Source organism: Daucus carota, chromosome 4 (genome assembly GCF_001625215.2).
Source record: "Daucus carota subsp. sativus chromosome 4, DH1 v3.0, whole genome shotgun sequence".
NCBI lineage: Eukaryota > Viridiplantae > Streptophyta > Magnoliopsida > Apiales > Apiaceae > Daucus > Daucus carota.
Window position 1 is genome coordinate 20,319,668 of NC_030384.2, and position 143,237 is coordinate 20,462,904.

Consider the following 143,237-nt stretch of genomic DNA (forward strand, 5'->3'; position numbering starts at 1 on the left):
ATATCACAAAAGTAACTAGAAAATCAACTAAAAGCAATTAGAAAATCAATTAAAAGCAAATCACTAAATCAACTAAAAACAACTGAATTGAGTGTGATGACATCCAACATCTGCTCATTCCTAATCACATCTCCCGTTTTGGAATTGATATGAAAGCGGTGAAAAAGGTCGAGACAGTAACTCAACTCACTAATTTTGAAAAGGAACATCTAATTGGAGAGATAACATACCAAATTCTTTATCCTCTCTTTCCCACCAACCACGCCCAAACACCAACTAAGAAATTAACAATCAAATGCTAGGATTTTTGCATACTACAATTAAGAAATTGAATCGAAACAGAAGCAACTTATAATGAAATTAAACTCAGCTAATAAATCAGTACAAAAGATATCATATTCGAAAGAAAGAGTAGGCTAAATTGATCTCGGTGGAAAAAAAGAGAATGTGACGATCGAAGAGCTTCGATCAAAACAGAAGAAAGAGAACGTGACAATCGAAGAGATGAAGATGATGATAAACCCTCTCCTGAGCTGTGAGAACAACCGGCACGTATTTTTACAAGCGTTTTAATTGATTTTTTAATGTAACTGTATTTATGCAAGAAAATAGACAACTATATTTGCAATTAATATGTTAAAAGGGGATATTTTTTCCAAATTCCCTATTTTTTAACTTTGGACAATTTTATATTAAATTATACTTTATCTCTATTCGGAAAATATATTATACATCACCCAAAATATTTCAATCTGTTTAAACCAATCACTACATGAAAATTAACTAACTAAATTTAATTTGAAAATTACAAATCACTTTCTATTTTATGCATATCTCCACTATTTCACTATTCATTTTCCCATACATCTTGGATAAGCTAAAAGTAAATGTGTGATAAAAAAAATATTAAAAATAAAAGAAATAAATCTTTCAAATTAATTGGTATATTTTTCTTCACCAAAATTTGGTCAACTCATAATATTGATTATATTTAGGAATGTTTACAGCTCTAAACTAATCATATTACGGAATTGAAACCATTACTTTCTATTTTCCAAGGCTAAATTTTTTCTATCTATATAAAACACACACACACACATATAATTTGCTCCAGTAAGAATTAATAAAATAAAAATTAAATATAATTAATATAATTATAGAGAATGAAAAGCATTGTGAGATCCGAAGATAGACCTGAGACGGGTCTATATGTGACCTAGGTGGGGCTAATAGAGTCTGGATGTGTGATGTCATGTAAGGGTGAATTATGTCATTTAATGACGTTTTCTCTTGCTTTGCTTTTAGTTTTTATTTTAATAATTTGTATTTGAGTCAAATGAAAACAAAATTAAATTATAAATTAGAAATTTCATTAATTGCAGCAATTATATTTAGTGATAATCACTCACATCTTATCCATTGCTAAACCCAGCAGCATCTACTGTGAACCATACCCTGATTTAGGGATGAGCAAAACCGAACCAAAAACCGAAACCGAAACCGAAACCATAAAAAACCGAACAAAACCGCACCATTAAAAACCGAACCAATAATATGGTTACGGTTTGGTTTTAAATTTTTTAAAACCGAATATAAACCGAACCAAACCGAATAGAATTATATATATATATATATATTAAATTATATATATAATAATAATATCTTAATTTAATTTTATAAATTATATTATAATTTTTTCATTTATGTTTCCGGCTAGTGTTTGTCTACTGTTCTGTTCTATGCTTTTATTTCTGATCCTTGGAGTCTGCTGTTCTATTCTTTGCTTTTAGTTGTTGATCTACTGGATCTTAATCTGTTCTGGAACTTACTTTACTCAAGGTTTATGTAATCTGCTAATCTTTTAAATTCTGTACATATGTTTTTACATATGCTAAGCCAAACAATCATACTTGCTAATATTTTTAAGTCTGCTTTATTCTCCCTCATTTTGTACTGTTAAATCTTTATCAATTTGGTAAAGCTTATTCATTTATTTATTGGTTGCATCTTACTTTCTTGTACTCAAATTCTAACATCATCTATTATTAAAAAGATAACAAGAAAAATTTTTAATTAGAAAAACAATATAAGAAAATTTTTCGTTTGGTTTAAAACCGAAATCAAACCAATTTCAAACCGAAACCATGATTAAAAACCGAAACCGCACCAACGGTATTTTGGTTTGGTTTTGGTTTCTGATTTTAAAAATCGAATAAATATGGTTACGGTTTGGTTTTCGGTCGAAACCGAACCAAACCGAACCACGCTCATCCCTACCCTGATTCATCGCCAGCCCCCACCCCATCATCACCCATGTCGCCTCGTTATAGCATCACCAGCCTCTTCGTTCAACCTCATAGTCATAAGGATGATAAAATAATTAGATTTATTATTATTATTATTATTGTTGTTGTTGTTGTTGTTGTTGTTGTTGTTGATCTGTACTTATAGTTTGTAAATATAATATGGGTTGATTATATGAATTGTTGATTGTTGTTGATGTTTGGTTGGAAGTTCATAAAACATAATGTAACATAATATGTATTAGCATTAACTCAACACGATAATTAAGACAAGAGATGATAATAAGTATGACACGACAATGTACAAAATGAAGATCAAATGATACAGGATCAGCTAGCCAAGCAAACTATAAGTCATTAGAAGAAATTCATTAAAGAGTTTAGGTCTCGGTGATTAAATAACGTTCAAATGATTTCGAATCACGGCTAGCTTGTAGGGGCTACCGTTAATACAAAATATAGATAAACAAGTGTGTTTAGGGGCTGAGCTCGCAAAGGACCAAACAAAGAGGCCGGAATTATGGAATTCCGTCCCGCAGTTGCTCGGAAAAATACGTCACGAAGGTTACACGTGCCTCTCTTTAGAGTGTAGAACTTGTGATTTCGAATCGTCCCTTTGCACCTACATACCTTATTTATAGGGATCAAGCCCAATGTAGTTCTTGATAAGCGTTGGTAAAAGATAAGCTCTTATCCCCTCTAGTTTGGGATAAATCAGCCTTCTTTAGTTGTTATCCAGCGGAATCCCACTCCAAGTACACTACTAGAAATTTGTTAATAGACATCGGCTAATAAGCGATGTCTATTAAAAATCTGAGCGATGTCTTCGCGTGCGATGAGAAAAGTATGTGCTTTACACATAACTTTTTAGCTGATGTTTATAAACAGTTTTAACATCATTTTCTTTTAATATCTAATGTATTTTTCTTCAATATATACCTTCATATGATTTCAGTTCTTCATTCGTATGCCATATATATCATTTTAAACTTATCACATATACAATAAAACGATACATTAACATCGAAAAACTTGTGAAACTGATGTGCAGCTTAATATTTTACATCAGTCTTTTACCAAGAGCGATGTGGTACTTCTCTTTTTTTTTTATAAAATCGATGTCTTTGTTTATTTTTTCCATCAGTTTTTTTATTTTGTGATATCTATTATATAGTTTTACATTGGTCTTTTTCTTGTTAGCTGATATGTGTGCTTGCTTTTGACATCAGTTCATCCAATCAATTGCCCAAAATTTATTCATGAATACCCTATTTCAATAGCCCAAAATGCAAACAATATTCAAAATGTTTTAGTTTTGAACTATATATAGTCTACATAAGTATTGAAAGAGAAAAAAAAAGCAGATTGTTTCCCGCATTGTAATTATCTAAAAAAACCATCATTCAGAAGCTCAACCTCTAGAAGAACATCTATATAACAATATAACCTTAAGTAGATAATTAACTAGGATGATATGCCTTTTAATCAGCTACTTTAGTCTTGGAGAGCTGGAGGACTTCTACAGCCTTTTCAACCTTCGCAGACAATGACTAAAAAGACATCACTTATTTTCTCGGTGATGTGCAAAAAGCGTTTAACATCGGTGATTTTTTTGACTGATGTCTAATCTGTGATGTCTAATGCTGATTTTCTAGTAGTGGTAGGTCACTTGAAGTCTTCATCTTCAATGTATATCCGAATATTTGCACTAGATTTATATATATGTTGTAATTATCTCTAAACAAGCATGATTATCCTCTAATTCGTGGATAAATAACAGCTGATACACTCCTAATCCACCTCCAATTCGTCCTCCTAGAAATAAGGAAGAAGAGTCCTGCTTGGAGTCTGCCTGCAATTCTGCCCAGGCGGCGGAAGCCCTGCCAGCGGCATCCCCTAACTGCAGCCTCACAGCTACAGCCCAGGATGCAATTAGCGATAACCCCTAGCAGAGGTAACTCCTAAAACGCCTTTAGGTACAACCCCATCTCATTGGCAGCCTCCATTGCACCTCCAATGCAATCCCAAGAACCTGCTTGTATGCCTTCAATGGTTCACCCAGCCACGGTGGAGCCCAATATCGTTTATCAAATAGCTCCAATAAGCTCAAATAAAGCCCAGATAATATAATGAGCTATAAAATAAGCCCAGGGAGATTTTATGGCACAACAATATGCTACCTAGAAATTTATAAAGACACGTAGAAAAGTTAGACACAAGACGATTCAAGCTACAAAAATGTCAACAACAGACAAACCAAACAAAGCTCTTTCAACTCTGAAAAATAAGGTTTAGTCTAAAGATTGTACAATATAAGAAAAACAATTAGTTGTGCTGCACAAATGAAGACATGGTTTAATATGAATTTGAATTATAATTCAAAACAGAGCAGAAATCATTTACCGATTAGGTAGTAAAGCAGATGGTATTGGGTGAGAGAACAAAACCTCGGTGTCGTTTGTTTTTGAAAAAGAGAAGCATAGATGGAAGATATGAAAATAGGATTCGACAATACTGGAATTGTTTCTATCATACGTGATTATCAAGAAGATGGTATATGCTTTAACGGGAGTCAAGAAAGCAAGTGAAGTCTTTTTGTTTTTTTACTAATGTGGAGAAATGTGTACATTGTAAAAAGATTTCTAACAAACCATTCAAGCATTTTGGAATGACATATTTTTTGTAAATAAGTATGAAGTCTTGGGTTAGGGGTGTAAAATATGCGGGCAAAAAGTTTCAGGATTTATAATTTAAAGGATGATTAATTAAAGGTGTGTTACTGCATAAGAAACTAATTTGTGTAAATCAATTTTATGCGATTAAGTCATGAATGAAATTGATTGTTTTAGACTTATTAACAGGTAAGAAGTTAGTTTAAATCCCAATTTATGATTCAAAATTTATTTATAAAAGTTGAGTAAAAACACTTGCTTAAACGTAATCTAAATTTTGGATTACAAGCAAGTGATCCGAATAAAATCTTTTTATTAAATTTTAATTTAAGAAATTATTTATCAGATATTAATTTATTAAAAATAAGTGATAAGTATATATTAATTTTTATGATTACCTAAATAGAGTCAAGTTCTATGGAGTACAAAAAATATTGGAGTATTGGAGTACAAAATTGATACAATATAATCTAGTCACTTAAATCTTATTTTTTTTGTTCTATAATATTTGTAAACATCAACAACCTGCAGATTATGTTCTACAACATAAACATTGTAATCAAAAGATAAAACAGTGACTTTTATAAATCGTAGGACGTTATGTTCTGCAATATAACTTATAAATAGAACAAGAATCTTAATGCTTGTTAATGTTGAAAGATATTAATGATTAATTGACAATTATGTTTAATACTACATATAAATGATAAATTATATATAAATTTGGGTAATCATAGATATTATTTATGATTAAACTAAAAAATTATGATTTGTACTCGAATACTCCAATGTTTTTATGTACTTCATAGAACTTAACTCTACCTAAATAATTATATAATTGATTTACAAATATAAGTTGTAAAACGTTTTGGAGAAAAGAAAAAAAGGAAAGTTATATAACAGAAAAAAAGTGAGAAATCTGAATTATCCACTCCCTCCTATCTCTCTCGCACCAGTGAGCTCATCTCACCGGAGCTCTCCAAAAATGGCGTCCCGTTCATCAACATTCACCACCACAACCACCTCGTCTTCGCCGCCGTCGTGGGGAGACAAGGTCTCGCAAGCTGTCATATCAAAGTACAACTCTCTGCCTAAGAAAGGAAAGCCTCAAGGTCGCGAGGTCTCCGTTCTCGCCGCCTTTATCGTCTCTTCTCCCTCTCAAGGTTGCCAATTCTGTTACTTAACCCTACCACATTTGCTTCGCTAAGTGATTGCGTTTGATTTGGTGTGTTTTCTGTAATTTGTGGTTGATTTTGAGGTTGAATTGTGTGTTTTGTTGTTAATTGAGTTCGTATGTTCAGTGATTGAGTTATTTGTGTTTGATTTGGTGGGAATCGTGTTTAATTGGATTGCAGAGTTGTTTTTAAGGCGTGATTTAGATATTGTTTTGGTGTGTGATTAATCAATCCTACAACATTCATTTCGAAGTGTGTGCGTTTGATAAGATGTGGTTTGCCAAAATTGTGGATAATTTTGAGGTAGGATTGTGTTTTTAGTTTTAATTTGAGTGTCATCAAGTGTAGGACATTTAACTTGTAAAGTTTTGCCCTTGATACGTATTTTCGTGGAAAGTGTGTTACATGTAATTTGGTTAAAGAATGTGTTTGACTTGTATTCAGTTGATTTATTAATGGATTAATAGTAATAATTTATGGATTTTAATGGATTGTAGCGTATTTTGATGATTTTGCGGAGTTGAGGTAAAATATTTTACACTTGATGTACAGTTTTTAAAATTTATGCACAATCTTCTTAAATTTCATGAATTGGGCAGAGATTTTTAAAAATATAAAATACACTAACAAATCTCACAAATCCATCATTTTATAAAGTTATAAAAAAACAGTCTTTTAATACCATCATATTTTACTAGAAATTATCCCAATTAAATACTACCAGGTTCTTAAGCGTAATTTAATATTCTGATTAAATACCATCAGATTTTTGATGATAACTTAAAATCCTAATCGAACGCGTTAAGATTATAATGCATTTTTTAAATCTTAATTTAAATACTTAGATTTCATGAATGAAAAAAAAATCCTTTAAACTCTGGATTGAACACACTCCTCTTTAATGTGATTTTGTGATAGTTTGTGCGATTGGAATTGATGTGACATGATTGGTGAATTGAAACTTAAGGAGTGTATTAAATTCAGATTCTGATATTTTAACAGGACTAATCATAATCTATGGATTTTGATAGATTATAGTTGATTATGATTTTTCATGGCATAAAATCTCGAATTGATCGAGAGTCTTTAGTCTTTAAGCACAAATCCTTTAAAATCACATTAAATTTGGAGATATGTAAAAGTACGTTACAAATCCCTTAGAATTCATCATCTAACAAAGTCCAAAGAGATTCATCACTTTTTGAATACCATTATATTTTAAATGATTCCATTTGATGGAACTGAGTGCATTTGACGATCTGCTTAGTTGCTTTGAACAATGTGCATTGGATGATCGTCTTAGTTGCATTGGATGCTGGAACTAAGTGCATTGAAACAATCACCTTATAACATTGTAATTTTAAAGTATATGTTTTGCAGTTGATGTAATTTTGTAATCTTATTTTATTATGATGTTAATTTAAGTGTAATAATATATAATACAGTTTTGGAATCTTTGGCTTTGGTTTGATGTGATTGTGTGAAATCGTATTTGATTTTGTTTTCAAAGGGGTGATCTGGTTGTTTGCTCTGTGTGATTAGAATTAAAAGTTGTTGCATTGGGGACCGGAACTAAGTGCATTGGACGGTCGCGGCTTAGTTTGAATGGTGATGTGGTGAATGATTCACATGCTGAAGTTGTAGCTAGAAGAGCTCTTTTGAGGTATTTAGTTTGCAAATTACTCTGTTGGTTCGATTTTTGTGTATCTGCATTGTCAAAATTTGCCTTTTAATTAGATTTGATTATTTTTGCTAAAAATTTAGTTGTACTGCACTAGTCTATTAATATATTTTCATATATAAATGATTGTTTTGGTGTGTTGAATGCTTCAACATCAGTTTCTTAAGCTTTATTAGTCTAAATGCTTTTCAATGCAATGGCATTTAAATAAAGTTGATGTTATTTGAATTTGATTAGTGCTGAAACCAGAGAAATTAGACTAATCTAGTCTATAATGTTAACTTTTATACTTGTTTCTGCTGTGTTTAATGCATTGACATTTATTTTTTGGGGGGTTGACCAATCTCAGTTTTAAGTTTTAAGTGGAAGTGGTTTTGTATAATTATTTAATCTCATATGTTACTAAATGGAAGTACCATAGTAGTCGACCTATCATTAGATATATTATATATGTACTCTCTGTGTTCTGCCCCTAAATGCATGCTATCACAAGAAAGTGAGAAACATTACTCACTTTTTGCCTCACGAGAAACATAAGAGAATATATAAACCATGGAATAACACTGTGTTCAAATGTAGAAATGTTATTTGAACTTTATATCCTTATGGTTGGACATTCCATCTGCTACGCACTTTTATTTGTTATTCCTGATTGCTATTTAGGCTGTGATAAAAAAAGAGAAGATGATCCTTATTATACTCCTTTTGGTTGGGTGGAAGGGAATGGAGAAAGAAAAGGAGGGACAAGGGGAGAGTGAGGAAAATGCTAGGAGTGTAACATTCTTATAGTACGTCTAGTGAATGATATATGTAGGTGGAAGGAGTGAGCACTCACTTGTAAAAAGGAAGTAATGTATTGCCCTAAAGTTATTGAATGTAATGTAGACTGGTACAAAATCCATGTATAAACACCCAGGAGTTTGTTTTTCCTTTGAATTCCATTTTCCTAGTCCATTCTTTTCCATCAAACCAAACAGACCCTAGTTGTGTTGTTTATCTAGCGTTGGAGTAATAAATGCTTTTAACCAGTTAATACTTTTTGGATCCGATTAACCTTTAGTTTTGTTAAGGTGGAATAAAGAACGAGGTTGTCCTCTTTCTTGAGTTTGCATGGCTCACATTAGCACATCTAGCTTACTCTACTTGCAGCCCAGCCTCGCTACTATGGTAGAGGCTTGAGAAAGCATGGATGGAATTAGGAGCAAATGAAACAACCCTTCTGTCCCTTCTCTTTCTGTCAAATTAAATTTTGGATTTTGAATGGCCGTCATGTTATCAACTAGTTTTATTCTCTCATTGCTTAAGCTTATGATATCTTCACTGAACTCCTAGGGTGGCATATATATTTTACTCCCTCCTTTTGAAATATAGGTTGCTTGACGTTTTGGCACATATTTAAAATCATTAGGAATTAAAAGTGCGTGTCAAAAAGTCAAACGACCTATATTTCAAAACAGAGGGAGTATTTTTACGCCCAAACTTTGGTACGACAGATTGGACTGGTGACTACACCCTTTTTGCCTATTCAAGTCATTAAAATTTGTACATATCAATAGTTCATGTTTGACTTCCACTGCTAGGTACTTCTACGTAGAGCTTCAATCCCATATAAACAATAATAAGCTCAGTAATGGAAGCAGTAAATTTGCAAGTGATGATTTCCTTTTCCAATTGGAGGCAGATGGGTTTGGCGGAGGAAAATACAAATTGAGGCCTGGCTGGAAATTACATCTTTACATATCACAGTTGCCTTGTAAGTGTCCATGTTTTGAGTGTTTCTTAGTGGGATTACGTTAGTAATTCTGTATCGAATCGTTATATTGTGTCTGTTATATGTTGTAGGTGGGGACGCCTCATTGTGTTCACAACTTTTTCCTTGTTTAAGTAGTTCACTGAGAGAAGGGGATTCACGTTCCTCTACGCAAAAACTTAATGATCTTATGGAAGAATTTCTGGAGTCATCTGTTAAGACAGATGGTAATCTTTGGTCCCTCCAGTCCCTTTAGCTCTCTCTACTTTTAATTCATTTATGAAAAAGCCTGATTGACAATCCATATATAGCCTGTGTCTAGTAAATCGTGTCTGATTATGAAGTAGTGCTATCTTCGGTTCTTCCTGCATGTCATACACTTTCACAACCTGGACTTCTACTGCTGATTAAATATCTTAATAGTTTCTCTATGTTCATTTGATATAATATAGATGCTTAGGAGTTTGTGTATCTTGGTTTCTCTATGTTTCTTGGTTATTAAGTTACCCCGTCATGTTCTAGGTGATTGCTCACAAGTAATTGGTACCGTTCAAAGAAAGCCAGGCCGTGGAGAGGCAACCTTGTCAGTTAGCTGTTCTGACAAGATTGCACGTTGGAATGTTGTTGGAGTTCAAGGTATCTATACAATTTCATTTCATATCCTTGTTAATATTGAATTCTTGAAGAGTAATAAATATGATAAGCACAGATGTCATCTGTAACCTGTAGACTTACTATGTCAGATAGTTTTGATCCAGTACAAACTCATAACTAAATCAGGACAGTCGAATGCTTACATCTTGGCGTTGGTTATAATAGCAGGTTTATGATACGAGAAGGCAATCACTTTCTTATTTCCTTATAAACAACATAGAGTTCTTCATTTCACCTTTATCTTTTCTTCATACTTACTTTGTGGTTCTGTTACTTCCAATTGAATGTTATATGCCGTGGGATTTCACCTCTTCCCCACCAACTTGCCTATAAAGTCGTCTCTTTCTCTTGCTGCAGGAGCTTTGCTCTCCTATTTTCTTCAGCCAGTTTACCTATCTACTGTAACTGTTGGGCAGCCTCTTCATAAATTTGAAATCAGTGAAGTGGAAGATCAATTAAAAAGATCTTTATATGATCGGATTCTGCCACTTTCTGACAAGCTGACGAGTCCCTTCCAAGTTAATAAGGTTGTAAGGTGCAGAATGTCTTTCCTTTTAATTTTTTGTCTTTATCATATATTGATGAAGTCATTTGTGTGTTTCTCGGGTGGTGGTGAAGATTACTCAAACAGGCACGGGGTGGACTAATTATATTTTCTGGTTGCAATTGATAGCCAGTATTTTCAGTGGCGTCAACACCATTAAAGGAGTTCCAGCACTCTGAAACTGCTTCATCCACTTTAACATGCGGGTACACTCTCTTAAATATTGGTCTGGATGAACAAATTAATTCAGTATGCTCTATAATAATTGACTAGAGTAATTCTCTTACAGAAGGATTATGCTTTGTACCACAGGTATTCAATTGGCTGGGACAAGTCAGGCTATCATGAAGTCATTCTTGGAACTACTGGAAGAAAACAAGGCACCTCCAAAAAAGGATCAGAATTTCCATCCAGCGAGTCAGCTTTATGCAAGTAAAGCTATCAAACATCTATATTTAATCCCTTTAACATCTCTATAGATTTTCTGTGGATATTGCTTTGTAATTTACATTATCTGTAACATAACCTTATCCTTGTGCCAGGAAACGATTATTCGAGCTGTTTCTGTCATTAAGGCATGAATGCTTAACCAGATACTTTAGCAGCAAGATTTCATATCAAAAACTCAAGGTTACTTCAGATTTCATAGATGTATCTATTACTACTTTTTGTGACTAGTGGTGTTTGGTGGAATGATGATGGGATGAATCACTTATGTTTTAATATCACATTATGTCTATAATTTAAAATTAATTCTGTTTTAGAAATATTATTAATTTGAAGGTGAGTTGAGAGTATTAATACGTATTAACATATTACTTTCTTTGATTAAAAATTTGAAAACAAAATTCCAACACTTAGATATAGAATTTTTTAAAAGAAACTGTGTCATGCATGTGTATTTGAAGTCTATGCTCCCATATATTATATTAATGTTTATGAACCAAACTTTGTTACAGTACTTATTTTGCTCTCATCTTCTAATGTTTTTGATGCACTGTAGCTTGCCATCTATGAGTTCTACATATTCTACTGTATGCATGTATATGTGTATATATTTACTGATAATTTTCACTTAAAACTAGTCTCATCAATAATTTATTAGTGTTATAATAATTGGTCAAGTCACAGAAGTTCTCTGAAATTGGAGGATGTCCGAATCAGAACTAACCGAGTACCTGGATGTTGAAAATGAGTACTCAGAAATTTGGACAATTACTCGAATTTTAACGACAGAAGCAAGTACAAGTGTATGACATTTCCGATTTTTATAACATAAATACATAAATATATATGGGGCTGGTATAAATGTTATCGCCATGGGTGCAAGGATATGTGAGGTGACCATCTTTCCTAAAACCAGAGGTATTTGGATTTGGGCCATGGATATACCATTGACCTATACTTTTGGGCTTAAAGAGTTAATTATAACCAGAACATGAACCTATTCTTACTGATGTACTCTAATTTTAATCATCGATTGTTTTTGCAGGAAGGGGCTCAAGATTACCGTTCAGCATCTAAGATTGTTAAAGGGAGTCCACTTCTGAACAACTGGCTTGCTAAACCATCAAACTTTGAGGAATTTTCTCTTGTGCTACAGTGAGGTGAGTTAGTTTATGCATATGGTAATTTACCATTTATGTTTTATATGGTAAAAACATACAAGATTCAACTTCTAATGCAAAGCCCACACACAAAAACAAAAATATATGACGCAGGAAACCCACGTCCCAACTTGTATTCAAGTTATATTGATATAGTCCCAGAAATACAATTACCCAGTGAAAAACCATTGTCAATAGTACAATCACTCAAACTTGGATACTCAAGCATCTGCTCTCAAACGATACCCAAGTCCGCATCTTGAGCACACCTAATATGACTAGGTATATATAACCATCTCAAACTTAGCTAAACTAGAATCTAATTCTGAAATACTTAACTCCAATTAGAATCCAATTCTGAAATCTAACTCAAATCGGAATTCAATTCATATTAGATTACTACCAAACAATCCTTCCCATATTTTGTGACCTAAGACATACCTTTTAAAATAATTGTGTAAATATACAATTATTATCCATATATGTTTGGGATCACCCAAGCTCATGCTACCATTATAACGGGCTAATACATAACACTATAGCTATAATCTGTTGGAAGAAAGCCTGATGCACCAACTGTTGAATCATTGACTTTAAACTTAAACATTTACCCAATGACATTTCTGCGACCATATCAATATAACCTAAATTTTTATTTCTGGACCATAACCCCCCACCCCCACAGGTGAATGCAATTTTTTTAAGTAGTTTATATAAAAAATAGATTTGAAACCATACCCCCCCCCCCCCCCCCCCCCCCAAAGAAAAAGGAGATGAAAGCTATTGGATTCATCTACCTCATTATTTCTGTGCAGAGAATGCAGGTCCGTTGGCCTTATTGTACATTGAGCTATTTGCTGGGTGAAGTCAAGCATCTATGGTGAAGAACTTTCTATATAGTTAGTAGCTTGCTTCATTTTCAAAAGCCCCAGTTTACCTTTAGTTTTCGTGATATTGTAAGGAGCAGCTCATCTTCATAATATATATGCGATTCTTTTGGGTTATAATGTATAATGTGAGATAGAGTAATACTACATAATACATACTATATTAGCTTTATTCAATATTTTTAAAAAGATAATATAAAATTTTAAGCATTTTCAAATATTCATTTACCTGTAGATATACGGTAGGTGTGTACTCCCCAATTCACTTCCAAGAGCACCTAATCAAGTACTGGAGCCTGAAGAGTCTATTTTGTTTTTAGATTTTCAGCTAATGGTGTAAATATAGCTACAAATCTCATGTTAAAGGCAGGCTCTGGCTTTTAATCTCATGTTCATCTAACTATGCTATTAATGGTGTACGATCAGTTAAAAATAGTCGTGTATTCGTGGCCATGGAACAGGAGTTATATCTATAGATCCGGCTGAAGGGTGATCAGTTATGAGGAGTGAGGACCACTAGCAATAACTGAGACATGATATCTTAAATGAGGAGATGTAGAAGATGGCAGTCATTCAAGTTGGAAGCTGCAGTGACTGTTCAGTCTGTTCTCAAGCTTTTCTTCCATATCTTAATCGACTATTTAATTTTTGCTTTTTCCACCGATGCAGCATCTCAATATAAACACCAACATGGCGGTTTTTTTTTTTTTTTTTTTAACGAGACTTGATGGCTTTAAGTGTTCATTTAAAACTGTTTATGACGAATTTTGTTTTATAAAATGTGACGAAATTTGGGTTAATATAATTTCACAATGCAGACCAAATAAAAGATGCCTTTAATCTTTCTCTGGTTAAGAGTTCACAATGCATACCGAATAAAGGACACCTTTATTCCCTCTTCAATTGCTGCCGACTGCCGAGCTTTACACCTCCCATGCATGTTTGATGGAATAGATGCTAGGGCAAGTGGACATAGTGTTACGAACAAAATTCAATTACTTGAGTTTGACTCCTTACGAACTCGTTTAAATAGGTACACGGATAAAACTCTGATTTGTTACGAACTTGTTCAAGTGTTGTGGTTATGGTTTGAGTATTAACTATGCTGACTTTAAACACAAAAAAAAATATATTTCACGACTAACTAGCTTAGGCCGAATTTTAAATATATTTGACTCGAACTCTTTAACTTGACATTGTGTTAAGTGACCAATTTTTCTAAAATCTCAAGTTGTTAGGAGGAGGGCTTATCAGGATCAAATCTGATACTCAAACCATATTGTTGCGTTTGAAGTCGTGAACCATATGAGAAGGGGTCGAGGTGGTAACCAAGGTGAGGTTGCTCTTAAACTGGATATCAGTAAAGCCTATGACAAAGTGAGCTGGGAGTATCTGAAAAATCGCATGCAATCCCTTGGTTTCTGTGATGAATGGATTGGCTGGATTATGAGATGTGTTTCCACGGTCTCTTATGATATTAATTTGAACGGGTTGACTGTTGGCCCTATCACCCCCAAGAGAGGTCTCCGTCAAGGAGATCCTCTCTCTCCTTATCTCTTTTTATTCTGCGTAGAGGGGCTATCGAACCTGTTAGATACTGCTGAAGAGGAGGGTAGGATCCACGGGTGTAAGATTGGCCCTAATGCCCCTGTGGTGTCCCATCTCTTGTTTGCCGATGACTCTTTTTTGTTCTTCAGAGTAGGGCTGAGCAAAACCGAACCGAAACCGAATAACCGAACCGAACCGAACCGTACAATTCTGGTTAGGTTCGGTTTTTATTTTTCTGAAAATTTCGGTTAATTCGGTTTTCGGTTATTAACCGAATAACAATTCGGTTCGGTTCGGTTATTAAAATTATAAATACGGTTATAACCGAAATAACCGAATTATATATGTATTATTTTTAAATTATAATATATATGTATAATATAGAAATAGTTTATGGAATAATATAACATACTTACCCAGAGAGTCTCATACCAACACATTTCTAACCTAATTCCACGCATCCGCCTCTCCCCTGGTACTCAGTCACTAGCTGCCGCTCGCCGATTTCAAGAATCCATGTCTAGTATTCAAGACTCAAATCAAAGATTCAAAGGTATTGTATCTTATATACCGTATGTTGATCGATTTTTAATAAACTATGAGTGATATAATGTAGTGCGATTGATTGCATTTGAACAAAACAAAATCTTCTGGCTCCTGCCTGTACATGACTAATGCGGACTAAATTTTTTTTGTTTTTTTTTTCTTGTTTTTCAGATGGTGGCCGCATAGCAGATCCTGTTTTTGCTTGTTTTTCAGGAAAATTCGGTTTTCTCATAACCGAAACCGAATTAACCGAATTATTTCGGTTCGGTTTCGGTTCGGTTTAATAGATAATTCGGTTCGGTTCGGTTTAATAAAAAAGTTACATTTCGGTTTTCAGTTATTTCGGTTCGGTTCGGTTTTAGACCGAACCGACCGAATGCTCAGCCCTACTTCAGAGCATCTCTTGCGGAAGCTTCATGCATTAAAGAGATTCTGGAGACTTATGCAGAGATGTCAGGTCAAGTGGTTAACTATCAGAAGTCAGGAATCATGTTTAGTTCGAATGTTCGGATGGATAAACAACTCCAACTATCTGCAGTTTTAGGTGTGCACAAAGACATTACTAGCAGTCATTACTTGGGTCTCCCGTCTTTGGTGGGTCGATCAAAGAAAAGAGTTTTTGGGTATGTGAAAGATAAAGTGGTGAAACGTATTCAAGGATGGAATTCTAAGCCGATCTCTAGAGCTGGGAAATCGATCTTGATTAAAAACGTGGCTCAAACAATCCCGGCTTATAGTATGTCGTGTTTTTTAATTCCTAAGACATTGTCTCAGGAGATTGAGAGACTGTTCAACGGCTACTGGTGGAGGTCGGGTTCGACTCAGACTAAGGGTGTGAACTGGCTGTCTTGGGAGGGTATGAGTATGTCGAAAAGCCGAGGAGGGATGGGTTTTAAGAGCTTGTATGGTTTTAATATTGCTTTGCTAGGGAAACACATATGGAAGTGCATAGTTCTAGAGGTGGCAAAAACAGACACGACCCGAAACCGGACACGAACCCGACTCGAAAAAATACGAATTAGGGTCGGGGTTTTCGTATTTCGGGTCGGTTAAATTTGTACCCGAAATTTTCGGGTCATTTTCGGGTAGACCCGAATTACCCGAACCCGACCTGTTTTAATTTTATCATTTTATATAAATATATAATATATATATAATATAAGCGGTATACATTACAGACTACAGATATATAGTTTGGGCCCAATCCTCAGCCCACTTTACCGAACCCGGCTTTTGATTCTAATCTAACCCTAAAAGTCTAAAACTATCGCCTCTCGCCTCCTTTAGTCCTTCTTCTCCTCTCTACAGTCGAGTAGTCGACAGACTCTACACTCAAGACTCAACTCCTCAAACACTCGCAACCACGCCCACCACTCAGATTTGATCGGTATCAGATCTTCTTAATTCAGCTCTCAATCTTAAACTGGATTCAGAATCGGGTAAGTGTTTCTCTCTTTCGAATCATAATATATGTAGTTATGCTGATTACATTTATCTCCTGCCAAGCTAAGTTCAAATGTATATAATTTTAGTTTATTTCCATGTATTTAATTCCTACTTATACATGACTTATTGTCCACATATTTGCTTATATTATGTATTGGTTTTTGATTCAGCAACTGCTGAGCTGAAAATAGAAGATTTATGCGAAGATATTCTTAATTTGGATCTTAACGACGAGAATAGAAACAGGTAGTTAATAACATTGTTTATGCATTCTATAGAAACTCATCACAGATTCTCTTTATAAAGCTAATCTTCTCTCTATATTATAGTTTCTGCTGCGCCTTTTGTACAGTAAATACCCGCTGAGAAAATGACCCCAGCTTTCCACTTAATTGCAAAAATGCCACCGTTTTATCCTGGCTTGCCACGTTAGCTACTACTGTGTACTGTCCTTGCTCTTACAGAGACATACAGACACATACAATTGAAATTGAATCAGCTTCTCGGACAAGCTGGGTTCTCCGCACAAAGCTTCTCCCCGACTCAACTAAAGTGAGTATGCTTTCTAATTTCACCACCACAGTCTTTCTTCTCTAATTTTGTCAAAATTAGAAAGGAACACCGTATTTTCTACCTAACGTGCATAATGTCCAATGTTTGTTTAGTTACTTTAGATGGATTTATCAAGCTTCTATGATATTATATCTTTGCTGAGCTTCATATTGACATTTTTCAATCTGTTTTGTGTGTGTCTAGGATGATCAAGACAATTCCTGGAGATTGTTCACCTCTGAAGACATGGTGCAGGGTATGTATGTTTTTAGTGTTTTAATTTATGGATAAATGGCGTCTCTCCTCTTGGCTGTGGTTCATGTCTCTATGTTACTTGGTTTTAGGTTACAAAGCACTTAAAAGACGAAAGAAGGCTAGGATTGTCAAGAACCATGCAGATTTTCAGTTCACGGAAACACTTGGAGAAGCAACCATGTCTTCTGTCAGGGGAACAAGTAAGTGCTTTTGTCCATTCACTTTTTTTTGTCAGTTGTGATGGTAGTTGTGATGTGTTGTATTATTGAATATTGTTTTTCAGCTGTGTCAAGAAATATGAACTGTGTTAGTGTAGTTGTTGATGCACGTTTTGAGGTAGGTTTTATATGGTTGTTGTCAAACTTTGTTGACTGTGAAATATCTGAATGAGTGTCATTCATTTAATCATTTTTTGTAATGCAATTTGTGATTGATTTTATGTTGTTTAAAGAGAAAGGTATACGGTCTTATATACAATATGCACTCTTATTCAATTGCAGAGGAACACCAGGTTAATAGTCCATCTGCCGGCATTATACACAAATTCAATGAATTAGGTTCATCTGCAGTAGATATGGAAATTACAAATGCAACTCCAAAGTCTACAATTACTTCTGTGCGCGAGACGTGTAATAACTTCGTCTTCACTTCAAAAAAGATGACTGCTTTTTTTTATTTGTTGCTATTTGCTAATAGCGATTGATTAATGTTGTTTACTGCAAATTATGTGATCTGATGAACAATATAGTACCTGACTAAATTGCAGCAAATCGCCATGTTAATAGTCCATCTACTGGCATTTTAGACAACTCTGGATTGCTAGGGTCAGCTGCAGTAGATATGGACATTCCATCTGCAACACCAAAGTCTACAATCACATCTCCGCGCGAGACGTGTAATAACTCAAACTTCACATAAAAATATGTTTTTGTCTGATCTTTGTAGCTTCCTCAACTAATCATTGATTTATTTGTCAATTGATGCAGGGAGAAGTGATTCTTGCAATAGCAAATTCTAAAGACATGATCGATCAAGTAGAACTCCCTTTGCTGACATAACCAACATGGTGCAACGCAATACATCACATACCAGAGATGACAGAGTTAAAGGGAAAGGGAAAAATGCAGAAATGGGGAGCAATAATGGAAGCGAGCAAGGGAAAGGCAAATCTGTTAATTGGGAGGATGCAACTCAAAAAGAGTGTAGTCGAAACCTGTTTGAGGAGGAATTTAGTACTAATCCTAGCAGTAACAGTGTCTTATATGATGAGGACTTGGGTAAGATATCTTGCAGATTCTTATAGATTTGTGACAACATGTGGATTATGTAAACACTCTCTTATTTAGCATATGACGTAATGAATATATAGTTGATTAACTATTTATATATGTAATCTTATTGTAGAAGAGACTAGATATGAAGCACAAATTTTATCGGATGATTCCGAGACTGACCTGGAAAGTTCACACGGTATGCACTGCTTATACTTATATGCTTATACTTATACACTTTGGCTCATGCAATTCTGACTTTCTAATTATATTTACTGTGGCCAGAAGTTGATTACGGAGATGAGTTGTTTGATGATGAGAGTGAAGTAGGAAATGATACAGGTCTGTAAATAAATAGTAAGCAGAACCCTCTTAAACACACCTGTTTACTTTTTGACATGTGTATAAATTTTTCCTGGCAGAGAATAACAATCCGAATGAAACCAAATCCCAGAAGCGGTGTACTCGTGGTTCCAAATACCTTATACCTGAGGAATATGCTACCCTTGGTGGCCCTTCAAAAGTATGCAGCTCATGCAATGCTATGATGTGGCATGAGGAGCGTGTGAACAAGAACGTGACAAAAGGTAAACCACTGTTCTCCATATGTTGCAGAAAAGGAGAAGTGAAATTACCAGATCCATTGCCGACTCCAAGCTATCTGAATAATCTTTATAAAGATTTAACTAGAGGCCCAGATTTCCAAAGAAGCATCAGGATCTACAATGCTATGTTTGCCTTCACTTCTGCTGGTGGGAATGTTGACCATTCCATAAACAAAGGAAGGGGACCTACATATATCGTCTAAATGGCCAAAATCACCACGTTTTTGGTTCTTTAATTCCTGATGATGGGGACACTCCCAAATTCTGTCAGCTCTACATATATGACACAACAAATGAGGTTAATAATCGTCTGCGTTGGGTGAATGTTTCTGATCAACAGCCTGTGGATGCGGAGATTGTTGAAGGATTGATTAGGATGCTTGATGATACTAATGAATTGGTGAAAAAGTTCCGAAGTGCACGTGATCGTTGGGAGAATAACGATATTTGCGATTTGAAAGTTGAACTTAAAGTATGTCATGCTGAGAATGGCAGGGAGAACCATATATTTGCTTCCGACGAAGTTGCTGGCATTATGGTTGGTTCTAGCTCAAACACTACTCCAGATCGTGATATAATCATTGAGCCGAAGTTTGGAAAGCTACAACGGGTATCCTACATTCATCCTAAACTGATGGCACTACAATATCCTCTTCTTTTCCCAAATGGTGAAGACGGATACCATGACAAGATTCCATTTCAGAGTGCTGATTTGTCTAATCTTAAAGAGCGAGATTATATATCAATGAAAGATTATTACGCTTACCGGTTCCACGTCAGGCCTAATCAGTGTAAGTGTCAGCTCTGTTGCATGTAATTGTATTAAATTTTATAACTTTATTCCATGGATTAATAACTTAATGTTGCCTATGAAATATGTAGCTTTGACAGACCGTTTAGGAGGGAGGTTATTCCAGCAGTATGTTGTTGATGCCTTTTCTTCCATTGAACAAACACGTTTATGGTGGTTTCGGAAGCATCAAACAATTCTGCGCAATGAACTATACAGTCATATTTGTGATTCTGTTCGCAAAGGAGATTTGGCTTCATCTAATGTCGGCAAAGGTGTCATCTTACCATCTGGATTTGTTGGATCAAAACGATACATGCAACAAAACTTTCAGGACGCGCTAGCTGTCTGCCGCCATGTCGGTCACCCTGATATCTTCCTGACAATGACAACTAATCCATTGTGGGATGAAATTCAAAAGATGATGCAGTTCCTTCCGGGCTGTAAGTCTGAAAATTCACCGGATATCATATCTCGAGTGTTTCGCTTAAAACTAGACCAGCTCACCACAGATATAAAGAAGAAAGCATATTTTGGTGTTTGTGTTGGAGGTACTATTTTTTTACCTTTGTCTTGATAATATGGATAATTTATTTAGCTACCTTTCTAATCACAGTTTCGACAGTTATGTACGTTGTAGAGTTTCAGAAACGAGGTCTTCCCCATGTGCATATGCTAATTTGGCTCGACAGTAAATCCAAGATTTATCTGAAAAACAATGTTGACAAATTCGTGTCTGCGGAGATACCTGATCCTGTTAAAGATCCTGTTGGATATGCTGCAGTGAAAGCTTTTATGATTCATGGGCCATGCGGACTGCAAAACACTAAATCTCCCTGCATGAAAGGTCTGAAATGTATCAGGCATTTCCCTAAGAAGTGAGTAGTGGATCATTTTTTAATTTTCCGGTTTTCTAATGTTCTTTTTTTCATATGTAATAATTTTTTTTTGGTATTAGGTACGCTGCCAGGACGACATTTGATGAAAGTGGGTTTCCTATTTACCGGAGGCGAAGACAGAACATAACTGTTAAAGTTCGTAATGCAGAGTTGGATAACCAATGGGTCGTCCCTTACAATCGAGATTTGTTGGTCAAGTATCAATGCCACATGAACATTGAGATTTGCTGCCATGCTCGGAGTCTGAAATACCTCTTTAAGTATTGCCTAAAGGGCCACGATACTGCAACTGTACATGTCACTGGAAGGAAGAAGAGAAGCTCAGTCCAGAATCCCGGTGAAAGCCTAGATGAAATTGATGCATACTTTGATGGTCGCTACATCTGTGGTGCAGAGTCGGCTTACCGGATTTTTGGTTTTCCTATACACCATCGCACAATATCTGTTGAGCGACTGCCATTCCATTTACCAGGTCAAAAAAACTGCACATTCCATTCTAGCCAGCCATTAGACAAGGTTGTTGATCGTGAGAAGAATAGGCTCGGCAAGTTGGAAGCATTTTTCGAGTTATGCACTGTTAATGTGGCTGCTCAGCAATATACGTATCAAGAAATACCCGAGCATTTCGTTTGGGATGATGGCCAGAGGAAATGGAATCCAAGGAAGAGAGGATTTCAAATTGGGCGACTTTCCTACACACATCATAGCAGTGGTGAAGTGTGGTTTATGCGGCTTTTGCTCACCAAAGTACGTGGTCCAACTTCTTTCAAAAGTCTTAGGACTGTCAATGGAAAAGAGTATGATTCTTTTCGTGATGCTTGCAAAGAGTATGGATTGCTTGATGATGACAGGGAATGGCATGAGGTGTTAAATCAATGTTCGTCTGGTGGCTTACCTCCTCAAATCAGGCAGCTTTTTGTTCACATTATTGTCAACTGCAAGGTCACTGATTTATCTGAATTGTGGAGTATGCACTGGAAGCAAATGGTCGATGATATCGTTTTAAAAAGGAGGCGTTTAAATAATGATGATAGTTTGATGCTGGATGACAAGCAGCTGCAATTTTATACCCTTGCAGGTAGTAGAGCTCTTATTCATTTTTAATTATTTCCAGTTCTTTATAAATTATAAATTCATTTAATTTATGATTAACAGGAGCATGTTAGCATGACATTACAGTTTGAACTATGTTTGTTTTGCAGAGATTGATGATTTGCTCCGTTCCATAGGCAAGTCATTAAAAAATTTTCCTCAACTGCCCCAACCACCAGAGAACTATCTCAACCATGGAACTAATAATCTGATTCTAGAAGAAACCAACTACAATATTACTGAAATGGAAAGAGAGAACCAGAAATTGCTGTCTACCATGAATGAGGAACAATTAAACGTGTACAATGCAATTTTAGATTCTGTGGGGAAGAATGAAGGTGGTCTGTATTTTGTTCATGGCAGCGGCGGTTGTGGCAAGACCTTCCTTTGGAGAACTTTGATTTCCAAGTTAAGGTCACAAGGTGACATTGTTCTTCCAGTTGCTTCTTCGGGGATTGCTGCCACACTTATGCCAGGAGGTCGAACTGCGCATTCGAGGTTTAAGATTCCTATTGTGCTTGACGAATTATCTGTTTGTGCTATAGGAAATAAATCAGACATTGCGGAGTTGATTAGGCATACAAAACTTATTATCTGGGATGAGGCTCCGATGCAACACAGGTTTGCTTTTGAATGTTTGGATCGCTCACTCAGAGATATTATGAATCTGACCCAGCGCGCGCAGCTCTACCTTTTGGAGGAATCACAGTAGTACTTGGAGGAGATTTTCGGCAAATTCTTCCAGTCATACCTCATGGAGACAGGGCTGAGATTTTGGGAGCGTGTATAACCAGGTCAAGACTTTGGAATATATGTAAAATCTTCATTCTAAAAAGAAACATGCGACTGAATAAAAGGACGTCTCAGTCTGAAATTGATGAAGTCAATGAATTTGCCAAATGGGTGCTTCAAGTAGGAGATGGAAATTTGGAAGGTGGTGAGGAAGCTGAAAAATCTTTTAAGGAGGACGGTATTCAGGTGCCTATGAAATTTTGTGATTTGGAAAATGACAACTCTGTCGAGAACATGATTCGCAGCATATATCCAGATTTTGTTGAGAATTCAAGCAATGCAAAGTATTTGAGTGATAGGGCCATTTTGACTCCTACTAACCAAACTGTTGGTCACCTAAATTCTCTCATTGTGGATATGATACCTGGCGACGCAGTGACTTATTATAGTGTTGATAATGCAGAAGAATTTGCCGGCACAGAGGATGATTTACAGTCTGCATTTCCTATTGAGTATCTTAACTCTCTTAGCATTCCAGGTATGCCTGCTCATGATTTGAAGTTGAAGGTTGGTGTAGTTGTGATGCTGATGAGGAATTTGAATCAGACACTTGGACTTTGCAATGGAACTAGAATGATTGTGACCAAGTGTTTGAAATATTGTGTAGAGTGTGAAGTGATATCTGGCACCTTCATCGGAACAAGGCACTTTATTCCTAGAATGGAGTTATGTCCAAGTGATTCTGTACTGCCTTTCAAGCTGGTAAGGAAGCAAATGCCCCTGCAAATTTGCTATGCTATGACTATAAACAAATCTCAGGGACAATCCTTAAAAACAGTTGGTCTATTTCTTCCAAAACCTGTCTTCACACATGGTCAGTTCTATGTTGCTATTAGTCGTGTGACATCTCCTGGAGGTTTAAAGATTTTTATTGATGACGACCGTGGTTTTCCAACTAATATTACCCAAAATGTAGTGTACAAAGAAGTCTTCTATGCGCTGCCTAGGTAGAACTTTAGATTGCTCTGTGCATACACAGGAATGCAGTATGGTTTAATTTATTTTCAATTAGACTGTCAAGGCAATGTGATCCCGTCTTTTGTTAACTACTCTTTTCATTGAAAATATTGTGTTTACTATCATTATACATTTCTCAGCTTTTTAACCCATAGTATTCTTAAGGTTGTTGGTTAGTACTGTGATATGATTTGCAGTTAAGAGGACGTAGATATCAGTCCATGTTTATCGTTCATGACTTAAGAAAGAATGGACTTTTTCAGTAGAACTACTACAGTACACACCAAATTTCTCCTGCCATTGAAGTTATATCATTGGTAGTGAATTATTCAATGAGGCAGCTATTTTGTTCACCAGTTAAATTTCAAAATGATGCATAGTTCATTTTTACTTCATGTGAATGTAGCTATCTATGTATATTAGATCAGCAATAAACAAAGTACTTAGGAATGCAATAGGTAACTGTTTGGAAATAATCCATTACCAAATACTGCCAAGTTGAAGATTCTTACAAAAGCAAAAGATTACAGTCATTGACATCCAAAGCTAACCATTTAACAAAAGTCAGTAACAATTTTAAAGATTCAGCCAAGATATTGATACGTAATCAAGTAATAGGCGACAATCGAGATTAATTAGAACTACACGGTTTCCGTCACTTGAAATGTTTCATTCCCATCGTAAGTGAAGACCAAATTCTGACCCTCATACAATTTGTTCTTGAGGGTGAACTCATTCCAGCCAACTCCGAGGCGACATGTCTTCTTCGTCCTCAGAATGCCCATTCTGTAAGACTTTGAATCCATGATTAGTGTTACAATTGTTCCTTTCTTCCACTTTTTATATGTTTCAAACAAAAACCTGGGAAGAAACTAAATCCAAAACAAGAAGGAGTCAGAGTCGTTTATGCATAATACCACCTTAGTAAAGAGACTTAAAAACGCAACTAACCACTCCATGGTAGTGCTGATCGACATGTGACCTGTTAGGTCCAGATATGATTGTAGAAGGGGGGGGGGGGTTGAATACAATCAGTACCAAATCGTCGCGGAAGTGAATCTGATTGAATATGATTTGTTAATCAGATTTTAATTAATTAATATAACAATGTTTGAAGTCGTTATATAATTAAAATGGTTCAGTTTTAATGTCCACTAAAGTTCGTAGAATAAATTCGACAGGGTATATTCTAGATTTAGTGATTAAAACAACCGGGTTATCAAAGCACAGAAAACTGTGGATATAACGATCAAGCAAGTTACGAACAACTTGAAAGCTTTACAAATGCTTTGATTACAAAGTGAATGAACACTAAAAATGAAGGATGCAATGCCATATTTATAGGCAAAGCATTTGTACTTGTAAGACAATTGAAAGACAAGACAATTGCAAGTAGAAAAGACAATCTAGCAAGGGCAAGACAATTACAATTGCCTAGCAAGCCAAAAGCATGGAAGAAAGACAATTTTAAGGCTAGCAAGACAATACAGAGCTCGGTCAGACAATTTCCATTCGGTCAGACAATCTCAGATTGTCTTGCTGATCTTCATTCGGTCAGACAATCTTTGATTGTCTGGGAAGTCACAGAATGTCTTGCAGACAATTTATCTCGGTCAGACAATGCCTAATTGTCTTGGCAGATTGCATTCGGTCAGACAATATAAGATTGTCTTGGCAGAGCATTCTCGGGCAGACAATCTTGATTGTCTTGCTGAGAACCATTCGGTCAGACAATCTTAGATTGTCTTGGAAGCCACAGCCATTGTCTTCCAGACAATCATTCGGTCAGACAATCTTGATTGTCTTGACAGCTGAAATATTCGGTAAGACAATTTTGATTGTCTTGCTGAGCTTGAGTGGATGATTGATTGTAATTTGTAATTATATTTAAATAGAAAATTATCCACTTAATTAATTTAATCATATAAATTCATAAATTAAATTAATTCGAGATTGAATTAATTTAACAAATAAATTACATAATTAATTTAATTATTTGAGAAGTGAAATAATAATCTATTAAATATTAAATCACCCATTCTTCAGTAGAATTGCTTCCCGTCTTCTTTAAACATTAATAACTCCGTCTTGATCAGTCGAACGAACGAACCACCAACTCTGCTTGACTTCAAATATTCAATTTGAATAACTGATACACAGATGCACTGTCTGGTTCATCTGTATCTAGTTAACTCAAATATTCTTTGTCAAATAAACATTAAGAATTTGATTTGTTCGTCGAGTCTTCGTCTTGTAAGTACTTCTTCATTAACTGGAATCTTCTGATAAAATAAAGTATAGAAACTTTATGTCTTCTGAAATCCTGGACGTGCCACAAAAGATTATTTGTGCACTGAGGCTTGAACATATTAATGAACTTCTTTCAGTGGTGTGCAGCAGCATCCTGGAATTTATCTGACATATAATTCCCATAAATCATTTGACGTTATTCGTACGGATTCCGTTGACTTGCTATTTACTGAGCTTTCTTATCTGAATTGAGTTGTACCTCTTTAAATACAAATAGGCTGAACATATGCCTTTCAATCTCCCCCTATTTGTTTGTTAACATAACATGCAAATTTCCTAGAGGATAACTCAACTAACAGATAAGACAAAGATTTAAACAATGGAATGTAAATAGCAAAAGTTTATGGCTTGCATTGAACATTAAACCATATTCATAATAGATTACAAAAGGATGTTCCTTGAACATATCTAACAAAATATCCTAATCAATCTATTCACTCAGAACGAGTGACTTCTCCTTCCTCTGCATCTGAACAGTGAATGATTGGAGTAGAAGGCTCATTCTGAGTAGGCTCTTCAGCTGCAGTGGATTCTCCACGCTTCTTTCTTTCACGAGCCAATGAGAGATAATATTGAACCTCAATATCCACAGGGTCTTCGATGAAATCTGCTGGATGAGATTGGTTGATATACTTCATCTTCCTGAAGTATTGTTGAATATTTCTCCTTGTGCAGTAGTTCACAATCTCAGTATCAGCATCAGCTTTGGCCTTAGTAGCGAAGCCCTTGGTACGTAGAATTGTAGATACAAGAACCAACTGACTCACATCATACTTAAGAAGATGTTGGTGGTCCAGGTAGAAGGTTCCAAATTTTCTCTCGTGAATGAACTTGACACAGTAAGGCTTTCTGACAACTTGTGGACTGTTATGAATAGCACAATCCATAAGTTTGTCACGAAGGAGTTCATTCAGATTTGAACTGCGTCTGATCTTGTTACGAATCACCCAGATTTCAGTTAGAGATAGAAACTTGAATAAATCAATTGAAACCCTGAATGTTCCGTTTCTCTGAGTAGAAATAATGATCTCCCATTCATTGAGAAGATTCTTGACACCAATAGTTATATATTCTAACTCGAGAGCAAGAGCACGCATAAACATATCTTCATTAGGGTTAGCCTCTCTCAGGTCATAAATGAAGGATTTGAATTTACCATCATTGAAAGGTTCCCTTTGAGGTCCAGAGAGGATTTGCCTTGCAATATCCCAGCTTTCACCAACTTTTCTGGAGATATCCTCTCTCTTTTCCTTGCACTTAGCATCCCACAATTTCTGTTTCTCCAGCTTGACCAACTCATCAGTTGTCCTCTTTTCATCTACCAGTTTCTGTAGTTCCTGAAGCTTTGCTTTGCTAGCTTCATGTTGAGCTTTGAACATCTTGACCTTTTCCATGTGCTCAGGATCTACAGACTGATCTTCATTGAAAAGAAAGCCTTCCTCGAAACGACCTTCTTCCTCAGCTTCAAAATAAGCAGAGTCAAATGCATCATCATCATCAACATCCTCAGGAATGTTGTCATAATCCTGATTAGTGAAGATGTTCTCAGTTTCAGGCATTTTGCCTTTAGACTTGCTAGCTGCAGAAGAGTCCTTTTCACTTGCTCCTACTCCACCCTTATCACCCCTATCAGTATCACCACCCTTGTCACCACCATTGCCACCACCACCAACATTGCTGTCATCCTTATCTTTGTCATCCTTATCCTTCTCCCCCTTAGTTGAGGGATCCTCTGGAGTAGACTGAGATGTTGACGGATTGATCTTTAAGTGTTGAACAACTTGAGCCAAAGTTTGCTCCAAGTTGTCAAGCTTCGTCAAACAGAGCTCCTGAGTTGTATCAAATTTGTCCATCCTAGAGTGAATACCCTTGACATGAGCATCTAATTCCTGTTTGAGGGAAGAGAAAGAAGGATCACCAGCCTTTTCTTTTAGAGTCACCAACTCTCCACATTTGAATCTGGCATTCTCAGCATTTAACCTTGCAATCTCAGCTCTCAGAGCAGCCATTTGTTCCTGTAGCAGATCTGTGTTGGTGTGTGCACTCACCTCACGAACACTCAAAGATTTTTCACTATCCTCTCGTGCATGTGTTTCGCTCGGTGTTTGCCTGATTTCACTCGTGTTTGTCACACCGTCACCAGTACCTGTATATACAACCATAGTTCCCTGAGATGGAACTGTAGGAGGTGAAGAAACAAATTGTCCTCCGAATGCCTGTGAAGGCGGATGTACTTGCAGGTTGCCAAGTAGATCCTGATCCAAAAAGAAAGAGTGATCAGAAAGATTTTCATATAACATATTTTGAAATTCTGTGCTCTCTCTAAGTGAAGAATCAAAAGACACAGGTGCAGTGTTTACTAGCGTGAGTGCTAGTTGTGTGCTTGACTCTTTACAGGATACCGCGGTCGGACGGCCAATTTCAATAAATGCATTCTGTGGAGAGAATGAATCTAGAGACTGTATATTTACCATGTCAGTGTCCAAATCCTTTTGGGAGGAAATGGATGTGGCTGCAGTTGTCTCCGGTTCTGCCACCCTTTGCTTCTTATGAGACAGAGCTGCGGGTTCTCTCAGAATTGCACTCCCACTCCGTTTCCGGGCTACCTTTCGAACAACTGGTGTAGAAGTAGTGTTGTTTGAAGTGTTTGAAGAAGAATCAGTAGTTGAAGTGGAAACATCAGCTTGGATATGAACCTGGGTGTTGACAGGTTCAATGCTGGGAGTCTGGAAATCAAATCCAATATCACAATCAAAATCTGCAATATCAATATTAAAGGTATCAGTGAGATTAGAAAGTACCTGAGCTACCTGTAAATCTGTCCTGAAGTCCTATAGCTCTGGATTGACAGCAGAATCAGCAGGCAGTGGCTGAGAAGTTGATTGTGGTTGAGGAATGGTATGTGTATGTGTAGGTGAAGGTATTGGTTCAGATTGAGAGGGAAGAATGGAGGCTTGTTGGTCTGGAAAGAAGTTGTATTGTGGAGGGGATTGATGTTGAGATTGGTGAGGAGAATTGTAATCAGATTGGTGAGGTGATTGTTGTGGTGAATTGTAAGGAGGGTTGTAGGGAGAGTAATGTGAGGATTGGCTGGATGATTGATAGTCTTGGAGGAGTTGAAGTGGTTGATTGATACGTGGAGGTGATTGTTGTTGCGGTTGTTCTTGTTGTTGAGCTTGTTGTTGTTGTGATTGATATTGTTGCTGTTGTAGTGGTTCTGGAACTTGTACAGGCTGAAAAGGAACACTGAATTGTTCGAGCATGAATGGAGTCACTACCAGTGGTACATTATCATGCTTTTTCTTGTTGACCAGCCTAGTTTGGATCTTGGCACATGTCCTCTGAATAGGAACAACAGGAGAATCGATGTACAAGTGCCTATCATCAGCATTCATCTTATCATTCATAAACAACATCAGGAATCTGGGGTAGAAGCATTCAACTTTGTCATTCTTCTGAATTGATCTCTGTGAAACAGACCCCATCTTCCTGATAATCTCCCTCAGCAATATCTTCCCAAAATTGATTCGACGGTTGTAAGCTATGCTGAATCCAAAGATCTGCAGCATTGAAGATATATTTCCAAAATTCTTTCTATTTGTGGGAGCAAACACCTTGGCAAGGGTGTCAAAGAACACATCCCATTCAGCTTTCAGATTTCCCTTTGACATCTTCGGGAGAAAGATCTGACCTTGATAGTGAATATCCTGAAAGAACTGTCTCAATTCATCCTCAGAGGGATCTGGCTCAAAATTGTCCCTTGGAAGTCCTAAGATCCGGTTTACATCATCTACAGTGATTACAATCCTCTTCCGGTTAGGTAGATCCCCTATTATCTTGTAGTTTTCCAGGGTTGTAGAATTGACAGCATTTGAGTAGAAGTCAAAAAGAGGTTGCAGCTTAATCGGAATATCTGTTGTCATTGCTGTACTGACTAAACTCTGTCTCGAAAGAAATCTGACCCAAGTCCGGAATCTATCAGAACAGTCATCGGGATTAAGGCTGGCACAGTAGTTAGTCTCAGCAACCACGAATTCTCCGGCCATTTTTTAATAATTAAAAATTGAATTAAGCGAGAATTTTTTTCAAATTAAATGTGAATTCTCAAATGTCTCGCAAATTTCAACTTATAATTAAACTTGATTAATTAATTAATAATTCGAAATATTAAAATATTATCGAATTAAAAGTTAATTAACTTAAATGGCACTAAACAATTAAACTCCACAAGCTAGAATTCCAAACACGGCCTTACGTCCCAGATAATTTAGATTAGCCAAACGCAGCCTTAAGATTAAACACCTCAAATTCAAATTAACACAAGCCAAACAAGCCCTTAAATTAGAAAAGCCCCAAATCACTCCAAGAACCCTAAATCAACCACGGATACTTTCGATTTACGGATTCAACAGCCGAATACAGATATATGGTCCAGTAAGTCGATCAAACCCAGAATCAAATCAACCAAAACGATCGAGTTACTCAAGAACACACAAACCCAGTTTGATTTTGGCAGAGCTTCGACACGATTCAACGAAAGTCGAGTAACACAGCAAGCAACAAAGGCTTGAAACACGAAACCGAGCAAGTTTTTATCTCTAAAACTTGAAAAACGAGGTCGAAAGAGTGTGTGTATTGTGTGTATATGCGTGATGGAGAAGATGAAGGCAACGGGCAAGACAAACGAGATTGTCTTGCTCGAATTGTCTTGAGACAAATATATACAACCAGCAAGACAAACGTGAATTAAGTCTCGGTAAGACAATGTAAGATTGTCTTGCCGAGATTTATCTAGGCAGACAAGTCACGTGTCTGTAAGACAATTATAATTGTCTTACAGATACAAAAAGGCGAATAAAGGGATAGGCTCGGTAAGAAAAAATAATTGTCTTGCCGAGTTTTTGTTTGATTTAATAGAAATAAACTGAGAAACCGGTTCAGCAAGACAATGTGAGATTGTCTTGCCGAGCCAATCAGTAGACAATATAATTGTCTAAAAGAAAAACAAATAATAATAATAATAATATGATTTTTGATTAATTTAAAAGATAAAACTTTTTGCAATTAAAATCAAAAATCTACAATAAGAACAATACTATTAATTACACAAATTTTTTGTAAATTTCAACTTTAATTAAATATAAATACTTATGACTTTAACTCTAATTCAAAAAGATGAATTAACTTAAAATCAAATATTTATGCTTAATTAATTTTGAAAAATACAAAATAATTACAAATAATTATCTAAATGCTTAGGGAATAATACAGGGGAGTGTATGAGCACTTAGAAAATTACAGACTAAAATACAAACATGCATAATTACTCAGAATTTTATCAGATAATATACAGAAAATCACATAAAATCTAATAATATAGATATAATTATACAGAGAATTCACAAAAATATATAAAAACATATAATGCATATGAAAAATATATACAAGAGAACTATGTCATATTTAACATCCCTAACTCACAAACCAGCTTAGAGAAAGTGGATTCATCCAGTGGTTTAGTGAAGATGTCAGCAATTTGCTCAGTCGTGGGTACAAAATGTAACACCACTGTACCATTCATGACATGTTCTCGAATGAAATGATACCTGATATCAATGTGCTTGGTTCTTGAATGTTGAACCGGATTGTTGGAAATGGCTATGGCACTTGTATTATCACAAAATATAGGAATTTTGTTTACTACAACACCATAATCATTCAGTTGGTTCTTGATCCACAAGATCTGAGCACAGCAGCTACCAGCAGCTATATACTCAGCTTCAGCAGTAGAGGTAGACACTGAGTGCTGCTTCTTGCTATACCAGGAAACCAACCGACGTCCTAGAAATTGACAGCTTCCCGACGTACTCTTCCTATCAATCCTGCATCCTGCATAATCAGAATCTGTATAGCCGGTTAAGTCAAAACCAGTATTCTTAGGGTACCAAATACCTAAACCAGGTGTACCCTTAAGATATCTAAAGATTCTTTTGACGGCTATAAGATGTGATTCCTTAGGATCAGCTTGGAACCTAGCACACAAACATGTTGCAAACATGATATCTGGTCTACTTGCAGTAAGATAAAGTAGAGAGCCAATCATACCTCGATAGCTTGTGATATCAACTTTCTTACCAGATTTATCCTGGTCAAGCTTTGTGGCAGTGGCCATGGGTGTCTTTGCCGGTGAAGAGTCTTCTAGATTGAACTTTCGAAGAAGATCTCTGACATACTTGGATTGGCAAATGAATATTCCATCTTCCTTTTGGCTTACTTGAAGACCAAGGAAGTAAGACAGTTCACCCATCATACTCATCTCATAATTACTCTGCATTAACTTAGCAAATCTCTTGCACAAGTTATCGTTAGTAGAACCAAATATAATATCATCAACATATATTTGTACAAATATCATATCCTTATCATGCAATTTGTAAAAGAGAGTTTTGTCTATGACACCTCTAGTAAAATTGTTTTCAATTAAAAACTCAGAGAGAGTGTCATACCATGTCCTTGGTGACTGCTTGAGTCCATAGACAGCTTTGAATAGAAAGTATACAAAATCAGCAAACTCTGGATTTTCAAAGCCAGGGGGCTGTTCCAGATATACTTCTTCTTCTAGCTTTCCATTCAGAAATGCACTTTTCACATCCATTTGGTATACCTTGAAGTTGGAGTGTGCAGCAAATGCAAGAAATATTCTGATGGCTTCAAGACGAGCAACTGGAGCATAGGTTTCATCGTAATCAATTCCTTCTTCCTGAGAATAACCTTTTGCAACCAGTCTGGCTTTGTTTCTCACAACAATGCCATCACCATCTAACTTGTTACGGAAGACCCATCTAGCTCCAATTGTAGATTTTCCTTTTGGTCTTGGAACCAGGGCCCAGACTTCTTGTCTCTCAAATTGATTGAGTTCTTCTTGCATGGCAAGAACCCAATCAGGATCAGCAAGTGCTTCTTCTATTTTCTTTGGTTCTAGTTGAGATAGAAACCCAGAGAATAGACATTCATTTGTCGTAGCACTTCTAGTCCTTACACCAACATCAGGATCACCAATAATCAGATCAAAGGGATGATCTCTGCTCCAAATCCTTTCCCTTGGAAGTTGTGTCCTTGATGATTCAGCAGTATTATCATTAAGCTGAAATGTGTGACTAGTTGATCCATCAGCTCCCCCTGAGATGTTGCCAGGTTGACTTGATGATCCACCACTGGCATCAGTGGTATCTCCAGCATTATTGCCATTTCCTCCACCATTGCCTGGATCATTAACATTGTTGTCATCTCCTGTTGCAACCTCAGGTGGAATATCATCATCTGAATCAGAGTCTGGATAGTTGTCAAACTTCAGAGACTCAGATGAATCAGCAGATTGTATACTTGGAAGTTTAGTGTCATCAAATGTAACATTGACACTAACTTTCACTGACAGAGTATCAATTATAAAAACTCTATAAGCATTATTTGTATAACCAACAAAAATTGCTTCAGAAGCCTTTGGCTCAAACTTGTTCAAGTTCTCTTCACCATCCTTGAGAACAAAACACTTGGCTCCAAAGACATGAAGATGTTTGACATAAGGTTTCTTGTTGTTATACAAATGAAATGGAGTTTTCATATGATCCTTGTTGATCAAAGTTCTATTCTGGGTATAGCAGGCAGTAGACACAGCTTCAGCCCAAAAATACAGAGGAAGCTTTGCTTCAGCAATCATTGTCCTTGCAGCTTCAATCAGTGTACGATTCTTTCTTTCGACGACTCCATTCTGCTGAGGAGTCCTTGGTGCTGAATACTGCCTTCTAATTCCCTTTTCAGAGTAAAAGTTGATTAGAGTTTGATTTTTGAACTCAGTTCCATTGTCTGATCTTACAGCTTTTACAGGAACACCTTTTTCCAACTCAACCAACTTGATATGATCAATTACTGTCAGGGGAGTTTCATCCTTAGAAGCCAGGAAGTAAACCCAAGTAAATTTAGAGAAGTCATCCACAATGACTAAGGCATATCTTCCTCCATCAATAGATGCAACATTCACGGGGCCAAACAAATCCATATGCAACAAATGAAGTGGATCTGTAATGGTATTGATGGTTTTGCCTTTGTGAGATGCTCTCTTCGCTTTTCCTTTCTGACAAGCTTCACAAAGATCATCAGTTGAGAATTCCAGGGAAGGCAACCCTCTTACTAGATCTCTCTTGACTAGAGAGTTCATGGTTTTGAAGTTGAGGTGTGAGAGCTTCTTATGCCATAACCAACTATCTTCAGCTGACGCTTTGGCGTAGAAACAGTGAACTTCGTTTCCTGGTCCTGAAGACAAATCAGCTACGAATATATTGCCTTTCCTTATGCCACATAGTGAAGGACGCTTATCCTTGATATGTTTAATGATACATATCTCTTTTTCAAAATGAACATAATAACCTTTGTCACAGAATTGACTGACACTCAGGAGATTATGTTGAAGTCCTTCAACTATTGCAATATCTTCTATGATGATCCTTCCAATTTTGTACTTGCCATATCCCACAGTACGACCTTTGCTATTATCAGCAAAACTGACTGTAGGGCCAGCTCCTTCTCTTATGTCCTCTAGCAGGGATTTATTGCCAGTCATGTGCATTGACGCTCCACTGTCAAGCACCCAGGTAACACGAACAAATCCACTGGCACCCTGTAAAAGACAACTTGATTAGACAGTCTTTGGGACCCATACTTGATTGGGTCCGGCAGTCTTAAAGAACTGATTTCTATTAGGTAATACAACAAAGCCTCTTGGACTGATACTTGGTTCAGACTTGACTGAACTTACTTCCTTAACAACAGCCTTATAAACCTTAGTTTTAGGCTTTGGAACATAAGTCTCCTTCCTAACATGAGTAGGACTAGCAGTCTTTGATCTAGCATGCTTGTTGTTTGTGTGTTGTCTAGGTGATGTGTTTTCATTTTTAGCATGCAAATTTTTAAAATAAGCAGACATCAACTTGAAAGCACAAGTCATACAATTATCAACACTACAAGATTTATGACATGCATCAAAAGCAGGAACAACAGAAGTATCAGTCATAGTAGTAGGAACATCAATAGATTCTACTCTAACCTTGTTATCAGATTTAAAGTTTTCAGTAGCATGACACCTATTGTTCTTGTTCTTACTATTAACAAAATTATTGGGCTTGTTGAATTTAGTTCTCTCAGAGTTGACACCTAAACCAGCTTTAGGCAACCTAACATTGCCTTTCACTTTAATTGGTTTCAGGTTTGTCAGAATCTCATCTCTCATCTCATTACTCTCTTTCATTTTAAGGTCTTCCTGTTTTAGTTCATATCTAATGACAACAGGAGTCTCTAAAAGAGGTTCAGCTTCTGAGGTTTTAAACAAAGGTTTAAGGGAATCTTTCAAAACAAAAGGAATCCCTCTCTCTTCAGCACTCTTCTTAAAAGGAGTAATGTTACTAGCCTTACCTACAGATTTGTTATAGTCAAAGCCTATTCCAACAGTTCTCTTGATCTCTTGTTTATCATTAAGTTCTTTGACTATCAAGGAGGCATCCTTAAAGGCTTTGCATTTCACTTTCTCTTCGTCTAGCTGAAGTCTTAAAGCAATCTCACCTTTCTCTAGAACTTTGACTTTAGCACATTGTAATCCTAAGTCCATAGTCAATTGTTCTATTTTAGGTTTTAATACTTTCATCTCATTCATTTTATAAGCATGAATTTCTAAGACTAAAGTATCGATTTTAAGATTAGCAGCTTTCATCCTTTTAATAGCATCATCTCTTTCAAGTCCTAATTGCATAAACAGTTTAGGGCATGTAGGATCTACCTGAAAGCTTCCAGCAGGAGGAGGTGAAGATGATCCAGTAGTAGCCATGAAAGCAACATTCCCTAGCTGCTCCTCTTCATCACTATCTGTATCATCCCAGCTTTTGCCTTCTGCCAGATAAGACTTGCTTTTGAAACTTTGACTTCCAGAAGTACCATGATGCTTTCTAACCAGTGCATCATACTTCTGCTTCAGCTCATCATACGAATCTTTTCTTTTTCCTTGAACCTTGGGCTGTTTGCATTCAGTTGCAAAGTGTCCAGGTTCACCACAATTGAAGCATTTGAACTTGCTTCTGTCCACCATCCCAGTCTTGTATCCTCCTTTGCTTGTAGAAGATGAATAGCCTCCCTTCTGAAACTTACTAACAGTAGGTTTGTATTTATAGGAAGGGTTCTTCCGGAATCTCATGTTTCCAAACTTCTTGGCAAACAGTGATAGAGATTGATCTTCTATCTGTTCAAGCTCTTCCATTGTATAGAACTCTTCGTCACCACTGGTAGAAGCAGTCTGACCCATCTCAGGTACAACAAATTCCTGAGTAGTCTCAGAAGGAACAACAACATCCTTCTTCTTTTCTTCCAGTACAGGTGACTCAACAACTAGAGCTCTCGAATGGTTCTGTGTTTTACCCCAGCCATATCTCTGTTTACTCTGAACTTGCTCCAGTTCATAAGTTTTCAAAACTCCGTAGAGTCTTTCCAGAGAAATCTCATTTAGATCTCTGCTTTCCCTGATGGTAGTGATTCTGTGTTCCAGATGTTCAGGAAGGGTTAAGAGAAACTTCATGTTGACCTCTTTCTTGTCGTAGAATTTCCCATTCAGATTTAAATTATTTATCAAATTATTAAGTCTGATAAATACTTCTGAAATCCCTTCACCGGGATGGGAACCAAACTGTTCATACTGAGCCATCAGTATCTCTTTCTTGTTTTCCCTAACTTCCTCTGAGCCTTCATTGATAATCTCTAATGTATCCCAGATTTGCTTGGCGTTCGTACAATTTACAACAGCATTGTACATCACTGGATTTAGAGATTCAACCAAGATTAGTTGAAGAGCATCATCTAAGTTCATCTGATCACTCTCTTCATCTGTGTACTCAGAAAGTTCTTTCGGAATTACCTGATGAGGTATCAACACACCATCCTCTTCGTGTGCTAATATGACCTTCATCGGAGTAGTAACACCCTTGTCTAAAATCCCAATGTATTTTCTGTTCGCAGTGCGGAGGAATAGGAACATGTGCCTCTTCCATAGGCCAAAGTGTTCCTGGCTGAACGGTGGGATTTTGATGCTACTGATCTTTTGTGTACTCATGTTTAAGGATTTGAAGTGAATAGTAATTGGAGAGATTTAGATTTTTGAAAGAAAAATATTTTTAATCAAAATTAATTTTTGGAATAAAATTAATTCGAATAAAAAATATTTGGACGTTACAGAGTGTGTATAGGATCTAATACGGAAAAATGGTATCAACCGCTCTGATGCCAATTGTTAGGTCCAGATATGATTGTAGAAGAGGTGGGGGGGGGGGTTGAATACAATCAGTACCAAATCGTCGCGGAAGTGAATCTGATTGAATATGATTTGTTAATCAGATTTTAATTAATTAATATAACAATGTTTGAAGTCGTTATATAATTAAAATGGTTCAGTTTTAATGTCCACTAAAGTTCGTAGAATAAATTCGACAGGTTATATTCTAGATTTAGTGATTAAAACAACCGGGTTATCAAAGCACAGAAAACTGTGGATATAACGATCAAGCAAGTTACGAACAACTTGAAAGCTTTACAAATGCTTTGATTACAAAGTGAATGAACACTAAAAATGAAGGATGCAATGCCATATTTATAGGCAAAGCATTTGTACTTGTAAGACAATTGAAAGACAAGACAATTGCAAGTAGAAAAGACAATCTAGCAAGGGCAAGACAATTACAATTGCCTAGCAAGCCAAAAGCATGGCAGAAAGACAATTTTAAGGCTAGCAAGACAATACAGAGCTCGGTCAGACAATTTCCATTCGGTCAGACAATCTCAGATTGTCTTGCTGATCTTCATTCGGTCAGACAATCTTTGATTGTCTGGGAAGTCACAGAATGTCTTGCAGACAATTTATCTCGGTCAGACAATGCCTAATTGTCTTGGCAGATTGCATTCGGTCAGACAATATAAGATTGTCTTGGCAGAGCATTCTCGGGCAGACAATCTTGATTGTCTTGCTGAGAACCATTCGGTCAGACAATCTTAGATTGTCTTGGAAGCCACAGCCATTGTCTTCCAGACAATCATTCGGTCAGACAATCTTGATTGTCTTGACAGCTGAAATATTCGGTAAGACAATTTTGATTGTCTTGCTGAGCTTGAGTGGATGATTGATTGTAATTTGTAGATTATATTTAAATAGAAAATTATCCACTTAATTAATTTAATCATATAAATTCATAAATTAAATTAATTCGAGATTGAATTAATTTAACAAATAAATTACATAATTAATTTAATTATTTGAGAAGTGAAATAATAATCTATTAAATATTAAATCACCCATTCTTCAGTAGAATTGCTTCCCGTCTTCTTTAAACATTAATAACTCCGTCTTGATCAGTCGAACGAACGAACCACCAACTCTGCTTGACTTCAAATATTCAATTTGAATAACTGATACACAGATGCACTGTCTGGTTCATCTGTATCTAGTTAACTCAAATATTCTTTGTCAAATAAACATTAAGAATTTGATTTGTTCGTCGAGTCTTCGTCTTGTAAGTACTTCTTCATTAACTGGAATCTTCTGATAAAATAAAGTATAGAAACTTTATGTCTTCTGAAATCCTGGACGTGCCACAAAAGATTATTTGTGCACTGAGGCTTGAACATATTAATGAACTTCTTTCAGTGGTGTGCAGCAGCATCCTGGAATTTATCTGACATATAATTCCCATAAATCATTTGACGTTATTCGTACGGATTCCGTTGACTTGCTATTTACTGAGCTTTCTTATCTGAATTGAGTTGTACCTCTTTAAATACAAATAGGCTGAACATATGCCTTTCATGACCTCAAGAGCTTGATAGTGAAACTAATATTATCTGCAGAGGTCTGACCATGTTGCTCTGTTTCGTCTGCTATTACTGCAACAACAAATCACATAAATTTAATTACTTTACAATCTAGCAGATTCAATTTAATTTTTTCTTAAATTCACCAATACCAGAGGTAGCTTCATTTGCTAAATTGTTTCCCATTGTGTGCCCGCCCACCACATCTGCTACGAGTGGAAATTTATAGTATTTGAATCAATTACGTATTATGTTTCAGAAGACTTAAACCCATATGAACAAGAGTATTACAAATTCGCTAATACAGTTTATAGTATTTGTTTCTGATCAATACCAGAGTACAGTCCAGATGTTGAGATTGCATAAGTTGTTTGTTCACGTCCCACCTCTGCTACTCCTGCATATTTATAATATTTGCTTCAGTTTCCGATCACATGTCATAATAAAATCCAAACAGTTTATAACTTTTTTGCGTTAGAAATACCAGAGCTTTGTCCAGATGTTAAATTGTTTCGAGTTGTGTGTTCAACTCCCACAGCTGCTATTCCTGCAATTTTGAAGATATTTGCTACAAGTTTGGTTTGTAAGAACATTTGAAGAGATAATATAAGAGAAGGTGAGCATACCTATTTCCGAGTCGCTGTCTGATATCACATAAAGATCTGCAGTCATATAATCTACCACAGAACTTAAAATCAACTTTAATGGCAAGTCGTTAAATATTTCCAGACCATGTTCATCAAAGATCGTTGCATAGAAGACTGAATTGCCAATGTATTCGAAGAAAACTGTACTATCCGCCCGAATAGTGTACTTGGCCATCAAATCCTTAATACCATACAGTAATTTAGATGTCTTGGACAAGTAACAGCTGTACACCATGCCATCAGGTGTATAAATTGTACCAGAGTCCTTAAAACCAGACCCGTACTTCTCAGCAAATACAGTTGGAATGTCCTAATTCGCGTTATACAGTTGATATTATAAGATGCCCAATAAATACTATATATAATAATCAAACATAGAAACTATATTATTTGAGTGTTTACCACTTCTCCAGTGAGCAAATTCATCCAGTGCAAAACTTTGAACCATTTCAGATAACCCTTCCCTTCCTCCGCCCCTATTCATTTACAGAGTAAATGTCACATCTATTTTGACACATTACAGTATGAAGATAAAGTTTTTATATACAGTGAAAAGAAAAACATTAAGAAGTAGACATAGTGAGGGCAAACATACCGTGTTTGTAAGTATTCATCGCCTGATCTTTGTGGAACACAGCTAGCTTGAACCTTTGACAGGAGAATGTACATATGAAGACACATCTGTCGCCCACAGCCAACTTACATGCTTTTGTTAACTCATTCCATTCACTGTCAAATAAAATTTCATCTTCAGTCCACTTCAAATGAATTCTCCATGTGATTTTCTGAAATCCCAGATGAAACCATTTCATTTCGGGATCCAAACCAACGTCCAATGCTTCGTCCTTTGGCAGAACCTATACAAGCAATCCAGAGTAAGCATACATTGCAGATATAGAAATTATATTAAAGTTCTCATGGAGTTTAAATATACCTTGATCCATCTCTTGCGCTCCAAATGTTTGTCAGTGATGACAAAGTCAAATTCCCTTTCAAACTCACATGCAGAGCTATAGGAGTAAGCTGATCTAATTTTATCTTTGTCTAATTCACTCTGATGAAACACCGGATCCCTATCAACGCCTCTCATGATTCGACGTGAGTACTCGATTTCAACAGCATACTCACTAAAGATCTCAACTTTAAATTCAGTACCACCAATATACTCAAGTGAAAACGAATAGCAAGGATTCACATCAAAGTACTCCATTAAACTCTCGATTCCTTCAATTGTTTCAGAGTCACTAACGTAACGACCAAGCCATGTCTTATTAAAAGGTAAATGCAGGCCAACAATATTCGAGTTCAGTGAAGCAAAAAAGGCAGCAAATGCAGAGGGAATTTTCTGTTAAACATTGATACAGAACACATGATAAATCTATCTATATTATGTATTCTCTTGAAAGGCAGTACAACATATAATTTAGAGAGATATAGAGAGATATATCATACCAGAACACCATTCTGATTTCTTCCTTCCACAAGACGGCAAAGGAACACCTTTTCATCCTTTGATTTGGTCAATGGAATAGAGGCTGTAAACAATAATACATCAATGGCATTCCGAGTAGATAGCATCAATGTACAAAGAATATGGACTGAAAAGAGCTCTCACCTTTCTTACTCGGAATAGACATCCTGTGAAATCAAAGGCAAGTGCAATCAGTTGTGGTAAACATGCATAATAGTTAAGGCTACAAAGTCGAGATTTCATACCTTGATCAGTTGTTGTTGAAGGTCGAGTTTAGGGTTTTGACAGCTTTGGGAAATCACTTTTTTCTCTCTTGCAAGAACAGTGGAAGCACCAAGAAGACGTTTCAGCTGCTTAGTAATATATATGTTTCATTACAGAGTCAAAAAAGTCAAGTTTGTGGTGTAATTGTAAACTAAATGATAATTAAGCCCGCATCAGTTCAAATGTGTTTGCATAGACAAATTAATATGTGATTCCGACATCAAGTAATATTATTTGCAATTAGAATATTAATTGAAGCTACATTTCATTTTACAACTTAAACACACTCTTATCTTAATTCTTCTCTATTTATAAAACAATAACTTTTCTATAATACTCCCTCTGGTCCTTTATATAAGGCACCTTGACTTTTTACATACAATTTGAATTTTGTAAATGGAAACGAAGGAGAATACGATAATTGCTTACTTCTCTTCTATACGTTGTTTGCTATATTATAAGTACAAACGTATAGATCACCAAAAATGTTGTGTACACTTAAATAAAAAAAAAAAATCCCTATTAATGTGTTAACTTCATATATGTATTTTAGAAAAAATTATCTTATTTTAAGTTCTAATTTAAATTAATAATATATACTTTACATATTATATATTATTTCTAAAATGATAAAAAAATTATTAGGTAATTATTATTGTTGTCATATCAATATAAGTTTTTTTCTAACTCTTTCATAAAAGTAATAATAGTTGATTCAAAAATCATACGAATCCTAACTTGACAATTTGAGAAGAATAGCATATTCTTATGAAAGATACCATATGGACTAACCTCATAAAATTAAGGAACACTATCCGCCGTGCGAATATGTTGTGTCCGAATTCTTTAAATCTGAAACGGAGTAGAATATTGTACTTTTTTTTTCTCACAAATTTTATTTTAACACTTACTCTTAAGTATTTTGACTCGGTTGTAAAAAAAATTATTGTTTTGAAAATTTTTTCCCTGAATACAAAATTTGATTATATATTATTAATCAGAAAAAGAAAATTCTGATTTTTTTTTTGGACTTTCCGCTCAATACACTTAAAATTGGGTGTCAAAAATCTTCTTCTTAATTACAAACGTTGTTTGCTGTATTATAAGTACAAACGTATAGATCACAAAAAATGTTGTGTAGACTTAAATTAAAAAAAATACCTATTGATGTGTTAACTTCATATCTGTATTTTAGAAAAAATTATCTTCTTTTAAGTTCTAATTTAGAGTAATAATATACTTTAAATATTATATATTATTTCTAAAATGATAAAAAAATTATTAGGTCATTATTATTGTTGTCATATGAATATATGTTTTTTTCTAACTCTTTCATAAAAGTAATGAAAGTTGATTAAAAAATCATATGAATCCTAACCTGAGAATTTGAGAAGAATAGCATATTCTTATGAGAGATACCATATGGACTAACTGCATAAAATTAAGGAACACTATCCTCCGTGCTAATATGTTGTGTCCGGATTCTTTAAATTTGAAACGGAGTAGAATATTGTACTTTTTTTTCCTAAAAAATTTTATTTTAATACTTACTCTTAAGTATTTTGACTTGGTTGTAAAAATAATTATTGTTTCGATTTTTTTTTCCTAGAATACAAAATTTGATTATATATTATTAATCAGAAAAAGAAAATTCTTAATTGTAATTCTTTTAACTTTCCGGTGAATATACTTAAAATTGTGTGTCAAAAATCTTCTTCTTAAGTTGCTAAAACTTTATTTAATGATAGGTTAATTAAATTTAAAAAAATCTGTTGCTCTCTTGACTTTTTTTAATTTTTAAATACTAAAATTTCCCTTCCGTCCCACCAGGTTGTTTACGTTCACTGTTTGCACGCATTTTCAGATTCTTGCAAAAGATAGTTCAATAATATTTCTCTAAATTATTGTTGTTCTAAATAAAAGTTTAGACATCAAACTTATGTTTTTAAAAAAAAATCCTTTCTGAATAAAAGTATAGACATCAATCTTTTTTTCAACATTTTTTTTAAATTTATATATAAAATGTAAGTATACTTCATCATACTATAAAAAGCTTGCCAAAAAATAACGTAAAGAATCTGTTCGAACGGAGGGAGTACTTATCAATTAATAATCTTCTTTATAATTTTTCTGTTCTATACAGTGGCAATTTACAATTATACCAAACTCATTGTAATAATATTTTTGCCTCAGTTCATAATATAATGATATATACCGGACTGATGATATATTTATTTTGTAGATAATTTACTAAACAGTATTGCAAAATCGTTTACTACGTATTCCTCGGCAAATAAAAAATTCTCATATATCAAAGATTTAACGGATGTATCGAGAAACTGGCCACTGCATTTTGATTCTGCAAGACAATAACTTCTCGAAATGGCGCGTGTAAAGTTCGCGTCTTCTTTTACTGTGAACAAAGGACTACAGCTAGGCAACTCAATCTAAACCCTTAAGACAAAATCCGTGTCTGAATCTCAAACCACACACTCATCTCGATGCAAGCAAAGCTCTCCACTACTCGATTAAGAAGAAGCCGCCTTAGAGAAACGAAGTACTCTGAACTTTAACTTCTCCTCACAGTCCAACTACTCTCAAATTGAAGACCATGTCGGAGAAAACAACTTCCTCTGTAAGTTATAATTCACTCCCTTTGTTCAACTAAGTGTATTGAATGATTCTGTAACTGTAAACCTATCTGTTATGTAATAAATATATTCCTACCTGCAGTTTATTATGAATGATTTGAGCCCCTACAGTCCTATAGACACTGTCGACACAACAACTTATGACTGGAAACTGAGAGTAAGAGTGCAATCATTCTGGAAGAGCCTGAGCAGAGAGAAACAGGAATTTTGGGGAGTTAACATGCTACTAATTGATGACTCGGTACAGTCCTCTAAATATGTGCCTATTTCATAATACTTTATATAGAAAATATTTGTGTATCTGATTTTAAAAATTTGACTTGCTTTGTGAATATAGAATGGTAGAGTTCATGCTTTTGCCAATTCCAAATACTGTGGTGACTTGCTGAAGGAGATAAAAGAAGGAGAAATTTATGTTATCTCCAATTTTAAAGTAAAAGATTATTTGGGAGATGAGAAATACAGAGCTGTACGCAGCAAAAAACATATTTTTTTTACTCCTCACACACTCTTCAAGAAAGCCACAGATGTTGGACTACCAATTGAGTTGTATGCTTTTGACTTATTCCATTATGATGCAATTGAAAAGCTTGCAGACGACAATCGGTTTTTAATTGGTAATACATTTTCCGAGTCACATATTCACACAAAAATATGTCAACCTTATTTAGTAACAAAGCCTTTTCTTAGCAGATATGGCTGGCAAGGTGATAAATGTGCAAGACCTAATCAAAATCAAAAAAAATGATGAAGAAAAAACTCTCTTCAAGTTTCAAATCTCCAATGGAAGGTAAAAATAATTTAAACAGTAATGACTACTAGGCAGCTCATTGCTAATTCGAAGATCAACTGAATGTTCTTCTACTGTTACAGCTCTACTGTGCACGTAACCTTTTTTGATCAGTTTGGAGAATTAGCGGAGAAGGATTTTGGCAACGCGGACCGCAGGAATCTTTATGTTATAATATCCTGTGCGAAAGTTGGTCGCTATGAAGGTTCTGTCTAAATTGGAATAAGTACTATTTCAGCTCCTTAATGCAGTTCACCATACTTGATATTATTCAAATGCACAGGTCTGCCACATTTGTCCAACTACCCTGCCACAAGAGTTTATATCAATCCTAAACACTATTGCATAAATGAGTTGAAAAGAAGGTGGTAACTTGATTTATAGTTATGTATTTTATTTAAATAAATATAGAATATATTCTTTTTCCAAAAGTATAACACATTTCAATGCATTATAGTATTTCTGAGAAAAAAAATGAACCTGTTGTGGTTGAGATGGTTGAGATACCAGAGGAGGAGGAGGTCGTTGTTGAAATGCCAAGGAAAATATTCAAAGTTAAGGATATAAAATCCTTGCCTAAAGATTTCGAGAGGTTGTCTTTCTTTAATTTTTTTTATATAAATGGAAAAAAACTATTTAAGCCGTATTTACAAATGCAGTGTTGTTTTTACAGGATAGCATCTTTTGTGAAGTCACGGTCAAAAGGATTACTGATAACAAAAATTGGTACTTCAGGAAGTGTACAGGCTGTGACTTAGAACTGGAACTTGAGCATGGAAAATTCATATGTTCACGTCCTAATGGTTGTGGTCGAATAATCCCATACCCAGATAAGAGGTCTACCTTTTGCACATAAATCTTACCAACTGCTACAAAATGAATTTATGATGTTCCTTTTACTAATACATGTCTAAAATCAACATTTGTTAGGTTCCGGTTGTGCACTCTATGCTCAGACGAAAGTGGTTCGGTTGCAATTATCTTCCCAGATCACGAGATTACAAAACTGATTGATAAAACAGTGATTGACCTACATGCTGATTGTAGTGATGTTCGTAATTCTTCCATTGCTCTAATTATTTGGTAAATAATGTCCCCCTGTTTTATTATTATTAACTTGAAAGTGTTGTACATAGGAAGCCGAGGAGGAAAAATTTCCAGAAATTCTGAACATGTTCCTCAAGCAGAAATATACCATCAACCTTTCTATCAACCTGGAAAATGTTGAAAAAGGTTCGACTGTTTTCCATGCAAAGGAAATTCTGCAGGCACAGGAAAAAGGGGACAGCTTTGATCCGAATAGTGCAACTGTGGTTGAAATCGGAGATATTTCCTTGGTCAATGTATGTCACTAATTATAGTATTGTCAAATTTAAAACTAAATATTGTAATATGAGACGTGTTTTTTTAGGAATCTGGGACGGAGCAAAATGCAAATGAAACTCCAAACACTGAGAAGTCAACCAACATGAAAACGAGACCACGAAATATTTCCGAATCTTTGGCTTTCAATCCTACTGATGCATCCGTTTCTCCTCTGGTGAAGAAAATTAAAGTGGAGAAGGTATGCCTAGCTGGCCATTTAGTAATGATTTTTTTCAATGCAAAAAAAAACAACAACAAATCTTCTGTTTTGTTTCAGATTTCTAAATGAGAATCTCGGTCATCAATGTTGCCATCCAACAAGTTCAATGATGGTCATCATCTTTTGTGTTTATTTCAGTTCAGCTCATGTACTAGAACAAACTAATTTGGTTACTATCTGTACTTTTTATTTTTAACTATTAAGGTCTGTACTATTGTGAACATATTTTTGTTGCTGTCACAACTACAGGGTTATGTTTGAACTATATGCTTCTATTGGCACTACTGTTCTGTTTGTCACATAAATGCATATTCTGTTAGGTGTAAACAATTAATTCAAACAAGGAATTAACTGATGTATATAAGCACACATGCAGTCTTTATTTTACCACAGCAAGTTAAAACAATGGCAAGCAATCACTATACTGCAGTTGAGAAGTTAAAACCTGGAGTTGATCAGTACAAAATTAAGGTCCGAGTCATCCGTTTATGGAGAGGAGCTACAAAATCAGGAGAGGAATTCAAGAGTTTCAATGTCATTGTCATAGACCAGAAGGTATTTTTGATATGATGTTTATGGTATCTGAAACTGAAAACTTTTTGTGACACTGATATTGTAAGGAATTTCAATTTATACGGTTTGTTGGAAGAGTGTACAGTATTAAGAACTTTGATGTCCAAATTTACAAGCAAACTGAAAAGTTCAGAGTGTTAAGGAATGCTACTCAGCTGGTGTTTAATCAAGACACAATTTGCCAGCAGCTTGCAGATGATGGTGTCACAATACCAGCAAATGCTTTCGACTTCTACGATCACAGCCAGCTGGAGGAACTGTCTAAACAAACTACTTACCTAGCAGGTGATTTAACATTTCTTGAGACTGTTGTGTTTAAAATAAGATATCTGATGCAAGCTCATTTTGTGGTATGCAGATGTGGTGGGAATCATTAAGGACTATGACAATATAAGAGATTTAACAAACAGACATGGACAGAGTCAAAGGCAGGCAAAATTTTATATAACCGACGGAAAGTAAATTTTTTTTCTGTGTATTCTAATTTTATACTCCTCCTACCCAGTTGCCCTGTTTTGATCTCTTTGTTTATTTGTAGTTCAAACATAAGTGTTACTTTCTGGGATAATTTCGGCCAAAACTTTGATAAGCTGATGAAAAGTGGTTTGGAAAAGCCAGTTATTATCATCATTTCAGGATGCAGGGTTGGGAAATGGAATGGTAAACACTATACTATCTATGATGATCATTAACACTCCTTATATGGTTTCTGTAATTTTACATCGACTTACAGGTGAGATAGACATATCAAACAACACAGCGACAACTGTATATCTCAACTACAAGCACCATAGTGTAGTGACACTAAGGAAATTGTAAGTGAAACTCTAAACTTTTGTATCTCCATATAACTGGCTGCTCTTTATGTCCACCTAACACATACAACTCATTTGTTTAGGTTGACAAACCCTGAATTTGCCAAGAAGGCTTTAGGAAAACCAAAAGTCAAGTCAATGGCTATGGCAACAGTTAAAGAACTTGAAAACCTGGGAAAAGATGACATTGAGGTTATTAAATTCAGCCAGTTAGAAGCTTTTGTCTATTACCTTTAAACCATGAGTGTAGTATCTTTCCTATTTAAACTTTATAATATAAATGATCTATTCAGGGATTTTTCATGGCACATGTGAAGATTACTAAGATTGATGAAACTTTTAGCTGGTTTTACAATGCTTGCACAAGTTGTGACATGGAGGTCACAGTTGGAAATCCATGTCCAATATGTGAAGCTTGCAACAGATACGTTCCGTATCCCCAGAAAAAGTTAGTGCTTCCATTAACAAATTTTCTCAATTATATGTTCAGTACCTTATGATAGTCACCCACCATTTGCATGTAGGTTTAAAATTCATGTTGTTGCTGAGGACCAAACCGGCCAGATGCCAGTAGTGTTACGAGACAGAGAAGTGCGTGCAATAACTGGGAGAAGAGCTTCTGATTTTGCTGATCAGGTATTTGTCATCTTTTACGTATTCAATTGACTGTAGAAATCAAACTAAGAGTTCTTCACACCAGATTTTCAGTGTGCAAGCCTTTCCGGGATGTGTGCTTGGTATTACAGATAAGGAATACAGTATAGTGATCCAGATTAGGGAGGCAAACGTTTTGAACAAGTTCAAGTATTACTGGGCTACTAACATCTGCAGAGGTTTTGTCAAGCTTCCAGCAGAGGCAGACGAAGGTGCTTCCAGTAGTCGTGCACCAACATCACAGGTATATTTTTATACAACTCAACATCCTGTCAATTAGTATGGACGATAAACATACTTTTATAATAACAGGCAGCCGAATCAACTGACAATGATCAAGGAATCTCAACTGTGGACTTAAACTCCAGCTTAACAGTTTAACAAATGCACACTGCTGTATGCTGCTGCTCTGCAAAGTTGCAATTTTCACAAACTGTAAATTTCCCCTAATGCAAAAGACTGATTACTTTTGGCCTACTGTTAGCATCAAAGAACAATTAACCTTGCTGTATAAGGAGTTGTACCCTTCTGAAATTTTATTATTCAGAAATTATCAAGTGAAAAATCTTTTGGGATTCTTATTGTGCACATTCGACTGTTGAAAAGCACCAAATATATATGCCAAAAAACTCTAATAGAATTCTGCAGGTGCCATAGAAAAAGCTAAATTTGTAGCATAGGCTTTGCAGGGCACTCATACTGGACTGCATATATGAACAGGAATCCTGAGGTAAAGTAACAAGATTCCTTTCAATAATAGCTACCAGCCAACAAAAATACTGTGAGGACAAGTGAAACTTGGAAAGAAGTGCAATCACCTGTGCCTTTAAATCCAGCTCCGCTTCAAAGAAAATATTCACACAAACATGGCTGAGATCCCATACCAGATGATATCAAATCTACGGCCTCAAATAACAACCGCTTGGAGGCTTAAAGTCCGAGTAACGAGGATTTGGCAGGCCATTACTCAGCAGGGAGATACAGTTGGTATAAACTGTATTTTCGTCGATGAATTGGTAAGTGAAACCAATTCTTTAGCTACCAACTATTCATTCTTAGGGTTTATTAGATTACTAATGGTATTTCTGCACTAATAGGGAGGCCGTATCCGTGCCTGGATTGCTGCTGCAAACATGAATCAACTTCAGGGTTTGATTACGGAGGGAGAAACCTATAATGTGCATAACTTTGTTGTTAGGCAATATGGTGCCATGCAAACTGAAAGATGCTTTGAAAATGATTTCTTCATCCAATTGTATCATATGACTAACATCTTTGTAGCTGAAGATGTGGATTATATCCAGCGTCATGTGTTTCAGTTCACTAACTTATCAGCTATAATCGATGCTGCAAGGGAAAGCAACTTTCTAATCGGTCAGTTCTTTTGGTTTACTACAAGAGTTCCTTAAAGCCAGTGTAGTTTTTTGTAACTGCCTATTCTGTTATGTAGATGTTGTTGGCGTTCTACAACAAGTACAGCCTATGACTTCCTACAGGAACAAATATAACCAGCTCAAAAACAGCATTCAGTTTACCATCAACGATATGAAGTTTGTGTTAAACTTTTAAATCTATGCTTTAATAGAACTATTTCATGTTGACCCACTGAATATTTGTATATATCTCTTAACAGCAGTCCTGCGCAAGTAATATTCTATGATGAAATGGCGCAATCTTTTGATCAGGAACTCCACAATGCTGGCCAGCATCCAGTAATCCTTATCATCTCCAGTGTTAAAGCTCGCATGATCCAAGGTAGTCCTCAAAAAAATACATTCCTGTTTATTACTATCTTTATAAACACATTGTCAACTAAATGTTTTAGGTGAGGTGAAGTTGACAAACTATCCTGCGACTAGGTTTTTCATAAATCTTCATCATGAAGCTGTGGAGGATCTGAGAGATGCATTGAGGTTAGTAAATTCTCCTATGTAATGCATGTTTTTGTAAATAAGTGTGAACCGATTGAATGGTACAGATTGGCAAATTGGCGTCTCCATTGATGTTCGGAAATGAAAGACACCTACAAGAGGATTCTACTACCTCCATCATTCCATCATGCTATTCCAATTATTCAATCGTCTTACTTATCTTATGTCATGTATGGTTTGCAAGCCAGATTAAAAACTTTGTATTATTCTTAAGATAATTGTTAGGTCCAATCAGACGTAGAAGGGGGGGGTTGAATACGTCGTACCAATTTTCTTCGATTTAATTTAATTGCGGATAATCTTTGTTTCAGTCCATGTTAAATCAATCGTAAATAAATAACTCCAGCAAGTCGGGGAATATTCTTGTATTAGAAATAATCCTCGGGTGCTACAAATTCCAACACAAGTGTCGGCTGCAGAGACTACAATCACTCTATTACAAACTCTCGATAAATACGATCTTCTAATTTAACTCTCGAGAACGTGTATAGTGTGTGCACTTACAAAGTGTGTAGTTGTTTTCAAATGAAAACACAAAGCCCTATTTATAGACTTTACAAAATCTAACCATGGTTAACGAGTTCGTCCTGGACGACTTGAGTTCGTCCTGGACGGATTCGTTTTATAAAAATAAAACTAACTCCAAAGCACATGAGATTGGCGCCACTTTCATATACATATATATATATGAATATATGTATAGCTAAGTTGCGCTCCATATATACATATATGTATATTTCAGTGCCTTCAATTGTGATAGTCAAACTTGGCGCCTCCTGGTCAAAGATTGCGCTCAACAGTGCTTCTATGTATATGCCTTAGAAGATTTTACTGAAGTTGCGCTTGAACTTGGTTGGAGAATTGTGGCGCAAACTTTGACTGTGAGTCAAAGGTTGCGCCTCACTTGGGCACCACTGAACTACAGTGAGTTGCCTTAGCCAGTTTTAGAAGAGGTTGACTCAAGTCAAAGTTGGCGCTTTGACTTGAGGTCAAACCTTGCGCCACTGCTTTGTACACAGCCATGACTTAGAGAATATAATTAGAAATGCTGTGAGTAAACCTTGGAGTCGCAAACTTTGACTGGTCAAAGTTTGCGCTCCAAGTGCACTTATATCCTCCTGTAATGAACTTGGTACTTAGACAATTTCTCATGTCTTTCCATTTTGCATACTAATTAAATATACATATATATATAATTAATTGTCTTTAATTAATTACTTGAATTATTCAAATTCAAATAATTCACAATTAATATATATATATATATATCTAATTAATAAGTCCCTTTGGCAATGAATACAGGAGCAGCTCGATTGACTTGATCAATTAATCCGTTGATCGAATCCACTGAATACTTTCGTATGTCCTGACGTCCTGTGCACTGGTCTGGTTCACGAACGACTCGAACTGAAATGATTCTTTGAATCCTTTGCTTGATAACATACTTGATCAGTCATTCCGGGTTAGATGTTGCTTCGATAAATTTGATTATAAATAATCAAATTAAATATACTGAAATCTTCTGGTCTTTGATACTTGTTTTTCAGGCAATCTTGATAACAGACACATTGAACTTTATTCTTCACTGAGGCTTGAACATATTAATGAACTTCTTTCAGTGGACAGATGCTCGTCTCAGATATCTTGATTGTCTTTGTCTGTTCGTATCGAATCTCCAACCTGTAGATTCCTGTATAATACTTACGTATTGTTTCCTGTCTTTTGTTGTGTTGAGTTATCGTAATTACAGTTACGTTACATTATGCTTTACAATAATGGTGCCGTAGGTTTTTATAAATCTGTTTTAAGAACTCTGTATGAAGAGCTCTGTAACTCTTATGTCATTTGCAATCTATATTCAAGTATTAACACTTGGGACTTTACCATGCTACGTTTGGTTTAAATGTACTCATCATTTTCAAGTTTAAGTGTTTATCGGATATGGCACAATATCTCTCTTGGCAGTATTATTGCAGAAACTAAGAATTTTATCAATTACAAACATATTTATTTTGTCGATGCCCAGCAGCGCGGGCTTAAATACTAGTATTTATATTGTGTGATTTCAGTTGTAGAGCGCCAGAGTAGCAGGGACGTGGAAGAAATGGCCAGCTCTTTTATTTTGCCTCTCAAGATGGAAACGGATCAAATTTTATATCTTAAGCAATTAAACTTTGTAACACTTTGACTATTCAGTACTGATCATCAAATTTGTTTATTAAGCAATGTGACTTTGTACCACTTTAATTATCCAGTACTATTGTGTAACAAATTTCTTGCAAGAATGCAATTTAATTTCCAAGCCCTGCTGTTTATATACAATTTTTGATTTTTAAGGTGCTATTGGGTCGGGTTCGTGTCTGTTCGTGTCGGGTCGTTTCGGGTCAGACAAGACCCATTTTTTACTCGTGTCAAAACAGGTCGGGTTCGGGTAAATTTAACCCACAACAGGTCGGGTTCGTGTCTTATTTTTTGTACCCGATTCGGGTCGAGTCGTGTTCGGGTTGAGTTAAAAAAAAACCAGGTAGGTTCAACCCGGCACGAACCCGACCCATTACCCGAAATTGCCACCCCTACCTGATATGCTAGTTTCTCGCATCTTAAAAGCGAGGTACTTCCCAGAGGTCCATATTCTGAATGCTGCACAGAGACAAGGCTCCAGTTTTATTTGGCAAGGTTTGTGGCAAGCTAAAGAAATTTTATGTAAGGGCTTCAGATGGGTAGTTGGCGACGGTCATAGTATCAAAGCAACGAAGGATCCTTGGTTAGCAAAAAAGATTGATTTCAGAGTCGAGAATCACTTGCGCTATGAAGGTAGGAATGAAATTGTTTCCTCTCTTTTTTACCCAGGTACTAAATTATGGCACTCAGATAAAGTATTTGAGCAGTTCAATATTGCTGATGCAAAAGCTATTCTGGCAACCTCTGTGCCGCAACATTCTGTTGAAGATAGAATAGTTTGGTCCATGTCTACTGATGGAATATATAATGTGAAGACTGGATACCATTTTTGGTATAATCGGCATGTTTGTAACTCTTTATGTACTCGATCTGGGGGCTGGAATAAACTTTGGAGACTCACAGTGCCTCATAAGTTGAAAGTGTTTTTATGGCGGTTCTGTAGGAATAATATTCCAGCAAGACATCGCCTTAAAAGTAAAGGTGTTCTTGTCACTATTCAATGTCCAATGTGCAGCATCGACGTAGAGCACCTGCTCCACGTGTTTTTTGACTGTCCTTTTGCAAAGAGTTGTTGGCAGGCTGTAGGTTTTTCTCTTGACATGTCTCAAGTGTACTCAGCCCCAGAATGGCTACTTAGTAAGCTAGATACATCGAACCAGGCGGAGAGTGTAAAGCTGACAACTGTTCTGTGGGGTATTTGGTTCTGGCGCAACAAGAAGGTTTGGGAGGACAAGTCGGTTACTGCAGAGATAACCATGGAGCTAAGTTTCAAAAATGTTAATGAATGGAGAAAGGCTAGAACGAAAGTGAAACCTGCTGGTACAGAGACTTTCCAGTCAGATGTAACAAGGGAGCGAAAATGGAGCGCCCCCCCGTCAGGTTTGCTTAAGATCAACGTTGATGCTTCGATTTTTCCGGAGGCAGATACTTTTTCGGTAGGAATGGTTATGAGAGATCAAAATGGCATGTTTGTCGAGGCCAAAGTAATAGCGTTACCATGTCCTGCTACGGTCATGGAAGCCGAAAGTATTGGAGTGAAGGAGGCCCTATCCTGGGCTATACAGAGAGGCGATGATTGTGTTATAATAGAATCTGATTCTCTGCTCACAGTTAGAGCTCTGCAGGGCAACAAGTCCTATTTGCTTGAGGTTGGTCATGTGGTCGAACAATGCAAATTGCTGCTTCAGTCTGCTCTTGGATTTGTGGTTACTCATATTCGTAAGCAAGCTAACAAGGTAGCTCATAGTCTAGCTAGAATTCCTTGTTCAATCAATTGCTTTCATGTTTTTACGTCTCCTCCTTCTCAATTATTGGAGACTTTGAAGAATGATTTTCCTTATTGAATGAAGAAGTTCCTTAGTTTCAAAAAAAAAAAATCTGATACTATGTTAAGTGGCCAGTTCTGCTAAAAGCTTAAGGTGTTAAGAGGAGGGCTCATCAGGATCATATTCTAACACATTGACTCGACATCGGCCATCTAAAATTCAAATTATTCTAAAAAACTAGTTTCGGACTAACTTTTTATCTTATTTTTTAACCGCATAAACTACTCATTTATATATCAAAAATCATTATATTATATATGATATATTAATCAAATATAAAAACATATATAAAAAAACATATATCACTGTATCTTCACCCCATACGGTTATTAAAATTTGTCAAGATCGATCACTACCGTCTACAGTTATTGCTAGTCATTGTCGCTTCTCACCCTTATTTATGATTCATCATAGTTAATAATTATCTTTCACCACCACACAGTTATTATCATCACTTGCTAGCATTATGGAAATCGTAAAATTATACTCCCTCTGTTTGGATTTAATGGACGTTTTAGAAAACTTAAGTTGTCATTTAATAACAGTCGTTCTCATTTTTCAATACCAAACACTGCTTCCACTTCCTGTATTGACCCTATTCAATGCTTTAATTTCACATTAATTCAAGTAACCACACAGGGGTATGAAAGAGAATTTATTCAGCATTAATTGTAGTCCCACATGAAAAGTTGTTTTTTCTTAAGAATTGTGTAAAAACCTTAAACGACTGTTAATTCATAACAGAGGGAGTAATTGAGTATAGATAAGTATTATCGATAGATTTTCATAAATATGACAAATAAAAATCAATGATTTATTTTACGAAATAGTGATTAATTATGTATTAACCGGTAACTTTTGTTGTTATAAATAATGATTAGGAAACTGCTTTCTATTTTTTAATGTGAGCAAATGACAAAAATATCTTTTTTTAACCTTTTTTGTCAGACGGTCAAGAATACCATTTTCTATGTAGATGGTCAAGAATAACACTCCGATACGCGTTTTTAAAATGAGTATATCAAGATTCACATCCTTGAAATGAGTATAACATGTATATTACTCCCTCCGTCCCTTTTTACAGGTTCATTTTGCTTTTCAAAAGGTCAAATTGACCAATTTTTGACTACACATTACAAATTATCTACTCATTATTTCTAAAATCTGAAAATTGCATATTAAAATAGACTAAATATACTTTCTAATGATATAATTTTTATTATTTTTCTCAATTATCTGATACATGTAAAGTTCAGTCAAAGTCTAGTCAATTTGACTAGTCAAAAGTCAAAATGAACATGTAAAAAGGGACGGAGGGAGTATTTTTTTTTCATTTTTAGAAAGACCGAAAGGCATTCTGATAGTTATATACATTGAAAATGCCGATACATGTTGTCAAAATTGGTAACCCTCTTAAAATTTAGTGTTTTATTATTCTAAGATTCATATAATAAACAACACGACACCCTCCTCTGCACATATAACATCGTTTATTCAAAATCACTAATCATTAATGTCACCACATCGTCATCAATTTTCTCTCGTCGAGAAATTATATACATCAAATGTTGATAAATCGAATTACCAATTCTCGAAAAAAGTAATAGGATGGTATTTCTGATCAATAATTAAAAAATGAGTATTTTCGTACAACTATATACAAAAAATGATATTTTTGTCAATTTTTCACTTTATTTAATATTTTAAACTCGATTCGGTTCAGGTTCAACTAAATTTATTTTGGAAAAATGAACTTTTACATATTTATACAATAATACCACTTTTCAAAATTATGACAAAAATTACCAATCTTTTACCTCTTTTAAGAATGGATTATCACGTATATTAATATTTATAGTCTAATTAATAAGGGGATAATTGATGATAAGTTGACGATGTTGATAATCGTGTTGGTGTTTGACGGTGATATACGTGCATGTTGTATAAGATAAAAAAAATAAAAATTATTCGATTAGTTACTCATTCTCAGAATAGGAATACTTAATGTCCAGAAATGCATAATATAAAATATTTTCAAGCCATTCTCACAACCGGTAACACGTAATATCCAATCCTAGAATGTGTAACAGGTTTTTTAGGAGAAAAAGTTAAAAAAATTATTTATTTTGTTACCCATTATGAGAATGCATAGCCTGTAAATCCTAGTTAAGAATATATATTAGGATGATATTTATGATCATTCACATGCAAACTGATATTTACATGAATAAAATCGGCTAAAGGTGATAATTTTGTCCTTTAACCTTTGGTGAATTCAGGACCTTTTATCATATCTACTTGCGTGTAATTAATTAGGTTGCAAACACATATTGTAAGAGGGTCGTATAGTAGTCATATGTTATGTTGAGCTTTGAGCAGGTGGATATTGTAATCAACAGGACACTATGGGGCCGTTTGGGTGAGCTTAAAATAAGTGCTTCTTACTTAAAATAAAAAATTGAAGTATAAGTTAGAAGTTAGTTAAGACTTATAAGTGATTAAAGTGTTTGGGAAAAAAGTAGAAGTCGTGAAACAAAAGCTAGGAATCCTAGCTTTTTATAAGTGCTTCTCGACTTTTTACACAAACGGTACGAAAAAGTGCTTCTAACTTAAAACTCCAGAAGCGGGGCTTAAAAGCCCCAGCCAAACACCCACTATATATATGAAGGTTGTAAGCTCTGACATTAGCATATGGCAAAACGAAGAAAAGAAAAGAAATCCTGAATTCTGCGCATTTAGTGATTAAATGGTAAGGTTTTCTTGAATGCCCATAAATGATCCCACTATACGCCCGCCTACATCTAAAAAACTCTCGCATCCATGCAGAGGTTTGACCTTCCCTTTTCTTTCTACTTGAACAGGATACTTGATCAGATGTCCCCTCATACTTATTACTTCATCTGCTGAAAATATCTTCCAGTTCAACTCCCCCATCAATCTCACCCTTCTCGCGCATTCCAGAGATTCTGGTCTCGTAAAGCACTCCTCCATCACTCCCAGATGCTCTACCCACAATGACATTCTGTATCCGTGTATCTACATATATCAAACGTAGTCAGAAGCTGTCTGGTTCATTGTTAATGAGCCCGTTTTACGTTTTAGTCAGATACTGATTAGCTGTCTGGTTCATTGTTAATGAGCCCGTTTTACGTTTTAGTCAGATACTCATTAGCTGTCTGGCTCATTGTTAATGAGCCCGTTTTACATTAATAACAAGAATATCACATCAGATCTAGTGTTTACCTGTCCTCTGGGGCCAGACGTTCTTGTTGCCCATGTATGATATGGTTGATAGGCTCCCATGGCAATCTCTGTGTCTCTAGTGCCTTCTAAGGAACGTTGATTGATATTCGCAGACCCCATAATAATGTACTCATCGTCTACTATCATGCCTTTTGAATGGACATATATCATGAATCTTCTGCTCTTCCGACAAAGTCCCTAAATTAGTTCACAGAAGTGTAATTTGCATTTAGCTTATATATGCTTGTATAATAGTTCAGAAAAGATCTCGAGAAGCAGAACAAAACTGAAGTTTGAACCTGAGGTGTTCCAGCACCAAGACCCTCAGCTGATTCGTCGTCGCTGAATTCCTCCCTGTTCCCTAGACAGTAGAAGTTCAAGTAATCTTGTGGTGAAAATGCATCTTCAAGTCCGACTTCCACTAAAGCCTTGTATATTGTCTCATACATCATTTGCATTGTTTTGTGCTGTAATATCAAGAAAGGAATTATCAAGTCATAATTTACATCAACGTATTATTCTTGGACTAAACATGACTTGTAGCACTCAAAGTACCTGCCAAAACAATATTGCTTGAGTGGGAGCGCTAGTCGGATTCCCCTCTGGCCACATTGGGATAACAATGTATACTGCAAACCTTTCATGTGCTCTGATTTTGTTCGCTACTTTAAGTGCAATCTCCATTGGAATCAAATTGTTAGCACCTAAAGATATACAATATACACCCCTTTAGATTAGTGCAATGTTTTTTTACCATCAACTCAAGTGAGAAACAGAAGAACTCACACAACTATCAGACATTTAACTCATTTGTTTTCATGATTAAATATCAGAGTGGTCACTTTACTCACTGTCTTAACAGGGTATCATTTGAATCACTAAAATCATTATAAATATCAAACAAGTATACACAGTTTTATTGAATGTTATCGGTGATGAAAGTAATATATTACATCCACTTCAGTGACGACTTTGATATTCAACTCTTTGTTTTCTTATGTTTTCTATCATCAGGCTAATGAAAAAGTGTGAAGCCTAAGTATGCAAAGAAGCTTTTGTTCACTTGAAACAAAACAAAACTTAAAAACTACTTTGATAAATTAATATATATGCTAGTTATACTTGTGAAAATTTAACAGCTCACCAAGCTCTTTGTAAGAGGTCCAATTAAATGAGGAGCCGATAAAGTACTGATTCTCAATATAGATAAAATGCTGGGCAGCACGGATGGCCTTTACATACGCTGAATGTATGCTCATATCAATAAGAACATTCTTCCCACAAACCAAGTTCTGTTGAGACAAGTTACTAATTAAATTCCAGAAGGAACATGAAAATAGACCAAGTAACTTGTTTCTGTATACCTTGTACGTGGCTTCTTTTGGGTCTTTAGGGAATCCCTTAACAGAACTAGAGTCGATTGAACGAAAAATCTGAAAGAATAAGTAAAATGTTACAATTATGCATATTCAGATTAGTTGCATGCATTAAATTTTTACAGCAAATTCATGATGAGATACCTGAACATGCCAACCATTAGGATCACTATCATCAAGATGCGGAGCATCAGACATCCCCAGTATGTTAGGCATTCTATCTAACCGAAGTAAAGCATCATCATATGATATCTTCAGGGTTTTGATGATATGAGGCTTTCCCGCCCTATGCCACCGCTCCTCAAAGTTGGTCAGAACATCATAGGCTGCTGGGCCATCAATCTTGCAGTGCAGGTCATGCCATGGCTCTCTTGGACTCCCAGCAACCTTTGCCTGTGAAATTTTGCAGTGTAGGTCATGCCATGGCTCTCTTGGTTGCTAAAATCAGTTGATTAAATAGGGTAAGATAATGAGTGCAAAGGACAAATGAGAGCAATGGCATTACCGCAAAGGTAGGATTATGATAGTCATCCTTATGCACAGTCTGTAATGTGCTGAAAATAGGGTGGTGTGGAGTATCATATCTCCCATCACATAGATCAAGTCCTCCGAGAAAAGCTATAATTTTTCTCTTATTGTCTCCAGCATCAGTATCAACTATTACAGTCTTCTGATGGTGTGTATAAATTGTTCCCACTTCCTGATCTCAAAATTACATAAAACCTTTATTATAGTGTGCAATCTTCTTGACGTGGGAAACTGAACAAGACTTAAAAGAAAATGACAATTGCAAACTTCTTTAGAAAACACTTAAAGATGAAGAAAGGTTAGTCCTCCCTACATGAATTGTTGATATAACTTTACATATTGAAAAAATTAAAAAGTTCACGCAGGCATTACCCAGCGCAAATTCTTAAGCTTTTGTTGCTATATAACTTCAATTCATCAATTGCGATAACAATATTACTATAATGTATTGCTCTAAAGTAAACAGATGATCGTGAAAGATTTTGTAAATATTGTAAAATGTCAAAGTTATATGCAACATACCTTCTTTTTAACCCAACTATGTCGCTTTCCAGCAACACGAGGGCAGAGTAGGACTTGCACTGCAGAGTGCTTGAAGTAACTCCGAGTTTCTTCATCATGGGTTTGCATCAGTCCATCCTGAAATGGTTCTTGTTCAACATTTCTAAAGATACAATCTATAATCAATATATAATTGGAATGATGACCAAGTTTTATGATCTATATTAATGTAACAAATAAAGACACGCTTCCTAGCATTATATCTGCACATATATGCAAACAATTGAAGACAAAATGTCTTAGTGTAGTTTGGGATTCCTGTCAAATCTCATCACAATAATTTTGCACCAACTTATTTCCTTTCAAAACTTCCCTCTACCTATCATGTTCTCTTTTATTTTAGCTCATTTTATTTTCCCTAACCAAACACAACATAAGTAATTAACGTGTAACTAAGATTTATTGTGGCTTTCGCTTAATCTTAGACGGAAAGCTGAGAGATGTCTGAAATTTGATTGCACAGATTCCTAAAATGGTTAGGAACTATAAGTTATAGTTGCTAACTTGGCTCTCAGAAAACAAACTCTTTGTTTGGCCTTGGCCTACAATTTAGTGCGGAAAGTATAGCTTGCGCCTGGCAAAAACATGGGTGGAAGGGGGACTACATTCTTTGGCCTGTGGAGTGGCATCCTGAGTATAAAAAGATCTAGTGAAATAGTGATATACTCTAGCGACGTTATGTGGTACCTATTCAAATAACTACAGGGTTGTTATGATTTTTAGAAGGTCTGAAGACATATATATGGTTGATAAAATCTTAAGCTAGTAATCTTGAAATAAGAAGTTGTATATAAGGTTTAGAATAGATTACAGAGAAAATGCAAGTGATGACATAAGTGGGGAAATGAGGAAACACAACAATTAAAGGTGAGAGCTTACTGTCTTGTAGCCCATGATGTTCCTAGAAGTAGGATCATCCCATAAAAGCAGTAGTACCCGAACTCCTTCTTGTGATTTGGCCTTGAGAAGTTCTCCAAGTGTGCTGCTATCCTCAGTACCAGAAGAATCACGAACTAGTTGAACTTTGTGCCACACTGACCATCCAGTAATGTAAATCAAATATCGAGCCCCGCGAATTGCATGAAATATATCATGCCAACATTTTCCATGGACATATGGCATGCCATCCTCAAGCTCCAACTTTGGAAGGCTATCATCCAAAACATGAGCATCTTGGTATAAAGTAACTATTCCACCTCTTCTCAGCGGAAAGTACGTGGAAGGGACACCTTGATAATCAGGACCACCACCTACTCCTTGATGATCAAAGTTTAACCTTTCCATTGGGGTGTACTGAATAGACAAGCTTAATTGAGCTCCCGGCTTGCACGGCTTACCATTTGTATTGATGACTGGAAAATGACCTTGTACTTTACCTCCAGAGTGAATCTTTTCTACAGGAATGGATACTATACCCATAAGCTGGGACCCTAGAATATCATTATCCTTAACCAGAAAGTGCACTTCAGCAGCATGATGTGCCACAGGAACATAAAAGTGTTGCATCCATGAAGGATTTTCATTATTAGGAATCACATAAGTTCTTCCAATCACAGCAGTTGTCACGGATATCGAGACGTATGGATCACTGGTGAGTGTACCAAGTTTTCCTGGTAATTTGTTCAACACCTCTCCTATAGCTTTATGAAAGAGATCCATATTGGGAAGATTCCTTGCCTCATAAATCCATATGTCAAGATTACCATGCAAAAGCAAAAACTTCAAAGAACCTTTAGAGGCAGTATATTGAACAATTTGTTGACTCTGGCCTCGTGTCCTTGGATCAACATATGAAATCGAATGCTTCAAGTATGGATGGGTATCATGAGACTTTATTTCCACCGATTCATGATGCGCATGGAAAGTGGTAGGTGAGGGATCACAATCTATCGATGCAGAAGAAGAACGCGGAGAAACAGGAGCAGAATGCATGTAACTTAATTTATCCTCATTAGGAGGGTAAATAGAAGTATAAGTAGGAACATTACCACTCTCTCCACTACCAACTGATTCATTATCCGAACACTCAGGAGGAGGTACTAAAGGCCTTGAATGCTGGCGATAGTATATCCGAGTTGGACCGTGTTGGAATGAACTCTGACGCTGAATGCTTGGCTGATCAGGCACCATAGAGGAATTCTGTTGCGGCCTCTGGTGGTACTGGTACAACACTGGGCTAGATTGTGAACTCGAGTTTGTTATTCGAGGACCTGGCTGTGTTTTGTAAGCGCATTGATAAGGGTGAGGATAGTTGTAGCCATAGGGATTCCCTGTATAGTGAAAATACTGCACATGATACGGCTGATGTTGATTTTGGTTGTGATTTTGATGTTGATGTGGTTGATTTTGTTGATTTTGTTGATAAGGGTATCTATAAGCATTAGGAAATGGAGAATTGTAATTATAATTATCCATATAAAACAGAATCAAACAGGTTCAACAAGTTGCATTACATCACAACGAGGTTAATATTTCTTCAAACATGGATACTTGTTAACTAATTTTATTTTTCACAAGATGGGGAAATAAGTGAATAGATGAATGAGTATCAAGTTGGATGATAAGATTGAGGAGGAAATGGAGAAATAGAGCTACCTTGTTATCGGAGACGAACAAATCTCCGGTGAAGGGGTAGTGATCTCACATGCATCAACACTGGGTCAAGGGCTATACCGCATGCCATGCAAACTGCACCAAAAATAACTCATTTTGAAGGGAAAGCACCAGATATCACAAGTAATATTAAAATTATAATTTCCCAAGGCTTTAAAACTATATTTTGATTATGTTTTCTTTCTAAATCATTTAATTTTGGAAAGTTCACCCTTTTTATTCAATGGCACACTCATGAGCCCTTTTAATTAGGTGTACATTTTATATTCTCTAATCCCTATTAAAATTTCTCCCAATAAAAAAAATCATTCACCAAAAATGAGTAATTAAATTTAAAATTTTTGGTCATAAATCGGTAGAGCACATATTTGCAATTTGCTATTTCATCACAGACAATCAAATATCAACTCAATAGAGCATAGAGATCCGTGTAATTTCACATTTTTTTTGTATTATATCTTATATTTGTTATAATTTGGTTATTTAGGGTCCACACCTTCGATTGTTATGATGATCGGGATGGATGTGAAAGGCATATGTTCAGCCTATTTGTATTTAATGATGTGACAACTCAACTCCGATAAGTTCAAGTAAATAGCAAGTACTGTTCACGGGAATCCGTACGAGGAACGTCAAATGATTTATTGAAATTTTATATGTCTGAAGAATTTCAGGATGCTGCTGCACACCACTGAAAGAAGTTCATTAATATGTTCAAGCCTCAGTATACAAATAATCTTTTGTAGCACATCAAGAAGTCCAGAAGGTATAAAGTTTTAATACTTTATTTATTTAGAAGATTCCATATTGTTTTTACTTATGAAGAAGAACTTAGAAGACAAAGACTCGACGAACAAGCCACATCTCAATTGTTTAATTCATAAAGAATATTTGATTCAGCTAGATACAGATGAACTAGACAGCACATTTGTGTGTCAGCTACTCAAATTAATTATTCAGCATCAACTATAGGTGGTCGTTCAATGAAGACAAAGATCTACATCGTTTAAAGGAAGTCTGAAGACCCTGCTGAAGGAAAAGAAATTTCATAGTTATTTATTTAATTATTTCACTTTTCAAAATAATTAATTAGTTGTATAATTTATTTATTAAATTGATTCACCTTCAAATTAAATTAATTTATGAATTTATATAATTAAGTGAATAATTATTGAATAAATATTTAATTAAAAATTTGATTTTGTGCATTTAGAACTCAGCATGACATTTCTTTAAAATGTCATACCGAGCTCTGTGTGTGTAAATCAACTTCCATGACATTCCTATGTCATACCGTGGCCCCCTGCCATGACATTCCTATGTCATACCGTGATCTCCTGCTATGATATTGCTATGTCATACCGTTTGCTCTTGTATGACAATTAAGCAATTGTCATACCTAGCTTAGCTTGGTGACCAAGTCCTGAATTTGTTATACCGAGTTGTTCAGTATGACAATGGCTGCGTATGTCGTTCCTTCCTTTGATTTGGTTATGACAATAGGTTCAAATGTCATACCCTTCTTGTGATTGTCATACTTATTCTTGTGATTGTCATACCTAGTCTTTTGATTGTCATAACATACTAGTTCAATGTGTTGCCTATAAATAGGCCTTCACTTTCTTCATTTGTTCTTGTTCAAGCATTGTAAAAGCTTTCAAGTTGTTTGTAACTTGTTATTGTTATATCCACAGTTTTTTGTGCTTTGATCACTCGGTTGTTTTAACCACTAAGCTAGAATACTTCCTGTCGAATTTATTCTACGAACTAGTGGACATTAAAACTGAACCTTATTAAATATGTAACGACTTGCACATTGTTATATCAATTAATTAAAATCTGATTATCAAGTTAAACGCTAATCAGATCATTCCACCGCGATTATTTTGTGACGATTGTATTCAACCCCCCTCTTACAATCGTTTCCGGAACTAACAGGATGAAAGCGAATTCTCGAAGTATCAAATATAATGTCAATAGTTTTTTTTTTAGTTTCAGAAGTTTCAATGAAGGTTTAAGTACCTTTTTATCTTCTTTAATACATAAGACTTTGACTCTCCTAATTGGGTTGAGTATGTCTTTAGATAATAGGTTTCTAATTTTCTCAAAAGTTAGAGTGCAAGCATCTCCTTTCTTTTTCCTCCATAAAATAACTTGGGTAAAGTTGAAAGAAATAGCAACAACTTCATCTTTAATTGGTCTAGTGAGATATAGTTCATCTCGTGTGTGTGCACTTCATCCTCAGTCGCCCTTCAAAATACTTCATCACAATAGGGTTGTAGCTAGATAGACTTTCATCTCTCAAGCTAACATTTTGTATCATTCCATCCTTGAAGTACTTATTTGCATGTGACTTATTATGAACTTTTAGTCCAATATCCCTTATCCATTCTTCCACCATATCTCCGAATACTTCACCGAAATTACTTCCGATGGAGATAACTTTGTTCTTGATAACAAAGGTTCAGTAAATGGAGATTCCTGAGTAGTCTGCAAGTGACATGCTTGAACTTGTGGCTTTAACCCTTCATATCGAATGTAATATTTACTATCCAGCCTGAACTTGTGACTTATGGCATGGCCTAAAAAAAACTCAGCAAATATGTAACTGCTTGTGATACTTGTCAAACAGTGAAATATGGTACAAAATTTTCCAGGAGGGTTATTACAACCCCTCCTCATTCCTGGTCAGGTGTGGGAAGATGTATCATAGAATTTTATTGAAGGGCTTTGTTATTTTACACTAACTATAAGAAAGATTGTAGAAGGGGGTTGAATATAATCTTTTACAAATTAAAAGATTCAAGAACAAGAACACTTAAAACAATAAATCAGAAAAACACCAAGTATTAAAAATAAGGGTGGATTGAATGATCCACCTGTGAGATTTTATATAGAAGAATCTGTGGACTGATTACAATTCGCACAGCTGCAGGTTCATCACTTGAACATTTTCTAACTCTCAAATTTTCTCTCAAGTATTCGAACAAATCTAACTGATGCTACTAACTTGGTTATATACTCCAAGTTTTACAAGGCTTTTTAACTAGAATACAAATTATGCACTCTAATCTAAACTATGCTGCACATCTATGTCTTATGCAAGCTTTCTGTGGTGTCTTTGTCTTTGACCATCATCTTGATTTGATCCAGATTGCATTGCATGAGATAAGAATGTTTCTGGTTCTTTTATTGTCCTAATCAGGCTTCCATGTCCATTTTGGTGTAATTCGATCCATGTGACTTGTGAGAATTAAGCTCTAGTCACTTTCAACTGCTATATCCTTCATCTTTTGAAAGTGGCTTCATCAGTTGAACGAATTACAGACTTCATCAGTTGAGTCCTGTTCCAGTCTCATCAGTTGAATACTTTTAGCTTCATTAGTTGAACACTTTGTCTTCATCAGTTGAATGCTTGGTTTTCATCAGTTGAAACATGATCCAGTCTTCATCAGTTGAATAGTTACAACTTATCAGTTGAATATCCTTCACTTAGACAAAATTACATGGCATTAGATATTTACAATTAGCCATCCTATCTGATCCAACCTCTGCTCAATAGAGTCCAGAGCTGCAAGTTTTTTTTTTTTCATTCTCAGTGTAGAAAGGAGGTGGAATTCTTCTTACCAACTCTGCAGGAGAAGGCAAGGGCTCTTTCTCCCCCTTTTTGTTAGCATCAAGTGTAGGAGGTCTAGGGACAGAGATGCCAGATGCCATGAGAAGCTGTTGGAGAAGATCAGTTTGCACTCTTTGGTGTTGAAGCATCTCATGCATTCTGGAGTTTAGAATTTTGACATTGCCCTCCAGAGCCTCCATTTGCTTTTCTAACTGAGCTTGTTTCTTCTCAGAAGTAGACATTGCAGATATGACTTTAGAGGGAATCATCTCATCAATCTGTTTAGATAGGTCAGTTTTGACAGTAGTGATGCGAGAGTTGAGATGCCCCACTTCTTTCTGAAAGTGAAGAGATTGATATTTATGCAGCCTGAGATTGTCTAGAGCTTGACTGGGAAAGGTGGCAGTAATGGAGGAAGATGAGCTGCCAGCTTGTGAATTTAGAATTGATTCAGCTTGCCTTTGCAATTCCATACTGACAGCTATGGCATTGGCTGACTGCATTGAGAACCAAGAAGGGAGAGAAGTGGATGGTTCTGCAGGCTTTGTATTGAGTGAATTTCCAATGGCCTCATTGAGGTCTTCATCACTTTCATCCTCATACTGAAAGTCATCACCAGCATTGGCAGGCAGAGCTGCAAGTGCCTCCTTTTCTCTAGGCATAGATGAGGTGGTATGAATGAGATTTAGACTTCTCTCAGCTGCTTGGTTGTCCAATCTTGCAAATTCCTGAATAGAGGACATTCCATGAGTAAAAGTCTCAGGATCAAGTGGCACACTGTCCAAAATGGCTCTATATTCAGCTTGAAAATCTTGCTCACTTGATCCTTCATCGACACCTGCATTTCTCTCATAATCTCTCTTTTCTTGCTTTAAGGGCTCCCCTTGGCTCACAACACAACTCACCTCTCCCTCACATACCCTGTCTAAAGGGCCACTCATGTCCTCTCCTTTTTCCTGGCTTGAAGAAATAGCCAGACTCTCCACACCCTATCCTTTTGCCAGCTCCCAAGGCTGCCTCTCCACACTTTCACTCCCTTCCCTCAAACCTAGAAGTGTTTGTGCTATGATGTGATCAACTACTGTAGAGGATGGTAGATCAATTGAAGTACCAGTAGTTGTCAACTGATGAGAGACATCAGTTGAAACAGTCATAGAAGACGCTTTCAACTGATGAAGGCTGTTAAGTTCATCAGTTAAAGGACAAACACTATTCAACAGATGAAAGAGATCCGTTGAAGATGAAGAAGAAATAGGCAATGAAGCTGTGATAATTGAGTCTGTGGTGATTGATGTTAAGGATAAATCCACAGAACTCATTGTCACAGAAAAAGAAATTTTATGAGAAAGATCCAACAAATCATCAATTTGATGATGATCAATCTCAGAAAGGGGCTTCTCCATGAAGTCTAAAGATGGATAATTTACAATTGTGGTGTGAATTAACTCAACATCCACAGAAGAGGTAGGGGATAGTGTTTGGGGTGTAGAAATAGTGAGATCAGAAATGTATGAAATAGGTTGAGAAGTAGAAAGGGGCTGTGACTCCACATTTACTGGAGTCACATCAAGCTGACTTTGAGAAACTGAAGGCATAAAATCAATGATTGTAGCCTGAGAAGTGTGTGCAAAGTGCTTAGATTTATCACCCTTCAGCTTCTTTCTCCCATAGGCTTTGATGGGTGATTGAGTGTCCCTCCCCCTCTTTTGCTGTGTCCCTGGATGTGGACTATTTTCAATAGCAACATCCTTTTGGAAGGATGCTGCTAGGGATGAGCTTGTTTCCTTATTAATCTCTATAGTCTTTTGGGAGACTGCCGAGTGGCTAGGCTGGTTATCACTCACCTCTCCAACCTTATCCTTAGGGCTTCTTTGATGTTCACCCTGTCCCTCCCCCTCACTACCAGCAATCACACTCCCCTCAGGTTTGTGTTTCTTAGATTTTACAACAGGTGCCTTTTGGGAGGCACCTGAGGTTGGCTTTGCAGATTTGGATTTTGAGGGTTTAACCACTTGGGTGGACTGTTGTTGGGCCTCCTCAACAGCCCTGATGGCAGAAAGCAAAGCAGGAGAGGGTTGAGAAGGAGTAGTAGGGAAACCAAATACCTTCTTTTCATTACCTGTCTCCATAATAGGCAGGTAGACAACCTCCAAGTTGTTGTATAGCTTCATTCGGGAAAGGTCCTTGAAGACTCTTTTCTCCTGCACAAAGCTAGCAACCTTGGCTTCTTTGTTAGTGATAACTAGCTTATCATCAACATGATTAGCCAGCATCATAAGAAACCTAACATAATACATATCCTTAGGCCTATCAGTCCTATCACCTAACTTCTCCCCAATTTCATAGATCATCAAAGTGCCAAAGTTATAGTATTCATTGGTCAAAAACATGTAAAAAATTTGCAAAATTTGAGAAGTAATAGCATCAAAATTACTAATCTTTTCAGAAAATGATTTCACAAAAGCATCACACAAGCAACTCCATTCTCTCCTAAGGCCTTTCCTAACTATTTTTCCTAGAGCATCAGTAGGCAAAACATAGTTCATGGCATACAACATATTAACCAATTGAATGTCAGAAGGCAAAGTGCTAACAGTATTTTCAGGAATTTTAAAGCATGCATTCATAACATCACAATTAATAGTATGAACAGTATTCTTAAGAGAGAAAGAGATTGTATCATCCTCACTATTAAACTCAGCCGTTGTCTAGATTTCCTCTACCACTTCATGGTAGATTGTTGGAGTGGAGAGCATAGCACGAGACAACTGGCTTGCCTTGATGAAATCCATCATCTTGTGGAACTCTTTTTCTTCCACAGCCGCCTTGTCCACAAAAGATGCAAAGTTGTTCTTCTCATAGATGAAACCAGTTGGGGATGAGTATTTCTTCATTGGCGCCATTGCAGTTACAGAGAAAACTTGAAGAAAATAAGAACTTCTTTTTGCACAGAGAGAAAAGGAGGGCTTGTGAATTCGAAAGAGTGAGATGAAAAGTAGAGGAGAGATAAAGGTTATTTTAACAGCTCAGATCTTGTAAATATTTCGATTGAGATATGCGCCTCTTTGGAATTCTTATTCGATTGATGAGAATCAGTTGAAAGAGTTTCAGCTGATGTCATCGATCGAACCGAAAACAAGATACTTGAATTGTTTCAATGGCTGAGCTTAGAGGTCATCCGTTGAAACTATACTATAGGATAAAATATTTCCACTATCTCATTAGTTGAAATTTTACACAAATCTTCCAGAATTATAACTAAAATTAATTCTAGTGAAATTAATTTTAGCTAAATTCTGGCTACCCAAAAATATACAAACAAATTTACTATAAATTAGGAGAAATTTAACATACCTAATTTGCTTACCAATCTTGTGAATGTGGATTCATCAAGAGGCTTTGTAAAAATGTCTGCAATTTGTTCTTCACTTGGAACAAAGTGCATCTCAATAGTACCAGCCATCACATGTTCTCTTATGAAGTGGTACTTTATGTCAATATGCTTGGTTCTTCAATGTTGTACTGGATTCTCAGTTATAGCAATAGCACTGGTGTTGTCACAGAATATTGGAATTTTTGGAAGATTTAAACCATAATCAAGTAATTGATTTCTCATCCACAATAATTGTGCACAACAACTTCCAGCTGTAATGTATTCAGCCTCAGCTGTAGAGGTTGAAACAGAGTGTTGCTTTTTGCTAAACCAAGAAATCAGTCTATCTCCAAGAAATTGACATGTGCCTGTTGTACTTTTTCTATCAATTTTGCATCCTGCAAAATCAACATCTGAATATCCAATTAGATCATATCCAGAGTCTTTAGGGTACCAAATACCAAGATTTGGAGTTCCATTAAGATATCTGAATATTCTTTTAATAGCAATTAGATGTGATTATTTAGGATCAGCTTGAAATCTAGAACAGAGGCATGTAGAAAACATAATATCAGGTCTACTGGCTGTCAAGTATAAAAGAGAACCTACCATGCCTCTATAATTAGAGATGTCCACAGATTTCTCATTAGGACGTAACTCTAATTTAGTGGCAGTTGGCATGGGAGTCTTAGCTTCTTTGCAATCCATTAAATCAAACTTTTTAAGTAAATCATATATATACTTAGTTTGATTTATGAATATACCTTTCTTTACTTGTTTAACTTGTAAACCAAGAAAGTAGGTGAGCTCTCCCATCATGCTCATTTCATACTGACTTTTCATTAGATTGGCAAACTTTTTACAAAGTTTCTCATCTATAGATCCAAAAATTATATCATCTACACATATTTGAACTAAGATAAAAGCACCATTCACATTTCTGTAAAATAGAGTTTTATCCACAGTTCCTCTAGAAAAATGATTATCTAATAGGAATTGAGATAGAGTGTCATTCACGGCTCTTGGTGCTTGCTTTAAGCCATAAAGTGCTTTTAATAAAAAGTAAACATACTCTGGAAACTCTGGATCTTCAAAACCAGGAGGCTGACTCACATACACCTCCTCTTCCAGTTCACCATTTAGAAAAGCACTTTTGACATCCATTTGATAGACTTTAAAGTTTGCTTGAGCAGCATAGGCCAAGAAGATTCTTATGGCTTCCAATCTTGCAACAGGTGCAAATGTCTCAACAAAATCAATTCCTTCAGATTGAGAGTACCCTTTTGCCACAAGCCTTGCTTTGTTTCTGGTGACAACTCCATTCTCATCCATTTCTGAATACCCACTTCGTGCCTACAATTGTTCTATTCTTAGGCTTGGGTACCAGCTTCCATACTTTGTTTCTCTCAAATTGATTTAATTCTTCTTGCATAGCAGGAACCCAATCAGTATTCTTGAGAGCATCTTCTATTACTCTAGGCTCATCTTGTGAAAGAAATGCACTGTACAGACATTCATCTTGAGTAGCTCGTCTGGTTTGTACAGATGCATTTGCATCACCAATTATTAATTCAAAAGGATGGTCCCTAGTCCATTTTCTCTGAGGTGGAAGTGATTGTCTTGATGATGTAACTTCATTGGTGTAGTTCAGATTGCCATGTTGAAAAGCTCCCCCTAAATTTGATATCTCATTATTCCTAAATTGATTGGAATTTTGAGACATTATTTCAACTGATGAGTCCATAAGAGTTTCAACTGATGTTTCCAAAGTAGTTTCAACTGATGCTCCAGCTGAATTTTCAATGGCTGATGTTTCATCAATTAAATGCTCATCAGTTGGATTATTAATTCCAGGATTAATCCCAGCATTCTGAACAGAATCATCACAATCATCATCACTATCATATGGATCACCTTCTCCTTCATTTTCAAATCTGAGGTTATCATGAAATCCTTCATCTGACAGACCTTGAATCTTTTTATCATCAAAAACTACATGGATTGATTCCATAACAATGTTGATTCTCAGATTGTACACTCTAAATGATTTTCCATTAGAGTATCCAACAAAAATAGCTTCATCTGCATTGGCTTCAAATTTTCCAAGATTTTCTCCTTGATTTCTTAGAACATAGCACTTACATCCAAATACATGTAGAAAGCTAATTGTTGTCTTCTTTCCTTTAAAAAGTTGAAAGGGGGTCAGATTGTGAGATTTGGTTATCAAAGAGATGTTTTGAGTGAAGCAAGCAGTTTTCACAGCCTCAGCCCAGAAATAGGTTGGCAATTGAGCTTTATTAATAATGGTTCTTGCAGCTTCAATAAGAGTTCTGTTCTTCGTCTCCACTACTCCATTTTGTTGTGGAGTTCTTGGTGAAGAGAACTCATGAACAATTCCATTTTCTTCACAGAATTCCTTCATTACTGAATTTTTGAATTCAGTTCCATTATCACTTATTATCCTCTCAACTTTGGCATCTGGATTGTTGTTTAATGTCTTGATGTGATTGATGATGATTTTTCCAGATTCATCCTTGGAATGTAGGAAGAAAGTCCAAGTGAATTTTGAAAAATCATCAACAATCACTAGACAATATTTCTTCTTTGAAATTGACATAATGTTGACTGGTCCAAACAAATCCATGTGCAAAAGTTGAAGAGGCTTCACAATTGATGAAAGAGCTTTTCTTTTGAAAGAGCTTCACTTTTTCTTCCCTTGCTGACATGCTCCACATAAGCTATCTTTGAAAAATTCCAGCTTTGGAATACCTCTAACCAAGTCCTTCTTTACCAACTCATTCATTGTCTTGAAATTTAAATGAGACAATCTTTTGTGCCATAGCCAACTGTCATATGAGCTTGCTTTGCTGAGAAAACAAGTGATTGATTCAGACTTGACAGAGTTGAAGTCATCTACATACACATTCCCTTTTCTCTGTCCAATTAGTACCACATTGCTGTCATCTCCTTTGGTGACAACACAGGCTGCATGAGTGAATTTAACTTTAAAACCTTTGTCACAAAGTTGACTGATGCTAAGCAAGTTATGCTTAAGACCAGACACCAATGCCACTTCATCTATGATGACATTCTCTTTTGCTATCATGCCATATCCCACAGTACACCCTTTGCTGTCATCTCCAAAGGTAATACTAGGGCCAGCTTTCTCCATAAATCTTGTGAGCAGGGAGGGATCACCAGTCATGTGCCTGGAGCATCCACTGTCTAAGTACCACAAATTCTTCTTATGGTTTCCTTGCACACAATTTCAAAACAAATCAAGTTGACTTTGGTACCCAAATTGCTTTGGGTCCAGATTTGTTAGTCTTAACAGCTTTTTCTTCATTCTCAACTTTTCCCTTGGATTGAAATGGTTCAATCTTTGGTTTTGGTTGAGAAATTGGAATGTCAACATTGCTCTTAAACACAGGCATTTGAAGCTTGCATACATTGTTGATACCATGCAAGTTTGAATGGAATTGAGGCATATTAAAAGCATTGAAATATGGATTGAACATATATGGCATGCTAGACTGAGAGTATGGATTGTGAGGCAATAAACCAGGCATCATGTTCATAGCAGATAAATTCATGTGGGGAACATATGGCATTGAAATAGGCAAGGATGAATTAGGAGCAATCACAGTTTTACAATTAGCAGACAATGATTGACACTTCCACATTTACTGCAAGTTTTCCTAGGAGCACTAGCATTGGAAGTGTAATTAGTGTGCTTATTGACTCCAATTTTACCATTCTTATTTCTCTTTTTCTTTTTAGTCTCTTTTGATTTAGACTCACTGGCATCCAATTTCTTCTTAGTCTTATTACTAGAGTTATGAGTGATGTTCACACTTTCACTTGTCTCAGAAGAATTACTCTCACCTTTAACAAAGTTCTTTTTGATAGGACCATATTTCTTATTTAATTTCTTGAGAACTTTCTTATCAACTGATGAAATCTTTTTCAACGGATGACTCTCATCAGTTGAAGCTTTAGATTTCAACTGATGATCATCATCCGTATTTTTATCAGTTGAACTAGCATCTGAGATCTCAAGAACTTTCTTATCTCTCTTCCACTCATTCTCAACAAAAGTTTCTTTGCCTTGAATGTTGATAATGTTTGCTGAAACATCTCTTCCAGATTTCCATCTGGCAATTATCTCTTGTTCCTTATCAAGCTGTTTTCTTATGATCTCTTCTCTTTTCAGAACAACCAAAAGATCATCTTTAGATGTTTGACATTCAATTTTCAGTTTCTCAAACTCAATAAATTGAGCTTCCAGAGCACTGTTTCTGTCACTAAAAAAGGTGTTATCTTCCTTAATTCTACTATTTTCCTTAGTGAGAGATTGAAAAACTCATTAGTGGTATATTTCATTTATAGTTGCATTGCATTCATCTTTAGTTAACTCAACTAAGTTAGTGGTATATACCTGACTACTGTTTCCAGTGTTTTCCTCTTGATCTGTGGAGTTGGCCATTAGTGCAAGATTGAAAAACTCCTCTTCTTCATCAGAATCATCCCCAGCTTCCCAATCATCCTTTGTAATGAATGCTCTTTCTTTTTGTTTGAGAAGTTCATAATATTTCTTTTTGTAGTCAATGCTTTCACTTGACCTCTTCTCAACTTTGGGCTTTCTACATTCATTTGCAAAGTGACCTGTATTCCCACAGTTGAAGCACTTGAACTTGGATCTATCTACCATGCTTCTGTCAGACTTGGTATTGCCCTTAAATGATTTTTCAGGGTTAAAATTCTTTTTGAATTTTAGCTTGGAGAATCTTCTTGACAGGAAGGCTAGGTGCTCATCAATCCCATCACTTTCTTCACCAGAATCAGTTGCATCTTTTGCCTTTCTTTTTCCTTTGCTTGATTCTGCGCTTTCTTCTTTGACCAACTTCTCAGTTTCTTCATCTTGAGATTTTCCTTTATCCTTGACAGAGTTATCAAGAGATGCAACTAGAGCCACATATGAATGTCCTTTCTTTTGACTCTTTTCTATCTCTTCATCTTGCTCCATTTCAAGCTCATAAGTTTTCAAGGTTCCATACAGTCTCTCAAGAGTATAGTTTTTAAATTCTTGAGTGTTTCTAAGAGAGACTGTCATGGGTTTCCATTCTTTAGGAAGAGCTCTTAAGAATTTCAAATTTGAATCCTTAACTTGGTATATTCTTCTAAAAAGTTTTAGACCATTTAACAGTTTTTTAAATCTGTTAAATGTGTCACTCAAGCTCTCACCAGCCTTGAAATAGAATGACTCATATTGTTGAATCAGCAATTGCATTTTGTTCTCTCTTGCTTGCTCATTTCTATCACAGATGCTCCTGATGGTGTCCCAAACTTCTTTGGCACTTGTGCAACGAATAACACTATCAATCATTTCTTGATCCAAACCATTAAACAAAAGGTTCATGGTTTTCTTATCCTTGTGCACTTCTTCAGTTTCTTCTTGAGAATATTCATGGATAGGTTTGGGAATCATTTTTACCATGTCTTCACCATCAGCTCCAATACTGGTACTGACCTTCATGGGAACATGAGGTCCTTTCTCAATGCAGTTTACATAACTTTCATCAATTGACAACAGATGCAAGTGCATTCTCACTTTCCAGTGAAAATAGTTGTCTTTGTCAAGAATAGGAATCTTCACTCCAGTGTCCTTCTTTCCCATCATTCTTTAGCAGTGTTGATCTATTTCCCTGTTTGTTGGGAACCTGGCTCTGACACCATTTGCTATTTTACACTAACTATAAGAAAGATTGTAGAAGGGGGGTTGAATACAATCTTTTACAAATTAAAAGATTTAAGAACAAAAACACTTAAAACAATAAATCAGAAAAACACCAAGTATTAAAAATACGGGTGGATTGAATGATCCACCCGTGAGATTTTATATAGAAGAATCTGTGGATTGATTACAATTCGCACAGTTGCAGGTTCATCACTTGAATAGTTTCTAACTCTCAGATTTTCTCTCAAGTATTCGAACAAATTCAACTGATGCCACTAACTTGGTTATATACTCCAAGTTTTACAAGGCTTTTTAACTAGAATACAAATTATGCACTCTAATCTAAACCATGCTGCACATCTTTGTCTTATGCAAGCTTTTTGTGGTGTCTTTGTCTTTGACCATCATCTTGATTTGATCCAAATTGCATTGCATGAGATAAAAATGTTTCTGGTTCTTCTTTATTGTCCTAATCAGGCTTCCATGTCCATTTTGGTGTAATTCGATCCATGTGACTTGTGAGAATTTGTTAGGTCCAAAGTATCGTAGAAGGGGGGGTTGAATACGATACTCACTACAATTTAAAATTCTTTCGAATCTTGCGGATAAACAAATTGCAGTTCTGTAATGGGTTTCGTGTTCTGGATATTTATTGGGTCGATTTCTGAGGATATGAAAATATTAAACCAACACACAATATTTTCCAAGGTATATTTGTATATTGATAAATACCTCGAAGGGTGCTATAAATCCAAACCCGAAGGTTGGCTACAATGGCTACTACTACGTACACTCACAAACCCTAGCTTCTAAATATATATATATATATATTACAAAAGTAAGCTATGATTTATTTGTGCGTAGTAGTGTGCAAGGCACAAAGCCATTCCACCATAAAGGTGGTGGAGAGTGTTTTTGAATAATGAACCCACATCTCAAGTATTTATAGACTTCTCACTAACTAACCATGGTTAACTGAAGTTGCGCCAGTTGCTTCATACATGCCAAGGAAAGAGGTTTCTTACTTAGATTATATACATATAAATCAAGTTGGCGCCTCAAGAGAGAGAGGATGGCGCCACTTGATTATACATATATATAATTTAGGGTTTGTATCACTAGTTGGCGCCTGGGAGGGAGTTCGTGCTTCCTTCTCTTCCACTATGTATTAGTGTGCACAAGTACTTAGCTTCTCCGCAGGATATAGCAACAACTGTGGTTACAGATATCAAGCTAGCGCCACTTGGAATATTACATCTCTAACCTTGCGCTTCAAAACAATATACACAGGTGCATACTGCAGTGAGGCGCAAGGATAATCTAGTAAATAACAACCTTGCGCCGTATTAACAGGTTCAAGTATGGGAGCTTCCAAACTTGCGCTAACCCATCGTGTATATAGTAAGCAGATTCCATGCCTTAGCCATTTTCTGTTTAGCCCAAGTTGCGCTACACACGTTACTGTGACACTGATATCTCTCCTAGTTAAGGAGTTAACCAACCTGCGCTCCATCCTTCACACTACACCACTGTATACTTCTGCCTTAGTCGCAATAGATTGTGTGAATGAGCCAGCTGGATTCATCCTTCGTTTCCAAACTTAATCCATGCATTTAACTCGCGCTAAACACAGGATACAACAGAGAGAAGAGGCACGAACACACAGAAACCCTAGGTAAGGTTGCCCTAGACACATGACATCATCACATGCATGCATATAATATATAATATAATATATTATGTTGTGATTATATTAATAAATAAAAGTATATATAAATATATACACACATATATATTTTATTTATATAAACATATAATAATATATGTACATATATTTAAATATATTCTCATATATTCAAATATATATAATATATAATTATATGTAAATACAAATATAAATATATATAGAGATATATATAGTTATTTATAAATATAAATATAAACATAAATATAAAAAGAAAAGTATATATGAATATATACATATATATAATATTTATATAAACATATAGTAATATATATATACACATATATTTAAATATATTCTCATATATTTAAATATATATAATATACATATAACTATGTGTAAATATAAATATAAATATATATATATAAAGATATATATAGCTCTCTCTAAATATAAATATATTTATGCACATAATATAATATATATCTACACTTAATTATATAATTGCTTATGTAAAATATAAATACATATACTATATACATATATATTATATATATTATATTTAATTAAATATACATATATACATATATATAAATATATTTGTACATATACAAATATATAAGTGCACACATATAAAAGATAGGTCACTTCCTGATATGGCTTTGTGTGGAAGCTTGACATATGGCATTTGAGCATAGACTTGGCACAGCTTGCAGAGACTAGGCATTTGGCTTGGCTTGGCTTTGTAACAAATGACTTGTTAACTTGATCAATTTCTTCGATTGATAAATACTATGCATAACTCCGTACGTGTTGACACTTAGTGCACTGGTCTGGTTCACAAGCGACTAACACTGAAGTCAAACATTGTACCGTCTTTGTCAGCAAACATTGATCAGTCGGTTCCAGGTTAGTTTATGCTTCAGTTTGTTGATTATAATTAACCAACCAAGATATATAGAAATATCTTGCTTCAGGGGTTGCACTGAAATCTTTCGAGTACTTGGACAACATCTTCATTGCTTCCACAATCTTGAATACTTCAATCTTTATTCTTCACTGAGGCATGAACATATTAATGAACTTCTTCCAGTGAACTTATTCCTTCAAGACTGTAGATGGCTTCTTCAACCTTTGTCTTCGTATCTTCCGATTCCGGTGCAGGCGTAGTGTTATTTACTTGTCCTATTCTATTGTTGAGTTATCATCCCTATGTAACAGATAGGGCTGTCTTTACATTTAGACTTACAGAATTAAGCTCTAGTCACTTTCAACTGCTATTTGCTTCATCAGTTGAAAGTGGCTTCATCAGTTGAACGAATTACAGACTTCATCAGTTGAGTCCTGTTCCAGTCTCATCAGTTGAATATTTTTAGCTTCATCAGTTGAACACTTTGTCTTCATCAGTTGAATGCTTGGTTTTCATCAGTTGAAACATGATTCAGTCTTCATCAGTTGAATAGTTACAACTCATCAGTTGAATATCCTTCACTTAGACAAAATTACATGGCATTGGATATTTACAATTAGCCATCCTATTCTATCCATCCGTTGATAATTCTCAAGGACAAGAAATATAATAATTACAACTGAATTTAGATAAAGATTCCAACTAGAACATGCTACAAAGTGTTTGTGTTATCATCAAAATCATTGATTCCTAACAGGCTTTCTAAGTTCGGGACAAGGATTGCATACTGGTAGTTTTTGATAGGCCGTCTAAAATGGGGAACTTCATACCCTTATCACACTCATTCACTACTCAAGTGGCTCAAGCATTCTTGGATAATATATGCAGAATGCACGGGATGCCTAAAACTATTGTCTCTGACAGAGGTAGAACTTTTTTCAACTCTTTTTGACATGAGCTGTTTACACTGCTGACACTAAATTACATATGAGTACAACATACAATTTGGAGTTAGATAATCATACTAAAAGGCTCAACATGTGCTGAGAGCAATATTGAGAGCCTTAATAAGCTGCAGGCCAAAACAGTGGAGTTGGTGGCTACCACTTGCAGAATGGTGGTACAACTCCACCTATAATTCTATAATAGAAATAAGTCCTTTTGAAGCAATCTGTGGTTTTAAACGTAGACAGATATGTTTTCGTGCTGAGTGTAGAGCGAAGAATACCACAATAGAGAATTTTCAAATTTTCAAGTGAAAAAAGAAGTCATGAATAATATATTATAGGAATCCATACACCCATCTCAGTAGAAGTATAAGAAATATGTAGATAAAAAGATGATAAAAGGAACATCTAAGGTTGGAGATCGGGTATTTCTCAAATTCAGGCCATAAGTGTTTCACATCAGCTTGCTCAAGAAACGTGTGGAGACTAAGTATAGTGTCACCACTAACCCCCCAAGATTAGAGAGACAATTTCTAGTTTATCCTTGGGAAGAATCGGTCTCTCTTATTGAACAATTTCCAAATTTTGATCTTTAAGTTCAATGATATTTTAAAAAGGGGAGAATTATTTTAACAAGTATTGTTAAAATAATTTTTATTATTTTATTATTTTAATTATTTTATTTAGTGATATTCAATTAAAAAATTGAGAAGAATGATGTCATTTAATCCTACATCATCTTGGGACATAGTATCATAAGTTATGGACCAACCAGTTGGTGATGTGTGTCATGTAAGCGAATACATATAAGAAACTTTGTGAAGGAAAAGGACTTGTGAAGTGTTTGGTATTTTCTTTCTGAATTTGTTCATGTATCTAGGGGTGAGCAAAACCGAACCGAAACCGAAAAACTGAACAGTACAATTTCGGTTTGGTTTCTTTTTTTTTTAAATTTCGGTTAATTCGGTTTTTCGGTTTGAACCGAAATTATTTTCGGTTCGGTTTTGGATTTAATATTTCTGTTTAAACTGAAATAACCGAATTTTTATTAAATATAAAAAAATATGTTTTATATACATTATTACATATGTCCAGTAACCCTAACCCCCCAGTCCACGAAATACTGAAGCAACATTGAGCTCTCCTAACGGCTAACTCTCCTAAATATCATGATTCCACGAATCCCCGATCAGACGACTACGAGTCTACGAATCCTCTCGATTACACGAATTCATTTAGTTGATTTAGTTCATCAGCAACTCTTCTCTCCACTGTCCAGATTTGTATTATCTCTCCACCCAGAATGAATGAGTGACAAACTACTACAAAGAACATTACACTATGCTCTTTTGAAAAGTTTAGACAATATGAAAAAACCAGGGCATAACTAATTTAGAGGGACATAGCGAAAACAAGTGGACAACCTTTGTTGTACGAACCACAATCTTCATCTCCCCTTTTAGATTTTTTTAGAAATTTCGGCTTTTTTAAATCGAAATCGAAACCGAACCGAAATAATTCGGTTGGTTCGATTCGGTTTAGAATGGTAATTTGTTTCGGTTCGGTTTCACAAATATAAAATACAATTAGATTTTTGGTTTTTTCGGTTCGATTCGATCTTGAACCGAACCGGCCGAATGCTCAACCCTACTTACATCTCCTTCCCAGTATTTCAATACATTACTTCTTTTTCATTTATTTTTCTGGTTGTTTCATTATTCAGTTTGTGTCCCTGGTTACAACCATACAACCAAACAGAACACAAATATTCAACTGAATATTTTAGATTTTAATATACGAAATTTTGCTATATCTCAAAGTTTGTATCCATTCAATAATATATATAAAATATCTAAATTCTAATATTCAAAATATCATATTAATACATATCTAACAGTCAAATCCAGTCATATAAGTATTAAGTATTTATGATTTATATTATTAATATTAAACATATAAACAAAATATATATTTTATATATTAATTTATTTTAAGTTGATTTATAACACTTGATATCAGTAACAAATAAACATAAAATTATTAAATACATGAAAATTATAGTATATGATTAAGAAACAACATTGCATTATATTTTAAGCTAGCATGTTTTTAATTATAATTTACAACAAAATCTTATTTAAAAAATCATCTTTTAAATATTTACTGATTTACAACTAAAAATAAGTCGATAGTATATTTTTTACTAATCTCAACTATATGTAAACTTTTCAATAACAATTTAAGTTATAATTTTTTTACATTAGAAATGACTCTTAATAAAATCATATCTTTAAATAACAAATCAGAACATCATTTCTTTTGCAAAATTTGTGTTTACAAATAAATTCTTGTACAAAATTAATAAATTATATTTTTAAATAACCCAATTTTATCAAACAATCGTGAGCATGGCAACGCATGCTCATGGGCTGTGACCTTCGTTATCGATATATTCATGATTAATACCCTAAACATTAAGATTCAGGAAACCACGGAAAATGAATCTGCTAATGAAGGTTACAAGTTCGGGCAAGAAGAAGAAACTTATAATATCGTAGCCATTCATGGTTAATTTTGGCCGATTAATCTTCCAACTAGCCCTAAAACCCGTGCAAGGCACGGGTACAGTTTCCAGTGATTCGATTTATAATTCATTTTTGTTCTTGAAGAATTTGATGCGACCAGTTTGATATTATAAGTTTAAAATTATTGTTGTAAATATATTCTATGAACATTTAGTCAATTTACCGTCTTCACTATCCCTCTAACTTTCTAGCATTATTGTGTTCAAACCATAACATGCTGGCGATTTTATACATCAATTTTAAGAATGTTTTTGGCTTTAATTTTTCTATATTTCTCCATCCATGTTACAAAAGGTTCAAGTATCGAATCCCGTCAACAACATATCACAATAAATTATTAATTCAACACATATAATAAAATTATTAATTATTGTAATTCACATGTGCATCCCACGGGTTATAGGCCAGTATATTATTAAAGCTAAATATGAAAAAAATTGGTCGTTGATTTTTAGTCGATATGGTGAGTTATAACGGTTAGATCACTTGATTAAATTGATTACAATTATTAAATTTTTATTTTTTTATACTTCTACATATATGCTACTAAATGTTAATATTTTGAATCTCGTCAAAAACATATCACATTATATTTTTTATTTCAACACATACAAGAAAATTATTAGCAATTTAAATACACACGTGTATCGCACGAATAATGAGCTTGTATATTGTAATTGTCATATAGCTATATTCAATTATATTCCGCTCTAAGGTGAGTATGAAAAATATGTTTTACACAGCTTTACATGTATTCAAGTGATATAAGATATTGTGTTCGGAATGACCTACTACATCTCAAATATAATATTAAAGTATATCATTTAAATTATAGAAGCTAACTTGACGAAGATGATTCTCATAAAAATTGTGCTACAAAAAGTAAGAAAAACTAATATACACTCATTATTTTGATCAAATCTAAGACGGTCCATTTGTACTCTCGACATGTTTGATCAATATTGTAAATGATCAGTATACCATATACAATTATGTACAATCGAGTCATCTACTACATTATTTTTATATCTTATCTTGTATGGACAAAAATTTATATTTTAATTTGATTAGTTTGTTTGTTAATTTTAATAATCATATAATATATTTAAAATAAAACATAACTCAATTATTGGACTATAAAAGATGTATATCTCAATTTATAAGGATGTTAAATTTTTAAATGAAAACTGAATTAAAGATACGATACGACTACTTAATTATATGGAGAGAGAATGACCATTTTCTTATATTTTTTTTATATAAATCTTGACACCTAAAATTGATTTTCGTTATTTTAACCTTAAGGCTAATTCGGTATGTATATATCAGTTCTGTATTTTCAATCATAACTATTATACAAATTGTTTCCCATTCTAATGATGATTTTATTTGATATTTCACTTATAGAAAGAAATTCAATCAAACATATTTCTTCTCTGAATCTGATCAATCATATCTATTGATAATTGAAGTTTTAATTACTAAATATATATTATCATATCTATGTATACGTACATGATAAGATGCTAATCAATATTCAATTGTAGTGCTCAATCTAGACGGAAATGCAGATGATTTTGATGTCAATATAATTAGCTCAAAGACGTTCATGTTAAAACGTTTTGGATGTCTAAGCAACTTGAATCCATGAATTAAAATAAATTTAAATAACTTACTGAAGTGCTATCAATTTTTTCAACTTTGAGAGTTTGTGTTTCAGTTCTCTTTTCAAATAAATAAAATAATTTATGAATTAATTGAAAATTGACGGTAACTAAGTTTCCCGATATAAAATATCAAATATTTTTTTGTTCACACGACACATACATATTATAATTTATATGTATGATATTAAAACACAAATAACAAGCTAGCGTAGTGGTACAAATGAAGTGGATGTTACTGGATGCACTCAAGTTCGCTTCACTAAAACTAAAATTTATTAAACAAATTTTAGACAAAAGGATAAATCAGTCTTTTCACACGAATAAAAAGTCTCATGAATTTATTTGCTCACGTGCCCCATGTTGGGCTATTAATAGAATAGATAGATAGATATGCTAGTTTCAACAACTCTCGTTCTTTACACTTCTTCCTAGCTGCTTGGCCTGTAATAAGTATCTGGTTTACTGCTTTAGGTATCAGCACTATGACTTTCAACCTAAATGATTTCAATTTCAACCAATCTGTAGTTGATAGTCAAGCCTGTGTAATTAATACTTGAGCTGATATCATTAACCGCGCTAATCTTGGTAAAGAAGTTATGCTCGAACATAATGCTCATAACTTCTCTCTAGACTTAGCTGCTGTTGAAGCTTCATCTACAATTGGATAAGGCCTTATCTTAGTCTATACGAGTTTCTGAAATATTAAAATAAGGAGAAATAACCTCTTTTTTGTTCCATCAAAAGGCGGTCTTGCTCTTTTTTATTTATATAAGACTTTTTTGGGTTAACCTAACAGAATGCTACTTTATGTGCATTTTGTTAGGGCGTCTAAGGCTAGTTTATGCAGCATTTTGAGATATCATTTTCTTTCCGGTTGAAAAAAATTAGATTATCAGCGTAATGATTGATATTTAGTATATTTTTTCTAACCCTGTTATTCTGGGAATTTCTTCGGAATTTTATGAGATACGGTGCGATTTTTCCGGTCCCGAAAGACTTGTATATATCGGGTTTTTTGTTAAATTCTTATTTTCCTCGCCGATCCTCAACTCAGTCTACCAATCGACTAAACTCTCAGGTCTCTCTCTTTCTCCTCTCTCTCCCCCTCCCTTTCTCTCTCGCTCTCGCTCCCTCCCTCCCTTTCACTATCTCTCTCTCTCGGTCCCTCCCTCACTCTCTCCCCTCGCAATTTCAGTTTTTCCTTCGATAATAATGATTTAGTTATGTGAATCATATATTAGGGTTTCTAATTGTTTTCATATTTGTATCTCAATTTCATTTCGGTATATAATTCATGTTTTCAATTTGTTTGTCTATTTTGTTACTAGATTCATGCTTAGCTTAGGTTTATAATTAAAGATCACTTTCCTTAAGAGAAGACACACATAGGATTTAGCATCAGAACAATTGTGTTGCACATGTTCAAGACTTTCCGATATCTTGTTGCTTAATAATTTTAAAATGCAGACTGCTTTATTTTGTTTCGGTCTGTAGATATATGTAAGTGTTGTTGCTTTATATTTTTCTGTAAGTTTGCGTCATTTCTGGTTTTAACTGATTAAATGTGCTTACACGTGTCAAAGTAATGTAATTGTTTTCTGATTATTGTCTGCCCCTTGCTTTTTTGCCAAATCACTACTATTTTGATGAATTAGATGTCGGAAAGCTGGAGCGGTAAAATAACGTTTAGATTTTGAATTAGGGTTTAATAAATATGTAGTAGTAGTAGTTATGGTGATATTTCAATTTCTAAAGGGTAGGTTGTCCTTGGTGCATTATAAGAATATACGGAAGATATCTTTTATGAAATTGATTAAAATAGGAACTGAGCAATGCACAGTGGATTATGTGTATGCAGTTAGGAACAGGGGCTCCTTTTGGTTGCCCTTAGCATAATCCAGATAATCCACTGTGCCTTGGACATTGTTACCCTTAGCATCTAAAAGTTCTTATTTCTCCTAAAGCGCTTTTAATAATTTTAAGATCAGTTCTCTCATAAGGAAAGATTAGTGTTGTGAGTGGTAGTTATTAGCTTATATAAAATTAAGCAATTGAGAAAAGTCACTTGTGAATGGTTGTGTCCAAAGATACTGATAATACATCAACTATCAAGGACACGTGGATAGTTTGACCATTCAGCTTATATGCCCTAAAGATAAAAGTGCTACCTTATGTTTATAACCCAAAAAAATAGGCACTTAATGCTGTTAATAAACAGGTACATATAGTTAAAGTTTGATTATTGTTTGATCAACAAAAGGGATCATGGAATCTTTAAAATGAATGAAAATTAGTGTGTAAAGATTGTAAGCTAACCAAAGATCCTTTTCACTACCTCCCTGCGTTAAAATCTATTGTAGTCGATCCCAGGTATAGCAAAATTATTAATAGCAAAATATTATGGAAGAATAACTAGAGAGTTGAGGGGTAAGTTAAGGTGAATTTCTGTAGTACTATTGCCACTTGGATTTAAAGATGCAAAGAAGAAATATTCTCTGGCAACAAGCTGGATAAGAACAACAACCATTAGTACAATGTTTTATGATTTACTTTCCTATACAGATGTGCGCGCGCGCACACATCTTGGAATTCTATACATGGAATAAAAGGATATTCCCAGTTACAAAAATTTCTCAATAAAAATAAAATTTCTTTATTTAATTTAAATCATCTTGTTTCTTTAGTATAACCTATGCTTTTATTTTGTGTGCAATATAACCATGCAGAATATAGTAGTGACAATAATGATAAAGAGAAAATATAGCAGCAGACTTCAACATGTGTGCTTGTTATTACAACTCCCCATCTCTAAAATTAGATATCGTATTTTTTAATTTTCGTGTGTATTGATATTCTATTTTTACCCCCTTGGTCAACATCATGGTTTTTCTTCTTTTTTTTTTTGTGGTTCAGTTGGGGCAATTCTGAGTGCGACTACATGGATCGTGGAAAGAAACCGAATAAGCTTATTACTGCTAAGAACAGCAAATTATATATGGAGTTGAAAGACATTATTAGGGAGCATGCACTTGCTTTTCTTCCTGCAAAATCTCTTTTCAGGTGCCAGGGTGTTTGTAGAGACTGGAAGCTCCAAATTTCAACTCCATTTTTTGCTCACAACCAATCCCTCTCGTACCATGGGATTTCTGGTCTCTTTTGTCAAACTCATGACAACCCACCATCATTTTTCACCTCTGATCCAAAATCTTGTGGTGTGCCTGACCCATCCCTAAAGTTTTTACCAGTTCCTGTTGATATCAGGAGCTCATCAAATGGACTTTTTCTTTGCCAGGATCGTTCTGGGGATAAGACATACTACATATGTAATCCAGTCACCAAGCAGTGGAAAAGCATTCCCCAACAAAATTCAGATCATGGATCTGATCCTGCTGTTGTGCTAATCTTTGAACCATCTTTGCTCAACTTTGAGGCCGAGTACAAGCTTGTATGTGCTTTCCCATCTGCAGATTTTGATGATGCGATCGAATTTGAGATATATTCTTCCAAAGAAGGGTCATGGAAACTTTCTGGGGAAATTTGTTTTGCAGACAGAAAGCTAATTTCAAGAACTGGTGTTCATGTCAATGGTATCGTTTACTGGAAATCCAGGAGTGGAGATGTTGTTTCCTTTGATCTGATAAAGGACAGGTCACAACTAATACAAGTCTATGCAGGACCCAGTTCATTATTGGGAATAATGGACGGAAAGCTTTGTACTGCTTCTTCCAGTGGTAACACTGTTAGTTTGGTTACCTTGTCCAATGTTCACTCAAACACAATGCAAATAGGCAGCGGTGCTAGAACGTGGAAAGACAAGTACACTTTCCAGTTGGACCATGCAGCTCTTAGTGTTCGTGAGCCCAAGCGAATAGTGTATGTTGGAAATGGCGTGGTGTTGGGTCATAGTGGGCCGGTGATGTATTCTTATGATATGAAGAAGAAAGAAACCATGATTTTCCCGGAGACGCCTCTTTATGATGCTAGGACAGTACCTTACACTAGCACCCTTGTCTACCTCTGAATCAAAGCGGCATTCTGATGGTTGAGAACAGTTGAATTAATAGTTATTTTTATGTTTACATTGTCAAATACTTATCCTAGACCTCAATTTTATCATATTCTCTGTTTTTTTTTTCCCGGAAGTTTAATCGAGTGTTATGTACACTGATTTGAGTTTATTAAACAAGCTCCTTTTGAGAATGGCAAGTGAAAAAGTGAGGGGTCATTTTGATATGAATCTTTTATGATATGTTGTAATCGTTCTGTCCCTCCTTAATTTTTTATAATTATCTTTCACCGTTTGACATGGATTTGAAGATATATATATAAAGTATAGCTTTATAATTTATTATTATATTTTTTTATTACAAAAGTTTAAATATCAAATTTTTAGTAAGAAAAAAAAATTAATGGTATAATTTATGAAAGTACACCAAAATCCTTTGTCCCTAATCTCAGTGAGGGAATAAAGAGAATAGTTGAATTTTATTTTATCATTTGATTGATAAATCTTGGCTCGTAAACCCTAACCACTTTCAGGCAAAAAAAATAACAAACAGCCCTCACTTGAGTGATAAAACATTTGCCACTTGATTTATTCATTTCTCTCGATTGTATGACTTGATAAGTCTTTTTATGTGTAAAATGGATGAAAATTATTCAACTTTTCATTTTTATCTTTTACATCCTTTGCGATATCGAAACCAGAAAAGCTATAAACAAATAGCTTATGACGAAGACAGAGGGGGGTTGGGTAGATGTTAATGTTACAGGGTATTAAGTCAGTAATTCAGATAGGATAGCTTTAAGCGGGAAAGTTAGTTACAAACTTTTCCAGTCAGTTGTAGCTATAAATACATGAGGAATGTAATTCCATTATCATCTATCAAAATACTATTTCTCTGATTCTCTCATCCCTCTCTCATTTCTATCTCATCTCTATTTCTTCTGTTACATCATTTCTTGTATAACAGAGGTGATTTGGCTACAGAGTCGAATCAGCTTTTATCGTTGGTATTAGAGCCGTTCCTTCCTGTGGATTTAAGCATCGAGTGATTGATTACGTTCTTTGTTACGCTGGCTATTACTCGTAAAAGTTCAGCCATGGAAGAGTCTTCAAAGCTTGTTCAGCAGAAGCTTGATGCGTATGCTCAGAAACAAGATGCGACGAATCGCAAATTTGACGATGCTATTGGTAAATTGCTGCAGTCATTTGATGAAATCAAGACGCAATTGAGAGGCATGAGCTCGTCACATCGTCACGATGCTCGATTCAATTCAGATGCATCTGGATCTCAAGAACCTAACGATTCTGGTACTCGTTCTCTCAAATACACTCCTAAACTCGATTTTTCTAAATTTGATGGCAATAATCCAAGAATTTGGATCAAGAAGTGTGTGCGTTATTTTGAGTTGTGTAAAATACCGAATGATCAAAAAGTCGATATTGCTTCTCTTCACATGCTTCATAAGGCCGAGACATGGGTGTCTAGTTACTTAGCTAATAGGAGATCAGTAGATTGGGATGATTTTATCATTGATCTGATTGCTAGGTTTAGAGATGATGGCCCTGGAAAAATTGTTGAACAGTTTAACAGATTGCAACAAACTGGTCCTTTGGAGGATTATATTGATGAATTTGAGAATGCTAGGTCATTGATGCTGCAGAACAATCATATATTTCCTGATTCATATATGCTGGACAGTTTTATAGGAGGCCTCAAGGCTAGTGTGAAGCCATTTTTTAGGGCTTTTAAACCTACAACTATAGCACAGGAAGTTGAATATGCTCGTTTGAAGGAAGAGACTACTACTAATGGTTTTAAACCCTCTAAATTTTCCACTACTACACAACCAACCCCTCTCCAGTCTGTTCCTTTGTTGGCCAACAGTTTACCACCTCTTTTGCCAACACCTGCTGCCAAAAACAATCAACTAGTGCCTTACAAAGCTGCTAATCCTAGAAATTCCAGATTCATTCCAGCTGATGTGAGAGCTGAAAAAATAGCTAAGGGCCTTTGTTATTATTGTGACCAGACTTATGAAAAAGGCCATAAGTGCAAATTTAAAGAACCTCAGTTGTTTACAGTAGAGGTTCCAAGTGATGATGCTGATTTGCTTGAAGACTGCATGAGGTGAGTGAACCTTGTATTTCAGTAAGTGCTCTATCTGGCAGTCATACTTTTCAGACAATGAGACTCAAGGGTGTCACTAAGGGAAAGCCTCTTCATATACTGGTAGATTCTGGCAGTACTCACAACTTTGTAGACTTGGTTTTTGCTCAGAAACTGGGGTGTCACTTGGAGGAGGTTGAGGCCCAAGCAGTTATAGTAGCAGATGGGAGTCACATAGTTTGTAAGCATAAGTGCCAAAATTTTCATTGGCTCATGAATGGTAGGGAATTTGTCACTGAGGTGTTATTGATTCCTTTGGGCAGCTGTGATATGGTTTTGGGCATTCAATGGTTATCTACCTTGGGAGCAGTCCAGTGGGACTTTAAAAAACTGCAGATGGATTTTATTCTCAATAATGAGCTGATCACTTTGAAAGGAATTCCACCAAGGAAGCTCAAAGTTATTGAGGGCCAACCTTCACCTAAGATGATGCAAAATGCAGCCCATTGCTGCTTGTTACAACTGAATAAAATTGATTCTGTGTTGTCAATGGAAAACAAGGGTCAACAGCCAGATTTCCCAGAGTTACAACAATTAAGACAGGAATTTGCATCTGTCTTTGAAGACCCTGTAGGTTTGCCTCCAAGCAGAACCACTTTTGATCACAAGATTCCACTAGCACCAGGTGAGGGTCCTGTTAATATACGACCCTACAGATATCCTTTAAAACAAAGGGATATTATTGAACAATTAGTACAAGAGATGCTAGATAGGGGTATCATTCAGAACAGCTCCTCTCCGTTTGCTTCTCCAGTTGTACTAGTAGGGAAGAAGGATGGTACTTGGCGTTTGTGTATTGATTACAGAGAATTAAATAGGAAAACTGTTAAAGACAAGTTTCCAATTCCTGTTATTGATGAATTAATTGATGAATTGGCTAGGGCTAAAATTTTCAGCAAATTAGACTTGAGGGCTGGTTATCATCAATTAAGATTACATCCTGATGATGTCTTTAAGACTGCTTTCAAAACACACACGGGTCATTATGAATTTTTAGTAATGCCTTTTGGGCTTAACAATGCTCCTGCTTCTTTTCAGAATTGGATGAATTCAGTTTTCAAGTCACTTTTGAGGAAATGTGTGTTAGTTTTCTTTGATGATGTGCTGGTCTATAGTACAAATATTTCTGAGCATTGGGACCATTTAAGAGCAGTTTTTCAGTTGATGCAGACTAATCAGATGTATGCCAAATCTAGTAAATGCTTTTTTTGCTATTGAAAGGGTTGAATACCTAGGTCATTTCATTTCTGGTAAGGGAGTGGAGACAGATCCTCAGAAATTGATTGCAATTACCAGCTGGCAGGTTGCTAGTTCTGTTAAGGAGTTGAGAGGGTTTCTTGGCTTAGCTGGGTACTACAGGAAATTTGTAAGGAGCTTTGCTGTCATTAGTAAGCCTTTGACAGACTTACTCAAGAAGGGAGGGTTTGAATGGTCTGCAGAAGCTCAATCTGCATTTGATACCCTTAAAAAAGCTCTGACTTCTGCACCTGTATTAGCTGTGCCTGACTTTAATGAGCCTTTTGTTGTAGAAACAGATGCTTCTAAAAAGGGAATATGAGCTGTTTTGATGCAGAGGGACCATCCTCTAGCTTTCATTAGCAGGTCATTGGGTCCAAAGTGGCAGAAATTGTCAGTGTATGAAAAAGAACTTCTGGCCATTGTTTTTTCTGTACAAAAATGGGAGCAGTATTTGTCAAGTGGTCACTTTATTATAAGAACAGATCAGAAGAGCTTAAAATGGCTGTTGCAGCAGAAAGTATCTACACCTTTTCAACAGTTTTGGCTGTCTAAGTTGTTGGGTTTTGACTATGAAATTCAATATAAAAGTGGAAAAGAAAATGTAGCAGCTGATGCTCTATCTCGTATTCTGGGGTCTGAGATTATGTGTATGGCTATTTCAGTAGTCTGTTCTAATCTCCAAGATTTAATCAAGGATAGTTATACACATGATCCTGAAATTCAAGCAATATTTCAGAAATTTCAAGATTCACAGGATATTTCTCCTTATTCTATCCAGCAAGGGTTATTGAAAAGAAAGAACAAGCTGGTAGTTGGCCAAGATGCTGATCTTAAATCAAAGATTATTATCTGGCATCATGCCACCCCTGAAGGGGGCCACTCTGGTAGAGATTTAACTCTCAAGAGGATAAAACAGTTGTTTTACTGGAAAGGGATGACTGCTGAGGTGAGATAACTAGTTAGGGCTTGTCAAGTTTGTCAAAGCAACAAAAGTGATCTAGCTGCATATCCTGGACTTTTGCAACCACTTCCAATTCCTGCAGAAGTCTGGACAGACATATCCATGGACTTTATTACAGGACTACCTAAATCACAAGGTAAAACAATCATCTTTGTGGTTGTGGACAGATTAAGTAAGTATGCCCATTTTATGGCACTAGCTCATCCTTTTATTGCTATAGACGTGGCTCAGTGTTATCTTGATAATGTTTTTAAATTGCACGGATGGCCCAAATCTATAGTCAGTGATAAGGATAGTGTTTTTTGAGCACATTTTGGCAGAGCTTGTTTTCTATACATGGGGCAGAATTTCTGTTGTCTTCAGCTTATCACCTTGCTACAGATGGCCAAACTGAAGTGGTCAATAGGTGCTTAGAATGCTATCTTCATTGTATGTGTCATCAGAATGAGAGGGAATGGTGTAATTGGTTGCCTTTGGCTGAGTGGTGGTACAATACCCACTTTCACACTTCAATTCAAATGACTCCATATGAAGTGGTGTATGGACAACCTCCACCTTTGCATCTACCGTATTTGGCTGGAGAAGTTGCAAATGCAGTTGTTGATAGGAGCTTGCAGAAGAGAGAGCAAGTAATTACTGAGCTTAAGTTGCAACTTACCAAGGCTCAGTCGAGGATGAAGAGTCAGGCTGATAAACTTCAATCTGATAGAGTGTTTGCTACTGGGGACTGGGTGTGGTTGAAATTGCAGCCCTATAGGCAACAATCAGTTCATGTGAGGCTCAACAACAAGCTATCAGCCAAATTTTTTGGCCCTTTTCAGATAACTGCTTGTATTGGCAAAGTTGCTTATAAATTGAGGTTGCCAGAATCTGCTGCTATACACAATGTATTCCATGTTTCCCAACTCAAACAGTTCCATGGAGATTTGCCTCTAACAGTTTCCTTGCCGGGTTATATGGCTACTCCTACTCAGTCTAAAGTACCTGTGGCTGTGTTGGACAGGAGAGTTCTCAAGATTCATAATAAGGTGGTAATCCAGTTACTAGTCCAATGGGAGGGTTACCCCAGTACTGAAGCAACTTGGGAAGTTGCTGAAGCATTTCAACATCAATTCCCTGATTTCCAGCTGGCTTGATTTTGCATATGACTTGAGGACAAGTCATATTGAAGGAAGGGAGTTATGTTATAGGGTATTAAGTCAGTAATTCAGATAGAATAGCTTTAAGCGGGAAAGTTAGTTACAAACTTTTCCAGTCAGTTGTAGCTATAAATACATGAGGAATGAATTCTATTATCATCTATGAAAATACTATTTCTCTGATTCTCTCATCTCTCTCTCATTTCTATCTCATCTCTATTTCTTCCGTTACATCATTTCTTGTATAACAGAGGTGATTTGGCTACAGAGTCGAATCAGCCTTTATCAGTTAATCTCTAGGTAAACCCAACACTCAGGAGTCAGGACAATGCAGATAATATTTATAATCAATGGATGACAATCCTTGTGAAAGAGACTCTTTACATATGCAGTTGGACTTCAAGTTCTTTATTAGTTGTGGCTTACGTGCTAAACAAGTGTTGTTCTTCGTTTATTTTATGTGAGAACGAGCTTCACATCTTTTCCTTATAGTAAAAGTTGAGAAATCATCTGCTTAGGATGCAGGTTGGCCGAAGATCACCAATTTGTTAATCACAAGATTAAATATTCACCCACAGTTTATAATTTCAACATTAGTAAAACTCGACGACACCTGACAACCGAAATTTCCTATAAAAAAAATGCCATTCTAATTATGAAATCTTAAAATTTCGAAAACGAAACTTCTTACCTTAATATGAAAAAATAAATCTCACTCTAATTATGAAATCCTAATAATTAAAGTTTGGTTTCTAGCAGAGTATCTGAGCAACCTTGGAATATTTATTCGGAATAGCATTAATACTACCGATAATTTTTTAGTTCAAATATGTCGGTGTGATAATTTTGAATGAATGGTTTGGATGATATATTTGAGCAGGATGAGTGGTCATTTCAAAATAAATTTGAATTAGCTAATTATTAATCATTCCTAATCCGATCCGAACAAAATTTGTGCATTTGTATATCTGAGAAAGCGAATCAAACCTGACACAAACCCAAGATTTGAGAAAGTAAAGGGTTGACATAGTCGACATAAAATATCAATAATTCAAGATAACTTTACTCTAATTATCTCTATAAAATAGTTACTATTAGAATAAAATAATTACTCTAATTAAAAATACCGAAGTGGTAAGAAACGTTGATTTATTAGACAGATAATTTATGTCCGTTTTTCTTGTAGTGTCAGCACCGCCATGCATAGGCAGCAAGAATAGGTCTATCCTGCCACCCCAAGAGCAAACAACCATGATCCTCTGTTAAACTATATCCATCACAAGAATACAATCCCAACAAGATATTTGATTGAGTCACTGCGTTGGCACTCAAAGGAACTCCTTCAAACCCTTTGCTTTCCATTATTTTCCTCCACTTTTCGAGCTTTTCATGCCTCATCACCCTCTCTGGGACCTCACAGGCTACAATGTTCTGTATCTCAAGAGTAGATATGTATTGCTCCACCTTCACCCTGTGTGCTGAATCCAGAGGAAATGTGGCGTCTAGTGAATCGAAAATGGCTGAGTAATAATGCAGGGCTTTGAGGAATCGGCCTAGGAAGTAAGGGCCATTATGGCTTGTTTCTTGTTCTGCTATGGTGACTATGTTAGGGGATTGGTCTCTTATCATTGCCAAGAGGCTTCCAAGGCTGTTTCTCGGGACTCGTTGGAGGCGGTTGACAGAGTTTATAGTCAGGGCCTCCCCAACTCTTCTGTTGAACATATGTGGCTTTAGGTCTTCTAGTTGTTCACCAACAGGGTGAAATTCGAAGGGCAACACGCAGGGAGTGAGCTAATTCACTTAGGCATCGCCCTGTCTCCATCACGGCCTCATGGGACGTCCCAACTCCTGTGATTTGTAGGAATGGAGGGCCGCCTGGATGGGCTGTAAGGGCTTGCATGAAAGCTGGCCACTGGTAGCCTTGGAGAATGTGCAGACCAATGACATGCACGCGCTGTTCAGATTCAAAGGCCTCGAATATGGCTTGGTTTGCAGTGAAGTGTGCACATTTTATGTAAGGGCAAGCTTGGTAGAGGATTTGGTAGATTTTGAGAATTTCAATGGAATCTGGAGGGAAAGGAGTGAAGGGGTTTGAATTGGAGGATGTTGATTTTGTTGTTAACGTTGCGTTGAGCCTGGCGTTCAGAGCTTCAGTGAAACAGGAGGTGACTCGTTGCATGGAGTCACCGAGAGTTGTGACAACTCGGTTGAGGTAGTGCAAGTATCGTCCTACCAACATGTAGTCTTCTTTTTTGCAGTGGCTTCTGCACAGGCTAAAAGTAGATGCACCAGTTGAAGCCCACTTTCTTGTTCCTGCAAATACATGATATCATATATTAGTCAATCAATTTCAAGTAACTATTGTAATTTGTCAAATATTGGTCAGCTTATGACAAGACAAAAGTTAAACAAGCTAACCATAGTTGCTATTAAAATGTTTTATGTTGGTGTTAAGGTAAAGAGTGTGTGATACCTGCTCTGGGGCAATAGACAGAGGAGGGACCATCAAAGTATGGCCAATAATTTGGGCTTGCTACAGTTGTTGAGGTCTTTGTGGTTGTTGCTGCTGCTTCTTTTCTTGCTCCCTTTCTTCCTCTAACTGTTGTAATAGTGGCGGATTGGCCATCGACTTCTTCTGATGAAGATTATCACTCCCCTGGGAATTTCCCTCATGGACCGTTGATTCGGATCCAGAAAACCTAGTTGAGTTATTTGGCTGAGTCAAGCATTCCAACAATTCTGGAATTGTTGTGAGGGCATCATTGTAAGAACTTCCACCAGCCCCAAAGCCTTTCACAGATCTGAAATCTTCATCTCTATCATAATCATATAAGAAATTTTCAAGGGCTGTAGAGAAAAACTCTCCACTTGCATAAACTCTTGATTATTAGGAGAATTTCAAACTCCATGCAGAGGACTCATTCTTTATTGTTATGCATACTGTTAAAAGGCCCCAGGGGAGATAGCGTCCGAGGAGGATAAAATCCCAAAAGAGACTGTCCATGCATGGACTACACAGAAGTGCAATGATAATTATTAAAATTTGTACCTTGTGGTGATGGTAAGTTCCTCACCGGAGATGAGATCATAAAGTCACCACCATCTAGTTGATCGGTGAAGAATGATTCCCATAACGCAGAATTATCAGGAGATTGAACTTTCATTTCCCCATCCAACACATCAAACTTGAGAACATCGAAGTTAAGGCTTGATATGGATGGTGTTAAACTCTTTTTCTCTGAATCCAAGGACAAAGGATTCTTCTTAGAAGCTTCCAACAGCAGTGACTCATTGGAAGAGTTCGAAAGCAGCTTAGAGCAGCAACTCTGACTCTTCAAACTCTCCATGCTCCCACTTAAAGGATTATTCATCATCTTTTGCCTCACCATGCAACTTTTTTGCAGAAAAAAAACCAAGAATAGTATAGAGTAAAAGGTCACACTTGAAACTGGAGTTTGGAGAAAAAATTAAAAGCAAAGGCCTGTGTTTGTTTCTCCTTTTATCACACAAGGAGTTTGTCAACAAGCCTGGATATTGTTGCAAAGAGAGTTAAGAAAAAATGTTAGTTAATTTCATGTGTTTGGAGGGTAGTCGGAAGCTGAATAACCTCTATAGTTTCACGACAACCAAGTTTAGTTGTTTTCCAGAGGCACAGTTTTGTCATGTTGGGCATTTGTTTTATACAAATCCACCAAATGCTTAAAGAATGTATTCTAGTGTTGGACCTACATTAATACTTGAGCCGGCCCAACTTGAAAGAGACTATTTCATGTATAAAATAATTCATCACCACGATTATTACATGCTGATGAAGATTGGGTGATTGGTTGAAGGGGAATGATAAAGAGAGGGAGGGCTACTTGAAGTATAAACCATATTCTATTACAAGGGCAAGAATAAGAAAAACTGAGTATTCAAGAATGCAGTTACAATGGTTTCCAGCAATAACTTGCTAGACTATGATTTTAGATGGCGCGAGGCTGGACCGGTACTAAAATTTAATCATGTTTTAAAAATTGTGATTCAGTTGTTGAATTCCTTCATGGCTAAAAATATTTAATTTAAACGAGTTTTGATGATCAATGGAGGTCGGAGTCAGAATTTATTTCCGGCCTGATTTCGTCACTGCATGGGTATAGCAGTAACTTACATATGAAGGTACATATGATGGTAGAAGCTAGAAGACGGTTAGTCAATGTCTTGCAACAAAGATGAATTCTTTTTATCCTAGCACCTTGATAGTGGTTTTATCTTTAATTGTATTTTCCAGAACTAATCATAAATTTGTTGACATGTAAGAATATTCCAGCTAGACAAAACAATATTGAAAGGCATATGTTCAGCCTATTTGTATTTAAGGGGTACAACTAACTCAGATAAGAAAGCTCAGTAAATAGCAAGTTATCGGAATCCGTACGAAGAACGTCAAATGACTTATGGGAATTTTATGTCAGAAGAATTCCAGGATGCTGCTGCACACCACTGAAAGAAGTTCATTAACATGTTCAAGCCTCAGTGCACAAATAATCCTTTGTGGCATGTCCAGGAGTTCAAAAGGTATAAAGTTTCTATACTTTATTTATTCAGAAGATTCCATTTAATGAAGAAGAACTTACAAGACGAAGACTCGACGAACAAACCAAATTCTTATTGTTTATTTGACGAAGAATATTTGATTTAACTAGATACAGATGAACCAGACAGTACATCTGTGTATCAGTTATTCAAATTAAATATTCCAAGCCAAGCAGAAGTGGTAGTTCGGTCGATCGACAAATCAAGACGAAGTTATTAAAGTTTAAATAAGGCAGGAAGCAGTTCTACTGAAGATTGGGTGATTAAATATTTAATAGACTATTATTTCACTTCTCAGATAATTATATTAATTATGTAATTTATTTATTAAATTAATTCACACTCGAATTAATTAAATATATGAATTTATATGATTAACTTAATTAAGTTGATAATTTTCAATTAAATATAAACTACATATTACTTTATTAATCACCTAAATCAACTCAGCAAGACAATCTAAGATTGTCTTGCTGAGTGAATCACAAACTGCCAAGACAATGAATTGTCTGACCGAATGATAAAGCCACAAGCAAGACAAATGGTTTTGTCTTACCGAATGATAAAGATTCCAGCAAGACAATCAATTGTCTGACCGAATCTGAAGCAAACTGCCAAGACAATCTCTCCTTCTGAGTTTTGTCTTGCCGAAATGAAGTATGCGTCAGCAAGACATTCCCTAGAATGTCCTACCGAATTCTGGAGTGTGGCCAAGACAATTTAATTGTCTTTCTGCCCTGTTTTGTCTTGCCCCCTCATGCGTTTGTCTTGCCATTTGATTTAATTGTCTTTCCTTGTCTTTAATTGTCTTGCCCTTGCATATATTGTCTTATCAATTGTATTTTGTCTTGTCTTCTATTTGTTTTACAAGCTCATATGGTTGCCTATATATATGGCATTCCATTCTTCATTTCAAGTGTTCATCACTTTGTAAATCAAAGCATTTGTAAAGCTTTCAAGTTGTTCGTAACTTTCTTGATCGTTATATTCACAGTTTTCTGTGCTTTGATAACCCGGTTGTTTTAATCACTAATCTAGAATATACCCTGTCAAATTTATTCTACGAACATTAGTGGACATTAAAACTGAACCATATTAATTATATAACGACTTAAAACATTGTTATATTAATTAATTATAATCTTATTAACAAGTCATATTCCAATCAGATTCACTTCCGCGATTATTTGGTATCGATTGTATTCAACCCCCCTTATACAATCGTATTTGGACCTAACAATTGGCATCAAGAGCGGTTAATACGAATACACCGTATTAGATCCTATACACACTCTGTAACATTTCAAATATTTTTCATTCGAATTAATTTTATTCCAAAAATTAATTCTGATTTAAAATATTTTTCTTTCAGTAATTCAAATCTCATCCAAACACTATTCACTTTAAATCCTTAAAAATGAGTACACAAAAGATTAGTAGCATTAAAATCCCACCGTTCAGCAAAGAACACTTTGGCCTATGGAAGAGGCACATGTTCCTCCGCACTGCGAACAGAAAATACATCGGGATTCTGAACAAGGGTGTTTCTACTCCGATGAAGCTTATAATAGCACACGAAGAGGATGGTGTGTTAATGCCTCATAAAACTGTTCCGAAAGAACTTTCTGAGTACACAGATGAAGAGAGTGAACAGATGAACCTAGATGATACTCTTCAACTGATCTTAGTTGAATCCTTAGATCCTGTCATGTACAATGCTGTTGTTAATTGTACGAACGCGAAGCAAATCTGGGATACGTTAGAGATTATCAACGAAGGCTTAGAAGAAGTAAGAGAGTACAAGAAAGAGATACTGATGGCTCAGTATGAACAGTTTGGTTCCAATCCCGGAGAAGGGATTTCAGAAGTGTTTATCAGACTAAATAATTTGATTAATAATTTAAATCTGAATGGGAAATACTACGACAATAAAGAGGTCAACATGAAGTTTCTCTTAACACTTCCTGAACATCTGAAACACAGAATCACTGCAATCAGGGAAAGCAGAGATCTGAATGAGATATCTCTGGAAAGACTCTACGGAGTTCTGAAAACTTATGAACTGGAACAGGTTCAGTCTAAGCAGAGATATGGATGGGGTAAAACACTGAACCACTCGAGAGCTCTAGTTGTTGAATCACCTGCACCGGAAGAAAAGAAGGATGTTGTTGTTCCTTCTAAAACTACTCAGGAATTTGTTGTACCTGAGATGGGTCAAACTGCTTCTTCCAGTGATGATGATGAGTTTTATACAATGGAAGAGCTGGAACTATTAGAAGATCAATCTCTATCTTTGTTTGCCAAGAAGTTTGGAAACATGAGATTCCGAAAGAACCCTTCCTACAAATACAAACCTACTGCTAGTAAGTTTCAGAAGGGAGATTATTCATCTTCTACGAGCAAAGGAGGATACAAGACTGGGATGGTGGATCGAAGCAAGTTTAAATGTTTCAACTGTGGTGAACCGGGACACTTTGCAACTGAGTGCAAGCAGCCCAAGGTTCATGGAAAGAGAAAGGATTCGTACGATGAGCTGAAGTAGAAGTATGATGCCTTAGTGAGAAAGCATCAGGGTACTTCTGGAGGTCAAAGCTTCAAAATAAAATCATATCTGGCAGAAGGGAAAAACTGGGATGATACAGATAGTGATGAAGAGGAGTAGGTAGGGAATGTTGCTTTCATGGCTAATACTGAATCATCTTCACCTCCTCCTGCTGGAAGCTTTCAGGTAGATCCTACATGCCCTAAACTTTTATGCAATTAGGACTAGAAAGAGATGATGCTAATAAAAAATTGAAAGCTGCAAATCTTAAAATTGATACTTTAGTCTTAGATATTCATGATTATAAGATGAATGAGATGAATGTATTAAAACCTAAAATTGAACAACTGACTATGGATTTAGGATTACAAGTTGCTAAAGTCAGAGTTCTAGAGAAAGGTGAGATTGCTTTAAGACTTCAGCTAGACGAAGAGAAAGTGAAATGTAAAGCCTTTAAGGATGCCTCCACTATAGTCAAAGAGCTTAATGATAAACAAAAGATCAAGAGAACTGTTGGAATAGGTTTTGACTATAACAAATCTGTAGGTAAGGCTAGTAACATTACTCCCTTTAAGAAGAGTGCTGAGGAGAGATGGATTCTTTTTGTTTTGAAAGATTCCCCTCAACCATTGTTTAAATCCTCAGAAGCTGAACCTCTTTTAGAAACTCCTGTTGTCATTAAATATGAACTCAAACAGGAAGACCTTAAAATGAAAGAGAGTAATGAGAAGAGAGATGAGATTCTTAAAAACCTGAAACCAATTAAAGTGAAAGGCAATGTTAGGTCGCCTAAAGCTGGTTTAGGTGTCAACTCAGAAAGAACTAAGTTCAACAAGCCTAATAATTTTGTGAATAGTAAGAACAGAGACAATAGATGCCTTTCTACTGAGAACTTAAAAACTGTTAATAATGTTAGAGTAGAATCTGTTGATGTTCCTACTATTGTGACTGATATTCCTGTTGCTCCTATATTTGATGCATGCCATAAACTTTGTGGTGTTAATAACTGTATGCTTTGTGCTTTCAATACTATGTCTGCTTATTTTAAAATTTTGCATGCTAAAAATGAAAACACGTCACCAAGACAACACACAAACAAAAAGTATGCTAGGGAAAAGACTGCTAGTCCTCCTCGTGTTAGGAAGGAGACTTATGTTCCAAAGCCTAAAACTAAGGTTTATAAGGCTGTTGTCAAGGAAGTAAGTTCAGTCAAGTCTGAATCAAGTATCAGTCCAAGAGGCTCTGTTGTTACACCTGATAGAAATCAGTTCTTTAAGTTTTCTGGACCCAATCAAGTATGGGTCCAAAAGAATGTTTAATCAAGTTGTCTTTTGCAGGGTGCCAATGGAATTGTTCGAGTTGTTTGGGTGCTTGATAGTGGGGCATCAATGCATATGACTGACACTAGATCCCTGCTGACAGAAGTGAGAGAGGCAATTTGACCTTCAGTTACTTTTGATGATAATATCAAGGGTCGTACTGTTGGATATGGCAAGTACAAAGTTGGAAGGATCATCATAGAAAAAATTGCAATAGTTGAAGGACTACAACATAATATCCTTAGTGTCAGTCAATTTTGTGACAAGGGTTATTATGTTTACTTTGAAAAGGAAATATTTATAATCAAACATATCTAGGATAAACGTCCTTCACTATGTGGCATCAGGAAAGGCAACATATTCGTAGCTGATTTATCTACTGGACCAAGAAATGAATATCACTGTTTCTACTGGACCAGGAAATGGACGTGAAAAGTGCATTTCTGAATGGAAAGCTGGAAGAAGAAGTATATTTGGAACAGCCCCCTGGCTTTGAAAATCCAGAGTTTGCTGACTTTGTATACTTCCTATTCAAAGATGTCTATGGACTCAAGCAGTCACCAAGAACATGGTATGACACTCTCTTTGAGTTTTTAATTGAAAACAATTTCACTAGAGGTGTCATAGACAAAACCCCACTTTTACAAATTGCATGATAAGGATATGATATTTGTTCAAATATATGTTGATGATATTATATTTGGTTCTACTAACGATAACTTGTGCAAGAGATTTGCTAAGTTAATGCAGAGTAATTATGAGATGAGTATGATGGGTGAACTGTCCTACTTCCTTGGTCTTCAAGTAAGCCAAAAGGAAGATGGAATATTCATTTTCCAATCCAAATATGTTAGAGATCTTCTTCGAAAGTATAATCTAGAAGACTCTTCACCGGCAAAGACACCCATGGCCACTGCCACAAAGCTTGACCAGGATAAATCTGGTAAGAAAGTTGATATCACAAGCTATCATGTTTGCAACATGTTTGTGTGCTAGGTTCCAAGCTGATCCTAAGGAATCACATCTTATAGCCGTCAAAAGAATCTTTAGATATCTTAAGGGTATACCTGGTTTAGGTATTTGGTACCCTAAGAATACTGGTTTTGACTTAACCGGCTACACAGATTCTGATTATGCAGGATTGATAGGAAGAGTACGTCTAGAAGCTGTCAATTTCTAGGACGTCGGTTGGTTTCCTGGTATAGCAAGAAGCAGCACTCCGTGTCTACGTCTACTGCTGAAGCTGAGTATATAGCTGCTGGAAGCTGCTGTGCTCAGATCTTGTGGAGCAGGAATCAACTGAATGATTATGGTGTTGTAGTAAACAAAATTCCCATATTTTGTGATAATACAAGTGCTATAGCTATTTCCAACAATCAGGTTCAACATTCAAGAACCAAGCACGTTGATATCAGGTATCATTTCATTCGAGAACATGTCATGAATGGGACAGTGGTGTTACATTTTGTACCCACGACTGAGCAAATTGCTGACATCTTCACTAAACCACTGGATGAATCCACTTTCTTTAAGCTGGTTTGTGAGTTAGGGATGTTAAATATGACATAGCTCTCTTGTATATATTTTTCATATGCATTATATGTTTTTTTATATGTTTTTTGTGAATTTTCTTTGTAATTATATCTGTGTTATTAGATTTTATATGAATTTTTGTATATTATCTGATAATATTCAGAGTAATTATGCATGCTTGTATATGAGTCTGTAATTTTCTAAAGTGCTCCTATACTCCCCTGTAATATTTCTTAGGCATTTAGCTAATTAATTGTATATATTTTGTATTTTTCAAAATTAATTAAGCATAAATATTTGAGTTTAAGTTAATTCATTTTATTGAATTAAAGTACAATTCATAAATATTTATAGTTAATTAAAGTTGGAATTTACAAAATATATGTGTAATATATAGTATTGTTTTTATCGATTCTTGGTTTTAATTGCAAAATGTTTTATCTTTTAAAATCAATCAAAAATCATATATATACATATATATTTCTTTAACTAATTTTCGATAAGACAACTGTTTTGTCTTACTGGGCTGTTTCCCTTTTTTATGTTTTTGTGGGCCCATCAAGATAATGTGGGTTTTCTTTCTAAACACTCTACTCTTTCTTCTATGTATAGTTTGGTAAGACAATTACAATTGTCTTACTGACATGTTACATACTCCCTGCTGTTTGCTTCGGTAAGACAAACTGGATTGTCTTACTGAGACTCTTTTACACTCTCCTTTCGACTCTCGGCAAGACAATTCCACAGAATTGTCGCCCCGAGATCTAATTCAACACACCCTTTTAAGACAATTCTATTGTCTTGCCAACACACTTCATCTTCCTCACCACTTCACATACATACACGATCGTACACAAACACTTCGCCATCATTTTCAAGTTTCTCAAACTTGCTCGGTTTTGATTTCAAGCATCTTAGCTTGCTCGGTTACTTGTTTTTGATCGATCATAGTAACGAACCTCTGCCCAATTTTCGAACTGGGTTTGCACGTTTCTTGCGGATTTCTTGTTTGATTCGACTGGTTTTCGTTGGAACTTAATCGACTATTTGCCTCTGTTGTTGAAACTGGAGAATCGGAGTTTGGGGTTCTTGAAATCGAATTAGGGCTTTTCGACTTAAGGCATTGTTTGGTTGTGTGATTATTTGAAGTTAAGGCTGTGTTTGGCATGTGTTAGTTGGATTTGGGGTTTTTGAACTTAAGGGATTGTTTGGCTTGTGGTTGATTAATTGGGGACTTAAGCTAAGGCCGTGTTTGGATATCTTGCTTGTGGAGTTTAAATTGATTTAGTGCCATTTAAGTTAATTAACTTTTAATTTGATATTATTTTAATAATTTGAATTATTAATTAATTAATCAAGTGTTAATTAATTATTAGTTGAAATTTGCGAGAAATTTGAGAATTAATATTTCATTTGAAACATTCTCGCTTAATTCAATTTTGAATTATTAAAAATGGCCGGAGAATTTGTTATTGCTGAGACCAATTACTGTGCCAACCTGAATCCTGATGTGTGCTCTGATCGATTCAAGAGATTGGTCAGATCTCTTACGAGACAATGTTTTGCCAGTACCGCACTGACAGCTGATACTCCAATTCAAGTGCAACCACTGTTCGACTACTATTCAAATGTTGTCAACTCTACGACTCTCGAGAACTACAAGCTGATAATGATCTACCTAATGGAAAGAGGATTGTCATCACTATCGATGATGTGAACAGAATCCTGGGATTTCCAAGGGACAACTTTCAGGAGGTCCTCACAGATAATGAGCTCACTCAATTTTTCCATGACATTCATTATCAGGGACAGATCTTTCGACCTAAAATGTCTAAAGGAAAGTTGAAGGCTGAGTGGGGTGTATTGTTTGACACCCTGGCTAAGGTGTTTGCTCCCACAATAAGGAAGAATTTTGGAAATATATCTTCGATGCTGCAAATCTTTGGATTCAGCATAGCCTATAATCATCGAATCAATTTCGGGAAGATATTACTAAGGGAGATAATCAGGAAGATGGGATCAGTTACTCAGAGATCAATCCATCAGAATGAGAAGGTTGAATGCTATTACCCTAGGTTTCTGATGCTGTTCTTAAATGATAAGATGAATGAGGCAGATAGGAATATGTATGTTGATTCTCCTGTGGTTCCTATTCTGAGGACTTGTGCTAAGATCCAGACAAGACTGGTCAATAAGAAGAAGCATGAGAATGTGCCTCTCGTTGTGACAACATTCATGCTGGAGCAGTTTAGTGCTCCACTTCAGCTGGTTCAAGTCCCTGATCCGCTACAACAAATGGCTCCTGAACAGCAACAACAGCAACAGCAACAGCCAGCACAACATAATCAACCTGAACAACAACAACCTCATCAACAAGACCTCCAACCACTACTCCTTATCCAGGACTACCAATCATCCAGCCAATCCTCACATCACTCTCCATACAACCCTCCTTACAACTCACCATACCAATCACCTCACCAATCACCATACAACTCTCCTCACCAATCCCAAAACCAATCACCTCAACATTACAACTTCTTCCCTGAAAAACAATCATCCATCTCTCCCTCACAATCTGAACCAATACCTTCACCTACCCATACACATCACATTCCCCAAACACAATCTACCTCTCAACCTCTACCCTCTGATTCTTCTATCAACCCGGAGCTACAGCACTTTCAGACTGACTTACAGGTAGCTCAGGTACTTTCTACTATCACTGATACTTTTAATGTTGATATATCAGATTTTGATTGTGATATTGGATTTGATTTCCAGACTCCCAGCAATGAACCTGAAAACACCCAGGTTCATAACCAAGCCGATGTTTCCATTTCAATAACTGATTCTTCATCAAACACATCAACCAACACAACTACTACACCAGTTGTTCGAAAGGTTGCCCGGAAACGGAGTGGGAGTGCACTGTTACGAGAACCCGCAGCTCTGTCTCCACACAAGAAGCAAAGGGTGGTAGAACCGGAGACAACTCCAGCTGCATCCATTTCCTCCCAAAAGGATTTGGACACTGAAATGGTAAATATACAGTCTCTAGATTCATTCTCTCCACAGAATAAGTTTATTGAAATTGGCCGTCCTACCGCGGTACCCTGTAATGAGTCAAGCACACAACTAGCACTCACGCTAGTAAACACTGAACCTGATTCTTTTGTGTCTACACTTAGAGAGAGCACAGATTTTCAAAACATGTCATATGAAAATTTTTCTGATCACTCTTTCTTTTTGGATCAGGATCTACTTGGCAACTTGCAAGTACACCTGCCTTCACAGGCATCGGAAGGACAATTTGTTCCTTCACTTCCTACAGTTCCATCTCAGGGAACTATGGTTGTATATACAGGTTCTGGTGACAGTGTGAAATATATGACTGAAACCAGGCAAACACCGAGCGAAACACATGCACGCGAGGATAGTGACAAATTTTTAAGTGTTCGTGAGGTGAGTGCACACACCAACACTGATTAGTTACAGAACAAATGGCTGCTCTGAGAGCTGAAGTAGAAAGATTGAATGCTAAGAATGCAAAGTTTAAAAGTGGAGAGCTAGTTGCTCTACAGGAACAGGTTGCTGGTGCTTCTATTTCTTCTCTCCAGAAGAAAATGGACAAACATGTCAAGGGTATCTACTCTCGGATAGACAAGAACCATGAGATTTGTATGACGAAGCTTGATAGCTTGGAGCAAACTTTGGCCCAAGTTGTTGATCATTTGAAGATTTCTAAGTCTACAACTCAGTCGACTCCAGAGGATCCCTCAACTAATTAAGAGGGAGAAGGATAAGGAAGACAAAGATGAAAATGATGATAACGGCAATGCTGATGCTGATGGTAGTGATAAGGGTGGAGATAAGGGTGGAGGAGAAGCAAGTGGTAAAGATTCTTCTGCAGCTGATAGACAACAGGACAAGTCAAAAGGCAAAATGCCTGAGTCTGAGAACATCTTCACTAATATGGATTATGATAACATTCCTGAAGATGTTGATGATGATGATGCATTTGATTCTGCTTATTATGAAGCTGAAGAAGAAGGTCGTTTCGATGAAAGCTACTTATTCAATAAAGATGAATCTGTGGATCCTGAGCATTTGGAAAGGGTCAGAAAGTTCAAAGCTGATCATGAAGATAGCAAAGCTATGCTTCAAGAGCTGCAGAATTTAGTGGATGAGAAGAGGATCACAGATAATCTAATCAAGCTGGAGAAACAGAAGCTGTGGGATGCTAAGTGCAAGGATAAAAGAAAAGATATCTCCAGAAAAGTTGGTGAAAGCTGGGATATTGCAAGACAGATCTTCTCTGGACCTCAAAGGGAACCTTTCGAGGATGGTAAGTTTAAATCCTTTATCTATGACCTGAGAGAGGCTAACCCTAATGAGGATTTGTTTATGCGTGCTCTTGCTCTTGAGTTGGAATATGTAACTATTGCTGTCAGGAATCTTCTCGATCGTTGGGAGATTATTATTTCTACTAAGAGAAACGGAACATTCAGAATTTCAGTTGATCTATTCAAGTTCTTATCTCTTACTGAAATCTGGGTGATTCGTAACAAGATTCGACGCAGCTCAAATCTAAATGAACTCCTCCGTGACAGACTTATGGAACATGCTGTTCATAATAGTCCACAAGTTGTTAGAAAACCTTACTGTGTAAAGTTCATTCACGAGAGCAAGTTTGGAACCTTCTACTTAGACTATCAACGTCTTTTCAAGTATGATGTTAATTAGATGGTTCTTGTTTGGACTCTTGTAGGTACCAAGGGCTTCGCTACGAAAGCCAAAACTGATGCTGATGCTGAGATTGTAAGTTACTGTACCAGGAGAAATATTCAACACTACTTCAGAAAGATTAAGTATATTAACCAATCTCAGCCAGCAGATTTTATCGAAGACCCTGTGGACATAGAAGTTCAATATCATATTTCTTTGGCTCGTGAAAGAAAGAAGCGTGGAGAATCCACTGCAGCTGAAGTACCTGTTCAGAATGAGCCTTCTACTCCAATCATTCACTGTACAGATACTGAAGAAGGAGAAGTCACTCGTTCTGAGAATAGATTGATTAGGATATTTGTTAGATATGTTCAAAGAACATCTTTTTGTAATGTTCAATGTAAAGCCATAAACTTTTGCTATTTGCATTCCAATGTTTAATTCTTTGTCTTATCTGTTAGTTGAGTTATCCTCTAGGAAATTTGCATGTTATGTTAGCAAACAAATAGGGGGAGATTGAAATGCATATGTTCAGCCTATTTGTATTTAAGAGGTACAACTCAACTCAGATAAGAAAGCTCAGTAAATAGCAAGTTATCGGAATCCGTACGAAGAACGTCAAATGACTTATGGGAATTATATGTCAGAAGAATTCCAGGATGCTGTTGCACACCACTGAAAGAAATTCATTAATATGTTCAAGCCTCAGTGCACAAATAATCCTTTGTGGCACGTCCAGGAGTTCAGAAGGTATAAAGTTTCTCTACTTTATTTATTCAGAAGATACCATTTAATGAAATAGAACTTACAAGATGAAGACTCGACGAACAAACCAAATTCTTATTGTTTATTTGACGAAGAATATTTGATTTAACTAGATACAGATGAACCAGACAGTACATATGTGTATCAGTTATTCAAATTAATTATTCCAAGTCAAGCAGAAGTGGTAGTTCGGTCGATCGACAAATCAAGACGAAGTTATTAAAGTTTAAATAAGGCAGGAAGCAGTTCTACTGAAGATTGGGTGATTAAATGTTTAATAGACTATTGTTTCACTTCTCAGATAATTATATTAATTATGTAATTTATTTATTAAATTAATTCACTCTCGAATTAATTTAATTTATGAACTTATATGATTAACTTAATTAAGTGGATAATTTTCAATTAAATATAAACTACATATTACTTTATTAATCTCCTAAATCAACTCAGCAAGACAATCTAAGATTGTCTTGCCGAGTGAATCACAAACTGCCAAGACAATGAATTGTCTGACCGAATGATAAAGCCACAAGCAAGACAAATGGTTTTGTCTTACCGAATGATAAAGATTCCAACAAGACAATCAATTGTCTGACCGAATCTGAAGCAAACTGCCAAGACAATCTCTCCTTTTGAGTTTTGTCTTGCCGCAATGAAGTATGGGTCAGCAAGATATTCCCTAGAATGTCCTACCGAATTCTGGAGTGTGGCCAAGACAATTTAATTGTCTTTCTGCCCTGTTTTGTCTTGCCAATGATATGGGTCTGAAATTGGCCCTAAAAATTATTGGGTTATTTTGAGCCCGAGTCTGATTAAAGGTCTGAGTATGAGGCCCGGATTCTGGGTTTAACACCTGATAAGTGGATTTTATATCCACTTGGAAGCCTTCGTTTTGACTTAAATTGATGGAATGGCCTCAAGCTTTTGATGTTTTTGATATGTTTTAGTGATTGTGTTGTGTAGGTTTCTTGGAAGGAGAACGAAGAGGAGAATCATAGCTTTAATTGAAAAAAAACGGTGAAGCAATCGGATGCTCGAGGAGAAAGATACGGACGCGTAAAGGTTGGACGTCAGGGCTGCCACTTTGGCGCGGCCGCCCCGTTGGCGCGCCCGCCCCAACTTTGGCGCGGCCGCCCCGCGACCTGAGCGGGAATTTTGGCCCGTTTTGCCCGTTTTTGATCTGTTTGAAGGCCCGTTCGCTGGAAAACTTAAAGGAAGGCTTGGGGAACTTAAAAGACAACCTAGAAACATTCTAAGGAGCACGTGACGGCTACGGAGAAGATCAAGATCAATTTCATACTTTTCACTTTTGTAATTCTTCGAAGTAGGCGTAACTTTGGATGCTCATTTCGGATTTGTTTCTTAACTCTTATTCTAGTACTTTGACTTTGTTTTTCCTATTCAGTACCATGTTTACATTCGAACCCATGATGATGAGAAGTTCGATTATGAACTAATCATTGTCATGGGATTTTAGCGGATTTATCGATGAATTTCAGTAGTTAATTTGCCTTGTTCATATGTGATGGTTTGATTTCCTCGTATTGGTTGTGCTTATTCGTCTTGGATGCGTAGCTAACATCTAAGATTGCTTGTTAATCTTTATTGAAGCGACAGTGAATATATTGATTTAGAACTTGCCATGCGAGCATAGGTTTCGTGTTCGATAACATGACTTGTGATGTGATTTTACCCATCTTGCATCGCCTTATGTAATCTTGATAGATAACTTGCTCTTCAACCGTTATGTTTTCAAATTCTATAGACATATAGGGTCTAAGCATAATTGGTGTCTGTTTACCTTCTATCTTCATTGTGGATGTGTAGCAGTATGATGCACGTATAACGACAGTTAGCGTGTATCAGTCTCGTGTTATCTGATTAGTTATCAACCATTACAATCGAATAAAGGTAGAACTCTGAATGTAGTTGTTAATGAAGCTAGAATCCCATGTTTATTCTTATTAGTAAATCGTTATTCTCTTAGTTGATAATTCTTAGTTTCATAATTCAAATAGGATTAGTTAAGTAGAAAAACAAAACCCAATTTGATACTTGTCTAAGCATTGAATAATAATCATACATTGGTGCATAAGTGCATATTTCTGAATACACCAGTCTCTGTGGGAACGAACTTGAATTATATTCTATATTACTTGTGACCACGTACGCTTGCATGATTTTGTGCGAACAAGTTTTTGGCGCCGCTGCCGGGGATTCGGTGTTATATTTTAGTTTATGTGCTTGTCATTAGTGGTCGTTAAAGTTCAGTGACTTGGATTCTTTTCTCACTTTAGTTCGTTGTGTGTGTTTCAGGTACTTGAGTGACGTGTATGCGAACACGTTCTCAGGCTCGTAAGGAAGCATTAGTTAAGGAAGAAACGATAGAGATTGATACGATGGTTGATCAACCACCAGTTGTGAATGATACTAAGGCTCTTAAGGCTTTCTCTGAGCCTAAAATCAATGACATTCAGTCGAGCATTGTCAGGCTAGCAATTCAGGCCACCACTTTCGAGATCAAACCCAGCACTATTCAGATGGAGCAGAACTCAGTACAGTTTGGGGGTTCTCCGACTGAGGATCCTAATACTCATATTCGAGACTTCATTGAGATCTGCGACACTTTCAAGTTCAATGGTGTTACTGACGATGCCATCAAATTGAGGTTGTTCCCATTCTCTCTGAGGGATAAAGCTAAAGGATGGTTGCATTCTCTTCCTGCAGGATCTATTACGACATGGGAGGATCTGGCTCAGAAATTTCTTACTAAGTTCTTCCCTATGGCTAAAACCGCTGCAATCAGGAATGCCATTCTTGTTTCGTCAAGGTTCCGATCAAATTATCAGAAGGTGTATTCCATACAGTGAGATTGAAGGAATCTTGCAACCATACCACGACTCTACTTATGGAGGACACTATGGAGGACAGAAGACAGCTGCTCGTATCCTGCAGGCGGGTTTCTTTTGGCCTACGCTCTTTAAGGACGCTCATCAGTTTGTGTTGAAGTGTGATCGTTGTCAAAGGGTTGGTAATATCTCTAGAAGGGACGAAATGCCCCTCAATGTACTCCTTGAGGTTGAAATCTTTGATGTGTGGGGTATTGACTTCATGGGACCTTTTATCTCATCTTGCAATAATCTTTACATTCTTCTTGCTGTGGATTACGTGTCTAAATGGGTTGAAGTCAAGGCCTTACCAACCAACACTGCGGCGGTAGTCATCAGTTTTCTTCAGAAGAACATATTCACTCGCTTTGGTACTCCTCAAGTTATAATCAGTGATGAAGGCTCACACTTTTGCAATCGAAAGTTCACAACACTGATGGAACGGTTTGGTATTAATCATAGAGTTGCCACTGCTTATCATCCTCAAACAAATGGACAAGCTGAGGTATCTAATCGGGAAATCAAGCGAATCCTAGAGAAAGTTGTGAGTCCTTCAAGGAAAGATTGGGCGTTGAAGCTTGATGAGGCCGTTTGGGCTTATAGAACGGCTTATAAAACTCCATTGGGAATGTCTCCTTTTCAGTTGGTTTATGGTAAAGCGTGTCATTTGCCTGCGGAGTTAGAGCATAAAGCATATTGGGCGTTGAAGAAATTGAACTTTGATATGACAGCTGCTGGTGAGAAAAGAATGCTTCAAATTAATGAACTCGACGAGTTTAGGCTTCAGGCGTATGAGAACAATAAACTCTACAAGGAAAAAGTCAAGAGATGGCATGATAGGAAGTTGGTGCAAAAAGAGTTCTTCATTGGCCAACAAGTGTTGCTGTATAATTCTCATCTCAGACTGTTTCCGGGAAAGTTGAAATCTAGATGGTCGGGTCCGTTCACAGTAAAGAAGGTGTTTCCACATGGTGCTATAGAAATTTATGAAACAACACCGGAGGAATCATTTAAAGTGAATGGACAAAGAGTGAAGCCATATTTCGGAGGACCGGTGAATCGCGAGTCGGTAAGCACCATCCTCACTATTGTCTAATTCTTGGAGTTCACGTCAAGCTAAGGACGTTAAACAAGCGCTTCGTGGGAGGCAACCCACGCTTTTCAAGTATTTCTTATTTTTCTTCTACACCAAAAAAAAAAGAAAAAAAAAATCGAAAAACCCACTGCCGAGCCGGGGGCCCCGCGCCACGGATGGCGCGCCCGCTCGAGCGGCGCGGCCGCGCCGGGACGGGGCGCCCGCGCGCAAGCGACAGTGGCTTCACTGCCTCTCCGCGGCCCCCGCGCCACGGCGGGCACGCCCGCGCGAGCGGGGCAGCCGCGCCGGGCCGGGGCGCCCGCGCGAGAATGGCAGCAGCCTTATATATTAAAAAAAAATTTCTTCTTTTTTTTGTTGCTTGTTTTTTGTTCCCTTCAAAAACCCAGCCCTTTCTTGCCAATCCTAGCACTCCTAAACCCCTTTTCTATCCCTAATTAAACACCCAATTCATCCCGAAAACACAAACCCACTTCATCTTCTCCATACCCAACTATACATACATATACATACAACTATACACATACCCATCTCCACCACATCTTATCCCTTTTCAATCAACCTCTCTACTACAACCTACCACTACATACATCTTCAAATCTATGGCACCCAAAAGAGCTAGAAGATCCGGGAGCACTAGTTTGCAAGCCCAATCAACGGATTCTTCGGTTAACAAGTTCACAACCCCGGAAGCACAAGAAGAGTTTATTCGGCTTATGGGTAAGTCAATTACTAAAGAGAGGGGTTTCTTGCCTTCATCGGGTGATGGTGGGTTGTTGTTGATGATTCAAGCTAGGGGGTGGTAGTCGTTGTGTAAGGCACCGGAAGCGGTGCCATTGAGCATTGTCCGAGAATTTTATGCTAATGCTCGAATGGATAAGAATGGGGTTTCAATTGTGCGGGGTTTGACCGTGGATTACACTTTGGAAGCCATCCAAAAGCTCATTGGGGGTCAAGAGATGCAAGAAACGGAGGAGGATTGGGTGCGCAAAGATAAGAGGAACATGGACTTGGATAAGATTGTCCATGAATTGTGTGTTCCGGGTACGGTGTGGAAGCGCAATCCAACCACTAATGTGCGCGTCTCGTTCCCTACATCTGCTATGAACAGGTATGCCCGAGCTTGGAACCTGTTTATTTGTTCTAGTATCATGCCCTCGGGTCACCCACACGACGTCACTATTGACCGTGCTATATTGCTGTACGGCATTCTGAGTGGAGAGTATGTGGATGTTGCTTATGTTATCCATCAGAACATTATGAGATTTCTGAGGAGTCGTACTGGTGTGGCCATTCCTCATGCCACAATAGTGACAAGGTTATGTGTGGCGGTCGGTGTGCGTTGGTCGGCTGAGGAGCAGTTGCAGATGCCGAGTGCCCCCATTGATCATGCTATTATCGAGCGATTACCCGAGTGGGATGGTGGCATACCCCACCCTATGGGGATGGGTTATAGAGATCCCAGGGGGGGACGTGCCAGGGCACCACCTCCAGCGTCGCCGGATCGAGCTCAGGTTACACCAGATCGAGCTAGAGCTGGGCCTTCTCAGACAGGGGAGCACTCGGGTATTGGAGGCAGTAGGTTCAGTGATTCTCAGTACAGGAGGCTCACTAGGCGTATGGATACGATGCACGATATGCATAGTCAGTTTGCTAGGGATTTGACACAGGCATTGGGTTCTGTTTTTCGTGCTACGGGCGTAGACGTGGAGTGGCCTGTGTTCGGTGCTGATATGGTTTATCCTCCAGCTGACTCTTCACCTGATGAGGGTGAGGAGAGTGATGGTTCGGGCTCCTTCTAGGTACATTCGATCCTTTATATCACCTTCAATGAGGACATTGAATATTTTAAGTTTGGGGGTGGTAATCTAAGGACTAGTAGTGATGGGTGTGTTCATATAGGTTGCATGTTGCATATAGTTTAGCATTTCTTTCATATTGTTACATATTAGTTAGTTTCATTTTATATATATATGCTTGTGTTTAGTATGTGCTAGTAGTTTCATATAGTTGCATTTGCATGAATCTTGAAGTTGTTTCCCATGTTGATATCCTATGATGAGTTTATGTGCATAATTTCTTGGCTAGTAGTCTTGATTATATGTGATGCCTTGTGCTTGGAAACTGCTTGTGTGAAAATTGTAATTACACTTATGCTCTAGAGATAAGACTTAGACTAACGTATTTCTTGAGTCCTCGCGTTGAGTCGGGCGTAGAGTTTGGAGTAATCCCTTTTTGAACTTAGAGTTTGTAAATCTTAAGTTTGGGGGAGTTAAGGGATGAATATGCTTTTCTTAAAAAAAAAGAGAATAAAAATTATCAAGTACTCCTTTGAGATCAATGGGTAGAATGCAATGTCATGTGAAAGGGACGATCCATGTACTTGTGCTGGTATTAAGTGCAAATGTATTAGAATAAGCAAATTCTTGGTGACCTTTCACAACCTTTGATTACTGGAGAATTACTTGATTAAAAAAAAATAGAATAAGCAAAGTCGAATGGCGGTCGTGACTCACTTGCACTGAGAAGCGTCCCAACCTTAGACTTAGCAAGAAAAAAAAATAGAAAAAATAGGAGAGGCATAGGAATTCTTTAGTGACCCTAAATTGTAGTTGACTCATTAGTAAAGAAGTGTTTAACCCTGATTCTGATTAACGGCTCATAGTGAGGACTCTGTTGAAGTTTGATGGTCTTTGTTTTGTTTCACTAGAGAGCATGCTAGCACACACGATGCACTTCACACTTGTAGTGGAAGGATACATGGCTAATATGTGAAGGAGATGAATGCCGAGAATGTTGCATATTTTGAGGATGCTATGTTAACAAGGATTACACTTCATGATTCGATTAGATGTAGGCATTTAGTTGCATTCATGCATTGCATTAGTAGTATTTGTGTGTGTGTCTATGCTTGAGGACAAGCATCGGTTTAAGTTTGGGGGTGTGATAAGTGGATTTTATATCCACTTGGAAGCCTTCGTTTTGACTTAAATTGATGGAATGGCCTCAAGCTTTTGATGTTTTTGATATGTTTTAGTGATTGTGTTGTGTAGGTTTCTTGGAAGGAGAACGAAGAGGAGAAACATAGCTTTAATTGAAAAAAAACGGTGAAGCAATCGGATGCTCGAGGAGAAAGATACGGACGCGTAAAGGTTGGACGTCAGGGCTGCCACTTTGGCGCGGCCCCCCCAACTTTGGCGCGGCCGCCCCGTTGGCGCGCCCGCCCCAACTTTGGCGCGGCCGCCCCGTGACCTGAGCGGGAATTTTGGCCCGTTTTGCCCGTTTTTGATCCGTTTGAAGGCCCGTTAGCTGGAAAACTTAAAGGAAGGCTTGGGGAACTTAAAAGACAACCTAGAAACATTCTAAGGAGCACGTGACGGCTACGGAGAAGATCAAGATCAATTTCATACTTTTCACTTTTGTAATTCTTCGAAGTAGGCGTAACTTTGGATGCTCGTTTCGGATTTGTTTCTTAACTCTTATTCTAGTACTTTGACTTTGTTTTTCCTATTCAGTACCATGTTTACATTCGAACCCATGATGATGAGAAGTTCGATTATGAACTAATCATTGTCATGGGATTTTAGCGGATTTATCGATGAATTTCAGTAGTTAATTTGCCTTGTTCATATGTGATGGTTTGATTTCCTCGTATTGGTTGTGCTTATTCGTCTTTGATGCGTAGCTAACATCTAAGATTGCTTGTTAATCTTTATTGAAGCGACAGTGAATATATTGATTTAGAACTTGCCATGCGAGCATAGGTTTCGTGTTCGATAACATGACTTGTGATGTGATTTTACCCATCTTGCATCGCCCTATGTAATCTTGATAGATAACTTGCTCTTCAACCGTTATGTTTTCAAATTCTATAGACATATAGGGTCTAAGCATAATTGGTGTCTGTTTACCTTCTATCTTCATTGTGGATGTGTAGCAGTATGATGCACGTATAACGACAGTTAGCGTGTATCAGTCTCGTGTTATCTGATTAATTATCAACCATTACAATCGAATAAAGGTAGAACTCAGAATGTAGTTGTTAATGAAGCTAGAATCCCATGTTTATTCTCATTAGTAAATCGTTATTCTCCTAGTTGATAATTCTTAGTTTCATAATTCAAATAGGATTAGTTAAGTAGAAAAACAAAACCCAATTTGATACTTGTCTAAGCATTGAATAATAATCATACATTGGTGCATAAGTGCATATTTCTGAATACACCAGTCTCTGTGGGAACGAACTTGAATTATATTCTATATTACTTGTGACCACGTACGCTTGCGTGATTTTGTGCGAACAACACCCAAAATTCGTAACTAGCAGATTGAGGTTATAAAAAGCCCGTTGGGCATTCACGTTTGGGAAACGTGGGCTGCCCAATCACAAGGCTCGAGCCCCAAGCCCGGCCTGGGCATTAGACTCGAATCCTAGTCTTACTAGGAGTCTAACTGATGAGTCCAGGACTCCGAGAGTCCTACAAGAACTCTGAATTTCATGGATAACTATCTAGAGTCCTAGATAACCTCATGCAGCTCAAGATAAGGATCAGGGATCAATCCTATCCTATCTCTGACTCAAATACCTATTTCTACTAGGACTCTAACACCAGGGATCCTATTTCTAATCAGTCTCTAACCCTGAGACATCTATATAAAGGGCTCTACCCCTCCAAAACAGAACTACGTTTTTTGACTTGATTCTTCACACAGCTGAGGATACGTAGGCACCTCGTGAGGACCCGTCTGAGTTCCGACTCACGAGATCAGTCAAAAAGCACGAAGCTCACCCCTCGATTTTTGATCCATAACCTTTGGCGCCGTCTGTGGGAAGAAGACAACAACCATGGTGTCCACCAGATTACGCTCAGAAATTCATGCTCCTTCAAACGGAGACAACACTACAACCCAGGATCCACCCTCTTCTCAAGTCACCGCTGGAATCTCGAATCCCGTCACCACCACACCACCAGTCACGTTGACCCTTGCTAGCAGTGGCACAACCACCACTGCTCAAACCTCGATTCCTATGATTTTTGGCACGCTGCCCCTATGACTAATGTTGTGGCCACAGCCACTGATTTTGGGACTCATTACTCAACCATTGTGACGACCACAAGAGGACCAACAGATGAGTATGTTGTTTATACGGACGACTCCTCTGAAGATTCAGAGAGGGACTATGATATTCCCCCACAAAGAAGGGGAGATGAAAATCAGAGCCGAGGCTCCCAGCACAACACTAGGCAGAACAACCCCGAGTCCCGTCGACCCACGGACCAGGAGTATGAAGCCAGGATTCGAGCTTATGAACAGGAGATAGATCAGTTGAAAAGAGACAGGGCGACACACCAGGCCAGGCAGCCACCGCCCGAACCTCAGCAACAGACGGAAAACCCTCAGAACGCAGGTATGAATAGAATTCACTTGTTGGCTGCAGGTGATCCAGATAACCCGATCCCCCCATTCACCGAGGAGATCATGGCAGCAAGGATTTCTCGGAAGTTCAAGTTGCCCACAGTTAAGGCGTATGATGGAACGGGTGACCCCGCGAATCATGTACGAACCTTCATGAATGCATTGCTGTTGCAACCAGTCACGGAGGCCATTAAGTGTCGAGCCTTTCCCCAAACCTTGAGTGGGATGGCACAACACTGGTATAGTCGACTACCCCCTAACTCTATATCCTCGTTTGGAGATTTGAGCCGAGCTTTCATAGGCCAGTTTATTGGGAGTAAGACCTACGCTAAGCGTTCAGCCTCGCTGATGAACCTTCACCAAGGCAGGAACGAATCCCTCCGAGACTATATGAATAGGTTCACTAAGGACGCGCTCAAGGTCCCGGATTTAGACCAGAAAGTAGCAATGATTGCCCTACAGCAAGGAACCACGGATGATAATTTCCGCCGATCACTAGCCAAGAGGGCCCCTGAAAATATGAATGAGCTCCAGGAGAGGGCCAGGAAGTATATCAAGGCTGAGGAAAGCCTGAAGAAATCCCAGATGAACTAGGGACCGACCCTGAACCCAAAGAAATGTGGAAACGACACCGAGTACAACGTGGATAGTAAGTATTCAAAGACAGGGGATAGTGATAAGTCCCCGACCAAAAAGAGAGCAGGACTGAGGTTCAGTGAGTATGCAAGGCTGAATGCCCCTAGGAGTCAGATCCTGATGGAAATTGAGAAAGACGGAAGTGTTCGATGGCCGAAGCCTATTAGGACTGGCCCCAAAAAGAGAAACAAGGAGTTGTACTGCAAGTTTCACAAGGATACAGGACATAAGACCGATGATTGTCGGCAGTTGAAGGATGAGATTAAGTTTTTGATCTGGAAAGGCAAATTGACCAGGTATACTAGGGATACAGATAGGAATCCCCGTGACAATGATAATCGTGGAAAAGACAACGATGATAGGGATAAGAGAAATCAGCCTAGAGGGCCTGTGATCAATGTAATCTCTGGAGGACCGACCGCAGCAGGCCTATCTAGTAACTCACGAAAAGCTTATGCTCGTGAAGTGATGTGCATTGTTGGAGAGCCCCCGAAGAGGGCAAAAATTGAGTTTGCTCTAGCATTCGACAATTTAGATCTTGACAGAGTTAAATTTCCCCATGATGATCCTTTCGTAATCACCCCGATGATTGGAAACTCTTATGTTAAAAGGGTACTCGTTGATAGTGGAGCCTCAGTAGATATCTTATTTCATGATGCATATGAGAAGATGGGATATTCTGATTCGCCATTGACACCTTCAGATATGCCTATATACGGCTTTAATAACGTGGAGACAAATATTGAAGGTATGATCCAACTACCCGTGACAATGTGCATCGAGCCTAGACAAGCCACATGTATGCTGAATTTTTTGGTCGTTAAGGCTTCATCAACCTACAATGCTATCCTTGGGAGGACTGGGATACATGCTTTTAAAGCAATCCCATCCACCTACCACTTGAAGATCAAATTCCCTACCAAGAACGGACTGGGAGAAGAAATAGGAGATCAAAAAATGGCTAGAAGTTGTTATGTGGGGGCTCTAAAATCTGGAGGGACCGGGGGGCAGGTTCTCCCAATTGAGGACTTGGATGTCCGAGAAGAAGAGGAAAGGAGAGGGAAACCTGTTGAGGACTTGGTTCCCATCTCCCTGTATCCGGATGAGCCCGAGAAGGTGACCTATGTAGGGGCGTCGCTCCCCGAGGATATGAAATCCGAATTTGTGAAATTTTTGAGGAACAACCGGGATGTGTTTGCTTGGACCGCTGCTGATATGCCAGGGATTGATCCCCTCTTTATGACACACACGCTTAATGTGAACCTAGATAGAAAACCCGTGAAACAAAAGAAGTGAAGTTTTGCCCTTGAGAGGCAGGAAGCCATAAAACAAGAGGTCGATAAGCTTTTGGAAGCAGGTTTTATAGAGGAAATCCAATTTCCAGAATGGCTAGCTAACCTAGTCATGGTCAAGGAAGCTAATGGAAAGTAGAGGATGTGTGTAGACTTCACAGATTTGAATGATGCTTGTCCTAAGGATGAAAAAATCTCTATGCAAAAACAGGTATCGGGGTATATAATTTTGGCCTAGATTATCACAAAGACCAGATAAACTGCCTTCCTATGCAAAATACAATACCGATACCATGTGAATGCGGGCAGCGTTAGAGAACAAGAATGCCAAAATCCCAGCATATGAGAGGCATACAACAAATATTATCAAAAACAATTTCACCATTTTTTTCTTTTCTATGCACAAAAATTCGTAAGAATCACATTGGTTCAGTAATATCATCAAACACATAGTGATGCTACATATTTGTCATACCTTACGTTGATGTCTGATAAGATTATTGGCAACAAAGGGAAGGGGGATGTAAAAGTGCGATCGGTTGGAGGAAGGAGTTGAAGCAGCAATTACGATTATCCCTGATAGATAGGTGAAAGCACCACGAGGATAGCTCAACGGTTGTAGCCTGCAAGAATATATGCACAAAAAATAACGATATGTTGTAGTTTAAGTAGATCTGACGTGGATGTCGATGTGGATGTGACGTGGCTGCACGAGTGGAATTAAATGGCTCAATGAAACTTCTTGTTGGAGTATTATATATATAAGGGTTCGGTAAAACCCAATCGGGTCGGTACGGATCAGATATCTATCGGTTCGGTAAAAATTTACATCCCTACCTTTGAAAGAGGTTAGGCTACTGGTGCAATACTAATACCCTTATAGTATATTAACGACCTCAACCCCTAGTAGCTTAAAATTATAAAACACAGTTATATAGTTCTGCCAAAACATAAGCAAAAAAAAACCCAAAAATCATGAAAAAAATCTCTATGCAAAAACAGTACTCGGGGTATATAATTTTGGCCTAGATTATCACAAAGACCAGATAAACTGCCTTCCTATGCAAAATACAATACCAATACCATATGAATGCGGGCAGCGTCAGAGAACAAGAATGCCAAAATTCCAACATATGAGAGGCATACAACAAATATTATCAAAAACAATTTCACTTTTTTTTTTCTATGCACAAAAATTTGTAAGAATCAAATTGGTTCAGTAATATCATCAAACACATATTGATGCTATATATTTAGCATACCTTACGTTGATGTCTGATAAGATTATTGGCAACAAAGGGAAGGGAGATGTTAAAGTGCGATCGGTTGGAGGAAGGAGTTGAAGCAGCAATTACGATTATCCCTGATAGATTGGTGAATACACCGCGAGGATAGCTCAACGGTTGCAGCCTGCAAGAATATATGCACAAAAAATAACTATATGTTGTAGTTTAAGTAGATCTGACGTGGATGTCGATGTGGATGTGACGTGGCTGCACGAGTGGAATAAAATGGATCAATGAAACTCCTTGTTGGAGTATTATATATATAAGGGTTCGGTAAAAGCCAATCGGGTAGGTACGGATCGGATATCTATCGGTTCGGTATAAATTGACATCCCTACCTTTGAAAGAGGTTAGGCTGCTGGTGCAATACTAATACCCTTATAGTATCTTAACCAGCTCAACCCCTAGTAGCTTAAAATTATAAAACACAGTTATATAGTTCTGCCAAAACATAAGCAAAAAAAAACTAAGAAATCATGAAAAAATCTCTATGCAAAAACAGTACTCGGGGTATATGATTTTGGCCTAGATTATCACAAATACCAGATAAACTGCCTTCCTATGCAAAATACAATACCGATACCATGTGAATGCGGGCCGCGTCAGAGAACAAGAATGCCAAAATCCTAGCATATGAGAGGCATACAACATATATTATCAAAAACAATTTCACCATTTTTTTCTTTTCTATGCACAAAAATTTGTAAGAATCAAGTCGGAGTAATTACTCAGATCAAGGCCTGAAGTACCTTCTTCAAAATCCACTGTTAGTAGTACTAAATTAGTCTTCAATAGAATCTTCTTCGAATCACAATCAGCTTTGTTGAATATAGAAAACTGCTTCTAATAATCCTTTGAGTAATCAATTGGATTGGGTCATCAATGTACTTCCATTACCGGTTCTGAGAATCTGGTGTTTGAAAGTCCGGTGTTTGTCTTGTAATCTGTCAGCCTGATCTGTCTCAACTAAATGTCAATCTGATTTGTCTTGGAGTAGAATAATTAAAAAGGTCACGGGACACTTGATTATTTAAACTAAGTTTAAATTATAAAGAAAATAAATTTAAAAATAAGTTTTAAAAGATGAAAGAAAATAAGGTATAAAATAAACTTAGTTAAATCTATAAATTAAATTTAATTATATTTTAAAAATAAATTCAAATAAATTTATAATAAACTGAATAAGTTTAGAACAAATTTACTTCGAATTCATTTAGTAAATATATTAAAATTTATTAGATAAATTTAATTTTTGAAAATGTTCAAGTGTCTCGTCTCCAATTAAATCATAACTTCCAGAACACACGAAATTGAACCCTTGAACTTGAACTTATATCCATAATCAGTTAAATTCTCTTAAATTTATATTTTATATTTTAACTTAAATTTAAATCATAAACTATACAAATTTAAATAATAAATTTATAAAAATTTATGATAAACTTGATAAAGTCTAAGAGTAAACTTTACAAGTCTCAAATAAATTTAAGCAAATTTATTAAATGAATTTAGTAAAGTTTATAAAGTAAATTTAATTAAGTTTATTCGATAAATTTAATTAATTCATAATAAACTCAATTAATAAGTTTAAAATAAATTAAGTCAAATTTATAAAATAAACTTTTTTAAAATTTAAAGTATAAATTTATAAGTCCCGGTCCAAAGTTCAGTATCCGACAGATAATCCTTGCTTAGGCCTACGGACAAATTCAGCAACACAAATCGGAAGAACATTTCCCCTAATCAAATATCAAAAGCTAGGTTCTTGATTTTCCGTACGATAAGGATCCTGATTTGTATATCAATCAACCTCGCTCTGATACCAATTGTTAGGTCCAAAGTATCGTAGAAGGGGGGGTTGAATACGATACCCACTACAATTTAAAATTCTTTCGAATCTTGCGGATAAATAAATTGCAGTCCTGTAATGGGTTTCGTGTTCCGGATATTTATCGGGTCGGTTTCTGAGGATATGAAAATATTAAACCAACACACAATATTTTCAAGGTATATCTGTATATTGATAAATACCTCGAAGGGTGCTATAAATCCAAACCCGAAGGTTGGCTACAATGGCTACTACTACTTACACTCACAAACCCTAGCTTCTAAATATATATATAATAAAAAACTAAGCTAGAGTTTATTTGTGTGTAGTAGTGTGCAAGGCACAAAGCCATTCCACCATAAAGGTGGTGAAGAGTGTGTGAATAATGAACCCACATCTCAAGTATTTATAGACTTCTCACTAACTAACCATGGTTAACTGAAGTTGCGCCAGTTGCTTCATGCATGCCAAGGAAGGAGGTTTCTTACTTAGATTATATACATATAAATCAAGTTGGCGCCTCAAGAGAGAGAGGATGGCGCCACTTGATTATACATATATATAATTTAGGGTTTGTATCACTAGTTGGCGCCTGGGAGGGAGTTCGCGCCTCCTAGTGTTTGCCTCGGTCACATATACTTAGAAAAATACAAGTTATGAAGCCAACTTGCGCCTACAATGAATGTGCTTGCCCTGTTCTCTCTCCTGGTTAAGAGTTAACCAACCTGCGTTGCTTCACTGTATATTACTCTTATCTCTCCTAAAAGAAGTAAGTGGCGCCAACTCCAACTTGCGCCACAAACTGCTCCCAGTAGGATCACAGTGTATATGCCTTAGTTGATTTCCATCTTAACATTTAACTTGCGCCACAACAGGGTAATGCATCCACAGTTCTCTCTCCTAAGACCACAAACTTGCGCTCCATAGAGTGTACCACCTTCCCTGTTATCTCTCCTCAAACTTCTTCCAGGTCAAATGTTGCGCCTTTGATTTCACTGTGAAGACACTTAGAAAATATTCTAAGTGTAGTGAACTTGCGCTTGATACAGTAGAGAACTCCACTGTTATCTCTCTTCCCTCACATGCAAACCCTAGTTTGCCCTAGACACCTGACATCATCACATGCATGCATAATATATATAATATAATATATTATGTTGTTATTATATTAATAAATAAAAGTATATATAAATATATACACACATATATATATTATTTATATGAACATATAATAATATATGTACATATATTTAAATATATTCTCATATATTTAAATATATATAATATATAATTATATGTAAATACAAATGTAAATATATATAAATATATATAGAGATATATATAGTTATTTATAAATATAAATATAAACATAAATATATATATAAAAAAAGTATATATAAATATATACATATATATAATATTTATATAAACATATAGTAATAAATATATACACATATATTTAAATATATTCTCATATATTTAAATATATATAATATACATATAACTATGTGTAAATATAAATATAAATATATATATAAAGATATATATAACTCTCTCTAAATATAGATATATTTATGCACATAATATAATATATATATACACTTAAATATATAAATGTTTATGTAAAATATAAATACATATATTATATACATATATATATATATTTAAATATATATACATATAAATATACATATACATATGTTTAAAAACATATATACATATATACTATATATATTATATTTAATTAAATATACATATATACATATATAATTATATTTGTACATATACAAATATATAAGTGCACACATATAAAAGATAGGTCACTTTGGCATAGCTTGCAGAGGCTAGGCATTTGGCTTGGCTTGGCTTGGCTTTGGAACAAATGACTTGTTATGACTTAATCAATTCTTCGATTGATAAATACTTTGGAAAACTCCGTATGTGTTGACGCTTAGTGCACTGGTCTGGTTCACAAGCGACTAACACTGAAGTCAAACATTGTACCTTCTTTGTCAGCAAACATTGATCAGTCGGTTCAGGGTTAGTTTATGCTTCAATTGTTGATTGTAAATAACCAACCAAGATATAGAGAAATATCTTGCTTCAGGGGTTGCACTGAAATCTTTCGAGTACTTGGACAACATCTTCATTACTTCCACAATCTTGAATACTTCAATCTTTATTCTTCACTGAGGCATGAACATATTAATGAACTTCTTCCAGTGAACTTATTCCTTCAAGACTGTAGATGGCTTCTTCAACCTTTGTCTTTGTATCTTCCGATTCCGGTGCAGACGTAGTGTTATTTGCTTGTCCTGTTCTATTGTTGAGTTATCATCCCTATGTAACAGATAGGGTTGTCTTTACATTTAGACTTACAGACCAGATAAACTGCCTTCCGATTCAAAATACAATACCGGTAGTATGTGAATGCGGGCAGCGTCAGAGAACAAGAATGCCAAAATCCCAGCATGTGAGAGGCATACAACAAATATCATCAAAAACAATTTAACCATTTTTTTTCTTTTCTATGCACAAAAATTTGTAAGAATCAAATTAGTTCAGTAATATCATCAAACACATAGTGATGCTATATATTTGGCATACCTTACGTTGATGTCTCATAAAATTATTGGCAACAAAGGGAAGGGAGATGTTAAAGTACGATCGGTTGGAGGAAGGAGTTGAAGCAGCAATTACGATTATCCCTGATAGATAGGTGAATGCACCGCGAGGATAGCTCAACGGTTACAGCCTGCAAGAATATATCCACAAAAAATAACGATATGTTGTAGTTTAAGTAGATCTGACGTGGCTGCTCAAGTGGAATAAAATGGCCCAATGAAACTCTTTGTTGGAGTATTATATATATAAGTGTTCGGTAAAACCCAATCGGGTCGGTACGGATCGGATATCCATCGTTTCGGTATAAATTGACATCCCTACCTGTGAAAGAGGTTAGACTGCTGCTGCAATATTGATACCCTTACAGTATATTAACAACCTCAACCCCTAGTAGCTTAAAATTATAAAACACAGTTATATAGTTCTGCCAAAACATAAGCAACAAAAAAACTAAGAAATCATGACAAAATCTCTATGCAAAAACAGTACTCGGGGAATATAATTTTGGCCTAGATTATCACAAAGACCAGATAAACTGCCTTCCGATTCAAAATACAATACCGATAGTATGTGAATGCGGGCAGCGTCAGAGAACAAGAATGCCAAAATCCCAGCATGTGAGAGGCATACAACAAATATTATCAAAAACAATTTAACCATTTTTTTCTTTTCAATCCACAAAAATTTGTAAGAATCAAATTGGTTCAGTAATATCATCAAACACATAGTGATGCTATATATTTGGCATACCTTACGTTGATGTCTGATAAGATTATTGGCAACAAAGGGAAGGGAGATGTTAGAGTGCGATCGGTTGGAGGAAGGAGTTGAAGCAGCAATTACGATTATCCCTGATAGATAGGTAAATGCACCGCGAGGGTAGCTCAACGGTTGCAGCCTGCAATAATATATGCACAAAAAATAACGATATGTTGTAGTTTAAGTAGATCTGACGTGGATGTCGATATGGATGTGACGTGGCTGCTCAAGTGGAATAAAATGGCTCAATGAAACTCCTTGTTGGAGTATTATATATATAAGTGTTCGGTAAAACCCAATCGGGTCGGTACGGATCGGATATCCATCGTTTCGGTATAAATTGACATCCCTACCTGTGAAAGAGGTTAGACTGCTGCTGCAATACTGATACCCTTACAGTATATTAACAACCTCAACCCCTAGTAGCTTAAAATTATAAAACACAGTTATATAGTTCTGCCAAAACATAAGCAACAAAAAAACTAAGAAATCATGAAAAAATCTCTATGCAAAAACAGTACTCGGGGTATATAATTTTGGCCTAGATTATCACAAAGACCAGATAAACTGCCTTCCGATTCAAAATACAATACCGATAGTATGTGAATGCGGGCAGCGTCAGAGAACAAGAATGCCAAAATCCCAGCATGTGAGAGGCATACAACAAATATTATCAAAAACAATTTAACCATTTTTTCCTTTTCTATCCACAAAAATTTGTAAGAATCAAATTGGTTCAGTAATATCATCAAACACATAGTGATGCTATATATTTTGCATACCTTACGTTGATGTCTGATAAGATTATTGGCAACAAAGGGAAGGGAGATGTTAGAGTGCGATCGGTTGGAGGAAGGAGTTGAAGCAGCAATTACGATTATCCCTGATAGATAGGTGAATGCACCGCGAGGATAGCTCAACGGTTGCAGCCTGCAAGAATATATGCACAAAAAATAACGATATGTTGTAGTTTAAGTAGATCCGACATGGATGTCGATATGGATGTGACGTGGCTGCTCAAGTGGAATAAAATGGCTCAATTAAACTCCTTGTTGGAGTATTATATATATAAGTGTTCGGTAAAACCCAATCGGGTCGGTACGGATCGGATATCCATCGTTTCGGTATAAATTGACATCCCTACCTGTGAAAGAGGTTAGACTGCTGCTGCAATACTGATACCCTTACAGTATATTAACAACCTTAACCCCTAGTAGCTTAAAATTATAAAACACAGTTATATAGTTCTGCCAAAACATAAGCAACAAAAAAACTAAGAAATCATGAAAAAATCTCAATGCAAAAACAGTAATCGGGGTATATAATTTTGGCCTAGATTATCACAAAGACCAGATAAACTACGTTCCGATTCAAAATACAATACCGATAGTATGTGAATGCGGGCAGCGTCAGAGAACAAGAATTCCAAAATCCCAGCATGTGAGAGGCATACAACAAATATCATTAAAAACAATTTAACCATTTTTTTCTTTTCTAGGCACAAAAATTTGTAAGAATCAAATTGGTTCAGTAATATCATCAAACACATAGTGATGCTATATATTTGGCATACCTTACGTTGATGTCTAATAAAATTATTGGCAACAAAGGGAAGGGAGATGTTAAAGTGCGATCGGTTGGAGGAAGGAGTTGAAGCGGCAATTACGATTATCCCTAATAGATAGGTGAATGCACCGCGAGGATAGCTCAACGGTTGCAGCCTGCAAGAATATATGCAGAAAAAATAACGATATGTTGTAGTTTAAGTAGATCTGACGTGGATGTCGATATGGATGTGACGTGGCTGCTCAAGTGGAATAAAATGGCTCAATGAAACTCCTTGTTGGAGTATTATATATATATATAAGTGTTCGGTAAAACCCGATCGGGTCGGTACGGATCAGATATCCATCAGTTCGGTATAAATTGATATCCCTACCTGTGAAAGAGGTTAGACTGCTGCTGCAATACTGATACCCTTACAGTATATTAACAACCTCAACCCCTAGTAGCTTAAAATTATAAAACACAGTTATATAGTTCTGCCAAAACATAAGCAACAAAAAAACTAAGAAATCATGACAAAATCTCTATGCAAAAACAGTACTCGGGGAATATAATTTTGGCCTAGATTATCACAAAGACCAGATAAACTGCCTTCCGATTCAAAATACAATACCGTTAGTATGTAAATGTGGGCAGCGTCAGAGAACAAGAATGCCAAAATCCCAGCATGTGAGAGGCATACAACAAATATTATCAAAAACAATTTAACCATTTTTTTCTTATCAATCCACAAAAAATTGTATGAATCAAATTGGTTCAGTAATATCATCAAACACATAGTGATTCTATATATTTGGCATACCTTACGTTGATGTCTGATAAGATTATTGGCAACAAAGGAAGAGAGATGTTAGAGTGCGATCGGTTGGAGGAAGAAGTTGAAGCAGCAATTACGATTATCCCTGATAGATAGGTGAATGCACCGCGAGGATAGCTCAACGGTTGCAGCCTGCAAGAATATATGCACAAAAAATAACGATATGTTGTAGTTTAAGTAGATCCGACGTGGATGTCGATATGGATGTGACGTGGCTGCTCAAGTGGAATAAAATGGCTCAATGAAACTCCTTGTTGGAGTATTATATATACTAGCTTTATAGCCCGTGCGAGGCACGGGCAAACTTTAAATTGACATTCCGTAAATTTCATATACGAGTGAAAAAAATGCAATATCTGATTTGTTATGTGTGTGAAACTTTTTAATTAGAGATATCCTGAAAGAGATGTAAGTCCTACTTAGATATGTAGCTTTGAAATGTAAGCAAACTTGTAAATACTAAAAGATGACTTCCAGGGTTTGCCGTTTTGAGAGTCGACTCCAAGTTCTAGCCCCCACTTCTCCGCTGTTCATCTTTCATCCCCTCTACTGATTAATCATCTTCGCTTTTCCATCTTCTCTTATATTTATCAGTTTTATCAATAAAACCAAGATCTCATCCTTTTGGGTGAGTTCTTGTTGAGTACCTTGTTATCAAGGTCATGCCCATTTTTTTGGGATGTTTGTGTCTGTTTTGATGTCTCTGTGTGTTTTGTTATGGGTCTCGGTAACGTCTCTAAGAAGGAGTTGCATGATATTTTGGGTAATCCGTAAGGCTTGTATCAGATATGGCACGGTGGTGAATATCGTAAGAGCTTACCTTTCACGACATAAAATTGTTCATCTTTTGGGTTCGTTTGTTGATCCAATATCAGTTAATGTAACTGATAATTCTGAACATTAGGCTACAAATGCTGCTGCTTATGTGAAGGTCAATTGCGATGCTACTATGTTCACAACTGATGTAGGTTGGATTGTTCGAGATTTGATTGTAATACTTTTTAGTTTGAAGAATTTAAATATTCTATTTGTTAAGCGATCTGAAAACAAAGCGGCTATATGTTTAGCTCATTTTTTGTTTCTTAATCAGGTTGTAATTGACAGTTCGAGGGTTTGTCTCGGCTGGGTTTCAGTTATTTATTAAATTCTTAGCTTTTCGTCAAAAAAAAAAAAGATGACTTCCGATTATAAACATTAGGTATCCATATTAAACATCAACAACCTTTGTACTTGGGCAGTAATACAATTTGATTCAAAGATTTTATGATGCCAATATAGTTTTGCAATCCCTATTAAGCATCTCACAATTATCCATCTCAAATGAAATTGTCGAAAGAAATTTTGACATGTACGACTGTACGTGGTTACAATGTTGGCTCTGGAATTGGCGCATCAACATGGGCTTTAAGCAGCTTCACTACTATAACAATGTCATCAATATAAAAGCAGGCTTTGCTTGGCTTTCTCCCAACACTATAGGTAAAGACCTCTGAGTAGGAATGGATGTCGATAGAATTGGGCTTAAGATGCTCCAAACATATCTTCATCTGATTTGTCATTTTCGATACACGTGACAAAATTTGGAGGTTTTCCACCACCGAACATAGCTGACGGAAACTTCTCAACAACCAACCATTTGTTTATACCCTGCATATTTGTAAATTACAGTAGTGGAGTTGTGCCCTGTGATGTGATGCGATTTGAGAATATAGGCTTTCTCATATAAACACACGCATTTTCAACCTTCATATAAACAGTTTATCCCATGCTATAACTTTTATTTCTATTTTTTGGTATTTTTTTAATAATTTTATTTGTTGGGCACTTCTTTTCTAAAGAGACACACATATACGTAGTTTATGTATTACATATACTTTATGCATATATATATAATAAGATAGAGAGAGTGACTTTATACCTGTGACTTAACCTCGAAGATATATTGGCCTCTTTTAACAACTACGATGCTCATTTCCAAAAAAACTTTCCCAAATGACAATTCTTTTGCATGGCAGGATCCATCCTGATGACGTCATATCAAAGCACTCTTTCTATGCAAGAGCCATCTGTAGATTTTGTGTACAGTTTGCTCATAGGTTCTAAAATTTCTTTCCACTTAAGGTCTATTGTTATGGGGTTGCACTCCCGGTCAGAAATCATGTTCCGCTTGCTTCATATACATGTGTGTGTGTGTGTGTGTGAGAGAGAAAGAGAGAGAGAGAGAGAGAGAGATTAAAAATATCCTCATGAAACTAACACATAAAAAACTCAAGTGTAAGGTTGTCCAAACAACCCCTCAAGTAATATAAAATAGTGAGAAATATTGTCTACACGAATAATTTACAAGTAGTATATGATTAAATCTAATGAATATTTGGATTATAAATATAATAAATAATTGTTTTATCCTAAGCTTGATCCATTAGAAAAAGATGCAACCTTAATGGAGATATGGCAAAATTCAATCATGTTAATATTCAGAATCAATTAACTCAAAAACATTTTCTTAAAGTTATACATTAATAATATATTTTTAAAATGACAAAGCTAATATAACTTACTAATAGTATCAATCCCAAATAAACAAATTATGTAGTTGGGCTTTTTTTCTTATAAGCATGTACTTGGGTTTAAGGTACGATAAACAAATATTTACAGAACATGTTGATTATATCATACATTCATACTACAACTTTACAACAGTCATAGTCACATGAAGATATAGTTTCTACTAACCAGCAGTAATTGATTTATTTCCAGAATCCGTGATCCCCAAATATGTTGAGACAAAACCTTGCATTTGTTGTTGACTTAACTGTTGAAAATAAAACATAGTAGTATAAAGTATAGTAATATTACTGGATATCCGTTTGATATTTAAATTTCTTTATGCACAACTGTACAGGAACATGTTTTATTTAGATACATGTGCTGTGTACTATTTGGCTACTGAAATATTACCGGTTTTCACGTTTTTGCAATGATTTCTTCTTTGTCTTCGCTTCATGTTTCTGGTTTTGCCTCTTGTGATCTGAAAGTTTTTGGTATATGCAGGCCATCTAGACCGTCGCTTGTTGGTTTTTCTCGTTCTTGTCAGGCTACTAAACCGTCAACCACTAGTTTTGATAAATTTGGAATAAGGAAATGGGGTTTGCTAATCAGACCTGCTGTAAAACAATACAAGTGACAACCATTACTCTTAAAATATAATTGCATTGGCATGCTGTTTGAAAGGGCATGTTTAGAGGGTGTGCAGCAGAAATGTAATCAGAATATATACCAGGAATAGAAAGACTAAAGATTCCCTTCTTTTCAAATGTTTTTCTTTCATTTTATTTCAATTGTTACAATTATTTTTATTTATTTTTTTGGATTATAATGGTAGTTCAATCTAGTCTACTCAGTACATAAAACTTTGCCTTAGCATTAACATTTTCCAGGAGTTTCAGTTTCAAAATATAGAAAATATAATCAAAGCATTTATATGCAAAATATAAGTATATATGTATAGAAGACTATGACTGGAGTCTGGACACCAAGTCAAGTCCTGTTGAATAGCTCATATGTTCTTTTTGCAAAAAAATGGATCGTTGAATTAAGATCAAATAGTCTAGGAAATTACCTTGTAGATCTAATGTATTTGAAAGCTTTATCACCATCGTCGACACCAAGGAAAGTTGCAGGAAGAGGGAAAAGTTTGGTGTTATCTCTATTTTCTGCATCTCTCATTATGGTCCCAGCTACGCCAGACAAAAAGATCGATTCCCCGTTGCTTAATTCATCACACAGTACAATTTTACCCTTTACTAACTTTGAATCCAACGAATTTTTTCTACAATGCCTGCAGATTCACAACCATATTTGAGCATTTTGTATTGAAATCAACTTCCTAAAGCTATTTCTTTATTCATAATATAGCTTAATAATCACCTAGAATCGAACTTTAAAAAACCAGCCATAGCATTTGGCACATCTCCACCATAAACCAGAGGGTACTTCCCATTTTTGCTAGTAAATGTGTTCACAGACACTCCCTACGGAAAACAACTCAACCTAATCACTATGAGCTTTTTATACATATTAGAAAAAGTTATGTGAAAATACAAAGCTGAAAAAAATAGCTGCCCTCATAATTTTAGAAGTTTATCGGAATGTAATTTGTTTTTAAGTGTTTCAAGGGTTTATTTAACTAAGTGGCTATCTATTAAACACAGATGAGTTCTACTTTATGCCTATAAGTTTCTGTTTTCGATGCTTAAGTCAGGTAGCAAGCAAGTCAGGAAGCATAAGCTCGGACTTGATGGAACTTGCAAGTTGTAATACAAGTACTGCTAAATGAGATATTAAATTGAATATGTTCGTATGTGGTTATAATTTTAAGGTGATGCAGTGGATTGCAGAGTACAAGTACGATCCTTCTTAAGTGATGTTTATATCGACTTGAGGACCAGACTGAGATCCTTCTTTGGTGAGATTGAAGATCAGACTGAGATCCTCCTGACTTCTGAGTAAGAATCTCTTCCTTATAGTTCTAAATTAAGTAAAAGTGAGAATACTGATATCCAGTGAACATATAGATTATCCAACTACACATTCTATGACATCTTCTAAACTTTTTTTTGGTAATCAAGATGTGAAAAATGGCCAAATATAAACCATTCGAGTGAAATGTGTAAATTCCAACACTATGAAAGGTCAGTACATATACCACCCCATTTGCACATGTAGGAAGGGCGGGCTTATCTTTACAGTTAGGTGCTTTCTGAAGGATAAGAGCTATTTAATGATGTTCCTAAAATTCAATAATTAAATTTTACGTTTTAGAAAAAAGTTATCGAGATTACAAATATATAAACCTAAAGTAAACATCACCTAGTTCATGATACGACCAATAACCGATTCAATTGAAACAAACATACATTAAAAGTCAGCAAAATCAGACAAGAGGGGAAGGCAAAAAAAAATACCTCAGGAGTCAAATTAGCAGAGAATCCACTGGCAGCATTTTTATAGCTATAAAGTAAAGCCTCTTTTGCAGCATCCTGACTACAGATTTAAGAGGCACAGTAAAAATAACGTTTGTCCTCAAAAATGTGTCTCATATATTAGTAACTGAAATATACGTAACTAATTTCCCAAGCATCATAAATTAATGCACAGGTGTCATCTGTTTCGTAATTAAATTTTTGCGCACACAAAAGCTTTTACAGACACAAAGTATGGATTTATGGAAGGAGAAACTAATTATTCCTATTTCATATTTGTTAAACAACATGAGCCATTTGGAGGGAGGCAAAACAATTTCTTGTAAGCACAGCTGTCTTGCAAAGTTAATGAATAGTCTTTCCTATGACCTATCTATGTGTTGAGTTTTTGTAGTTAAAGGTAGTTTCGGTGAATAATTGAACGAATAGTAAGATACCAGTAGATTGCTATAAAATATTTCAGAATTCAAAAGAATATTCTCTTCTCATTTTCTAGAGGTCTGTTATGTAATTGGTCAGGTTTAGTATTTCACTGGTTCCCCACTTCACTCTAAAAATGATGCCTATGCTGGTACTCAAAAATTAACTTTAAATTAACCACTTGTCTCCCCCTAATCTCTTCTTACTTCCTAGTTCCTCCTATATCTTTTTTCTTTCCCTGCACGTTTGGGGTACCCATTAATTAAGTCAAAGAACCAATCAGAACACATTCTCAAAGAAAATATGTAAAAGTCACCATTAAGGATATCCATCTTACCTTAACAGCAGGAGATCGAGGATTTAAACATCAGTGGTGCACCGTGTGTGTGTATCTGAATTACCGTAATTGATCATAACCAAAAATAAGAGATAATAAAAAAACAAAAAGCAATACTCTACAGGTGATATATTAGCTTATATCACACCTAGCGCTGCAGAGCTGCATATTAAAATCAACACCAAGAGAAGAGGTTACAACAATACAAAGCCTAAAGAGTTTATATGAATTTAGTCAGATCTTCATAGATATGAATAAGCAGTTTCTTGCTAAAAACTTATATATTAAACAATGAAACTTCCCCTGCTGCGTCCGGCATGTATAACCATTTCCAGAAGCTTCCTAATTAATGCCTAACTTTATTTCCTTAACCTAGAGCTTTTTTTCAAATATTGTGGAGATATTTTAGTGAGAAAGAGAGAATGAACTCCCTCATCTCTCCGGCTTGGACCATCTGTAAACTTTGTTTTAAGAATGAATGTTTGAACAATATTGAACGATCCTTTAAGGATATTAGTCTTGAAATATACAGAGGGATTTTTTTTCTGGAGCAGCTAGTCCATCAGCTTCAAGTCTTGTTCTTAGGCTAATGGGGAAGAACTTGATGGTGGTCAATTAAGATACAGATGCATTCCTGCAATATAGGCAGAACCTTTCAGATTTGATAAATCCACAGCCACATTTGTAGTCCAGTACAGTTGCAAGACTTTCCTCTGATGGAGTTGAAACTGGGAGAATGGAGGGAAACTGGGGTATATATCGGGGGCAGCTAAATCACGTTTTTAACCTCTAATTTGTAAAACCTAAACACAAGTCACGGCATTAGGTGCATTTTAACAGAAGTGGGCAGAGCCACTAAATTGGCTAATGAAAAATAATTTAGCCATCAAGCTAGCATGAAAATTATTTTAGGCATTTCCTTACCAACAGAAATACTTCAAGTATGCAAAGTTCAATTTAGTCGTAATTAAATTAAACTCCATAGATAATGAATTCAATATCATTCAGAAGGTGCTAATGACATTAAAAATTAGATTTTGATTAAATTTGTTGAACAAACTTTACAAACATAAAAACAAAGAGTTATAGAAAACCACTCACGAGGCCTTCTTCTGGTGGAGAATAAGTTTCAAATACGATCTTAACAGATTAAACCCCTTATTCGCATTTGAGCGACACTGATGACAAGACATTGCTTGGAATTTGAAGTTGTCCATAACACAATTGCGGATTCACATGAATTTCTGATACACCTACCAGTAGTATGTGTATCTGTTTATAACAAAACACGTAAGTTGAATTGATTAGAACATTTATCAAATAAATTGTGGCACTAAATACCTGGTATACCCGATAATCTATCTGGGCAATAGATTGGCTTATGCAGATGGTGTAGCCTCAGTGCCTCTTTCGTGAAATAAACTCGATGTTTGACAAGGCTATTTGTGCTCGATACAAGAAAGATATTAGATATTTAGATTAGTAGAAGGGTTTAAGCGAGTGGACAGAGAGCGAATAATATAGAGCATACATACATATAGAATTGTATACCTGATAGATGTGTCGGAAGCACACAGGGTAAAGAGCGCTGACGACCTGTAGAACTTCCCCAGGAAAGAGAGATTAGATGAATGAAAATTGGGGTAAGAAGGTCATTTCAGCTGGCTTGAACATGGGTAAAAAAGTAATTTTACACTGATTTTATTGGCTCATCAAAACCCATGTTGCAGTATTATATATATAATAGATAAGTGTTCGGTAAAACCCAATCGGGTCGATACGGATCGGATATCCATCGTTTCGGTATAAATTGACATCCCTACCTGTGAAAAAGGTTAGACAGCTGCTGCAATACTGATACCCTTACAGTATATTAACAACCTCAAATCCGAGTAGCTTAAAATTATAAAACACAGTTATATAGTTCTGCCAAAACATAAGCATCAAAAAAACTAAGAAATCATGAAAAAATCTCTATGCAAAAACAGTACACGGGGTATATAATTTTGGCCTAGATTATCACAAAGACCAGATAAACTGCCTTCCGATTCAAAATACAATACCGATACTATGTGAATGCGGGCAGCGTTAGAGAACAAGAATGCAAAAATCCCAGCATATGAGAGGCATACAACAAATATTATCAAAAACAATTTAACTATTTTTTTCTATTCTATCCACAAAAATTTGTAAGAATCAAATTGGTTCAGTAATATTATCAAACACATAGTTATGCTATATATTTGGCATACCTTACGTTGAAATCTGATACGATTATTGGCAACAAAGGGAGGGGAGATGTTAAAGTGCGATCGGTTGGAGGAAGGAGTTGAAGCAGCAATTACGATTATCCCTGATAGATAGGTGAATGCACCGCGAGGATAGCTCAACAGTTGCAGCCTGCAAGAATATATGCACAAAAAATAACGATATGTTGTAGTTTAAGTAGATCTGACGTGGATGTCGATGTGGATGTGACGTGGCTGCTCAAGTGGAATAAAATGGCTCAATGAAACTCCTTGTTGGAGTATTTTATATATATAAGGGTTCGGTAAAACCCAATCGAGTCGGTACGGATCAGATATCCATCGGTTCGGTATAAATTGACATCCCTACCTGTGAAAGAGGTTAGGCCGCTGCTGCAATACTGATACCTTTACAGTATATTAACAACCTCAACCCCTAGTAGCTTAAAATTATAAAACACAGTTATACAGTTCTGCCAAAACATAAGGAACAAAAAAACTAAGAAATCATGGTAAAATCTCTATGCAAAAACAGTACTCGGGGTATATAATTTTGGCCTAGATTATCACAAAGACCAGATAAACTGCCTTCATATGCAAAATACAATACCGATACCATGTGAATGCGGGCAGCGTTAGAGAACAACAATGCCAAAATCCCAGCATATGAGAGGCATACAACAAATGTTATCAAAAACAATTTAACCATTTTTTCTTTTCTATGCACAAAAATTTGTAAGAATCAAATTGGTTCAGTAATATCATCAAACACATAGTGATTATATATATTTGGCATACCTTACGTTGATGGGTGATAAGATTATTGGCAACAAAGGGAAGGGAGATGTTAAAGTGCGATCGGTTGGAGGAAGGAGTTGAAGCAACAATTACGATCATCCCTGATAGATAGGTGAATGCACCGCGAGGATAGCTCAACGGTTGCAGCCTGCAAGAATATATGCACAAAAAATAACAATATGTTGTAGTTTAAGTAGATCTGATGTGGCTTTCGATGTGGATGTGATGTGGCTGCACAAGTGGAATAAAATGGCTCAATGAAACTCCTTGTTGGAGTATTATATATATAATAGATTTGTGTTTTGTTTTGTTTCGGCAAAAAACTAAATACATATATACAACCTCCTATTTCAAGAAATTTTATGTTCAATTTAATATTAGTTCAGTTTACACTTAACATTTTTTCCACACAACTCGGCTACCCCCTCTCCCCAGATAATTTACATCGTAGAGGATCATCACGAAATTGAACGGCTGAGGTTAGGGAAAATATAAAAAACCAACCAAGTCGGAGAAAAGGTGAAGCCATCATTCCGACCAAGAAAACTAATTAAATTTACCAATAAAGGTAAAAAGTTATTTATACGGCTAACACAATTGTACTTTTCCACAGGGCATTATTAGAAAATGATGTCATACAACCAACTTCTCTCTTATGCTTTTCTTTCTATTTAATCTCATTCTCTTTCTCTAGTCTCTCTCTCACTCCAACTATACCAAAAATACATTAAAACATATATATTCCCAGGGTAATGTTAAGGACATGCACTTATGGCACAACTTTAGTAATAGGGAAACTCTTTCATATATTCCCAGGGTAATGTTAAGGACATGCACTTGTAGCACAACTTTGGTAATAAGGAAAATCTTTCAATTGTTAAACCAAGCAAAACTATTAAGAAATCTAAATACAAATACATGTTTTAAATCCTCACTTGATCATCCCTGCTTCTACTGGCATCTTCTGAGGAGATTCAGGGTAATGCCTATAGTAAAAAAGTTAAATAAAACCCCTTTAATAAATTTCATTCTACAGAAACACAAAAAAATAAAAACATAGAGGTACTATATTATCAATATCAAATGTTAACCTACACAACCAGGTTAGAATAGTCAGAGGATAAGATGAATGTATATGACTAATCATATCTAAGTGACGTGTAGTATGACGTTTAGTTTTTACCAGGCAAATTTCACATCGATAGTTACACTTAGTTCCGCTAAAAATCTCCCAAACAAACATATTTAAATCCAAAATCTAATCAAAAGTTTAGAGCCTGTTTGGTCCCTATAGGATGTATACATTTGGAATGGACACGAAGACTAAGGTTGTGTTCACTTCGCATGAATGGAATGGTGCCGGAATGGAATGGGAAGAGGAATGGAATGGGAATGGAATGGGAAAGGAATGATCATTCCATTCCTTTGTTCACTTGTCCAATTATGTAGGATGGAATGGAATGAAATTAGCCAAAATTTTTAATTTAATTATAATGGAAGTCATATTTAATTTAATCATTATAAAACCCGATTGTCAGTTTTAATTTGAAAAAAAATATTTCGATCGACAAAATAAATATCATTAACTAGAAGTAATATAATACAAATTTTAAAATGAACTTCATCAAAATAAGTATAAAATAAATGCCGACAAGTCTCGTACAAGCACCCATCAAGTTTAAGATACTAATACAAGACACCTATTTTAACAACTATACACCAAAGTTTCGCTACATGACCATGTAAAATCTTCATGTCTTTGGTTCTGGAGGACCATGCTCGTCGTGGAACCATGCTCATTACTCCAAATATAACAACAAAATGAGAGAGCTGCATACTTCCATTTGGGCGAGCCACCAAATATATATACTGAAATAAATGTAGATACAAGTTCACAAGTCAAAAAAATATAGGGAGCTTAATAAAATATCTTGTAAGCTAGTGATTTACAGTGTGTTGTACTTATGTTTTACCTCCAGGAGTTGTTCACTTTCTGATTAAACCTACAAACACCATAAATTGAAGTAAAACATGGTTAGAAACTTCTGCAAAGTGATTTAAACATAAAGATGGCAGCACAAAAATGACATATAACCACCGATAGCATAGTCTTATACACCAGTTAGGAAGATTATAGAAAAATCTAATGATTCCAACTAATAAACATCGAGTCGGCTAGGTTGTTTCTAAATGTCGTCCATGCATCTGAAGTGCCAACAGTTGTGATGTGATCTTCGTCTGCCTCATGCTCATTTTGCTCATGATGGTCCTCTGGCCCATGCTGATCAAACTCAATTTCAGCTTGATCAAATTCTGATTCAATCCGAATGTAATTATGAAGGATACAAGAAGCTAAGACGATCCTATTTTGTGTCTTCACGGGATAAAATGATGGGCTTCTAAGGATCGCCCATCTCTTCTTTAGGATGCCAAAACATCTCTCAATTACATTCCTAGCTGACGAGTGCATCATATTGTAATATTCACGGGCAGATGTGGGCTGATTATCGTCATCCCAATCATTCAAATGATATCTTTCTCCTCTAAATGGTGCCAAAAAACCTTCCCCATTAGTATAACCAGCATCAACTAGATAATAAGTACCTTCATTACAAAATAAAGTATGTCATATATGGTTGTATTCTATTTCATCGAATGTCTAACGATGGAAATATAGTTAATTACCGGTTGGGACAATCAATTTATGTCTATATATAGCATCTCTTAAGACTCTTCCATCTGCGGCTGATCCTTCCCAACCCGTCAACACGTACTGAAATTGCAAATTAGGTGAACAAGCTCCAAGAACATTTGTTGTAATTTCACCTCTCCTATTTCTGTACTTTGGCCTATCTTCTACGGGTATGGTCATCTTAATGTGTGTCCCATCCAAAGCTCCCAAACAGTTCTATAAGAAAATATAGATTATTAAGTTGCACATTAGCATACAAGTTATGTAAAAAATGTAGAATATAGTGTATTTGGTATACCTTAAAATGCTTCCATGTTTTATCCGTTGAGTTGCTTTGAATTGGTTCAGGTTTTTTAAAATAATCTCCTTGCAACCTTAAAACCCCATTGAGTACCGCATGAAAATACCTAGTAATTGATTGTTTTGATCATTGAAAATCTGTGTGAACAATTCGCATTTTTGTGTGGTGTCCTAGAATATAAATAAACATAGCAACTTTTTCTACCACGTTAACATGCCTACTTTGTTGCACATAACCCCTTGACTCCAACAAGAAACACAACTTATAAAACGATCTTTTATCCATTCGAAGATTTTCAACACAGCTAGCAGGGCCTTCATGAATCAGCCTATGTATATATTGATTTCGCTCCATCTTAAAAATCGTGTATCGCTCTCTCAAAGTTTTTCTCGTCAATTGGGAGAGAAACATAAGATGAAAAACAGCATTGAACGATAAAATCATTCGCATCCATAGTGTATATACTAAAATAGCTTTCTTCTTCCGGATATGTTGAATCATTGTCAACGGAAGTCGGGCCATGGCTACATTAAAACATAACAGCAGAAAAAATTGTAAATAGACTGCTCAATACACACAACTGGCCTATTTTAAATAGAATTCAGCAATTTTCATTAATTCTGTAGCATAGTCAATTACAGGTGACAAACAAGGCACAAGTCCTATCTTTTTGGAGTTAAAATCCTAAATCCTGATCATGTAAAATAAATATCTCATGATTTATACTATAGACTCCTCTAATTTCTCCAGGAAACCACATATATAAGATTCCATGTGAACACAATTTTGACAATTGAGTTGTTAGTTTTCATAATTAGAAAAATATAATAAGATTCTGAAATTTCCACTGCTATAATAAAGCAAGGCAATTTAACCAATTCTAACTACTGAAATCACCAAGCAGCAGCTAGTTACATCAAAAGCATATGTCTTCCTTAGACAACGTAATAGTTACTAGTTCCTAAACTACCAACATTTTAGCACTTTTTATGACGAAATAGTGCAATGAAATTTATTTGACGACTATAAACACTCAATAAAAATGAACTTGATATTACAGAACATAACGTAATCAGACATGATATTACAACATACATAACGTAATCAAAGTCAAATTTACTAATAACCAAAGTATATCAAGTGAATTCATATTACCTATAATTCTTTTTGGAAACAGCCCTGCTTACTACAGAAAGATCAAACACCCAGGAACTACGAAATTGTATAAGCGAATATGCTTCCTGCAGAAAAGGAAAAAGAATATAAGAAATCTGCCACTATAAAGTAAAAGTATATGCCTTCCTTAGACAACGTAACAACCAGTATGGACCACAAAATACCTTGTCCGAGGACCAATATTGCATCTGCAACTGAAGGAACAAGCTGTTGTATTGTTTCACTGGAAAAGATCACTGATGTAACTGGCAAAGAAATTGCAGAAAGATGTTTCACATCAAGCAGGGATCATAATTAAAAAACGACAAAGTTAACACTTCATGTACTCTTGTTAATTAATGAAGCTTAAGAAAGATTTGCTTTCACATAAGAAACTTAAAAAGTCACATAAGAAACTTAAAAAGTCACATAAGAAACATAACTTCTGTTGTTAACACTGGAATTTTGCTCATGTTGCAGTAAAAGATTCTTTATCTAAATAAGCAAATAAGATTCTGAAATTTCTAGGAATTGTACAGAGTGGCTTTTAACTCTGATCAATAACAAACTCCCCATACACATCATAGATTCTGCCACATTCCCTACAAAAAAACAATAACTTGTCTAGAGAAATCCAATTTAAAGAATTCTGGTGAAAGCATTCATCTCTGATTCTACTTAGAAAATGCCAGTTGCATTCATCCATTAAGCATTTGTTGCTATATTACAAGTTACCTGACGTAGGCCAAGGTGAAAGCATTTCTCTAACAGCTTAACGCATAGTTTTTATATCTGGTTTAACTACTTAATCAATGGAAGACTAATAGCCATAGGTTTAGGAAGTTAACAGAGAACTTGCTGATGACTCGCAGGCTATAAAGAAAACACAAAGTCCAGTAATTACCAATACTGATAGCTCACTGGTTCGACTATCGCAACATGAGAATTAAATTCTTTAACTTGCTTTAAGAGACAACTTAGCAAAAATTAGAATTTAGAGTAGATATGAACTCGAGTCTTACTGTAATATGCAGTACGACACAGCAATCAATGCCGCTAGTGAAGCATATTTCCACTGTAAAACATCACCTCCTAAACCAAACCCCCTTACAAAAACAATAAATAAACAACCCCTTCAATAAAATTTAATAAATAAAACCAGAAGATACTAATCAAGGTAATTAGTACATTTTGGATTGGCTTTAGAAACTAATCAAGGCAATTAGTACATTTTGGATTGGCTAATTTGTAATGTATGTATAATCCAAAAATGTATCTATCTCTAAAATATAAGAGAGTTTTGAGGTGACCCAACACAGAGACTTTGCATTACACAGGTTATTTAGAGTAAATAAGAACCACCTAATTCATATATTATGTTCTGGTTTTAGATAATTCATGTGTCTAAGCAAACCTATCGGCCACTGATCTAGCATATTTCATAACGAACTTGCTCAAATAAAAATCTCACGTGACTTATGTTCGGACATGTACCAGGTTCTAGAGACAGCTTACCAAGTTGCTAGACTATCTAGCACCAAATCTGATGTCCCTTTCAAAGAAATGGCCAATAACTGTGAGGAATTATCAAATGAGTACAATTTCAGCTTAGAAAATCTAGCACAAATTTGGGCAAGTTGTCCTCATAAACAAAATACAA

At 36.1% G+C, this 143,237-nt stretch overlaps 14 protein-coding genes, 1 long non-coding RNA gene and 1 pseudogene across 27 annotated transcripts; 10 read left to right on the plus strand and 6 right to left on the minus strand.

The window, feature by feature from the left end:
* Positions 1–5,868: 5,868 nt before the first annotated feature.
* On the plus strand, positions 5,869–52,913 carry LOC108219457 (tRNA-specific adenosine deaminase TAD1). 5 transcript variants are annotated; one of them, XR_010291282.1, is made up of 12 exons: positions 5,879–6,138; positions 7,693–7,813; positions 9,412–9,584; positions 9,674–9,808; positions 10,104–10,217; positions 10,593–10,762; positions 10,909–10,985; positions 11,092–11,211; positions 11,322–11,409; positions 12,272–12,386; positions 13,202–13,289; positions 52,681–52,913. XR_010291282.1 is itself a non-coding variant. In XM_017392923.2 (11 exons), exons 1-10 carry the CDS (start codon positions 5,961–5,963, stop codon positions 12,383–12,385), a joined length of 1,290 nt encoding a protein of 429 aa, XP_017248412.1. In that variant the 5' UTR covers positions 5,869–5,960; the 3' UTR covers position 12,386; positions 13,202–13,491. The 5 variants fall into 5 exon arrangements, 3 of the variants coding, with proteins under 3 accessions (XP_017248412.1, XP_063947889.1, XP_063947888.1); XR_010291281.1 differs by lacking the exon at positions 52,681–52,913 and adding an exon at positions 13,735–14,866; XM_017392923.2 differs by lacking the exon at positions 52,681–52,913 and having other exon boundaries at positions 5,869–6,138; positions 13,202–13,491.
* On the plus strand, positions 18,684–22,829 carry LOC108216992 (uncharacterized). Its single transcript, XM_064092085.1, has 10 exons — positions 18,684–18,897; positions 19,025–19,090; positions 19,177–19,233; positions 19,314–19,651; positions 19,768–20,287; positions 20,379–20,837; positions 20,927–21,164; positions 21,245–22,263; positions 22,388–22,775; positions 22,823–22,829. The coding sequence occupies exons 1-10, from the start codon at positions 18,684–18,686 to the stop codon at positions 22,827–22,829; spliced, it is 3,306 nt and encodes a 1,101-aa protein (XP_063948155.1).
* Positions 22,807–24,048, plus strand: LOC108216994 (uncharacterized). Its single transcript, XM_017389846.2, has one exon. It carries the CDS (start codon positions 22,911–22,913, stop codon positions 24,018–24,020), a length of 1,110 nt encoding a protein of 369 aa, XP_017245335.2. The 5' UTR covers positions 22,807–22,910; the 3' UTR covers positions 24,021–24,048.
* LOC135152237 (uncharacterized) lies at positions 24,535–30,259 on the minus strand. The gene is made up of 4 exons (XM_064092086.1): positions 30,054–30,259; positions 28,808–29,159; positions 28,204–28,591; positions 24,535–24,572 (listed from the first exon to the last, which is right to left on the minus strand). The coding sequence occupies exons 1-4, from the start codon at positions 30,257–30,259 to the stop codon at positions 24,535–24,537; spliced, it is 984 nt and encodes a 327-aa protein (XP_063948156.1).
* On the minus strand, positions 41,113–41,663 carry LOC135152083 (uncharacterized). Its single transcript, XR_010291255.1, has 4 exons — positions 41,594–41,663; positions 41,493–41,515; positions 41,330–41,412; positions 41,113–41,222 (listed from the first exon to the last, which is right to left on the minus strand). It is a non-coding gene; the product is annotated as an uncharacterized LOC135152083 (long non-coding RNA).
* LOC135152238 (uncharacterized) lies at positions 44,224–46,895 on the plus strand. The gene is made up of 11 exons (XM_064092087.1): positions 44,224–44,247; positions 44,346–44,504; positions 44,601–44,880; positions 44,957–45,053; positions 45,137–45,258; positions 45,337–45,418; positions 45,511–45,890; positions 45,984–46,104; positions 46,190–46,396; positions 46,465–46,617; positions 46,696–46,895. The coding sequence occupies exons 1-7, from the start codon at positions 44,224–44,226 to the stop codon at positions 45,809–45,811; spliced, it is 1,065 nt and encodes a 354-aa protein (XP_063948157.1). The 3' UTR covers positions 45,812–45,890; positions 45,984–46,104; positions 46,190–46,396; positions 46,465–46,617; positions 46,696–46,895.
* Positions 46,226–48,263, plus strand: LOC135152239 (uncharacterized). Its single transcript, XM_064092088.1, has 8 exons — positions 46,226–46,396; positions 46,465–46,617; positions 47,032–47,193; positions 47,259–47,496; positions 47,570–47,669; positions 47,750–47,871; positions 47,945–48,026; positions 48,110–48,263. The coding sequence occupies exons 1-8, from the start codon at positions 46,226–46,228 to the stop codon at positions 48,261–48,263; spliced, it is 1,182 nt and encodes a 393-aa protein (XP_063948158.1).
* Positions 48,331–49,196, plus strand: LOC135151992 (uncharacterized). Its single transcript, XM_064091296.1, has 4 exons — positions 48,331–48,474; positions 48,551–48,662; positions 48,727–48,924; positions 48,993–49,196. The coding sequence occupies exons 1-4, from the start codon at positions 48,401–48,403 to the stop codon at positions 49,059–49,061; spliced, it is 453 nt and encodes a 150-aa protein (XP_063947366.1). The 5' UTR covers positions 48,331–48,400; the 3' UTR covers positions 49,062–49,196.
* Positions 49,911–50,763, plus strand: LOC108216995 (uncharacterized). Its single transcript, XM_064091340.1, has 4 exons — positions 49,911–50,230; positions 50,314–50,435; positions 50,506–50,593; positions 50,659–50,763. The coding sequence occupies exons 1-4, from the start codon at positions 50,163–50,165 to the stop codon at positions 50,681–50,683; spliced, it is 303 nt and encodes a 100-aa protein (XP_063947410.1). The 5' UTR covers positions 49,911–50,162; the 3' UTR covers positions 50,684–50,763.
* A 4,042-nt stretch (positions 52,914–56,955) lies between the features above and the next one.
* LOC108216996 (phospholipase D beta 1) lies at positions 56,956–62,456 on the minus strand. The gene is made up of 10 exons (XM_017389849.2): positions 61,206–62,456; positions 60,288–60,404; positions 59,743–59,937; positions 59,382–59,630; positions 59,226–59,294; positions 59,006–59,153; positions 58,417–58,565; positions 58,161–58,328; positions 57,862–58,059; positions 56,956–57,654 (listed from the first exon to the last, which is right to left on the minus strand). The coding sequence occupies exons 1-10, from the start codon at positions 62,454–62,456 to the stop codon at positions 57,361–57,363; spliced, it is 2,838 nt and encodes a 945-aa protein (XP_017245338.2). The 3' UTR covers positions 56,956–57,360.
* A 21,944-nt stretch (positions 62,457–84,400) lies between these two features.
* LOC108215752 (putative F-box protein At3g23950) lies at positions 84,401–87,606 on the plus strand. The gene is made up of 2 exons (XM_017388314.2): positions 84,401–84,536; positions 86,372–87,606. The coding sequence occupies exon 2, from the start codon at positions 86,397–86,399 to the stop codon at positions 87,477–87,479; it is 1,083 nt and encodes a 360-aa protein (XP_017243803.1). The 5' UTR covers positions 84,401–84,536; positions 86,372–86,396; the 3' UTR covers positions 87,480–87,606.
* A 955-nt stretch (positions 87,607–88,561) lies between these two features.
* LOC135152240 (uncharacterized) lies at positions 88,562–91,189 on the plus strand. Its single transcript, XM_064092089.1, has 3 exons — positions 88,562–89,592; positions 89,634–90,713; positions 90,853–91,189. The coding sequence occupies exons 1-3, from the start codon at positions 88,562–88,564 to the stop codon at positions 91,187–91,189; spliced, it is 2,448 nt and encodes an 815-aa protein (XP_063948159.1).
* Positions 91,190–94,158: 2,969 nt separating this feature from the next.
* On the minus strand, positions 94,159–96,344 carry LOC108216997 (GRAS family protein RAM1-like; annotated as a pseudogene).
* Positions 96,345–118,590: 22,246 nt separating this feature from the next.
* LOC135152242 (uncharacterized) lies at positions 118,591–119,766 on the plus strand. The gene has a single exon (XM_064092090.1). The coding sequence runs from the start codon at positions 118,591–118,593 to the stop codon at positions 119,764–119,766; it is 1,176 nt and encodes a 391-aa protein (XP_063948160.1).
* A 10,113-nt stretch (positions 119,767–129,879) lies between these two features.
* On the minus strand, positions 129,880–136,041 carry LOC135152339 (subtilisin-like protease SBT4.3). 9 transcript variants are annotated; one of them, XM_064092364.1, is made up of 10 exons: positions 135,937–136,041; positions 135,727–135,824; positions 135,487–135,657; positions 133,611–133,689; positions 132,574–132,677; positions 132,266–132,484; positions 131,605–131,810; positions 131,380–131,458; positions 130,562–130,709; positions 129,880–130,290 (listed from the first exon to the last, which is right to left on the minus strand). In XM_064092364.1, the coding sequence occupies exons 3-7, from the start codon at positions 135,600–135,602 to the stop codon at positions 131,798–131,800; spliced, it is 531 nt and encodes a 176-aa protein (XP_063948434.1). In that variant the 5' UTR covers positions 135,603–135,657; positions 135,727–135,824; positions 135,937–136,041; the 3' UTR covers positions 129,880–130,290; positions 130,562–130,709; positions 131,380–131,458; positions 131,605–131,797. The 9 variants fall into 9 exon arrangements, 6 of the variants coding, with proteins under 6 accessions (XP_063948434.1, XP_063948436.1, XP_063948438.1 ...); XR_010291387.1 differs by having other exon boundaries at positions 130,562–131,458; positions 131,605–131,807; positions 133,611–135,188; XM_064092366.1 differs by having other exon boundaries at positions 130,562–131,458; positions 135,487–135,638.
* A 3,516-nt stretch (positions 136,042–139,557) lies between these two features.
* Positions 139,558–141,808, minus strand: LOC108217803 (uncharacterized). The gene is made up of 5 exons (XM_064092309.1): positions 141,763–141,808; positions 141,578–141,663; positions 140,420–140,946; positions 140,115–140,337; positions 139,558–140,033 (listed from the first exon to the last, which is right to left on the minus strand). Exons 4-5 carry the CDS (start codon positions 140,299–140,301, stop codon positions 139,573–139,575), a joined length of 648 nt encoding a protein of 215 aa, XP_063948379.1. The 5' UTR covers positions 140,302–140,337; positions 140,420–140,946; positions 141,578–141,663; positions 141,763–141,808; the 3' UTR covers positions 139,558–139,572.
* Between the last annotated feature and the right edge of the window lie 1,429 nt (positions 141,809–143,237).

Bases quoted from the DNA above. Each gene is read 5' to 3' on its own strand.
- LOC108219457 (XM_017392923.2), top strand. From the start codon at position 5,961: ATGGCGTCCCGTTCATCAACATTCACCACCACAACCACCTCGTCTTCG. The intron at 6,139-7,692 runs GTTGCCAATTCT...CTGTGTGATTAG, and splicing joins CGTCTCTTCTCCCTCTCAAG to AATTAAAAGTTGTTGCATTG. The intron at 11,410-12,271 runs GTTACTTCAGAT...TTGTTTTTGCAG, and splicing joins TTTCATATCAAAAACTCAAG to GAAGGGGCTCAAGATTACCG.
- LOC108216992 (XM_064092085.1), top strand. From the start codon at position 18,684: ATGGTGCAACGCAATACATCACATACCAGAGATGACAGAGTTAAAGGG. The intron at 20,838-20,926 runs GTACTATTTTTT...TGTACGTTGTAG, and splicing joins TTTTGGTGTTTGTGTTGGAG to AGTTTCAGAAACGAGGTCTT. The intron at 21,165-21,244 runs GTGAGTAGTGGA...TTTTGGTATTAG, and splicing joins ATCAGGCATTTCCCTAAGAA to GTACGCTGCCAGGACGACAT.
- LOC108216994 (XM_017389846.2), top strand. From the start codon at position 22,911: ATGTTTGGATCGCTCACTCAGAGATATTATGAATCTGACCCAGCGCGC.
- LOC135152237 (XM_064092086.1), bottom strand. From the start codon at position 30,259: ATGACAACAGATATTCCGATTAAGCTGCAACCTCTTTTTGACTTCTAC. The intron at 29,160-30,053 runs GTTCTTTCAGGA...ATAGGACTTCAG, and splicing joins TCTGAGGATGAATTGAGACA to GACAGATTTACAGGTAGCTC. The intron at 24,573-28,203 runs GTATTCACTCTA...TTAAATGGTTAG, and splicing joins ATTAGATGCTCATGTCAAGG to CTTTGGATGTCAATGACTGT.
- LOC135152238 (XM_064092087.1), top strand. From the start codon at position 44,224: ATGTCGGAGAAAACAACTTCCTCT. The intron at 45,259-45,336 runs GTTCTGTCTAAA...TCAAATGCACAG, and splicing joins GAAAGTTGGTCGCTATGAAG to GTCTGCCACATTTGTCCAAC. The intron at 45,419-45,510 runs GTGGTAACTTGA...AATGCATTATAG, and splicing joins ATAAATGAGTTGAAAAGAAG to TATTTCTGAGAAAAAAAATG.
- LOC135152239 (XM_064092088.1), top strand. From the start codon at position 46,226: ATGTTCCTCAAGCAGAAATATACCATCAACCTTTCTATCAACCTGGAA. The intron at 46,397-46,464 runs GTATGTCACTAA...GTGTTTTTTTAG, and splicing joins GAGATATTTCCTTGGTCAAT to GAATCTGGGACGGAGCAAAA. The intron at 47,194-47,258 runs GTATTTTTGATA...TGATATTGTAAG, and splicing joins TCATTGTCATAGACCAGAAG to GAATTTCAATTTATACGGTT.
- LOC135151992 (XM_064091296.1), top strand. From the start codon at position 48,401: ATGGAGGTCACAGTTGGAAATCCATGTCCAATATGTGAAGCTTGCAAC. The intron at 48,663-48,726 runs GTATTTGTCATC...TCTTCACACCAG, and splicing joins CTTCTGATTTTGCTGATCAG to ATTTTCAGTGTGCAAGCCTT. The intron at 48,925-48,992 runs GTATATTTTTAT...TTATAATAACAG, and splicing joins GTCGTGCACCAACATCACAG to GCAGCCGAATCAACTGACAA.
- LOC108216995 (XM_064091340.1), top strand. From the start codon at position 50,163: ATGACTTCCTACAGGAACAAATATAACCAGCTCAAAAACAGCATTCAG. The intron at 50,231-50,313 runs GTTTGTGTTAAA...ATCTCTTAACAG, and splicing joins TTTACCATCAACGATATGAA to CAGTCCTGCGCAAGTAATAT. The intron at 50,436-50,505 runs GTAGTCCTCAAA...TAAATGTTTTAG, and splicing joins TAAAGCTCGCATGATCCAAG to GTGAGGTGAAGTTGACAAAC.
- LOC108216996 (XM_017389849.2), bottom strand. From the start codon at position 62,456: ATGGTGCCTGATCAGCCAAGCATTCAGCGTCAGAGTTCATTCCAACAC. The intron at 59,295-59,381 runs GTATCTCATCAT...TTATTCTTTCAG, and splicing joins CTAATGGTTGGCATGTTCAG to ATTTTTCGTTCAATCGACTC. The intron at 57,655-57,861 runs GTAAACACTAGA...TGATATATGTAG, and splicing joins CGTCTGGCCCCAGAGGACAG to ATACACGGATACAGAATGTC.
- LOC108215752 (XM_017388314.2), top strand. From the start codon at position 86,397: ATGGATCGTGGAAAGAAACCGAATAAGCTTATTACTGCTAAGAACAGC.
- LOC135152240 (XM_064092089.1), top strand. From the start codon at position 88,562: ATGGAAGAGTCTTCAAAGCTTGTTCAGCAGAAGCTTGATGCGTATGCT. The intron at 89,593-89,633 runs GTGAGTGAACCT...TCTATCTGGCAG, and splicing joins TTGCTTGAAGACTGCATGAG to TCATACTTTTCAGACAATGA. The intron at 90,714-90,852 runs GTTAGTTTTCTT...TGCTATTGAAAG, and splicing joins TCACTTTTGAGGAAATGTGT to GGTTGAATACCTAGGTCATT.
- LOC135152242 (XM_064092090.1), top strand. From the start codon at position 118,591: ATGGAAATTGAGAAAGACGGAAGTGTTCGATGGCCGAAGCCTATTAGG.
- LOC135152339 (XM_064092366.1), bottom strand. From the start codon at position 135,602: ATGGACAACTTCAAATTCCAAGCAATGTCTTGTCATCAGTGTCGCTCA. The intron at 133,690-135,486 runs GTGAGTGGTTTT...TTAAATCTGTAG, and splicing joins CTCCACCAGAAGAAGGCCTC to TCAGGATGCTGCAAAAGAGG. The intron at 132,678-133,610 runs GTATTTTTTTTT...TGTTTTCCGTAG, and splicing joins CTGCTAATTTGACTCCTGAG to GGAGTGTCTGTGAACACATT.
- LOC108217803 (XM_064092309.1), bottom strand. From the start codon at position 140,301: ATGACCATACCCGTAGAAGATAGGCCAAAGTACAGAAATAGGAGAGGT. The intron at 140,034-140,114 runs GTAATTAACTAT...TTTGTAATGAAG, and splicing joins TAAATTGATTGTCCCAACCG to GTACTTATTATCTAGTTGAT.